This window comes from Myotis yumanensis, unplaced genomic scaffold (genome assembly GCF_028538775.1).
Source record: "Myotis yumanensis isolate MYYU_CA2020_CCGP unplaced genomic scaffold, mMyoYum1.0.hap1 SCAF_13, whole genome shotgun sequence".
NCBI classification, from domain to species: domain Eukaryota; kingdom Metazoa; phylum Chordata; class Mammalia; order Chiroptera; family Vespertilionidae; genus Myotis; species Myotis yumanensis.
The window spans coordinates 41,951,800-42,094,137 of NW_027223764.1; the positions used below are offsets into that span (position 1 = coordinate 41,951,800).

Here is a 142,338-nt window from a genome sequence, read left to right on the forward strand (position 1 = left end):
CTTCAGTCCAAACACTCTTCCTGCCCCTCTCTTCCTGGTTAACTCCTGAGCCCATCCTGTGCTCTCACACTGTCCTTGATTCCTCTGCCTAGATCAAGCGCTGTGGGCATGGAGTTGGTTCTTTCAAAACCTTCTAGAGAAAATTCCTTTAGTTACATTTTAAGGAGATAAAAGGTATTCATCCCCTTGTAGAGATGGATGCCTTCTCCTCCCACCGTGACCTCTGAGCTCAGGATAGAGGTGTGCTCAGCTGCCCAATGCTCAGCCCCTCTGAGTGTCAGCCCTGGAAACCAGTTCTGCAGGGCCAGACAAGGCGTAGCCATGGGCCAATGTTTGTAATTACCACCTTGGTCTTCTGTTTACTCAGGACTTACATTATGCTGTGCCTCCTTATTGCATCCCATCTGTGTCAACACTAGTGGGAGAGGGAGCCAGGGGGCCTGACCTCCCAGGGCATTCTAGCAACATGACTCATCTTCCAAACAGAACCGGGGTGACACTTTCTCCAACCAAATAATCACACGATTGAGGGCCCTTCCTGGGAACCTTTGGACAGAAAGATGGAGTGTCCAAGCAGAGGCTTCTGGGAGGTACAACCCAAGGCGGGCATAGAAAATTCTAAATTGATAGAGCTGGAGAGCAGCTTCCCCTCTCTACCCAATTTTGAGGTGAGGAAATTGGAACCTAGAGAGGGTAAAGAGTGCATCCAAAGCCACCGAGCACATGAGTGCCAAAGCCAGCACAAGAACCCATAGGTTTCACTATATTTTCTGGGCCTGGGCTTCTGGGGCCGGAATGTCAGGGATTCCTGGTTCAGTCTATACTATGTGGACTAAAGCATAGAACTCAATGAGAATGGATATGGAATTTAGCAGCTCTTATCTTGGGGTGCTCCAAATACAGATGTGTGGGTTCCATTCCTCATTCATTAGGTCTGCAGGAGAGCCCTGACACGTGGACTTGAAACAGCTCCTTGGAGATTCTGATGTTCAGTGCGAAATGGGAAGCATGGGCTTGGAGGATGCTTACGTCCCTTCTGGCTTGAGAGATACTCAGCTATGGGTAGTAAATGAGCCTTGTGCTCAAGTGCATTCCTATCATCAGCCCACAAGAGCAGGTCTCAGTGGGGCAGTTCAGCTCCCTAGGAGGCATCCTGAAAAAGTACCAAGTTTTAGTTGTGAAAATGAAGGGGGTAGCTCCTTTGGCATTCAGTGATGCAGGCTAGATGTCTTGTAATGCAGACATCACAAGGACAGGCCCTCACAATGAAGAATTGTCCTGAATCCTGCCCGTCTTCTGAACATCCTGCCAGAACATTCGTGTAGGTGAAAGGTCAGTTCATAGTTACATGAGCTGAAAACTCCATTTCAGCTTACATACAAGAAGTAGTTTTCTTATCCATTGTAACTTCATACATTTTCCAACTTCATGTATGATTTTATTATCCTGGCTTTCACTTTTAAAGTTAGACATTCTATTACCTTGTAAAGAATGATATGTGTAAGTAGCACATTCCCTATTTATAAGAAATATATTTTGTAACTGCCATAATGGAGTGTTGAGTCCAGTTGGTTTGGGACTTTATTGATCTACAAACACCAAACCTTGCAGGAAACCAGCAGACCTGTAGCTCTCAGGTAAGCCTCAAAAAGGCCTAGGGTGCCTTCACTGGAGAAGGGGACTGGCTGGAAGGATGAATCAACTTGTCGGAATCAGATCCCGATGAGGAAATGAAGCCAGACCTAGAGCAACAAGGTGAGAAGGCTGGGCTTGGGTGAGCAGGTCACAGAGCCCAGCTGGGTGTCTTATCTGAACTCACTGTAGACATGTGAGGAGGGGGTTAGAGTAGGAGTTCTTGCATGCCTGTTGTGGGTCAGAACCTGTGTTGTGTACACATATCCATATCCTGCAATTGCCGCCAAGGTCCGAGGGTAAATGCTGTTAGCACTTATTTCACAACAGAGGAAGCCCAGGCTCTGAGAATTAAGCTCTGAGAATTGCCCGAGGTTACACGGTGTTCTCAGGGTGGAAGCCTGTTTACCTGCCTTCAAAGCTGCTTTGTCATTGCAGGCCCTAGTGAGTTTCCTTCTGCCCCCAAACCTTTGTATTTATTTGGTTTTTGATAAGTAGTGGCTCTGCTTTTGATCTTTTTGCTAGGAGTGATTGTACAGCCTGGATGGCAACAGGGGGGCTTCCTTGGGAAAGGTGGGGCTTCCTTGGGGAATAACCCTTGATTCCCTGAGGTCTTGGCCTTTCTGACTTTTGGCTGAGTTGGCACCTGGGACATGCACCTCTGTGACTCACTTGCACCTTTCTGTTCATCCCAGGTGCCAACCTCAGGGCACATGCTCCTTGCTGTGGGTGCTCCCACATCTGGCTGGCCCCTAGCTTCTCCTTTCCCAGGTGGCCGCCTATTGTGATCAACCCAGCCTGCTTCTGTTGGCTGGTTTCCTGACCCTTTGGGCAGGGCATTCTAGCCTCTGTGAGTCCTGAAGGGGACTTTCCTGTGGGCCATTCCTTTCTAGAAGGGATTGAGAAGCTGCTAACCTCTAAGATCTGCCCACAGCCCTGTCTTCAGCTGAACTTCCACGAAGGTTCTCAGTTGAGTGAAGGATGTCAGGGATAGGAATGGAAGCATGGGTAGTGCGTTCTGGCTTTTTAGAGTGGGGGCATATGTGCTCATGCATGGGCGGGGGGGGGGGGATGTCACTAACTAGGTCCCCGAGAACTGCCATTTTAAGCAGAACCAGAATTGCTGACATGAATTATTTGACCAATTGGTAGATACAAGTACTGCTCTGAGAACTTTCAGGCTAAATTAAAGAAACCACGTGGGGGTTGGGGGGAGTCCCAGACCATCTTCCACACTCCCCTCCACCCCTAAGCCTTCTGTCTTCAATGGGGATTTCAGTCTCTCACTGGTTCCCACAGGCAATTCCAACCCCTACCAATCTTTTATCCTGAAAGACACCATGATGACACCAAAGGCCAACTTGGGGAGCATTAGTTCTCCTCCTCACCCCCCATGCTTTTTCATCATCAGCCGACTTAAATCATTTCAAATAAACATGCAATCTTCATAAAAACACAGCACTTTCCCTGCAAGCAGGGTGTCCAGGGAAGTACTTGTCAGACTTTAACGTGCATATATAGCATCTGGGGACCTCGTTAAAATGTGATTCAGACTCAGTAGGTCTGGAGTGGGGCTCCGAGACCCTGCATTTCTAACAAGCTCCTAGGTGATGCCAGGCTGCTCACTGGGAAATGACATTCTGTAAGGAAGCCCCAGGCAGCCCCACCTCTGCCTCCCTTCAGCCAGCTAAGCCCCTTCTTCATAGGCCTCCTGAAGCCCCTACTGGGTGAGTGCCGGAGGTGAGAGAGGAAGGAGGTCTGACATGTGCCCCTCCTTAGTCAACACTTCTTGCTTTTTCACATTCCTCTTCTCTCTGAATTATAATTCCCTCTTTTATTTATATCCCCTTTGCTCTCTTCTCTCTTGCTTTCTCCCAAGGGCTCACCAATACAGCTAGGACATGTAAGACATAGTCAGTGGGGATTTTGTTCCATTTTGGTACAATGTGATTCCCCTGTGAAGGCTGAAGGTTTCTCCCTCAGCCCTTATGAGTCCCTTGTTCTGGCTGCTTCTCTTATAACCCCTGATGTTATTCTACAATCAGAGGGCGTGTGGGCTTGAGGAGCAGAGTGCCCTGATAACACACACGTGTGCACACATGTATGCATGCATTCATACATGGCCTCTGGGCTCTGCCAAGAGCTGTCAGCAGTCATGTTCCCTTCTGGGCCACAGTTTCTTTATGCCTATACTACATGGCTGAGCTGGCAAATAGGTGGAGGCCCCTCTGTTTTTTAACATTCTTTGATTCTAATTAACCAGCAAGCACATTTTAGGTCCTTTGAACAAAATGTGAATTCTTATTTTTCCATCCAAACTCTGCCCCTTCCTACTGTGTGTCTTTGGGATGATCATTTACCTTCTCTGGGCCTTAGTGCCTTGTTTACATGTTGAGTGATGATGAGAGTCACCTGATCTGGGCAGGTGAGGACATATATATGGACTTAGATGTAAAGGTGCCTAGCATAGTTCTGGGCAAAATAAGTGTCTTAGTCAGCTTGGGCTGCTATAATAAAATACCATAGACTGAGTGGCTTAAACAACAGACAATTATTTATCACAATTCTGTAGGCTGATCAATCCAAGATCAAGGTGCTGCAAGATTTGGTTTTGGTAAGGGCCCTCTTCCTAGCTTGAAAAGGGCAATCATTTCATTGTGTGTTCACATGACCTCATGTGTGTGTGTGTGTGGGGGGGAGGGGTGAGATAGAGAGAGAGAAAACTCCCGCGTCTCTTCCTTTTATTTGTAAGGACAATAATTCCTTTATGGGAGCACTATCTTCATAACCTCATCTAACTAATTATTTCCCAAAGGCCCCACTATCACATTGGGGGTTAGGGCCTCAACATATTAATTTTTGAGGGAAACAAACATTCCGTCCATAACAGCAAGGATTAGTCAATATGGTTGACTTGGTTTGTTCATCTGGAAAGAATCAACAGACCGCCTACCAGGTGTGAGGAGCAGGGAAGCCGCGCTGCAGGGGGCAGGGAGGAATCAGAGGTGGACCCTGTCCTGCAGTCAGCTGGCACCGAGAGTCTAGATTAGAGGGTGGGAGGTAGCAGCCAGGAAGGAGACTAGGGAGAGCAGGTCCCAGGGTCTGAAAAAGGAGTAAGGCAGAGGGGTGGGAGATGGTGTTGGGGGGTGGGGGGGGGACATGCCTGGAATCTCAAAGCAACTCCTGACGAGTAAGCATTGGCAGGAGGCCCCAGAACATTTTCTGACCCTCCAACACAGAGAATGCGTGTCTATGGAGGAACAGCAGCAAGAGAAATAAGAACATGGAATGTCAGAGCCTGACTCGGGGGCTCTGGATAATAGAGATGCCTGAGACTTTTGATGGTGTCGGGGTGGGAGGGAGGAAACCCCGAGATAAACTGCTTGACTCCTTCGGGGTTTTAACCATTCTGGCTGGGAAACTGGAAAGGACTGAGGGGATGTGCAGGAAAGGGAAACTGTGGTAGCAAGGAATTTCATCCTTGATGAGGGTAATGGTAATAGTGATGATGTCGCCTTAAATTAGTGTCAGGACATTTTGCAAGGGGATGGAATTGGTGCCCGAGTTAGTGTCATTTTTATTAAGATTTCAAGATTCCTTCTTGGTATCATTTTAAAAAAATCTTTTGAAAAAATACAGTATGTAGATCACTGACCAGTGACATGTAACTATGCTGCCTTCTGCCTCTGCTGAATTACTATCATGACAACATGGGCAAGTCATGAAAAACTTATCTTAAATTTTGTTTGGAAATGAAGGGTGACCTTTGTGATCCCGATGGGCACTTTCACTTAAATATTAGAGGGTTCCCAACAATGCTCACAAAAACAAAGTAGTATTGGTAGCATTTTTGCCCAACAGCTTGGGGGGGAGTGGGGGTTCAGAATGAGTCACCCCAAGACGAGCTTGTGGTATGAGGATTCTTTTGAGCTAAAAGCAACCCAGACCCGTAGGCTCAAGATAAATATGTCCCTTCTCCCACCACCGCCCTTTAATATTTGAAAGAATTTGAATTAGGGGGCGTGGCCCATGGTAGGAGTTATCACCAGAAACCACTTTTTATGACCTGTTTATTACCGAGCATGTGCTCCCTGCCATGACCTTCTGAAGCCCCAGGTGCCTTCCTTTACCTTAGCTCAGAATCTCACATCTGTTCCTCATTTTCCCCTTCTGTCCCTGAGCCTCTCGCGTACCTGGGGGTCTCGTGCGGGGTTCCCCACATCCGAATGTAATTACATTGGGCCATTTCCTCTTGCTACAACGTCTCATGTGCATTTGATTAGAAGACCAGCAGGAAGAACCTTGAGGGTAAAGCAAAACTCCTCCCTCCTCCACAACAGGTAGTCTCCGTGCTCCGACGGTAACTCCATTGAGGGAGTTTTCACGCCCCTTTGTCACTGACCTTGATGGAGGACCACAGGTAAAAGACAGGGGCACATTCAAGGCCTCCTCTCGGGCCCCATGTCGGGTCGTTTCTTAGATCAGTTTGTAGCGCCCTGCAGGCCAACTCTCCCGAGGGCTACCAGTGACCACATGTGGCCAGAGGGAGAAGCGGGGGGCTGGGGAGGGAGGTCCCACCTGCCCACGCGGGCCAGGCGGCCGCGGCCGGGTCAGCAGGCGCCGCGCACGCGCCGTGGGTCCCCGGGGAGGCGCGCGTGCGGGGGGGGGGGGGCGGCGCGGGGCCGCGCACGCCGAGGAGCCACTTCCGGGCGGGGAGGGGCGGGGCGGCCGGCCCTCTAATCTCGGCGGCGGCGGCGGCGGCGGCGGCAGGGGGAGCCCGAGCTTCGCCTCTCACGAGTCGGTCCCGCGGCGAAGAGGACCCCGGCGGGCGCCCGTGTCCGAGGGAAGCAGCGGGGAAGCTGGTTCCGGGCTGCGGAGGGAGAGGGGCCGCCGGGGCGCGGAGGAAGGAGGAGAGTCCGGTTCGGGGAGGTGGGCTTCGGACGCGGGTAGGGGGAGAGGGACTGAGTGGGAGGCGGGTCCCGGCCGGGGAGGAGAGGAGGGTCAGACTCGGGGGGTTTGGGGTGGGAGGGGTCAGGAGAGGAGGGAGGGCCCGTGGGCACTGAGGGGCTAGCGGATGGGGGCGGGCTCGGGTGCGGGCGGAAGGGGGGGGACGCCGCCCCCCGCGTCTGGACCCTGAGTGGGTGCAGGTGTGCGAGTGGGTGGGAGAGGGTCTGAAACTCCACTCCCGGAGAGGGTAGGAGGGGTGGGGACAGGCAGGATTTGCGCCTCTGCACGAGAAGAGAGAGTTTTGGGGACGGAGGGAGGGAGGGATGAAGCGAGCGAGGCCGGCCTGGCTCTTAAAGAGAGAGTCCGGCGGAGGCTGGACCCTGGGGCTGGGCTGTCTCCAGCGTCCGATTCCCCGCGGGGCTCGGTTGAATGGGCCGGGCTTCTGGGTTCCGGGCCTCGGTCGGGGGGCGGGCTGGGCGGTGCCCCTGGTCCCTACCTGGGGCATTTGCTCGGTAGGAGGCTGGATGGGGAGTCTGGCCGGCTGTCGGAGCCGAGCCGAGCGCCCGCGAGGTCCTGATTCGCTGGTGTGGGGTGCCGGGGGTGGAGTGTGATAGCTGGGAGTGAAACCCGAGCTCTCAAAGGAGGGAGAGAACCATTTCTTGACTGCTCCGGCCGATCGAGGCGGGTCGGCGTGACAGTTACAAGCTGTAGAAGTAAACAAACCTGGTTCCCCTTTGCAGAGGAGCGGCGCTGAGAGCGGGGCTGGAAGGAGAAGATGCCCAGTGCGGACGTTCTCATGCTGGTGAGTGTGGCCCGAACATCCTCCTGGTTCGGAGGCACTTGTCCCTTCAGTTTTATTTTTAGTCCAAGGGATCTGAGTAGGTAGATTTCACCTCTGCCGCTTGCTTTTGGTGGCTGAGCATTTCTGCCACCTTTAGTTTGGGCTTAATGATTAAGGTGGATAAATAACTGAATTCAATAGATGAGTATGTATTTAATGCACATGAAGAAGAATCTTTTTCAAAATTCTTGCAGTTGATTTTAATCATTCCCTTCCCATATTACCAGAGCAGTTTTAAAACTTCTATTGCATTTTGTCTGGGTCTGTCATATATTAGTCTAGAAGCGATGGTCTCCCGGACTACACTTAGGATGCCTCAGAAGGCTGATATGTCTTCTTTTTATGGAAATGAATAAACACCTGCCATGGCGCTCTGCAGTAGTAAGTGCTTAACAACTGCTTGTTGAATTGAATCAGTTTGAATTTAAGTGTTTTGTTGAGCTGAGGTGTGTGTATACCTGCTGTGGAAGAGGCTGCATTTTCCTCTCCTGAGATCTTCCTGTGCTATTTTCTCACCAAACAAGGAGACTAGCATTGCCACATGAGTGTTCACCAAAACGACGTTTTATTCTTGAGACAGTTATGATTCCGTAGAGGCTCTTTAGTGGGGGAATTGTGGGAACCCGGACCTTTCAAATAGCTACGTAGGAAAAGTGTCTGCATTTAATGTTTAACAAGTCACTTCATTGAGTCCGATGTCTCTGTGCAAAATCATGGATTTAGGAACAATTCCTTTCCCTCTCTTTGTCTCACCATCCCAGAGAGGTGGTGGCTGTCACTGGGCAAAAACTAACAGTGAGGTTTTCTCATACTTGGTGCTGACTTGCTGTCGTGGCAAAACCTGTAAGGTCTGCGGGACATACAGAGGGGAACTAAGTTCTGGTTTGCAATTGGGAACAAAGATGATTTTAGAGCAGCCATGGGCAAACTACGGCCCGCGGGCTGGATCCGGCCCATTTGAAATGAATAAAACTAAAAAAAAAAAAAAGGCCATACCCTTTTATGTAATGATGTTTACTTTGAATTTATATTAGTTCACACAAACACTCCATCCATGCTTTTGTTCTGGCCCTCCGGTCCAGTTTAAGAACCCATTGTGGCCCTCGAGTCAAAAAGTTTGCCCACCCCTGTTTTAGAGAGATAAATACTTGGTTTATCTACAGATCCAGAAGATTTCACCTAAAGTAGTTTCTTGCTTCAAGTCTTATGGATTGTCAGTAGATAATAAATAGTCTCAGTATAATTTTAAATGCTTATTATATAAGCAATATGTTAGAAAAAATGGAAACAATTATAAATACGCAAAAAGAAGAATCCCCCACCCCCACCCCCCACCAAATTCCACTACTCAGGGATAGCCACTGTTAGCGCCTTGGAGGGTCAATGGAGAATGGTTTTTAACAGTTGGCAATTTCTGTTTTTCCTCAGTGTGTTTATATATCTCTTTAAAAGTCTGAGCAGTGAGTGCTTTTATTCAGAATATTAACTTTGGAATTTGTTTTGTTTTGAAGTATTTCTGTAGCTGTTGCCATTACTTTTCACTTCCTCAATTGATAATCTAGAATGTTTAGGGGTGTTGCTTTGCTTGTTGGTGTAAGGAATTAATTCACATGGATAACAACAGGTCCTTGAGGTTCATCATTTTCCTAAGACACCAGTCGGTTGAGGAGCTTTCACTAGAAAAGTCATTTTTTCCATGTCTAAACTGTGCTATTTGAAGCAAAAATGTAAAGAACCAGGGTGGGTTTTCAATGGGGGCATTAAACTGCCAGGATCTGAGTTCAAGGTGTTTCTCTAGCTACTTTGTATGATGTGTAAGACATATTCTTGGGCCCTCTAACTGGGAAGAAAGGATCCCAGGTAACAAAAAGTAAACCTCAATGCAGGGCAGTGCCTTGTAGAAACTCAGAAACAATCATAGAAGTCGTATGTTGTGCATGCCTCCTTTTTTAGAATCTCTGATAAGTGGGTAGCCAGTCATCCATCTTTTCTTCTGGGGGAATAAGATGGGCAGAAGCTAAAACATAATACAGGGTGGATTCAGGAATAGTACTGTAAGTCTACCAGCTAATATTTATTGAGCATGTATTCCATGTTATGTGCAAGAAATAGATACTCTACATACTCATTTAATGTTCACAAAATCCCTTTGGAAAATATGCTGGCATCCTCCTTTTACAGGTGAGACCCCAGGCTTAGCTAGGCTGTCAGCAGTGAAGTGGTGGAGCTACATTTTTACCACAGTCGATCTGACTTGAGATCCTCCCCTCTTACTTACTTTATAAGGCTGCCTCTGGGTCATACTCTCCGTAAGGGAGAGAGATTGTTGAACTTTGTGACTGATGGGAGAGGGCTTGTGTAGAGCAGAAAGGGTGGGAGAGCCCCACCCTCAAGCAGGCACATTGGAAATGTGTATGTGTCTGGCCGTGAGTGTGTCTTCTAGAATAGTCTTGTCTGAAAATATGTTTTATTATACAAATATTCCTGTTTATTTTCTTTTACATTGCAGTTGAGGCATTATGTTGAAATTTAAAAAGTTATGCCTATAAGTATAATGTTATAATCTTTGAGTTTCATTTTAGAATAATAAAGGGGCATTATAAAGTATTTGTTAAGAGGTCATTGGGTTTGATAAGATTAAAAACCACTTATGTGGACAGTATGCTGTGGTAATAAAACTTGAAGATCAACTGGAGTCATATAAGTCAAACCTTGTATTCCAGGATAAGAAGCTTGGGCTGTCAGTCCTTAATTTTGCCCTCATTTGGTTAGGGTCGTTTGCTTGCCTTTTTCCATTTGCTCCTATATGACATGTCATGGGCTGTACTACATTTCACCTATGTCTCAGAGAGAATGAAATGAGTGAGTAGTATTCATCTGAGAATTGTGATACTTTCGGAGGGAATTCAAGTCAGGCAATTTTTAGCAGTCTTTCTTCACTTTGGCAGCCATTCTTTTCATCCCTATTCTCCTTCTCCCTAAGCTAGGGTTACAAGTTGCCAAATACTTTTAAGAAGAAGCTCAGGCTACTCCTTAGGTGGCTTTTCTCTTTTCCCGTCCAGACGAGTAAATCAGGGTTACCATCTGTTCCACGGTAGTGCTAGGTTTGAGTGAAAATTGTTTGTCTGGGGCCGAGGTTCTCAACCCAGGGTGATTTTGCCCTCCAGATCATTGGCAGTGTCTGGAAACATTTTTGATTGTCATACTTGAGGAGTGCTAGAGTCAGGGATGCAATTAAAAACCCTATCATGCACACAGTTTCCCACAACCAAGAATGATCTGGCCTAAAATGTCAGTAGTGCCCAGGTTGCGGAAACTCTGGTCTAGGGTTCTTAACAGTATTTGCAGCCTAGGCATTAATGTTGATCATTCTAGGCAGAATGAGTTTGTGTGTGTGTGTGTGTGTAATGGGTCTGTTATAGTGTTACTTGGGGTTATTTTGCCCATGGATCAAGCTCTGCTGCTTTGGAATATAGAGAGTGTACAGCATGGTCTTCTGCAGTGGAGGAATATTCTTCGTTCTCCCCGCCTCCCCATTGATTTTTAGAGACCGTGGAAATTGGAGGGGGGCGGGGGAGAAACATTGATGTGAGAGAGACATATCAATTGGTTGCCTCCATGTGCTCTGACTGGGGCAGGGATTGAACCTGTAACCCAGGTACAAGCCTTTGAGTATTGAACCTGAGACCCTTCCGTGGGAGGGCTGACGCTCTATCCATTGAGCCACACCAGCCAGGGCCAGAGGCACATTCTTAAGAAATGCTTTCCTTTGCAATGTTTCTGCAGCACTTTCTTAAAAGAAAGTATTTATTTATTTTATCCTCATCTGAGGATATGTTTATTGATTTTTTTAGAGAGAGAGGAAGGGAGGGAGGAAAGAGGGAAGGAGGGAAGGAGGGAGGGAGGGAGGGGGGGAAGAGAGAGAGAGGGAGAGAGAGGAGAGAGAGAAACATTGATGTGAGAGAGAAACATCCCAATGGGGAATCGAACCCACAGCCCTCTGGTGTATGGGACAGCCTTCCAACCAACTGAGCAACCTGGCCAGGGCTGCAGCACTTTTTTTTTTTTTTTTACAAAACTGTAAGCCTGTCTTAGTTTTGTTTTTCAGGTTCAAAAATAGAATCTTTCCAGATCTTAGAGCGTTATCTTTAACCCTTGGATCTTTTTCAGGGATGCTTTCTTTCTGAATCTCAATTGGGATTTAAGCAATAAATTGAAAGATCGACACAAAAAGCTCATTTTAATCCAGTGTCTTATTTGTAGGATTGTCTAGAAGAAAGGGGAGATTCATTGGGACTGGTATGAGATTTAAAATTTTGTTGATAATTTGAGTGGCCAGTAGGATGAGCATTGTATTTGACATTGTTTGAATGTTTAAAATAAAGCAAAACTATAATAACAAGTATGATAATTTCTGCAGCCTTTAGTCTAAAGGAAAGGGGAGTTATAAATAGAGAAACCCTAAAATCGGAGTATTTGGCTTAGCCTTGCAGTCTGTGTGTCAGGAATTTTTAGTAACATTTACCTTCTTAATTAGTCTTTGTCCAATCTAATATTACATAAAGTTTGTACACATTGGTGGCAGAATTGAGAGTCAGCCTGGGATTAAGAAATTTCCATAGGGAATTGATTTGTAGTGAATCAGTTCATGTGTGGAAACATACAGAGCCCAATTACTGAGAGAGAAACCATGCTATTTGTTAAGGGGCAATAGGAGCCCTCTGGGAAGGCGGAAAGTAGTTGGTTGGGTGTATCAGTTATCTCTTGGCACACTCCCACAGTGTGATTGAGGAGATGAAGGGACTATTTACAGAGCTGGGCAGGGTTAAAAAAGACCAACAGGGATGATGAAACCACTCAGGGTAAGAGCCATTATTACTCTTAGGTCTGAAGGAGCCAGGAAGGGGAGTAGTTTCTGAAACCTTGACAGAGTTTAGCTGAAGGAGAAGGGAACCTGTAGCCACTGCCAACCAGTGGCCCAGCAGGAGGGAATTAAGAGGAATAAATACCTCAAACTCTTTCATTTCCCACCCTCTGAACTCCTGCCAGAGACTCTCATTGGTCAAACTCACTGGAAACCAGAGAATAAGGGAACCTGGGTGATTGAATTCACACAGGGCAGCCCTGTAAGGCACATGCATAGCAGAGCTGGAGCAGGTTGGGCGGAGCATCTGGCAGAGAGCAAAGGGAGGTTGCCCCGCATGCTAGAAACAAGGCCACATTAGCTCCAAAAGGCACAGCTAGAAGGCAGTGTCGGAGCAGAGTCTGGAATATTATAGAAAAGGAATGCTCTCACTGATAACAGAAGGCAGATTCAGAGGCAGAGTGTTGCCACAGCTTTGGCAAGCTCAGAGCTGCTTGTTCCAGCAGTAGCCTTAGAATCGTAATTGCTTGACAGACCTTTAGGAATCCTGCAGTCCAGCTTCTCTTACTGTGTAGGACTCCCCTCCCCAGGGCCCTGCCAGGAGTGGGTGCGGCATACTTTCTCAGGGAGTTCTCCATTGTGGGACAGCTTTAATTGTTGGAAAGTTTTTATTTATGCAGATCACTGAATGTCTTAGTTAGGCTGTATAGGAAAGAAAAATCTAAAGTAATAGAGATCTTTAAAAAGTAGCAATATTTTTCTCTAAAGTAAGAGAAATCCAGAGTAGTCAGTTCCTGATGGATATGGCCGTTCCTAGGTCTTTGAGGAAATCCTGTCACTTATAATGCATCCCGGCCTAGCCAGGCTAGCTGCTTTAAGCTCAAGCTATCAGGTTTCTGCTTCATTCAGCAGGAAGAGGAAAGAAGGCCTTGTCCCACTTTTAACTAAAACGTTTTCATGTGAAATTCATTATACATAGAGAAAGTGTATGAAGCACATATCTACATTTTAAAGAATAATAAAGGAAATAATAATCTCTACCACCCAAGTTAAAAACTAGAATATTTACCCCCAATCCCACATGCCCTATCCTTCCTTCCCCTCTAGGGATAACTACTTTCCTGATTTTGGGGATAATTATTCCCTTGCTGTTTTTTTTGTTTGTTTGTTTTCCTTTTTTCTTCTTTACATGTGTTACTGCCTATATATGCAATCTTAAGTTTAGTTTTATTTTTCAACTTGATATAAATTTACTTATATGTATTCTTGATTTTCCTGTGTTCAATATTTGTGAGATACCGATATGTTGGTGCATGTAGTTTAGTTCATTCATTTTCATTGCTGTATAGTATTTTACTGTATGACTACCACAGTTTATTTCTCCATTTCACTGATGAAAGATATCTTGATTGTTCCAATTTGGGGCTTTTTTGAACATTGCCATTATGAGCTTTTTTGTATATCGCAAGTGATCATAGAGCTTTTCTGGGATTAATCCTGGGAGTGGAATTATTGGATTGTAAGAAATGTATATCCTTAACTTCACTAGATAATGCCAAACTTTTCTAAAGAGGTTGATACAACTTATAGTCCTAGCAATAGCATATTGGAGTTCTTATTCCTATACAGCTTGACAAGCCTGATATTTATAGGGCTTTGCATATTTTGCCAATTTGGTAAGAATGAAATCTGATTGATTCCCATATGCATTTCCCTGATTATTAATGTGTCTTTTTAAATATTTATTAACTATTTGGATTTCTGGATTTGTGGGTCCTCTTCAAGTCTTATGCCTTATCAATTATTTATCTACTTCTCCTTGTAGTTCTACGAAATTTTATTGTATATATTTTGTGATTTTGTTACTAGCTTCATACAGGTTTGAAATTGTTACATCTTACCTACCAAGTGTTTTTTGATGCTTTTTGACTTAATGTAATATAACTACATGAGCTTTTTGTCCTGAAATAGGCAAACTGTAAATGTTGATGAATGAATGACTTGCCTTTTTGTACAGGCAGAAACTGCAGGACAGTTCTAGCCTATTCAGATGAACTGTTATTTATGTGTCTTACTATCCCATGAATTGAATAAATCATTTTTAATTTAAAAAAGAGTGCAGCACTTTCTTTTTTGAGGCATAACTTTCATATAGTAAAGGGCACAAATCTTAATTATACAGATCAGTCAATATTTGCACATGGATACACTGTTCTCACTGCCCAGATCAAGACTGATAAATATCCAGCATCCCAGCAGGCTCCTCATAGCCTGCTCAGTTGATAACCCACCAAAGGTTATCATCCTCACTATGGTTAGTTTTGCTGATTTGTGAACTTTTCATAAATGGAAACATACAATAGGTATATTTTTGTGAATGTCCTTTTTGCTTAACATTTTGTGTGTGAGATTTAGCCATGCTCTTATGTAGCAATAGTTTAAAAAATTACTGCAATGTAGTTTTACAGTATATAAAATATCTTAATTTCTTTTTTCTATAGTTTGTGAACATTTATGTTTCTAGTGTTTGGCTATTATGAGTGACACTGATGCATATGTATGTATGTATATATGTATGTATGTTAATCCTCACCCAAGGATATTTTTCCTATTGATTTTTTTAGAGAGAGTGGAAGGGGGCGAGAGAGAGACAGACAGAGAGAGAGAGAAACATTGATGTGAGAGAGACATTGGTTGTTTCCCACAGCTGTCCCAAAGGGGCCAGAGAAAGAATCTGCAACCCAAGTACATGCCCTTGACCAGGAAACAAACTGTGACCCTTCAGTGTGCAGGCCGATACTCTTACCACTGAGCAACACTGGCCAGGGCCATGCTGATGCATTCTTGAACATGTCTTTTGGTAAACATAAATAGATTTCTGGGTCATAGGTATACTGCCCAATAGGTTTCCACAGTGGTTGTGCCAGTTTACATTCTTACGTGATTTTCTTAATATATACATTTTGGATTGAGATTTGGGCAACAAATTTTAAATTTCTGCACACTAAACATTAGAGAGAGCATTGAGAATTCTTTCCTGAAATAGTATAGGCACTTTTAAAAGGTGAAATGCCCTTTCCCCCCCTGTAATTTTCCTAGAGAGTAAAAGCCTTCTGCATTCTTGTTAATGTAGTTTATAAGTATTAATAAACATTTGATGGAAACAAAGCAGCCCTGGTTCTTTTTGAGTATTAAAAGGGCTTTGTTAAGGGCAGAGTTTAGATTTGTAAAACACCATTTATAGCAGTTAATTCCGAGACCAAAATCATAGTCCTCTGGAACTCTTTGGAACCTAAGTAGCTATTCTGGTATATTTATATTCTGCGCTCAGTATCGGGGAGACCTTGTTTTCTGGAGGCTTTTTCCCAAAGGAATACATCAGTCCTATCTTGACTTTCAGTCTTAATGGTACCAAGTCTTTAAGGCAAATACAAAATTCTGTTTAGGAAGGACTCTGTACTAGGAAGGAATCTCAGACAAATACGAGAATGCCATGGTAGACCTCCTTGTCTAGCTATGTTGCAGCAAGGATGGAGAAAACCTAGGATTACATGTTAGAAATCTCCAGCCCTTGTTGCCAATCTTAGGATTTTAAAATCTTTCCCAAGAGTCATGGCTATAGCAGTGAAGAGCAATCTACTGGATGACTGAAATCAGGTTTCTGATCTGTAAACGTAAGTAGGTAAGTATATAATCCTGTTTTGTAGGTAGGCAAAGGGTCACTTGCAACCTTATGACTGAGTTACATTGGTGAAGGCAAAGAGTTGGCTTAACATCTGTCTTACAAAACTCGCGAGTAGTTCACTATTAACATGCATTTCATTACCATCATATGTAAGAAAATACAACATAGGCATAAATCAAACTGTTGAAAACGTCTACCAGCTCTACCTTTGTGACTTTGGGACACTGTGAAGGTTATTTCCCTTACTGCTTACTGAGAGGAAAGGAAATGCTCATCAGAGAATTCAGATTCATTAAATATTTAGTGTTTCTTATCTGCAGTTATTATTACCTTTACCTCATTTAATATTCACAACGACCCTATCAGTTGATTGTGGTACCTTTTTTTTCTTGTGAACTTTTCATTGAGTTATAACAACAGCACTATTTTTGCAGATGAGCAAAATCTAGTTGCATAGACATTTATTAATGTACCAAAGGTCACACAGCTTCTAAGTGAGAGGTAAAATTAGAGCTGAAGACTTAGATTACTAGTCCAGACTTCCTAGGACACCCCAGATGCCTGTAGAACACCATTAACACGGCTCAAAGAGTCCACACGAGTAGTGATGGGGTGTTGGCTCAGGACAGTACTCAGATGGTTGTCGTTTTCAGATATCCTGGGTAGTAGCTGGAGTATGTGTTTATGAATTGCCAAAGGAAAAATTGTGTTTTTTAAAAGTTTCTTAAAAGTTTCACAATTTTTGCGCTTAGTAATTCTGTATATAGAATCTTTAAAATATATACTTTTAATAGTAATGATCCTCTTTGTCTAGGTTATATATAATTCCTCTATACATTTCTAAACTATTATCAGATACTTTTGGTTGCTTTTATTTGAAGTCCAAAATGTTACTTTCTGTTTCTGGAATTGCAGTTTTTGCTGTCTTTGGCCCATTTGGAAACTTTTTTCAGAAAGGAGCCCTCCCTCCCCCCCTTTTAAGCCTGTGAATCCATACAAAATCCTAGGTGGTTGGTCTTAGTTGGTATTTGGTGACCATAATCGAATTGCTCCATCATAATGCTTTCTTTTTAAAAATATAAAATTCAGTGGTTTTTAGTATATCCACAGAGTTGTACAACTGTCACCACAATCAAATTTAAAAAGTTTTCAGAAGAAACGCCATACTTATTAGCAGTCACTTATGTCCTCCTAACCCCTTAGCCCTAGGCACACATCAGATGATTTTTTTTGTCTATAGATTTCCTTATTCAGAATGTTTCATATATGTGGAATCATAGAATATGTCGTTTTTGTGATTGGCTTTTTCCACTTAATAATGTTTTCAAGGTTCATCCATGTTGTAGCATGTTCATAACTTCATTTCTTTTTATTGTAGTTATAAGGCTTTTCCTGGAGAATTTTAAATACTGGCTATATCCAATCGTGTTTCTATTTTGTTCTCACAGGGAACATAGGGGTCTCATCTTAGGTTTACTTTCCATATAATAGGATAGTTTGTCATCTTAAGGCTACTTCTAGGATTCATTTTAAAGAAGGGGTTATTATGGGGAATATGAACCCAAATGACTGGCCTTCAGGATGTCTTGAACCCTTTATAATTATTTGCAAGATTTTATGTTCCCTAGCATTTTTTGGGGGGTGGGGGAGTTTAGGGGACTGAGAATTTTCAAAAAAAGGTGAAATCATTACACTCATACAGATAGAAAATGAATACACATTAAATATTTTATTTTACTTAGAATGAAGAATTCAGGCAGATGTTATAATTGGTTCAAATGAAAACAGACGTATATATAGATCAAGAATATTAAAATGAGTATGAAATGGAGGCAAAATTAGTTTCTTCCATAGTGGAGAGGGAAGTCATTTGAACCTTTACTAGACATGGCAGATTGCGTGTTTATAGATGAAGATTTGTTTGCATTGCTTTCTTTATTTTGTTGTTAATCCTCGCCCGAGGATATATTTCCATTGAGTTTTAGGGAGAGTAGAAGAGAGAAGGAAAGACAGAGAGAAACATCTATGTGAGAGAAACACATCTATTGGTTGCCTCCTGCGTGAGTCCCGACCAGGGCTCTGGCCAGGGAGGATCCTGCAACCAAGGTATGTGCCCTTGACTGGAATCGAACCTGGGACCCTTTGGTCCGCAGGCCGATGTTCTATCCACTGAGCCAAACCGGCCAGGGCTAGTTTGCATTGCTTTCAATCATTTACATTATATTTATCTACATTATCGATTTATCTACATTATAAAATAACTTCCATGTAATCATAATCAGATAACCTAGAGGGATGTCCTGGCCAATGACTAATTTTCTATTGGAAGTACACATTTTCTCCTGCACTTTCAATAGGTTATCAGAAAGTCGGAAACTCTTCCAAATGATAATTTTAAATTTAGTCTTACTTCAGTTTTAAAAAGTAGCTCCTTTTTCGACTAGATTTTGAAAGCAGACTTCCCAAAGAGTCAGTTAGAGACCCAGGGATAGGTCTGAAGTTTATTCTTTTGAACAGGATTACATGTTAGAAATCTCCAAGAAGTAGCCTTTGTAACTTACTTAGGTTACACTTTTCAGCATATATTCAGTATTTCTCATCTCTAATAGCAGTATGACTATTGAATAGATTTCTATAAATACTTATCATTTGGGAAGTCTAGGTATCCTAACTCAGTGACAAAAGTAGACAATCCTATTGAGATAAGTTTGGGAAGGGAAAAGCTCATGACTACTTCTCCCATTGTGATAGCTTAGGGAAGGCAAGACTTCCTTTACGGGTGAAGAATATGGGATTATTTCCACTAGACCTTACTTATTATCCAAGGAGTTCTCATTTCTAGTCCTCAGAGGATAAAGGGCTCCTTTTGTACTTTGAAAGGTAACTTCTGTGCATATTTGTAATAAGTCATTTAGCTACTTATTGGAAGAGACGGGCAATTCATGGCAAATTCATAGCAGCATTGTATGTTCAAGTTTTCATGTACTTTCCCCCCACATCTTACCTACTTGCCTTATGCTGAGAAAGTATTTACCAAGAAAACCCATAATTGCTCTTACCTCTACAACCACTAGCCTGCTCCTCTCCTTACTGAACTTAGTTTTATACATTTCAGTCTTCTCTACGAGTTGAAGCTCCCTGTAGTGTCTTTCTTGATGTATTTGAGAAGGTGCTCAAAATCATTAGTTGAAAAAGTCAGCATCTGTCTTCAGTTGGTGCCCTGTCCTCACCACAAGTAAATAAATACAACATTTTAAATGACCATTTGGCAGTGTTTCGGGCTCTCAGCTTTTATGAGCTCAGAAGCTTTGATTTTCCATGAGTGCACCCTAATGACTAGAGCATATTGCATGTCTGTTTCCTTTCGGAAGACAAGATTGTATCGCAGTGACGGTAAGGAGCTTTGCCTGAGCACTCCAGTGCCAAGAATGGAGCAATTAGACTTACACACGCTTGTGGAATAGTGCTGAGAATGTCTGTCTTTGGCTTGAGACATGACTTAAGGGGAGCACATGAGCCGTTAAGCTTTTTGAGAGGAACTTCTCAGATACTAGATCTCTTGACTCACATTGTGGAATTTTGGGGGAAGTTTATGGTTTACCTCCTAAGACATGCTGATTGGGACATTTCTGTCACAGTCACTAGTGGTTGGTTGGAAGGCTGTCTGGTTTTGCTGCTCAATTCTTAACTTCTTCAGTGACTCGGGAGTTTTCCATTTGGGCTTGTGATCTATTTTTGCTGATGAACTTTAATGCCTTTTGGGGCTCTAAAGACAGTAGTATTTTCTTACCTGTTTACTTTGTGCTTTGAAGTTCTCTAGGATGTGATATTAAATCTGTGTTTTTAGGGCAGAAGTAAAGAATAAATAATTAACTCTTTAGATATCTTCTGTATTTTAACTTCACTCCCTCACCCAGTCTCAGTCTTTAAATTATCGTTTGATCTTAAGACATTAGGTAGTGGGTGAACTGGGTAAAACAGGTTTTTCTTTTTCTCAACAGCCCATTCCTGCTTTAAATTTTGGATTTCTGGCTCTTCTGGAAAAGCTGTTGAGGGTTGAATTGTGCAGTGTGTTAGAGGTTAAGAAAGTGGAGGAAGGAGGAAAACAAATCCTTTCTTCTCTGCAGCATTGCAGGGTGGAAGATTTTGATTTTCATTAGTATCTGGCCAAAGAATAAATATTAGCCAGGAACAATGAATGAATTGATCTCGTTGATTCATGAGGCTGGGACCTAGCTTTAACAGTTCCAGGAAAGCATGGTGATGTCTTTGTACCTCCTGTCTAAGTTTGGTGATTGGGTCTCAGTAATATGTTAATTATTCGGTAATTATTTTGTAAAAGAAGGGGATGGGAAGAGAAGGGGACAAGTTATAATGTAGAGAAACTGTTTTTAACCAAGAGTGCCTATCAGAATCATATGGGGGAGGTTTTACAAAATACATTTTTTTCAGGGCTCCACTCTATACTTACTGAACCATCGGGTGGGATATTCTCAGAAAAGCTCGTTGGATGATTTTGATGCACTTCACTGGTTTTGAAAGAGTATTGACCAGGAAGTTAGATTCTGATGGGGCCTCTGCATGTAGTTTGACCCGAGGGAAGGCACACTTTAGTATTAGTCTTTGAGCCTCAATTTCTTCATCCTTGAAAAGGATTGGGTTAGGTGGTCTCTAAGCTGCCTTCAAACAGCAACATTTTATGATTTTGAAGACAACTCTCCTGAAGTACTTTTCAAACTGATTCCTTTCAGTTTTTTTTTTTTTTTTTTTTTTGGAAGTAGGTAATAGTGTAAGTCTCTAGCTGAGAGAAGAGTGAGTTTTGAGAAAATCATTGATAGCTGTTCACACTCCAGAAGCACTCAATGTTTGTAGGACAATGTTCCGATCACTTGGCAGTGTTGTCTGTCTTAGCTGGGAGAGTAGTAAAGCTGTGGCTCTTAATTTAGTTCCTGGAATAAACTAGATGATGTAACTATGAGAACTGTCTATTTTGAACCTGTTGGTTTTCTGATAGTTTGTGCCACTGATAGTTTGGCTCTGGAAACCTGGGCTGTGGAAAACGTAGTGGAAAAAAACAATGTATTTTGAGCCAGAAGGTTTGAGTCCTGGCTGTGAGCTGTGTGACCTTTGGACCTCTGTGTCTTCATCTGTGAAGGATGGAGAGTGGGTCATGAACGGATCTTTAACCTCCCTTTTGATTTAACTCTGATGGCCTATGACATGATGTGTCTTGTGTGCTCATTAGAAGGGTGCCAGTGTGTGCAGAGTGTGGTTACAAATAACCAGCCATTCTTTTCTGGGTCAAGCCACCACCACTGGGAGAAATGTGAGAGAGGAGGTGGCAGGATCTTCCTAGATCTTAGGAAACAAATTGTCAAAAGTATATTCAATATTTCACTTTAGTTGAATAAATGTTGAGTTCCTACCATGTTGAAGATGCTATTCTCTGTGGTGTAGGAGATGCAAAAATTAGGTCCTCCTTCTTGTTTATATTCTTATCAGACCTGGTACCATAAGAGAGTTCAGATATTAAAATAATCATTTGGTTATTCTCCCACACCAGGGTAGAGTGCTTTCCTTCTAGGACAGATGAACTCAATGCAGTTGGCTCATGCAGTTTGGCCCTGATTGACTCCTGAGAAATAACCTGAATTGTGGCATAGATATTTGGCATCTTACAAATGCAGAGAAGACGTTGTGCTATGTAAGAAGACGAACCTTTTGTGAGGAAGTAGCTTTCCCTGAATCCTGATTTACAATGACACTACAGTGGTATTATTAGGCATTACTGTTTTGAATTTTTCCTCTAGTGAATGACACTTGGAAGCCTGGTCTGTGTTGTGGTCAGCAGTCTGTATTTGGACAAAGCAGGAAGTTTGAAAGGTACAAGTTGTTATTAGAACCAAAGGAAACTAATTTGTGTGCACTTTAGTTTTGACCAGACATCATTAGAAGACTTTGTTCTATGTAATACTCAGCTGAGAAAATTACTACCTTTTCTTTGGCAAGCAATCTGGGTCTCTGTGGCAGTTCAGAAATTATCAATGGAGTAGATCATGACAGCGGAAATGTTTTTCTTTAAAGTTTAGCTTGATTTTTAAAAAAATATATTTTATTGATTTTTTACAGAGAGGAAGGGAGAGGGATAGAGAGTTAGAAACATCGATGAGAGAGAAGCATCGATCAGCTGCCTCCTGCACACCCCCCACTGGGGATGTGCCCACAACCAAGGTACATGCCCCTGACCGGAATTGAACCTGGGACCCTTCAGTCCCCAGGCCGATGCTCTATCCAGTGAGCCAAACCAGCCAGGGCGTTAGCTTGATTTTTTAATGTGCGAGGAACAAGAAGGAGAGAGTACATTGGAATGTACTTGTTGGTTCCTCTGCTTGGCTTTACAGCTCTTTGGTACTCTTCTTTTAGGCTGTATTCCTCCAGTTAGGTTTTGGTGTTTATAATGTTTTGAAGTCCTGAGCAATGGTTCCAGAAGTCTTGGATTCAACTTGAAGTGTGAAGTCCTGGGTTTTAGCTCTGACTCTGCTATTTACTACTCGGTTTGCCATAGAGGGAGTCACTTAACCTTTCTTAACTTGTTTTCCCCACCCATAAAATGAAATTTTTCATTCTTAACCTAAGAACCTCATGAGGTTATAAAGTACAAATAAGATAATATAAAAGATGTTTAAAAATTTTAAGTTGTATAAATATTACCATATATCCTCTATGAATAAGTAATGCTTTTAAGTGCTTCACCCTTTCCTGTATATGTTTGTCTCGGGCCTTTGGCCTTCTCTTTCTTTTCTTTTAAAAAAAATATATTTATTGATTTCAGAGAGGAAGGAAGAGGGAGAGAGAGATAGAAATATCAATGATGAGAGAGAATCATTGATTGGCTGCCTCCTTCATGCCCCCTACTGGGGATCGAGCCCGCATCCCAGGCACGTGCCCTTGACTAGACTAGAACCTGAGACCCTCCAGTCCGCAGGCCGACGCTCTATCCACTGAGCCAAACCGGCTAGGGCAAGGCCTTCTCTTTCTTAATTAGTTCTTTTCCCTCTGTAATCAGGTGGCCACCTAATCTTTGAGTTTTAAAGGGAAGAGAAAGTTTTAAGTGAAGCAAACTGGTGAACCCTCATCCCTGTAAAATAGTGCCATGTAGGTGGTGGGCACTCAGGAATAATTGTTGAATAGATGGAAACCCTTACGCAGTAGGCATCTCTGTAGCAGTGGCATCATTGTGGGGCAGGTCTCAGGATGGTGTGGTAGGCAGTTCTAGGGGCTGCCTGAGTGGAGATGCCATTGTCCTTAAATAAGACAAATGCAGATGGTTAGCTCCTCTTGAGTAGGGATTGCTACGATTTGTATTAGCTCCCAGGAAAGAAGCACCATCAGTGTGAACCTGGAAATATATTTTAATGATTCTCATTTGTAGAATGTTTCTTCTGGTATAAATTGGTAATTAAGAAATTGAATGGGGAAAAATCACTGTCTAACTGGCAGTTGATCAAGTATAGTACTAGTTCTCAAAGAAGTTTTTCTTGGGAGAAAAGGGGTGCGGGTAGTGTCAGTATGGGAAGTTTGCTTATAGAATCTTGTTCTCTTGGAGTAATTTAGGGTCTGATAGAGATTAATTAACATTATTGGGGATAACTGTGGCTACCGATAGGAAATTAACTCATGACCGAAGAATTCTGAATCTCCATTGATTTAGTTACTTCATCACATCATAATCCTGGCCTCACAAGAATGTTAAGAGAATAAATTACAAGTATAAAAAGTATTGAGAATCATGTTAGTGTTCATTCTCTTCACTGCCTTATGCAACCACATTCCAAATTTAAGGAATCCAGGAGTAAAATCACTCTAGGGCACTAATTTCAAACCTGAAAGTCATGATTTATTTAGAGGAGCATAGAATCAATTTAGTGGGGTCAAGCATTTAAAAAAAGAAGGAAGAAATAGCAATGTGAGTGCATCACAAGTAATAAGGTGTTAGGTATTAGGGGTTTGGAAATTATTGGTTTGATTTTATATCTTTTTGTTGTTATGTGAACTAGATTGTGTTGTAATGTGTGTTTCTGTGGGACCGTGTTGGAAAAGTTTGAAACTCATGGGTCTCACAAGTAACACACCCCAGATTTGCAGACTTCCACTATCGTGTTACATTCATGAAAGTGTCTTGCTGCTTTGAAGTGATTTGAGTGCTTAAGGAGTTCATTATGTTTGGGAATAGCAGGATATTAAACTCCCATAAATTCTAGCAGCTGTCTAATAATGATTAGGATTATTGAATACTATTTTGATGTATTTTAAGGCATCACCTAAATCATTAGAATAAGAAGAGAAAGGCTTTTAGTTTAGTCTTCATTATTTGGCAAAATGTTAACTATTGAATCTTCATACTACTAAGGTTTATCAGTTTATTTCCTTTAATAATATACTTTCAAAAGATTGATGGTATTTTTTACTGTCATTTTATATATTTCCATTGAGCAACGTATTTTTTTCTCTCTAGAGCAGGGGTGGGCAAACTTTTTGACTCGAGGGCCAAATGGGTTCTTAAACTGGACTGGAGGGCCGGAACAAAAGCATGGATGGAGTGTTTGTGTGAACTAATATAAATTCAAAGTAAACATCATTACATAAAAGGGTACGGTCTTTTTTTTTTTTTTTAGTTTTATTCATTTCAAACGGGCGGGATCCGGCCCGCGGGCCGTAGTTTGCCCACGGCTGCTCTAGAGGAATATATTTCCAATTTTATAACAAAGTGTGAAAGGAAGGAATGTCCTATGTGGGGAAATTTTACCCAAACTACTGTCCTGTTAAGCAAGGGCTGGAGATAACACACCCACACACACTCACAGGTACATACACAGATACAATTTATTTTGAGATGATTATTTTGTGTTCCTTCCAGATAAAGAATTGGAGACACAGATTGGTGAAATAATTTGCTAGGAGTTACACAAGAACATAACATTGTGCAAAGAAAACTCTTAGAGTGGCACTGGATCATAATGTGTTCTTTGCCTATGAACACTGAAAATAAAGACTTGGAAGAGTACTGAGTAGTAAGTCAGCAGGCCTGGGTTCCTAGTCTGTGCTCTGATATAGCCTGTCTGTATAAGGTTAGGCATGTTGTTTCAAGGTTGGGGTCTCTGTTCCATCTCCAAAGGTCCCTTCAACATTTAGGTTGTTGCTTCCCACATGGCTGGAGTATTGCATCAGGACCCATCCTGGGGTTTGTGCTGTTTGCAAGGCCCCAAGGAACTGCCTCATTCTTTTTCTCCAAGGAGAGAGCATGCATTACCCCACAGAGTCCTATAATGCAATGACATGTCAGCGCTATGAGGTGTTTCAATTCATTGGGGACTGAGCCTAGGTTGTTTGTAGTAACCAAGAAGGATCTTGGAATGAGGCCAGGAGATGTAATTTCTGTGACCAACTAGTTCATGCTCAAAAAGCTTGCTAGGATCCATCTAAGTACAGTATCATTCTGTCTTTGGAGTAAGAGAAATTAGAATTATATCTCCTGTTAAAGACTTTGAATTCAAGGACTCCCATTATATTCTTGTAGCAATTACATATATATATATTCTTGCCAAATATAATTTTATAGATTTTAGCAAGGAATGCCTTCATATCTTAATAGGCTTAAAAATTAAATTAGTTTGCATTTGCTGATTCTTTGACCTCTCCCTAATATTAGTTATATTGCTTTATTGTTCAGTGCTGTGAAGAGTGATAATATCTACAGTCATCTTTTGACATTGGCAATAACCTCTGTTCTCTGGGTAAATTAGGAACTATATCACCAGAGGAAAATCTGATCTGAATGATTGTTGTTCCATCATCCCATTCATCCACACTATTAAACCATTTGGTTTGATCACAGCTTTCACCACAAGATTCTTTATAATGATGGAAATTACGACATGTTTGATGATGATGGACTCCTCTGGTCTTTCCTCAGGTCTTGACTGCCACTGCCACTGGTGTGCAGATTTGAGGTTGTTGATAGCAACAATGGGCTCTGGGGAATGGTCACCAAGAACTTAAGAGGAGGTTGTAGATAAGCCTTGTTTCCATGGATAGCCCTCTAGGGAACCCAGTACTTGACTAAAGTTAATGACCTTATGCCGCAGCCTAATTGCTAAGGGCGTAAATGTTTTCAACAAACATTTGTTAGCACTGTCTCCTCCTAAGCTTTCATGCATCTATTAGAACATTGGTAGATGTTCAACAGGAAATATCATTATCTTTTTCTCAAAATCTCTCCTCCTTCTACTTCCCCTCCTGTTCTTTTACTCAGTTTCTCAAACTTGAACTTGGAATTATTTGTACCCTTTCCACTCCATACTTTCTATGTCTAATAAGTTATAAAACCCTGTTTGCTTCACTACCAAAAATGTTTTTCAAATCCATACTGCTTTTTGTCCCCAATGTTTTAGTGTTTAAGGTCAAGCCCAGTTTATTTTTCTCCTGGACTGTTTCAATAATCCCTTTAAACTAAAATTTTCATTTCTAATCTCTGTCCTCCTTCTTTTTAGCTCTCAGTCAGTTATCTTTTTTTAAAATTACTTTTCTGATTAACAACACATGACTTATTTTTGTTTTTGTTGTTTTACAGTTTGCTTTATTTTTACTCATCATTATATTCTAGAAATTTTTCCATGTAGTTCATTCAGATCTATCTTCTTTTTAATGCTGCATTAAAATGTGTATAGTCCTGGTCAGGTGGCTCAGTTGGTTGGAGTATCATCCTTACACCAGAAGGTTGCGGGTTTGATTCCTGGTCAGGGTGTATACCTAGGTTGTGGGTTTGATCCCCCATTGGGATGCATACGGGAGGCAACTGATCAATGTTTCTCTTACATTGATGTTTTTTTCTCTTTCTCTTTGTCTTTCCTGTCTCTCGCCCTCTTCCTCTCTCTCTAAACTCAGTAAAAAATACAGCCTCAGGTGAGGATTAAAAAAAGTGTTTATTATAGTTTATTTAGCCATTCCTTTATGAATGAACATTTTTGTTATTTACATTTTTCCCTTTGTTATAGAGAATACTGAAGTGAGTGTCCATAAACACGTGCAAGATGCCAAAAAAGTGGGATTTCTGGGTCAAAATGAATGAATGTTGACAGTTGACACTGGCAACTCACGTTACAAAAAGTGCCTATCGATTTATACTTCCACTTTCCATGCCTTTTTTTTTTTTTAAAGGATCATTGGTAATCTGGACTTAGTGTATTTCTGCCTCAGTGCTCTAATTGACATATTTACCCATTTACTGTCAGCCCCTGTCCTAGTTTTTATTCAGTACAAATTGTGTGCTGGGCAGTCTCTCTATGCTGCGGATTTAGTACCTGGTAAGACAGATAGGATCCCTGCCCTCATCTAGCTTACCCTCCTAACACATAAACTTTTTGCTATTCCCAGATTTCTTTTATGCATTTGCAGCTACTTTTCTCTCTTCCTCCTATGGCTTTTTTTTTTTAATGTTTTTTGCCTGGGTAATTTTCTTTGATCATTCTTTTACCTTTTTAACCTGGTTAGATTTTATCTTCTGTCATATCTTTCTCATCTCCTCTTAGGTAGAGTTAGATAGGCCTTCCTCAGTGGTCTCTCTTAGCACCTCACTTGCATCCTTTTTATAGTGTTTATGGTGGAGTTGTTTTTTTTTAAATTTATTTTTTTATTGATTTCAGAGAGGAAGGGAGAGGGGGAGGGGGAGAGGAAGAGGAAGTGGGAGAGGGAGAGAGAGAAAGAGACATCAGTGATGACAGAGAATCATAGATTGGCTGCCACACTTGGGGATCTAGCCCACAACCTGGGCATATGCCCTGACTGGGAATCAGTTGATGCTCAACCACTGAGCCACACCAGCTGGGCTATGCTGAAGAGTTTTAATTATTTGTTTATATATGTGTGCACTTGTGTATGCATGCATGTGTAGGCATGCACACTCACACACACATACCTCTCCCATTAGACTAGAGTATAAGCTCAGTAAGTGCAGGCACCTGTGATACTTACCTAAACCCTCCCCCAGCTTAATGCCTTAAACATTGGAGATGCTTAATAAATGTTGAGTAAGTGAATGAATAACAAACTATCAGATTAACTTACTTTGTGTAGGGCACATAGGGGCTTGTAAATATGACTAAGACCTGTATTCAAGGACTAACCATGTAGTCAGGGAGATAAGAAACAGATGAGTAGACTGCAAGGTGATTTGTGATAAGCTCTGTGTAAAGCTGGGATGGGGAACCTTTATTCTGCCAAGAGCCACTTGGATATTTATAACATCGTTTGCAGGCTATACAAAATTATCAACTTAAAAATTAGCCTGCTATACTTGGTCAAACATTTAATTAACTCACCCCTAATGCCTTGGCAGGGCCAGACCAAATAATTCACGTTCCCACTGCTGGTGTAGAGGCACAAATGGGTACTTGAGAATTTAAAGAGAGAGGTGTATTCTCATGAATAGGATATTCTGGTAAATTTTCAGATGAGAGGGCTTTTTTCTTATTTGTGAGTGATGCACATAGTGTTAAGATATGTCCCTGGCCCCCAGAGTTTTTAGTCAAATAGGGCCTTAGAGCAGAGATTGTAGTCTATGGTCTGTGGGCCAAATCAGACCTGCTGTCCATTTTTGTACAGCCTATGAGCTAAGAATGATATTTTACATTTCAAAAATTGTTTTTATAAAGAGAATATTTGGTGCTATGTGTAATGATATGAAATTCAGATTTTAGCATCTGTAATTAAATATTGTTGGAACACAGCCACGTTCTTTTGTGTACCCACTGTCTGACTGCATTTGTGCTACAACAGCAGAGCTGCAGAGCTATAACAGACACTTTTTGGCCTGCGATGCCCACAGTACTTATTCTGGCCTTTTATAGCAACAGTCTGCCAAATCCTGGACAGAAGGTGGGAGAAATCCAGATAAAGTCGAGAAGAGGAGAAAGACATCCATATTGAGAATGAATGTTTGAGTTGAGTGGGACAGTGAATACTGTAGTCATGCTGAAGCTTTAGAGCTGAAATGATGATCTAGCTTATCCTTTTATTTTACAGAATAGATAGAAGATCAGAAATCTTGTCAAAGTCCACAGGACTTATAGAGGGGCAGTGTTCACCGGAGTGAAAGGAGCAGGAGCTTTGGGTGATAAGATTATTGCTGGGGTAGGGCCAGATTATGAATGTCCTTGCCCTTGAAAGATGAGAGTTGAAGAATAAACTAGGAACAAGACTTTTCCTTTCTCTCTCTGAATTTAATATTTCTTTTTTTCTCTTGTATTTCTAGAAGGCCTTTGAGCCCTACTTCGAGATCTTGGAAGTATATTCCACAAAGGCCAAGAATTACGTAAATGGTCATTGCACCAAATATGAGCCCTGGCAGCTAATTGCATGGAGTGTCGTGTGGACCCTGCTGATAGTCTGGGTATATGAGTTTGTCTTCCAACCGGAGAGTAAGTATACTGTCCACTTTGTAAAGAAACAGTGGAGGTTCACTAGCTTTGAAACTCATAGTGATGATGACCAATTCCTTGCCTTTTAGTTTTGTTCTGGTTTTTAAAATTTAATGGGAAGTGGGACATTGTCTTCTGATTGGCAAAGTCTTATTATAATAGGAATCTTGTGTAACTATTACTGCTTACTAGTAGGTTGATTTTTCTGGATTTGCAACTTACATAAAAACTCGTAAGAAATTAGTCCTTGTAGGATCACAGATATCTGAGTGCGGCTTAAATCTTCTTCAGTTTTAGTTTCTTGTCTAGAATGTAATCGTGCCACCTGGACCTCCCAAAATAGGAATCATTGCTTTAATTTTAGGCCATCCTTTCAAGATTAGGTAAAATTGCAACAGCACTCATGCAATGGTCATTTCAGTGTCTGCTGTGTACCAGGCACTGTGCTAGGCTCTGGGGATATCTAAATAAGTGATAGAGGGCCCCTGTCTCTTGGAGTTGACCTTCTGATATTAGGAAACAGTGTACTTTGAGCTTCCTGGGTAGTGCCTCAGGGAGCTAATTGATATGGGGAAGAGGAAGCCACTTCTCTGGAGTGTAGAAGATGAGAAGTCTTTTAGCCATCAGTTTGTAAATCCTACATCCTTCCTAAGGTCCTGCTTACCCTCCCCGCTACCCCTCCTAAAAACCCCTAACCTGATTACGTATTTCCTCCTTGTTAATTATTTTCCTCTGAACTTTGTGCTTGGGAAGTAAATGGTAGGAGTGGTGGTGGGTGTTCTATAGCACTCCTGAATCCCTTTCCTACCCTTATTAGGGTATCCCAGTTAACTTCCTTGGGATAAGAAATCATTAACATTGAAGGAATTTGCTTGTCATTTCTCATATGTCTAAAATTTCAACAACTATCTTTTTCCCTGATCACATTTGTTTGAAGGGGCTCTTTAACTATTTTTTCTGCTTTTCTTTCTTTTCCCCCAGGAAAATCAAAATAGTAGCTAGATTCTGTTTCATTTCTATCATGCAAATAGCCATTGAGCCATTCTATAACATTGCATAGTAAAATTAGTTCACTCCAGCTTTAAACATCCAGTCCTCAGTTTCTGTTCCTAGTCTTTGCAGGCTTTTCTCAAACTCTGAAAACTTAGATAGATTAACCCTGTTAGTGCCCGTACTTGTGCTAGTTCCAGGCTGTATCTGCTCTGTGGTTTGGAAATGGACACAGTCCTTGTCTTTTTGCTCAGGCTTATTCTTTTCTGGGAACCTTTTTTTTTTTTTTTAAAGTTTATCTTTATTGTTGAAAATATTACAGATGTTCCCCTTTTTACCTCCATGAACCCCTCCACTCAGGCCTTCCCCACACTATTGTCTGTCCCTGGGCTATGTATATATGCATATAAGTTCATTGGTTCATCTCTTCCTGTTTTCCCCCTGCCTTCCCCACACCCTTTGAAATATGTCTGTCTGTTGTATGTTTCAGTGTCTCTGGATCTTTTCTGTTCATCAGTTTATTTTGTTTATTAGATTTCACATATAACTGAGATCATGTGATACTTGTCTTTCTCTGACTAGCTTATTTTGCTTAAGTATAATACTCTTCAGGTCCTTCCATGCTGTCTCAAAAGATAAGAGATCCTTATTTTTTACAGCTGCATAATATTCCATGGTGTGAATGTACCACAGTTTTTAAATCATCTACTGATGGGCACTTGGGCTGTTTCCAAATCTTAGCTATTGTAAATAACGCTGCTGTGAACATAGGGGTGCATATATTATTTCTGATTGGTGTTTCTGATTTCTTGGGATATATTCCTAGCAGTGGTATCACTGGGTCAAATGGCAGTTCCATTTTTAATTTTTTGAGGAAACTCCATACTGTTTTCCATTGTGGTTGTACCAGTCTGCATTCCCACCAATAGTGTGCTAGGGTTCCTTTTTCTTCACATCCTAGCCAGTACTTGTTGTTTGTTGATTTACTGATGATAGTCATTCTGGCAGGTATGAGGTGGTACCTCATTGTTGTTTTAATTTGCATCTCTCTAATGATTAGTGACTGAGCATTTTTTCATATGTCTCTTAGCCATCTGCATGTCTGTCCTCTTTGGAGAAACGTCTATTCAGGTCTTCTGCCCATTTTTTTAATTGGGTTGTCTTCCTTTTGTTGAGTTGTATGAGTATTTTATATATTTCGGAAATTAAACCCTTATCAGATGTATTATTGGCAAATATGGGTTCCCTTTCATTTTGATGCTAGTTTCTTTTGCTGTGCAGAAGCTTTTTAGTTTGATATAATCCCATTTGTTTTTTTTTCCTTTGTTTTTCTTGTTCTAGGTGATATATTGGTGAAAATTCTCCTTGAGATGTCTGATATTCTGCTGTCTACGATTTCTTCTAGGAGTTTTATGGTTTTATGACTTCCATTTAGTCTTTTATCCATTTTAAGTTTATTATTGTGTATGGTGTAAGTTGGTGGTCTAGTTTCATTTTTTTGCAAGTACCTGTCCAATTATCCATCCCAGCACCATTTATTGAAGAGACTGTCTTTACTCCATTGTATGCTCTTGCCTCCTCTGTCAAATATTAATTGAGCATATGGCTTAAGTCAGTTTCTGGGTTTGCTGTTCTGTTTCATTGATCTTTGTGCTTATTCTTGTGCTAGTACTAGGCTGTTTTGATTATGGTGGCTTTGTAGTATAACTTCAAATCTGGTATTATGATTCCTCCAACTTTGTTCTTGTTTCTCAAGATTGCTGCAGCTATTTGGGGTCTTTTTTGGTTCCATATACATTTTTGGAATATTGTTCTAGATCTGTGAAATATGCCATTGGTATTTTGGTAAGGATTGCATCAAATGTTTAGATTGCTTTGGGTAGTATGTACATTTTAATGATATTAATCCTACTAATCCATGAACCCAGGAAGCCTTTGATTCAGTGGTACCCACCAGCTTGTCCTTCCAGGTGAAGTGACCTATTCCATAGGACTTTCAGGAGTAATAATAAATCTTCCTCCCTCCCTCCCTCCCTCCCTCCCTCCCTCCCTCCCTTCCTCCCTCCCATCTTTCTTTCTTTTTTTAATCCTCACCCAAATATATTTTTCCCATTGATTTTCAGAGAGACTGGAAGAGAGGGGGAGAGACAGAGAAAGAAACATCGATGTGAGAGAGAAACATCAATTGGTTGCCTCCTGCATATTCCCTGACCGGGGCCAGGATCAAGCCTACAATGAGGTTCATGCCCTTGACCTGGAATCAAACCAGCAACACTTTGGTCCAAGGGCTAGTGCTCTAACCACTGAGCAATTGGCCAGGGTTCTTTTATTACTAGAGGCCCGGTGCATGTGTTCATGCACCAGTGGGGTCCCTCGGCCTGGCCTGTGGGGATCAGGCCGATACCGGCAGTCCGACATCCCTCAAGGGGTCCCAGAGTTCGAGAGGGCACTCTGCAAAGTTGCTGTTGCTCAGCAGTTCCTGTGTTGAGCGTCTGCCCCCTGGTGGTCATTGTGCATCATAGCTACCAGCTGGTCAGCTGGTCGGCTGGTCGCTTAGGCTTTTATATCTATACTAATAAAGGGTAACATGCTAATTAGACCGGTCGAACGGACATCTTCCGGTTGTCCTTCCAAACAAAGCCATGATAGCAGGGGCCAAGGCACAGGTGATTAAGGGCGATCAGGCCAGCAGGGGAGAGCAGTTAGGGGTGATCAGGCAGGTAGAGTGGTTAGGGGCGATCAGGCAGGCAGGCAGGTGAGCGGTTAGGAGCCAGTGGTCCTGGATTGCGAGAGGGATGTCCGACTGCCGGTTTAGGCCTGATCCTGACCCCAAGGGGTCCTGGATTGGAGAGGGTGCAGGCCGGGCTGAGGGACCCCTTCCCCCCCTAGTCCCCCCCCCCCCCCCCCCGCACGAATTTTGTGCACCAGGCCTCTAGTATATAGATCAGGGGTCCTCAAACTACGGCCTGCGGGCCACATGCAAATACAAATATTGTATTTGTTCCCGTTTTGTTTTTTTACTTCAAAATAAGATATGTGCAGTGTGCATAGGAATTTGTTCATAGTTTTTTTTTAAACTATAGTCCGGCCCTCCAACGGTCTGAAGGACAGTGAACTGGCCTCCTGTTTAAAAAGTTTGAGGACCCCTGATATAGATAATAAGATATACATACATAAGATAACATTTCCCATTTCCCCCATTTTAAAAATGTGCATTTCAGGGGTATTACATTCACAATGTTGTGCACCCATCACTACCATCCCTCTTTAGAGCTTTTTCATCATCCTAAACAGAAACTCTGTCCCCATTAAACAATTGCTCCCCATACCCTCCTCTCCCCAGCTCCTGATAGCCACTATTCTATATACTTTTCCTTTTAAGGTGGTGCATTTGTAAAAACAGACAAGGTTAGAGATTTGTACTCCTTTGCTATAATTAGTATTAGCGTTGGGTGTTTACTTCTGTTTCCAGTTCTGCAGCCTACAGTGCTCATGTACATTTTGCTTAACTGGTAGAAGCAGAGCATCCTAGGTCCTGGTACTTACTGCCTTCAGTGTTCCAAAAAGAATGTGCTGGCCTCGAAGCATTCCATGAGAAAATTCATAGTAGCAGGGTGCGCCTAGGTCTTTGTGTGCTCAATTCAAGCCATTTCAGTTGTTTTATTTTTAATAACCTATTTTTTATTACAGAAGTATATGTTCATTGTAGAAAATCAGACATAGGTAAGCCATCATAAGAAAATTAAAATTTTGCTACCTAGATCTAACCACTGTTTATGTGTCTATATTATGTATCCATACAAAATGTAGTTTCTGTAGGTCAAAAATTGTTGAATGCTGGCAGTTTCATAGTTTTATGCATATATATATACACACAGCACACTTCTTGTTTTGTAACTTCCAACTTGAATTTTAGACACATAAAAATATTTGTCTTCCCTCCAGACATTGGAGATCATTTTGATAGCAATGCCATGTTTTTTTCAGAAACTTGCTCATGTAGAGAAGTATTCTACATATCACTGAACAATCAAGTTATTTTTAGTATATTGCCCTAGAGGAGTCTAAAGTCTGGACTAGTGATAAACTTTGCTAATATTGAAACTCTGAATACTTTTCTGAGGGAAAGGGTAATTCTAGAACACAGAATGGATGCCAGGGTAGATAAGAACAAGCAGCAGCAGGAACCGGTGGGAGGATGGGCAAGGGTAGTAGCTCTCTAAGGTGTTCTCTCTTCCTTCTTTATGCTGTGTCATTATCTGCACAAACTCTTACCACTTGATGCTGCCTTTAACTGTAGTTCATCAACAGAAATCAGTTATGTGGTAGGAGGGTGTGATCAGCTCTCCCAGTTTCTAGCCCTGACAACACCCTTAAGTTCTCGTAGCCTGTTTCCTCACAATAAATTGAGCATAAAAATACCTGCCTTACCTAATCATAGGATAATATGAGGATTGAGTGGCATAATTTGTGTGGAAGGAATTTGTAAACTGTAAAGAGCCATGCATTGATTTTCTGACATTGACATTTTCTATTTTATTACCTTAACGTATTCTAATTACTTCTCTTTCTGAACTTCTGGGGACTTTTACTTTCGAGATCATCTTTTTAGATCGTGACCACATGGTCTTCTCATTTTAATGTCTCCATCTCTGATCCTGTATTCTGTTCTTTTTACCCTGTACCATTTTATTTCACCTTTCACCAAATTAGTCTATTCTTTCTTCTCTACCTAGTCACATTACTATACTTTTGGACACCTGAATCAGTTTGCTAATTTGTGGACCTCTTTCTACCTGATTAATTACTACTTCATTTATGAAATAAGAAAGTGGTTCTGAATCTTTACAGCTTTACTGCTTTAACATGGCTAGAGGTACAGTTGACACTTGAACAACATGGGATTAGGGGGACTGACCCCTGCACAGTCGAAAATCCATGTGTAACATTTTCTTTGTTTTGTTAATCTGCACCTGAGGATATTATTTCCATTGCTTTTTAGAGAGAGTGGAAGGGAGGGAGGGATGAGTGGGAGGAGGTGAAAGACAGAGAGAGAGACACTTAGATTAGTTGCCTCTAGGATCAAATCTGCAACCCAGATACATGCCCTTGACCAGGAATCAAACCTGAGACCCTTCATTGAGCAGGCCAGCGCTCTAACCATTGAGCACACCAGCTAGGGCCCATGTATAACTTTTGATTCCCCCAAAACTTAACTACAGTCCCTCACTATCTTCAGGCAATTAGTCCCAGGACTCCCCACGGATACCAGAATTAGTGGATGCTCAGGTCCCTTATATAAAACTAGAGGCCCGATGCACAAAATTCGTGCAAGGGTCTCGGCCCTCACAGCCCCACCTCCCTCGGCCCTTGCAGCCCCAGCTTCGTCCAGAAGGTCGTCCGGATGGTCGTTCCACTGTTTGGCTGTTCGGTCGATTTGCATATTATGCTTTTATTATTATAGATGGCCTAGAACAGTGATGGCGAACCTATGACACGCGTGTCAGAGGTGACACGCGAACTCATTTTTTTGGTTGATTTTTCTTAGTTAAATGGCATTTAAATATATAAAATAAATATCAGAAATATAAATCTTTGTTTTACTATGGTTGCAAATATCAAAAAATTTCTATATGTGACACGGCACCAGAGTTAAGTTAGGGTTTTTCAAAATGCCGACATGTCGAGCTCAAAAGGTTTCGCCATCACTGGCCTAGAACAATGCATGTAGTTAGTCCTCCTCAGCTGCAGATTTCCCAACCGCGATCAAAAGTACTGTTTGTGATTCACAGCAGATTGGAAATCTGGGGATTCAGAGTGCTGTATATTTATTTTAAAAAATCTGCATATAAGCGGACCCATTCAGTTCAAACCTATGTTGTTCAAGGGTCAACTATAGTCAAATAACAAGCAGTTTAAATATCCAATACTAAGTTATGCTCATTTGATGGACTATTTTTATTAATGTAGAAAATGCTTTAAGTGAGAAGAGTACACAATATTGTATATACAATAAGATCTCAGTTACATATTACAATGTGTAGAACATGGGACTGAAAGGAAATACTTCAAAATGTAAACAGAAAAGTAACTACAGGTAAGAGGTTTTAGTCCTTTTGTCTTCTTATTCAGTCTGTGTCTTAACTACTGGCTTTTGTCCCAGTCATTTATAGAGAGTTAACCATAGAGTGAGGTGGAAAGACAGGGATGCAACATAAGCAAAAACAGCAAGATGCAAGACTTTATATAATGACTAAAAGAAGGTACACACACATTCTGTTGTTGAGAGCACACTCCTTGTGGCCAGAGAAGTTGGAATGCCCAGATCTCCTAGCAGTGCAGTAAAAGTTCATGTTCAGTTCATGCCCTGTATGAAAGCTCAGTATAGATTCCTTATACACATTTGGGGTAACTGAACATTTCTGTTGTGCATTTGAAGCAGCATAGAGTCCTGGGAGTCTCGGACTAGAAAAACAAAGACTTCACTTAAATCCTTGCTCCATCACCGATTTGAACTGTGGCCTTGAGGAAGTTATTAATGCTTTCACCCATTGTTGCCTTTGGATAGTATGTAGTACCTCCTGTGCCAACCTCAAAATCTTGTTGTCAGTCAATTAGATATAGTGAATGTGAATTCATTAAAGGTAGAATAGTCTATTTCGATGCCATGCATTTATAATTATTGTCATTAACAGGATCAGAATTCCATATTTGCCTTATGTACTGGCCAACAGAATGGAGTCTAATTGATATAATAATATTGAAGGCCTTTTTAGGTCCAGAAAATGTTGTTAGGATATATGTTGAATGAGAGACGAGTCTAGATCCTGAAAAAAAAGCAAGCATTGGTCATTTGTTTTCAGAGAGGAAAGAGAAATGTTGGACCTCTGTAAACCTTGAGAAGCTAGAAAATTCTGGAATACATATGTCATTTGACCAAGCAGTCCTGTTTCTGGGAATTTATCCTATGTAGGTATTCTTGTATGTATGAAGTACGGTATGTGTTATAAAGTTTATTTTAGCATGGTTTGTAATAGCAAATATTAGAAACAACCTAAGTGTCCATCAGGAAGGGGCAGGTTAAGTAAATTATGGCAATACATATAATGAAACACTCTACAGCTATAAAAAATGAGTAAGGTAGCACCAATCTTTAAGAAAAAATATTTTTATTGATTTCAGAGAGGAAGGTAGAGGGAGAGAGAGAAACATCAATGATGAAAGAGAAAATCATTGATTGGCTGCCTCCTACATGCCCCGCCTCCCCCCCCCCCCCCCCCCCCCCTTACTGGGGATGTGCCCTGACTGGAGATGTGTCCTGACCTCCTGATTCATAGGTTGATGCTCAACCACTGAACAACACAGGCTAGAGGAAAATATTTCTAAGTAGAAGAAGTTCTAGTACAGTGCTAGAATATGCTTGCTACCTTTTGTGTAAAAATAGAGACAAATAAGAATAGATCTTTATTCTTGCTTGTATATGCATAAAGAAATTCTAGAAGGGTATTTTAGAAGCTAGTAGCAGTGTTTTTGTGGGGGTAGGATGAGGTCTGGGGGTAGATGAGAAACTTTTAACTCTGGTGCATACATTTATTTATTTTTTACTTTTTAAACCATGTAATCATATAACTTATTAAAAAATTAAAAGTTTTTTTTTTAATGGAAAGAAACTCTACCTTTGTGACCTGAGGGCAAATGGGTTTGCAGAGGACATACCCGAATAGTTCGTGCACTATGACTAGCATGTTGTATCCATGGATAATAGAACCATTTGTTTCTTTTAGGTTTATGGTCAAGGTTTAAAAAGAAATGCTTTAAGCTCATCAGGAAGATGCCTATTATTGGTCGAAAGGTAAGTGGGATTTGTATAGATCTTCTTCCCCTACCCACCCCCATGGTCATACCTCTTTCTCTTTATTGACTGAACCTGGTATTCTCAAGCGGGAGGTGTGTTTGTGTCCTCCACCTCCAAGGAACATTTGGTAATGTTTGGAGACATTTTTGGTTATCACAGCTGGAGAGGAATGCTGTTGGCATTTCGTGGGTAGTGGCCAGGGATGCTGCTTAAACTTCCTACATACAATGCACAGGACCACCCTGCACACAGCAGAGGATTATGGCTCAACATGTCAGAATCTTCACGATCGAGAAACCGTAACCTTTTCTGCAACATATGTGACTAAAGGAGAAAGGAGATGTCTGTCAAGAATTTGAAATTAGAAAACTTGACAGAAGTGACATGATGCTCTGGAGCAATATTTGCTGGGCTGATTGTAGTTATTTATGTGGGGGTTGAGTGCTTATGTGGTTTAGATCAAGGTTGGCAAATTCTCTGTAAAGGCTGGATATGAAACATTTTAGGCTTTGTAGGCCATACTGTGTCACAACTCCTCAACTCTGCCCTTGCAGAGGGAATGCAGCAACAGGATCATAGGTAGAGGAATGAACCTGGCCGTATTCCAGGGAGCTTTCTTTACAAAAATAGGCGTAGGCCAGATTTGGGTTGTAGTTTGCTGATCCCAGGTTTAGAAACTTCGATAACAGAGCTATTCTCTTGCTCTTTGTACCTATCCATAGTCTAGTATGTTCCCTTTACTGTATTTTCTCTGCCCTCACCCTCACTGAGGATAAAATAGTCACCTCTGTACCCTTCCTTTTTATCACAGATGAAGATAAACAGGGCAGGCCCCATTGCAAGCTTTAAGGAAGCAAATGAGTTCTTGATGTCTTCATCTCCTCCAGTATCCTGCCCTTCACCTCAGCTTCTCATCAATCTTTCTTTTAGTTTTGGCTTTCAATTCCCTTTTCTGGCCAGACCAGCAATGATGTCAGTTATCTTTAGCCTTTAACTGAAATCCATTCAGAGCACTATATAAACACTCCCAACTATGTATTATCAAGTTCATTTCCTGTGGGGAAGTAGAAGTAATAACTAGGGTGGAGATAGGGCATGAGAGTAGATACATAGGCATTTATTTTACTTCAAATTACATTAAGCCCCCAAATTAAATCTGCTTTGGTCCTTATAGAATAAGGGGTCAGGGAAGAGGGAAGATATAATGGATGGACTGGCTCATTAAGGATAATAGCATTTCCCCTTTTCAGTCCCTATATTTTTCCTGCCCTTATTTTTCTTCATGTTTTTTCTCTTTCAATTTCAGATTTTGAGACAGTGCTAGGGTTTCAGAACCTATTCTTAGATTTATGAACTAACAGAATTGGAAGGGGCTTAGAAACTATATAATGAATCAGCTTTCATATTTTAGAAGCAGATTTTGAGGCTCAGAGACAAGTTATTTATTTTGAGTGAGCACTTTGGTTACAAGCTGTGGCCAGCCTGAGGGGATAGAACGCTGTCTTCCTGGCACTTCCCAGGGTGGCTTGAGCTTATGTGGGGGGAGGTGTGCAGGGCCTCCAGAAGCCTCCTGTGCTCTGTACCTGTCTTTTGAAGGAGTACATCACTTGGACATGCACCAGAGTCCGTTTTACTGCTGCTTGGCCCGTTTTCTGGTGACTGTTCGTGGCTCTACCTTTGTTTCTTTAGCGGACACACTAGCTGCTGCCAGGGCAGGAACAAGGTCCAAATGTTGCCCTCAAAGAAGTGCTGACATTAGCAAATGCAAACCAAGTAAAGCAGGTGGTGATGTTGACATGGTGGGGTGGGGAGGGGGTTGGGGGGTGGGGACCGAGTGCATCTTTGACCTTCAGAGAAAAAGTCAACTTTTCAGATTTCTAAGAAACTGTTGCACATGCCAGAAAGTAGTTGCACAAACTGTCATCATCTCTCTTTAAGAAAAAAATACCCTCCTTTTTCTGTAGTATTTGTGTGGTGCCCAGTCTTTGGCAGTTGACTTAGTGTCACAACTGGTTCTTCTCTATACTGTATTCTTCCACCTCCTTGTTAACTTTGTCTTTCTTACCTTTGGAGATCCAAGAAGAGTTGAACAAGGTCAAGGATGATATTAGCAAGAACATGTCATTTCTGAAAGTGGACAAGGAGTATGTGAAGGTTCTGCCCTCTCAAGGTCTGAGCTCGTCTGAAGTTCTGGAGAAGCTCAAGGAGTACAGCTCTATGGGTATGACTCTCTGCACACGCATGCTACCTACTTCAGTAACCTAGCTGGGCGGCCAGTTCATGTGTGTGAAGTTCAGAACAATTCATCCTGCCATCTCTCTCTCTCTCTCTCTCTCTCTCTCTCTCTCTCTCTCACACACACACACACACACACACACACACACACACACTTCCAGTCTCACCCTCTCTCTCTCAGACACACACTCAGTCTCACCCTCTCTCTCACATGTGCAAGAAAAGAAAAGAAAGGTTCATACAGATATGTAAATGCTCAGAAGGGCATGTCTCAAATGTTGACTTTCATATTTTAAAATTTATATTTAGATTCATCTTCATCCATAAAACAAACAAATCTCAGACAGTGGAACTTGGTTCCGTTTCCTTTTATAAGCTTGAGAAAAACAGATACATTTGTTCTTTGAAAAGATATGTGTAATAAAAATGAGTGACTTACTTAATTTCTCTGTGCTTCAACTTCTGTCTCTCTGCAGTGGGAATGGGAATACTTATTTGAAAGGATGATTATAGAGATTGAATAAGATTATACATGTAAATGTATAATACCTGGTATATAGTAAGTGCTCAATAAATGTTAATTATTAACACAGATGCATGTTTGTTACACATTAAAGTCATATTATGAATACCTTTTTTAAGTAGGCTTTTTAGTTTAGGATAATTTATAGAAAATTTGCAAAGATAATACAGAGATTTCCCATCTATCCCTTATCCAGCTTCGCCTGATTTTAACATTTAAAATAACATTCCTCAAAACTAAAAAATTAACATTGGAACAGTTCTATTAACTGAACTACAAATTTTCTTCTGATTTCACCAGTTTTCCCACTAATGTCCTTTTTTATGTTCTAGGACCCAACCCAGGATACCATGTTGCATTTAAAAAATACATTTTAGTCCTAGCTGGTATGGCTCAGTGGATAGAGCGTGTTGGCCTGTGGACTGAAAGGTCCCGGGTTTGATTCTAGTCAAGGGCACAAGCCTTGCGGGCTTGATCCCCAGTAAGGGGCATGCAGGAGGCAGCTGATCAATGATTCTCTCTCATCATTGATGTTTCTATCTCTCTCTCCCTCTCCCTTCCTCTCTGAAATCAATAAAAATCTATTTAAAAAATAAAAAATACATTTAAAAATGTTAAATGCAATGTGTTGAGCTTTTGACATTGGCTGGTAGAAAATTAGGTACAGTCCAGGATTTATAGATGATATAAAGCAGGAATTAGCACTCTGAGACCTGTATATTAAGGGTTTCTGTGATTATGAGGTCTGGCTGCTGCCTTCCCTTCCATTTTTAAGTCACCATCCAGTAGCATACTCTGTAGCAGCAGTAAATGAACAGGAAATGAAACAAGGTATCCTAATTTTGAAAGTCTGGTGGCCTCTGGTCTGAACATACACCTGGTACAGAGCAGGGTCCTCTATGGAAAGAGGGAAGTCAAGCTGGCAGCAAAGCAGAGTTTGGCAGGTTGGTGAGATTGAGGGATTAGTCTGGATATTCACTACTCAGTCCTCTGCCCTCTTGTTGGAGCTGAAGATCTTTGTTTTGTGGAGCCCATGACTACAGTCTTTAAGTAGTGTGTTTTTGTAATAGCTTTCTCACTACTCTCTTTCAACAGGGCACAGCCATATTGTAGCAAAAGGACCTGAGACACCCACATTCACACATTTGTTGGTATAACGTACAGTGTGTGATGTGGAACCTCAGGCAGGAGATGGAAAGGTGGGCCTTGTATTCTGGTCAGGAATCTTTCCGGTGAGCTTTACCCCAGTGTTGACTGTTCTGATCCTGGATGCAGCAGCAGATGTTGCTGGAAGCAGGTGGCTAATTCTGGGTGGGTTTCCAGACTCTGTCTGAAGGAGGGGCCCTGAGGCTAAGCTGTCTCATTGTGACTTGTGTAGTCATGGATTCAATTCCCTGACTCCAACCCTCCTGACTGTGTACTGCAGTTTCACTTTTTCTCTGCCACCTCTGCTCGTAACTGTTCCCACACTACCTAGGACTAGATCGGAAGGGCAGGAAGGAAGAAGGAAGCATTGCTGACAAGGTCAAGCTGAGCCCTGTAGAGAACATAGAATGATGTATAGATGGAGGGAAATGTTTCTGCTGCGAGAAGGCAGTTGGGGAAGAGGACAGCATACTTATTGGACTTTATTGTACTAGGTGCTGTGGGTATCTTTTTCCTATGTTGATACTAATTGATGACCTTTATTTTGCTGTGGTAGCTGTAATGGATTTTTTCTTTCTTGATGTAATATAAAGACACCTTTGGATTTCCACTCAAAAATTTTTTTTCTTTTGTACTCAAAGGACTTTCTTTCATTTCTTCTTTTTAGACCCTACCTGTCCTCCTAAAAGTTTCTGCTTACTGACCCAGTGATGTTAACTTTCTCTGCAGACGTCATGTGGCAGGAAGGGCGAGCCTCCGGAGCGGTGTACAGTGGGGAGGAGAAGCTCACCGAGCTCCTCGTGAAGGTGATGCCCGGGACTCGAGGGGAGTGCGGTGGTCTGTGCCGGTTTATAGTACCTCATTGGTGTCTACTTTGTAATTAAACTAAAGTGTAGAAAGTTTCTCTTCACCCAAACAGGTGAACACATATAATATTGTCAAAGACATCTTCAGTCTATAATAAAGTAAAATATTGTTTATGTTTGCAGGCTTTATTGACACCCTGTGTAGAAGGCAGATGAACAGGGAAGGTATTCCCAGAGTTTGAGATTAATATTAAGACACATTTTGTTTGATAAGAAGAGACATGGGAGAGAAACTTGGTTATAATTTCCGATACTACCTGACTCTCAAATCAGATGATCTGAGAATGAGTGTGGTTTCACTTATAATGAAAATACTTCTCATTTTTTGTTGACTTTAGAATTGTCTTTAGCATCTTCCATTTCTAGTCAGATTTAATTTTGAAATCCCACTTTGCCATATAAAATCGGGATTGACTGATGGTCTCTGAGATCTTTGTGTTTGATGATTATAATCAGACGGCTTATACCGTACTAAGTATAGGTTTTGCTCAGCTGTATCTTGACATAATGCTCTAACCTTATTTCCATGTTTAAAAATCCTTCCCTGGCTTCCTATCATCTACAGGATAAAATATAAGCTGCTTATGAGGCAGAAAATACCAAGTCCCTTCATGAGCCAGCTCCCACCTACTTTTGGCAAACACTCCTACTACTTTCCCATGTAAACACTACCTGGTGCCTTTTCTTTTTACAGAGTACACCTTGCTCTTATGTTGTTTGCTTTTCTCTCCTTCACTCCACCTGTTGTAAATGTGCATTCCTATTTCTCTCAAGGTTCCACTCAGCAGACACCTCCAGACCACTCAGGATGGTCATTATTCCCTCTTTAAGGCCCCTTACCTTCGTGCACACACATCTGGCATTGCACTTAGAACAATAGCTGCTTTGTGCCAGACACTCTACTAAGTGCTTTGCAATGTGTTATGTTATTTGCTTATCGCCAGAACCCTATCAGATCAGCACCTTAATTACCCTTTTAGCATATGAGAAAACTGAGCCTCAGCGGTTATTTGTCCTGAGATTACACAGCTAGAAGTGACAGGCAAAGCTTAACCTTCCAACTGAGTCTGCTTGGCGTTGTAGTCTGTGCTTTTAACCACATTTATACTTCCTCTCCTACCACATTGTAAAATAATTTATTTGCATGTGTGTCTCCTCCACTGTATTTTGATCTTCTTTAGGTTGGGGGACATAGTCTACCATTTTCCAGTGTCTAATGTTGTGCCTAATACCTAGAAATTTTGGTTTAGTGTATGATTGTTTGTCCTGTACAGTTTAATTGTCTTGCTTGATATCTGCTTGCATTCCTTTGCAGGCTTATGGAGATTTTGCATGGAGTAATCCCCTGCATCCAGATATCTTCCCAGGACTACGGAAGATAGAAGCAGAGATTGTGAGGATAGCTTGTTCCCTTTTCAATGGGGGACCAGATTCCTGTGGATGTGTAAGTATATGCAGGTGGCATCCAGTATTTTTTTTAGCTTAAAATAGGAAAATTTATTTAGAACATTTTCCTTTTTTTATTACATAAATGATATGTGATTATTGTAGAAAGATCCAGATTAACAGCAATTTAAAAATACTATTTGTAGCCCTAGCCAGTTTGGCTCAGTGGATAGAGCATTGGCCTGTGGCCTGAAGGGTCCCCGGTTCGATTCCAGTCAAGGGCACATGCTTGGGTTGCGGGATTGATCCCCAGTAGGGGGCGTGCAGAAGGCAGCCAGTCAATGATTCTCTCTCATCATTGATGTTTCTATCTCTCTCTCCCTCTTCCTTCCTCTCTGAAATCAATAAAAATATATTAAAAAAATAAAAAATAAAAATACTGCTTGTAGTTTTGTAATTCATAGAGTATCAACATTTTGGCATATATTCTTCTAGATAATCTTTCTCTTCAATTTTTTACTTTGAAAAACTTTACATTTACATAAAGTTGCCAGAATAGTTTAAAGAACACCCTGGATTCACTAAATATATTTTGCCCTATCTGCTCTCTGCTTCCTTCTTTCCCTTCCTCCCTTTCTTCCATCCACCCACCTTCCTATCCATTTACGTATATAATTTGTTGAACCATGTCGTAGTGACTTATTTTTATACTTTCTCATTTTAATTGAGCTGGAAGTTTACTTTCTGATTTTGCTATAAATCGAATATCATTTAGTTGGTTTAGGAATACAGGAAGATGGTATCATTTATATTTAAGACACACGTTTCAACTATTCTTTTCAGTAAACATTTGTTAGTTTTCCTAAACTGTGATTGATAAACTTCTGTTTAGATTTGTTACTACAAACTAATACTGTCTTCCTAGAAAAAATGAAATCTCAGCTTATGCAGCATAGAGTTAGATTTAACTCATTGTGCTGCAATGGTAACCTAGAGGTGCTCACCCTATCAGATACTTTTGTAATCATTATAAAGTCTGCAAATTTAATTATCGAAGGGCCCATCCAAAAACAATAACTTTGAATAGTTACTTTTTGTGTTTTTCCAGTAAGCTGTATTGTTTTACTATTATGTTGGCACCATGGTAAATCAACATGTTCAAATATTCAGTAGGTAACAGAACTGGTATTCATGGCATTCATTTCCCAAAAATAATTCCAAAATAGTTACAAACTGGACCAATAACGAGTTCTCATATGGCATTTTGATGAACGGTGCAACATAGAGGGTAGATGACAACATACTTACAGTACGTAGTGTTCTCCTGTGCCATTAGAAGATGTCTTTTAAGAGACCAAAGGTTAGACAAGCACAAAACAGATTGACCTTACCCAATAAAGTTGAAGATAGAAGTCTTAAGACCCTGAAATTCTCCAACTCAGGATATATCCTAGAAAGACATGTGTGTATTAGGATAGATGTATATTCATAACAGCATTGTTCATGATAGCTAAAAAGTGGAAATAAATCAGATGTCTATCAACAGTAGGGTGGATAAGGAAATTATGTTTCAGTCCATTCTAGTTGTTACTCAAATTGATGCCCAAATCGCTCCATTTTTGGCCAGTGGGAGCTTTCTAATTTCGGTTCCTGGGTCCTTTTGCATGACTCACATAGTCTTTTACTAGTAAAGCTTCCATTCTTCCCCTTTTTTTTGACAAAATATTTTTATTATTCCATGTTCATCTTGTACATTTCTGCTCTAGACCCGGGGTCAGCCATTTGTGCAAGGAACCCTGGTTCATTTATAACTCTGTAAAATACTTACATGGTTTCTAAGTAAAATTTATGGAACAAGACAGATTTTAAAACAACTGGAAAAAGAATCCAGAGAGACAAATAAATAGAAAGTACAAAAGCAAAGTTAAGAAACATGAAGGGCAGATTGAGAAAGGCTAAAACAGGGTTTAAAGCAGCCAGGAAAAAACAAAACAAAACTACCTGTAAAGGTGTAACTATTAGAACAACTGATATTCTCAATAGCAGCAATGCCTGGGGCAGTTGTGGTAGATGAGAAGACTGGCAATGAGCTGATAATTGTTGGAGCTGTGTGATCAGTACAGGGATTTTATTAATTCCCTTATTAGTTGTGTCTAATTACATTTTAGTCTTCCATTGGGTTTTTAAATTTTGTTTACTGTATTTTTCATTCTTGAGAATTCTATTTGGTTTGTTCATTCATTCATTCAATCCTCACCATAGGAGGAAGGGGGCAGGGGCGGGGGGGGAGAGAGAGATTGATTTTGATCTTTTAACTTTAGTACATGCCCCGACCAGGGATGGTGCCCTAACCAGGAATTGAACCAGCAACCCTTTGGTGCACAGGACAGCGCTCAACCAGCTGAGCCACGTGGGCTGAGCTCTTCTTTTGTTTTTTAAACCTGTTTGGTGGTTCTTTATTGTCCCTTGGCTTATAGTTTATTTAAATATGTTGCACGTAATTATTTTATACTAGAAGCCTGGTGCATGACATTCAGCACTTAGGGGTGAAGGGTCTTCTCAGCCTGGTTTGACTGACACCATTGCCACCGTGCTCGCCAGCCATCAGCCCAGCTTGTGGCTGAGTGGCCCCCCCTCTGTGGGAGCACACTGACTACCAGGGGGCAACACCTGTGTTGAGTGCCTGTCCCCTGGTGGTCAGTGTGTGGCATAGCGACTGGTCGTTCCATCATTTTGTCAATTTGCATATTACCCTTTTATTATATAGGATTCTTTTCTGACAATTCCATTGTTCATGGCCTTATCTTTTTGCTGGTTTCACTCGTGTTGTCTTGCATCCTTATAGTTGTGTTTTTTATTTATTTTTTTTACTATAAACCACTCATTTTCCTGGGAACTTAACTTTAAGGCCTAGATTTAAGTTAAGTTCTTCCAGAAAAGGTTTGTAATTACTTCTGTCAGTTGCTGGGAAGTACTACCACATTGGAACCAATTTTAGTCCAGTTCATAGCTTATAGTTTTGCACTACAGAGGTAGTTGAGTTCAGACCACAAACTTACATAAAAGCTGCCTTTTCATACATGGTTTAGAAATCCTTATTTTTCTTTACCTGAGCAACAGCATTTTTTCTTGATGTCCTCTTCTGTGCCAGTGGGATTTTTTTCTTGTACCCCTCAGATTGTGGGTGTAATTCCATTTTTTTCCAGCCATCTCCCATTAGCCTCCTTACTTTGGGCAGGTCCTAAATTAATCTCCTGTTCTTGAATGGGCGTGGGAGTTTAAGGATTCTTGGGATTGGCAGCCACCCTTAGAGTTAAAGCCAGCTTTGGCACTCACTTATTTTGTAGGATTCTTGATTTTGTTTTGTTTGCAGTTTAAGATACTCCTTTACATTAGCTCAGTGGCGGATAGTTAAAAAAAGTAATGTTTTATCAGGTTTTAAAAAAAAAGAATCCTCACCTGGGGATATTTTTTCCATTGATTTTTTTAGAGAGAGTGGAAGGGAGGGGGAGAGACAAAGAGGGAAACATTGATGTGAGACACATCGATTGATTGCCTCCTGCATGCGCCTTGAGCAGGCTGGGGGATTGAGCATGCAAACGAGGTATGTGACCTTGACCAGAATCAAACCCATGACCCTTTAGTCCAGGGGCCTAACCGCTGAGTCAAACTGGTTAGGGCTTACCAGGTTTTTTAGTTTCAGGTAGGAGCGTTGCCCAAGGTATATAATCTGTATTGCTGAAGATAGAAGTTCCATGATTGTTTTGTGTGTTTTATTCCACGTGAGAGACCTTTGTGTACTTGAAAGCCTCTCTACCCCTGGATCTCTTCCCTGTTTTTCCTAGTTTACTCAGCTGTTCCTCAGGGAATACGATTTCCAAACAGATTGCCATCCAGCCCTGTCTTTCTTCTCTGGACGCTTTCTGGTTACGACAGCCACATGGACATAGTTCTCCAAGTGTGGAGGGACATTGATCTTTCAGTCTCTGTCTTACTTATCTGGGTTCACTAAACTAATCTTAAGCCTTTCCTCTAAGTCAGACTTTTTATTCTCAGCCGTGTTTATTCTGTCGTTTCTGCTCCTAGTTCTGTATCAGTGCTGGTTGGTACTTTGTTTTTTTAAAGTTTGCAGTCTCATTTTGTTGTTTCAGTGTCCAGCTTTTCAACTCTTTTCTGGAATTCATGATCTGATGATGTTGACTTGTAGTGAGCAACGGTTATGAGGAATGTCCTTCTGCTCCTTGGGTGGTTACCGTTGGAGTTGGCTTTATTTTGCACGCTACTTTTTTCCTTGTATGTTTGCATCGTTGCCATGCCATTTTCTTTCATCTTGGCTCATGCTTAGGTGACTCTCTCTGGACATTCTATTTGTTCTGATGCATGGTGGGTGATTTCTTGTCTGAGAGCATTTGGTTGAGGCAGAATTCAGCTAAAGCTTTGTTACACCTGTATTTCAATATATCTAGGTCTCATCTTCTGATAGTTTGTTAAAAGTTAACTATACCGGAGTTCACTCTGCCTAGTTGGAAGGGAATAATACCCGTTGGGCTTTGATTATTTCTTTAACCCATCTTGTATTTCTGCTGTCTCCACTTTAAAGAATCAGTCCAGATGTTCCCTACGCATTTTGCTCTTTCTCCCTAGCTGCCGTGTCTACCACTCTGATCTGAAGAGCAGGAGAGAAGATAAGGAAACCCCTTCCATTTGCTTCTCCGAAGATTTGGGAGTATTAATGAGAATGGTCAGGATTTTGCTGAGTTGCCTGGATAACTTCCAGGGCTTAGAAGAGGGAATATGAATTGTGTTTTGCTCTCTGCTATGAATTGGAAACTTGTTTCTTCCTTTCATTGCCAGTATTTGAAGTTATTGCATCAGATTATATCTTGTTCCTCCTTTGGTTCTTACTACACGTTGTTATTACTGTTTTTCTTTAGTCTTCCAGGTATTGGGAGGAAGTCCGTGAAGTAGTTTTAGTCTTCCAGAAGTCCAGCGCTAGGGTATTTGTACTTTGTTTTTGCGTAGGTACAACTAAGCCATGTCTCTCCTGTTACAATCTTCTTTAGTGGATGTGTCAGGGCTCAGGAGAAGGATGGAGTCTAAGATCTCCAATCTCTTCTAAAGCTTAGACTTTAGACTGAAATCTCTGGGATCATTCAAGTTCTCAGTCTCTGTCTCTATCTCTGTATATGTCTCTGTCTCTCTCTTGAGGAGCTGCTTTCAGTGAAGAAAGTTCAGAGGTGGGGAACATGAAGACAAAGCCTAAGGGCTGGGCTGTCTTTAGACTATTCCCATTTAAGGTATTACACTTCTTGTTCTTTAGCCTTCAACTTTTTTCCTTTTATTAACTTCATTTGCCTCAAAATGGATGAGAGGGGACTATATACCAAAAGAAATTAGGTTGCCAAGGAAACTGGATTATGCAAATGTCAGTAAGGTCAAACATCACTTAAAAGAAAAATTTTGAAACAGGTCATGTCCTGCTCTTGTTTTTGACACACATTTCATTTGTTAGAGTGAGAATTACTATAAATGTTAAAAGAAGTTGACTAACATAACAAGTAGTGATTGAAGCCTCTTACTTCACAACTAAATTTTCATTTCCCTTTGGGTGCAGGGGGAGGAGGGAAATCGGAGAATCTTTAAACACAGAATTTGGGGATCAGAAATAAGAATTAGAAGTAGAATTGAAGTATCCCAGCTTTAATAGTAAAAAATACACTGATATTTGCTTAACAAATATCGATGTTAATTTGATTAACTGTTGAACTAAATATAGGACATGTGAAGTGAGTAACTAGGGTTTGGAAATATTTTTGCTTATGTCATTACTCGACCTTAGTAAGAGATGGACTCCCTGGAGACTGACTTTGCTGGTGCTTTTCCGACTTGCTTCACAGCTGGTTTGACTTCTCATGTGACATTCTGAGGTTTTATGCTGGAGCACAGGACATGCTGCTGATTTGCAGAGCTGACCTCAGCTGTAAGCACTTTTGTCTTCTCCAGCATTGAAGTGCAGAGACTACACACAAGTGTGCTATGCCCACGTTGAGTGCATTACTTTGTGGATGATGGTCACATGTTTCATGAAGACTTCCTGAATCAAAAATGATTCAACTTTTCTCAGCTAACCTTCCCTATAACTCCTGACTACTGGGATTTGTTATCCAATGCTATTTGTCCTATATGTGGATATTATTTTAGGAAGTTTCAGTAATCACCCTCTCTCATTCTGTCTCATACTTAGCTACACTAAATACAAAAACGTAGGAAGTTTTACTTCTTATCAACAGATGCTACTGGATGACATTGGGTGCATCACTTTAGTCTCTCATCAGCTCAGTTTTCTCACCTGTGTAATGAAAAAGCTATATAAGATCTTATGAGTCTTTGGAAATGGTAAATTTAAGAAAATATCCACCTAGCTCAGTGCTATGGCTTTTCTTTTTCGGCTTGTTTTAAAATTATTCATTCCTAGATGTTATCAAAAGATAGCCAGGTGGGTATGATATGCCTGTGTTAGTCATGGCTTACTAAGAGTCAACCCAGGCATTAAGAAATGTTAATTGAGGGTATGTTAGGTGTCGCTATGAGGCTTGGTGCTAGGAATATTGTCATGAGCAGATTGGCCCTCACCTTTATGAGATTGTAGTCCCCTGGGGTCAATAGGAAGACTGAAATGACTGCTGAGTCTTTTTGTTGCCTGTATCAGAGTTGCTAGACCTCGCTTCAGGAAAACATTTTATTTCATTTAGAAACATTAGGATTTTTGTTTTGATTTCAGATAACAAACTAGGTAGAGGCTTCTTCTTTTTTTCAAACTTGTCAAAAACCAGAAGTTCACTTTAGAATGCCTAATTATCTGTTCTTGGTCTTCTAATGTATTGCATAGTTTACTAGAATTGTAACTTCACAGTTTCACGTTCTTAGTGGGTATTGAAAATGTAAATTAAAGTCAATCCTGATGGTTTTGAATGCTGTAAAATGCCCTATCCTATCTGCAGTTGGAGGAATTAATGTGGAAATGGATTGTGCACAGATCTGGGCAGATGTGCAAGTTGTCCAGACAGCATGGAGCTTCTGCTCATTGTTACTTAGTGTTTTTGTTCTTCTGAACCCAGTGTGGGCTTAGCAAGCAAAGCCAAGTTTCCCTTCTGGAAGACGTAACAGTGTCTGCCCTGTGGCACACAAGATCTTACCTCTTTCTGTACCAGCCACCACCAACATCAGGGCAGGCTGATAACTACCCCTAACTCCCCTCCACAGATGACATCTCTCCTTTTTCACAGGTGACCTCTGGGGGTACAGAAAGCATACTGATGGCCTGCAAAGCTTATCGGGACCTGGCCTTAGAGAAGGGGATCAGAACTCCAGAAATGTATGTATGTGGGGCTGTGTTGTTCTCCCGACCCCCTGCTGAGATTTGTCTGGAATGCTGCTGCCTGAAGCACCCTGACTGCTTTCAGCGTCTTCTCTTCCTTTGGCAATTCTAGTCCTTTTTCCTCCTGTCCTGTGTTCTTGACTCTTATCTCTTCACATTCACCAAAATTCTAAGTGGATTAACCAGTTAATTTTCAAAATTACCCCCCCCCCCACCCTGACCCCCACCTCTCCTTTATAAATGGTACATATACTACAAGCAAAAATGAGATCCTTTTTCTAAGTGACAAGACTACATCTATGAATTCTGTGATACTTATTATAAATTATTTGGAGCCTGAGGAATGCTCTCTGTTTATATTAGTACAATGAAAGTTATATTACAGGCTGCTTTGGAGTTCCCCTAAGAAAATTTCAAGCTAGCTTGGCTGGTGTAGGTCAATGGGTGAGCATTGACCCAGGAACCAGGAAGTCACCTGTTGGGTTCCTGGTCAGGGCACATGTCTGGGTTGCGGGCTGAATCCCCAGTAGGGGGCGTGCAGGAGGCAGCCAATCAATGAGTCTTTCTCATCATTGATGTTTCTATCTCTCTCTCTCTCCCTTCCTCTCTGAAATTAATAAAAATATATTTAAAGAAAAAAAATTTCAAGCTAAGGGTAGTTTTATGGAATAGAAAATTATTTAATCTTTTTGAGAATTACCCATATTACCACCCCATAGATTTTTGTTTTGTTTTGCAATATGTTTGTATTGATTTCAGACAGGAAGGGAGAGGGAGAGAGAGAGAAATATCAATGATGAGAGAGAATCACTGATTAGCTGCTTCCTGCACACCCTCTACCGTGGATCAAGCCTGCAACCCGTGCACGTGCCCCTGACCAGAATCAAACTTGGGGCCCTTTAGTCCGCAGGCCAACACTCTATCCACCGAGCCAAACTGGCTAGGGCCCACCCCATAGTTTCGCTATTTGGCTGCATTATTTTTCTGTAGACCCTCTGCTTGTACAGTGTGTTTATACATTATTTAGGTTAATGTTTTTCCCCCAAGTGTCAGTGACTAGGACTTGGTTGCGCATGATCTCATGCTGCAATTCCTACTTAGCCTAAGAGAATAAATCAGGCTACCATCTTTCTTCAAGCTAAATCTTTGGTGCTTGGTACTTAAGAGAGCTTTTTCTCCATTAAAGGGAACAGGTTAATTGTAAGAGTGGAACCATTGAGGGAAGTCTAAAAGCAAATACTTAACTATGACTCAGTTTCCTTTTTTAATACTATTTGAAATGCTACTTCCAAGTGTGCAGTGCAGATGGGGATTATAGTTTCTTATAGGATCGTGGTCTTTCAAAGGTGGAGGCGACCTTTGATCTGATGCTTGGCTGCTGCTTTAACAGCCCTGCCGAGCAAGCTTACTTTTCCTGTCTCAACCTGTACCGTGTCAGGGAGCTTGCTCTCCTCTGATGTGCCTGTCTTTGGATAGGCAACCACTTTATGTTAATTTGATCCAAATTTCCCGTTCTCTTACCTGTCAGCCCTAGTTTATATTTTGGATCCTTCGATGTGGGATTACTTCCAAGTTTTTCCTGTTGCCAAAATGATTTTCTAAATAGTAGGGAGAAGGTTCCTTAGAATATCTCTTTTTGTGCTTAAAAAATAAATATAAACACTTTAAAATTTTTGAGGAAAAGTAATCAGAAGTTTACTCCTGATGTTTTAGATTAGCTGCAACTGTGTTCTTTTGAACTTCATTTTGATCTGAACTTCCTTATTCTCTTCTTCCCTGTCTCTTAGTGTGGCCCCCCAGAGTGCCCATGCTGCGTTTGACAAGGCAGCCCATTATTTTGGGATGAAGATTATACGGGTTCCACTGAACAAAATGATGGAGGTGGATGTTCGGGTGAGTTCCTCTGAAGGGCCATTGTCTGCCCTGGGCTGTGAGAAGCAGGAAGTGTACCCAGTTGACTGTTTTTTTCCAGTGTCACATGCAGATAGGCTCAAAATGTCTTTGATTGTAGTGGCCAGAGTTGCAAAATCTTCCACTGGCAGTGCTGATTGAGTGCAGCTTCAGTCTTTGCACAGATTCATCCGTTTGTTCCTAACTTTAAAGACCCAGGTTTGCTTCAGCACCGCCACCTTCTCTTCTCTGTTTGTGAAATAAGCATGTCCTAGCTTGCTCTAAGACTCGCACTGTGGTTTGTATGTTTTTTTTTTATAATTTTTTTAAAAATCCTAACTGGGGGATATGTTTTTATTGATTTGAGGGGGGGCGGGGGAGAAAGAGAGAAAGAGAGAGAGAGAGGAAGAGAGAGAGAGAGAAAGAAAGAAAAAGAGAGAGATGTGCCCTGACTGGGAATCGAACCTTTTGGTGTACAGGATGTACAAAACCAGCCAGGGTGTCACTGTGGTTTTGATTGGCCTGAGTGAGCACCATTGCCAATATAAAGTAATGATTTTTTCCATAAGTAAACTATTCCAATTTATTAGCATTAGCGTTATCCCCCTCATCTTTATTGAGGCATTAATGTACAATTAATTGACAAATTAAAAATTGTATATATTTAAGGAGTGCCACTTAATGTTTTGATGTCAGTGTACATTGTGAAGTAGTCAACACAATCAAGCGTTTAACATTTCCATCACCTCACACAATTAACATTTTTCTTTTCTTTTTTTTTTCATGGTTGAAATACTTAAGACTGCCCTGTAGATCGCTAATTAAATTTTAAATATACAATGCAGTATTAACAAAACTTGTTTAGTAGTCACATGGCAATGCATTTTATCTCCAGAATGTATTTGTGTAATTGAAACTTGGTACCCCTTGACCAACATCTCCCCATTCCTCCATTCCCAACCCCTGGCAACCACCTTTCTACTCTCTGCTTCTATAGGTTCAGGGTTTTAGATCTAAGTGAGATCATGCAATATTTGTCTTTCTGTTCCTGGCTTATTTAAGTTAGCGTAGTGTCCTCCAGGTTCATCCATGTGGTCAAAAATGGCAGGATTTCTTTTCTTTTTAAGGCTGAATAATATTCCTTTCTTGATTAATTTTATGCCTTGCATTTGTATAGAACTTTCCAGTATTCAGAGTGCTATCGGAATTTCATTGGAGCCTGGGACAGCCCAGGGAGGTCGTAGAAGCTATTAGTATTATTGCAGTTCATAGATGAGGAAACGGACTGGGTGGAGTGAAGTAGTTTACACCAGGTTTCACTGCTAGTTGGCTTTTACCTCTTAGCCCAATATTCTTTTCCCCTCACAGTGATTTTGCTGTTTTTGTATTGTGCTCTCTTCCCCCAATGGACCCATCTAGCCTTATTTGTATTCTGCTACCATGGTGGGCAGCAGGCTTCTCCCAGGTTGGAGAGGTGAAGGAGGGGCCAGTAGTGGAACTGAAGTTCGTAGACTAGATTAATCTTGTTAGGGCAATAGGAGAGTAACTGAGATGTGGATGCTCATTTTCCTTCCCACGTGTAACTCCTAGGCAATGAGAAGAGCCATCTCCAGGAACACTGCCATGCTCGTCTGTTCTACCCCACAGTTCCCTCATGGTGTGATAGATCCTGTTCCTGAAGTGGCCAAGGTATGTGAGAAAAGGGACCACTAGGCAGTGAAACTGAGATTTTAAAATAGAATCTCATGGTACAGTATTTGGCAAATAGAAGCGATTTTGAATTTAGATTTTAGCACATGGGTGGTGAATAGCTCTCATCAGCTCTGGTAAACTCTGCAGCTCTGTTTGGAGCCTCTGAAGGTTACTGGCTTCTGCTGTGGGGGAGGAGAATAGAAGGAAGAAGCCTTTGTTTATATGGGATATTTGGAAGTAGGACTAACATTTCAATTCAGATCAGGAAATGATCTCCATTTAGGAGCATGCCTACCAAGGGTGGTATTCAATCTGCTGCTCTAGCACACCCTCCCTCCTTCCCTGCTGGGAAGCTAGCAAGCAGGACCTTTGACCCACTCCAGAGGCAGCAGGAATCAGAGTGGTGCCCATTTTCTGCATGATTTTGCAGTGAATTTGAGGCCCTGCATATTTAAATATAAAATAAACACCACATTTCAGATGAATTATTTTGAAGGCTAAATACATTTGAAAGATGAACTCTTTTTACTGGGAATGTCAAAAAGTAGCCAGCTTTTTAAAACATGGAAAATATCTTATATAATAAAAGGCTAATATGCAAATCGACCAAACAGCAGAATAACCGGTCGCTATGATGCGCACTAACCACCAGGGGGCAGATGCTCAATGGAGGAGCTGCCCCCTCATGGTCAGTGCGCTCCCACAGGGGGAGCCGGGCTCATGGCTGGCAAGCACAGCAGCAGTGGCAGGAGCCTCTCCCACCTCCACGGCAGTGCTAAGGATGTCCTACTGATGGCTTCAGTCGGACATCCCCTGAGGGCTCCCGGACTGCTAGAGGGCACAGGCTGAGGGGGACCCCCCTCCCAAGTGCACGAATTTCGTGCACTGGGCCTCTAGTAGTACATAATGGCCTTATAGTAACAGCCCACTTTTCCACCCATGTCTTGCAAAGTTTTTGTTACAGGGCTGTAAATGAAATTCTCTTATGGTCTTTGTTTTTTGGAACTAGCTGGCTGTCAAATACAAAATACCTCTTCATGTAGACGCTTGTCTGGGGGGCTTTCTCATCGTCTTTATGGAGAAAGCAGGATACCCACTGGAGCAACCATTTGATTTCCGGGTGAAAGGAGTGACCAGCATTTCAGCGGATACCCATAAGGTGAGCTACGGAAGGGACCAAATATCAGTCAGAGGAAGCAGTTGATTATTTTGACAATTATCAACAAAATAAATTGGTTAAAGCATTAGCTTTTCCCCAAATGTAAAATGAAATCTGGCTCTTTGCTTTCACCAGGGCAGCTGATTCAGGTGACAAGATATAGTGATAGAGATGACAAGCAGTAGTGGAAAGGGACCCATTATCTTTGTGTCTTATGGCTGAGAGAATTTCTATAACTGGGACATGTTAGTGTAGTGGCCCTTTTAAGAGTTAGTTCCCACCCTAGCTGGTTTGGCTCAGTGGATAGAGCATCGGCTTGCGAACTGAAGGGTCCAAGGTTCGATTCTGGTCAAGGGCACGTGCCTGGGTTGCAGACTTGGTCCAACGTACTGGAGGCAGCCAATCAATGATTCCCTCTCATCATTGATGATTCTATCTCTCTCTTCCTCTCCCTTCCTGTCTGAAATCAATAAAAATATATTTTTTTAAAAAAAGAGTTCCCTGAGCCTTGAGACGATCTGGGCGGAGGATGGAGGGAGGTTTAATTGGGCTTCCTGAGGGAGGTATGTAAATGCTGCAGCTCCCATGCTGCTGGGTTCCTGCACCTGAGTGGCAGGAGTATGCTGATGGAAGAGTCCTTTGGAAAAAGGGAAGAACTTAACGTGCTCAGGAATGTTTGGCTTGTAATGTTTGAAATGGCCATTCCTGCCCCCCCTCCCCCATGGACTGAGACAAAATCTAGATCAGTTTATTGTAAAACTGGATGAAATAGCTTCTAGATTCTGAAGCTCTTAGTAGAAAGGAAGTGTACTAGTAAGTGAACAAGGATGAGAAGGGAGTGAGGTCGTGATTGTAGTTGACTTGAGTGACTTGGATTCCTGGCTTCCAGTGGCACTTTTTCTTTGCTTTCATCCTGACATACTGCCCTGGAATAATGATTTATTTATTATTTTTTAAAATATATTTTTATTGATTTCAGAGAGGAAGGAAGAGGGGGAGAGAGAGAGAAAACATCAATGATGAGAGAGAATCATTGGTTGGCTGCCTCCTGCAAGGCCCCCACTGGGGCTCGAGCCCACAACCTGAGCATGTGCCCTTGACCGGAATCAAATCTGGGACCTTTCAGCTCGCAGGCCGATGCTCTATCCACTGAGCCAAACCGGCTAGGGCTGGAATAATGTTTTAAATAAGGAAAACCACGTGCTGGGTGGGAAAGGGGAAGTAAACTGATTAGCAGGACAAGGCACTATTCCTCCTGGGCCTTGGATTCTTCGTCCCTAAAATAGAGTTTCAACTCCATCCCTTCAGTTCTCTCTACCTGTTAACATTGTGAGTTTGAATTTTTAACGTGAGTGAGAAGCATCATAGAGAATGTGAGGGAAAATTTTCCACGATCAGCGTGCCAGGGCAGGTCTGCTGAATAGAGTTGTACAATCACCTGTCTGCTTCTCCCCTCAGTATGGCTATGCCCCCAAAGGCTCTTCCGTGGTGTTATACAGTGACAAGAAGTACAGGTACTATCAGTTCTTCGTTGATCCAGACTGGCAGGGTGGCATCTACGCTTCCCCAACCGTCGCGGGCTCACGGCCTGGTGGCATTAGTGCAGCCTGCTGGGCTGCCTTGATGCACTTCGGTGAGAGCGGCTATGTTGAAGCTACCAAACAGATCATCAAAACGTCTCGCTTCCTCAAGTCAGAGTATGTGGAAGATTGGGATTCTGCCTTGTCTCTTGCTTTGTCTGCTAGTGTGCTCAAGGCATCTGCCCGGCCAAGCACCTGAAGCCCCAGCCCATTCGTTGTCTCCTGAGAGACCAAGGGCTTAGGACAGCAGCTTAGGAGTGTGGTGTTGGCCTGGGAGGATAAGGCTCCCTTGCTCTGCTGTGACTTGGAATGTCAGATCAGCGCTTCATCTAGGCCAGCGGTTCTCAACCTGTGAGTCGAGACCCCTTTGGTGGTTGAACGACCCTTTCACAGGGGTCGCCTAAGACCATCCTGCATATCAGATATTTACATTACGATTCATAACAGTAACAACATTACAGTTATGAAGTAGCAACGAAAATAATTTTATGGTTGTGGGTCACAACATGAGGAACTGTATTTAAAGGGCCAGAAGGTTGAGAACCACTGATCTAGGCCATCTTGTTTCCAAGCATGTCTTAACCACTGGCAGCTCTTACCAAGTACTGAGGGACAGTTTAATGACAGACAAGACTGGTTCTGAAACTTGAGGATGCATCCTAGTCACCTGGAGGGCTTATTAAAGTGCAGATTCCTGGGCCCTGCTCCTAGAGTTCTAACTCATTAGATCTGGAATGGCCTGAGCATTTGCATTTCTAGGAAGTTCCCAGTGGATGCTGATGCTGCTGGTCTAGGAATCCCACTTGGAGAATCACTGGAATAAGAAAAGAATTGGAGAAGGAATAGGGAAGGGGGCGGCGATGGAATCTTGGGTTAAGCTAAGGCTAGAACTAAGCTGTGTGCTCTGCTGAGCATATCTGTTCACATACTGCCTGTCTCTCTGTGTCACCAGGGTTGGGGAGGTTTTTTTCAGAATCTTGAGGGTGAATAAAAGTGGCCAGTGGACATGTTTCATTTGAAAAAAGGCCCACATATGATTCTGATAATCCCTATCTGTTGAGAACTGTACTAATTCTTGCTTTAGGGACTACATATGTTTTTAAAATTGAGGGATGGAGAAATTGTTTTTTCAGTATTTTAAAAAAGTGTCTCTTTTATTCCTCAGATGTCCCTGGGGGTGATATAATTTGGGAGTTGGGCAGACAGGTTAGGAGCCAGTGATTCTGATTCATTGGGTCTAGATATGGTTTGGGCCTTTGACTATTTGTAATGCTTAGGAATTACTGATCTCAGTCTAGATACCTTATTTTACAAGATGAGAAAACTAAAGCCCAAAAGGTTAGGCTGTAAGGGAAACATTGAGTGATGAAAGAGATGATGACCAGCGGACTGTATGTGGCTGAATTTTCTTTCTGTCCTTTTTCTTGTTTGCTTTAAGACTGGAAAATATCAAAGGCATCTTTGTTTTTGGGGATCCTCAGTTGTCGGTCATTGCTCTGGGCTCCCATGATTTTGACATCTACCGACTGTTTAATCTGATGACTGCTAAGGGGTGGAACTTGAACCAGCTGCAGTTCCCGTCCAGGTAAACTTGAAGAAGCCCCTTTTTCTTCCTTTGCTTTGTGACTTTTGAAGAACTTGGGTAGCAAGGTGATCTGAAAATATAGAGATGGGCTGCTAGGGCCCAGCACTAGTGGCAACAGTAGGATCTAGGATTTCTGTCCAGACACCTGGAGTATCTCAGTATCAAAACAGGACCATTATCTTTAAACTCTGGCAAAGTTAGGTGGCAGCCTCTTGAGATCAGGGGTCTGTCATAAGATTCCCACTCCCACTCTCTCTGTACTCTCAGATCGTCTTGTACACGGTCTTCATGTTGCTCTTATAAACCGACTTGTACCTGAGTAATACTTAGCTCACAACCTCCCAGAGAGCTCCTGACCCTTCAGGCCTGCTGCTTTCCTAGCCTCACCGTCCACGCTGCCTTACGTCAGCACTCCACCCCAGCAGAATAGGGCTCTTCGGTGTCCCCCATGTACCCTGATCCGTTCACGTTCGCACCATTGCCAGCCCCATTTGGACTCTGCCTTTTCCTCTTCACAATCCCTCTGCACCACAGATGCCCTCCAGGGGCGTTAGAGCTGCTTCTCTGCCCTGACATCCTTCAAGACCCAGCCGATGGCCCTGTCCCCAGGAGGGCTTATCACCTAAGATAAAGGCCACATGGCTGAAGGACTAGTGGTGGACAGTTCTTGAGGGGAGGGGTGGGGCAGTGCAGCTGCTGTATCCATTCTGTCAGGAAGGTTCTTGATGAGGCCGAGACGCCCTCCTGCCAGCCCGTGCTTGACAAGCCATGGACTTGGGAGCCCTGATTCCCAGCCCTGGGGACAGTGTGGACGACTACACTTGTCACAAGTAACGTGAAGGAGCAACCAATAAATGCCTGTATTGGGGGCTGCTTTATTTTACAACTTAAAAATTTTTTTTTCTAAGGTGCATCTCTCTGTCTCTCTTCTCTCATAGTATTCATTTCTGCGTCACGTTAGTACACACCCGGAAGCGAGTAGCCGTACAGTTCCTAAAGGACGTCCGAGAATCTGTCACTCAAATCATGAAGAACCCTAAAGGAAAGGCCACAGGAATGGTAGGAGCACTTGGGGTTTTACCTTCTCTGTTGAAGTTTGGGTGTTACGGGCAGGGGGTTGAAAGAACCAGGTGACCTCGAGTCTGTTCCTGCCTCTGCCTTTTATCCACAAACCTGTTTCCTTATTTCATTGTAGCGGATGATTTCTGCCTTGTCCATTCCCAGGGCTTTTTAATTTCGAATGAGACAGACTGAGTATAAAGCACCCTGTAAATTTGTAAGTGCTGTATGCAAAGGCAGGTGGTGGTAATGTCCATTTGAAAAGAAAAATTTGACACAGGAGAGGCAATAAACCGATTGTCTCTTGAATTTTCTTCATAAAATCCCACAGGATAGTTCCTTTGGGCAGAAAGGCAGATGACTGGCAAGTACCTGGGAAAACTTAGCGAGCCGGCTATCCCTCTGATGGAATGGAGCCTGGGGAGGGGATGGAGTTGGGGAGAGGAGGACACATGCAAGGCAAGGATTCGGGGGAGGAGCACAGCCGTTCTGGACCCCTCATCATTAACAATTCTGTGACTGGATTTGCAGGGTGCGATCTATGGCATGGCCCAGACCACTGTCGACAGGAACCAGGTAGCAGAATTGTCCTCGATCTTCCTGGACAGCCTTTTCAGCACAGACACTGTACCTCAGGACAGCCAGATGAATGGCTCTCCAAAGCCCCACTGAGCCCGAGGGCTTCTGGCCTTCAGAAGGTTCTGGGGTGTGGAACAGGCCCCACGGAGATTCAACATCTGGTCTTGCTCCATAGAGCACAAGGAGACAGACACAAGACAGCTTGATCCTCAGGATTCGAGTTCCTCCTTTCATCATCCTTTTGTGGTTTTTAACGTGAAGGCCCCAAAGGATTCCATGACGTAATTATTTTGCCCTTGTTCTAAATATCACCCTAGGAATTGTTTTAACCATTTCCTTCTCTAATCTTTCTAGCTTTTACCTTCACTTAATCATGGGGTGGCAGCTCTGACCTGTCCTGATTCCTTAGGGAAGCTGGGGCACAGTCTGCGGTAGAAAACGGTTTTCTGTGTCATCTCAAGCAGATTGTTTTAGTCAAATAGGAAGCATTCGTGTGACAGAAGTTTTCCCGGGTGGGTGTTCGGTAACTCTAAGCAGGAGGCTCTTTCAGCCCTGCTCTTCGAGTGGGTTACTTGTCTTAGAGTTACTTTCACTGCAGCTTTTCTTTTCCCAAGACACGGGCTGACCAGGCCATTGTTACTGTGCAGGATTGGAGTGGTCAGTCTGCCAAGGTGGCGTGTCGAGTGGTACATGGTCCTCTTCTAGTGTGTAGTCCCCTTTGATATTTGGTTTCCACCATCTTTGGAGATTTGTATTTGAAATTGTGCCCCCACTGGTTTATTCTGGAACTAGGAAGGGACTGTAATTCCCAGAGAATCTAGGACCTCCTGGCCTATGGCTGCCTCTCTGAGTATCAGGGTAGGATGAGCACGCAAATTCAAATATGTCACCAAAGTTCATTGTAGTCCTCCCCTCCCCACTGCGTTAAGCCATCATGTATGAGAATATGTTTGCTCACAGCACCTTCACAAGTTGCCTTGATTTACCCTAGTTGGTACGAGGGCATGAGCGAGTCCCCAAGGCAAGGAAAAATGTTTCGTTCCATTGGTGTGTTCTTCCAGCCTCCTTCCTCTCTATTCAGCTCCCAAAGGTACTATGGCAGTTCAGCCTCAGGTACTGGACACTTCTCAGCCCTGGCTAGGATGAGAGAACATTTTGGAATAGGGAAACAGGGTGGTGTCGGTTGTAGCCTAGGGCTTGTGATTTTTTAAGACTAGTTGCTCAGGATGGTGCAGGGACAGGGCCAAACTTTGCCCACTTTCTACCTTTTCTGCCCTGCATGGGGCCTGCCTGGATCTCACCTGAGCCACTGTCCTACCCTAGTGACGACATACTGTATGTGTGCCTTTTCCTCAGCGGGGAGCAGTGGTGGCTATTCCTGACCCAGCCCGGGGGGTGGGGATCAGTCTTGGAGGTTGGGGATCAGTCTTGGAGGTTTTGTTTGGGTTGGGAGAAACTCCTCTGTCCGTTCCCCTTCTCAGGGACTCCTGAAGATTCAGCCACTTCAGGCTGGTATCCTGTCGCCCCCCTCGCTGGGTATGCTGGCCAGGAGCCAACATGACCATTTCCCCCAGCTCCTCACCACTTTTGTCTAAAATGTTCTTCTGCACTGTACTTTCTACACAAAACTGTGACTGGCCATGTCGCTGCAGGGTGTGTGTGTGTGTGTGTGTGTGAGGCATTCTGTGCATTGTGGGTTCCAAGAGTGGTTGGTGTGTGTGTGTGTGTGTGTGTGTGTGTGTGTGTGTTACAGGGAGAGGCTGAGGTCCTTTGGACATGGAAGTTATGTTCCCTCCAGTTGCTGAACTGGTGGGCATCTCCTGAGAGAGGAGGAGTGGTCGGAGCTGTGGGTGAATTGTCTTTTGTGTCTCCAGTGCATTCATTATGTTGGAGGAAGTCCAGGGACCCAGCCCCACCCAGCAGGCACCACTGTGGTTTGTCGGCTGCTAAAATGGAGAAGCATGCACCCTACAGAGTGTTCTCTTCCTCCACTGTCCCCCCAGGACCGCCCCCTGTGCTGTGATAACATTGCTGCAGGGGTTGGGCTGGGGTGAAGGTCGTGGGACTATTTTTCAAAGGGACCTACTGTAGCCACTTTAATTTATGTTTACGAGCCTTAGTTTGAGTTAACATTTGTGGGCTTTCCATTCTGTGTGTATCTGCTTGTAGTAGCACCCCGTCTGGCAGAGGTGGGCAGAATGTCTTAACAATATCATGTTAGCAAATGTCCACTGGCCTCTGCAAAAACTGTACTGTCTTGTTTTTGCATTAGAAGTCAGTAGACATGTGACTATACTGCCATGTCACTTCATATTGCCAGTTTTATACTTGGAAAATGGTACTTGCCTCCTTTAAATCTTTTGTCTTTAACCTCCTCGTTCCCTCAATGTTCTCTTCCTAATTGCAGCAATAATCTCTTAAAAAGCAATTAAATAATTAAATGTTCCAAATCTTGATTGTTGTGGATGGTTGCATTCATTTATTAGGTGTCCGCACATCATCCCAGATGGAATGCTGGCAGCTCTTGAACCCGTGGCTGGTGAGAGATCGCCCCCTTGTGGTGAAGTGGTTGTCTGTGACACTGATATTAGGACAAACAGACATGAGTGGGTGAACAGCACGCTGCCTGCCCAGTTCCCAGCACTTTCATGGCTCCACCGGGAGTGATGGCCACACCTGCTTTAAGGAGGTCTGGAACTCAGGTCTTTAGTTCCCCAGGGTTAGTGTCCTGCTTTATGCCGTCATCTTTGTCATCCACTTCTGCGTATACCTTAATGATAGATTGAAGCATCTGGGCTACTGTCCAGCCAGCTGGGCAGTGAGCTCCATCTAACCAATGGACATGGACTTCACACCTTGCATTTGGTTTGGGAACTGATGCAACCCCTCCAATTACCTCTGCACCCACAACTGCTGAGTGTCTGGTCCCGTTATGACTAAGAAGCGAGAAGTCGTTTTGAAGGGCTATTCAGGTTCCAAACTCATTCAGGTAGCCACGCTTTTCATCTGGCTTTCAGCCCATTCAGACTTTGCCAGAATCCAGTCGAGCAGTGTGGTCTTTGCTGTAATTTTACGCCAGATGACTCAGTTCCCTGAGCACCTGCTTGCTTTGGGGTAAACCCTAGAGAAAGAGGGGCCAGCATATGCTTTGATAGGAGATGTGGCCCATCTAAGAAATGGTGTCGGGTGCGTACACCTGCTCCTTGCAGCTGTGGGCCTCTCTGCCTTCTGTGTGGTTCTTGGTAGCAATGAGCCACTTATAGCTCAACCCAGTAGTGACAAAAGTAATGGCGGAGGCCTAAATCGATAGCCTGGGTGGCAAAAGTCAGATGTTTGAGGGCCTTTTCTTGATTTGGAGTTTTAATTGCTTTTTTTTTTAAAATATATTTTATTATTTTTTTACAGAGAGGAAGGGAGAGAGATAGAGAGTTAGAAACATCGATGAGAGAGAAACATCGATCAGCTGCCTCCTGCACATCTCCCACTGGGGATGTGCCCGCAACCCAGGTACATGCCCTTGACCGGAATCGAACCCAGGACCCCTCAGTCCGCAGGCCGACGCTCTATCCACTGAGCCAAACCAGTTTCGGCTGCTTTAGTTTTTCTTGTGCTTTCTTTATTATCACTTCTCTTTAACTCCATTCCCTTTAATTTCAATTGCTTGAATAATTTTAGAATAAACATTTCTAGAAAAAGTGTTGTGTCATTGTCCCACATAAAAGTGCTTCATACAACTGTAGTGTCCTCTGATTTGGTGTTTTCAACCCTTGATTCACGCCGTAAGCAGAGGCAAGAAGCTGGCATGACACAGTGTGATGTGGCTGCGGTCCCCTAACCCACAGTCGTCAGGTCAGAGTGCACTTAGAAAAATTTACGTCAGAAGAGCAGATGGGGGGCCACTGTCTGTACCTTGTTGGTTTTGACACCAGGCTTTGCTGAGAACTTGTTAACATAGGCAATGATAATCCTTATTAGCATAGGCTGGGAAGGGGGGCCTGCTTGTCCCTCTTGCCAACAATATGCTTATTTTTCGACCACCAGCCTCTGCCTCTTCTGGCCTTGTTGCAGGGCCAACTCCTCCAGGGTGACTGGGTTGTGACATTGCTAGATGCCTGCTCCAAGTGACCCTGTTATCTGTAAGTCAGCTTAGTACCCAGGCAGCCTCAGGTTAGATCAGTGATTCCCAAAGTGGGCGCTACCGCCCCCTGGTGGGCGCTGCAGCGATCCAGGGGGGCGGTGATGGCCACAGGTGCATTTGTTTTAACTTTTTTTGTATTACCTTTCTATTCTGAGTTCAATAAATAGTTTCATAATTTCAAACTTCAATGTTTCTAATTTACACCTTTCTTTACTATATTTTACGAAAAAGGTAGAAACATTAATACATATATCTTTGTTTAATTGCTATTAAAATTTAAAAAAAATTAATTTCCAGGGGGCGCTGAGTAATATTTTTTCTGGAAAGGGGGCGGTAGGCCAAATAAGTTTGGGAACCACTGGGTTAGATGTCATAGGTGAGAACTCTTGCATAATGGCAAACATGAAATGACAGCCGTGTGGCATGCACGCCCCGTGGACGACACTGCTCAGCGCCCCCTTCTGTCCGGCATGTCAGTGAGTGTTTTGCCCTAGCGTTGCTTACTGGGTTGGAGGACCAATCCGAGAATCAGCTTCTTAACTCTCAGGTGGCAAATAGCTTGCCATCTTCTAAGTCGTGGCTTTTGTCGTTGCCCTTAGAGTAAAAAGCAGACAAGCCTTGAGACTGTGGCTGAGTTTCTAGGAAAGTGTGAAAGCCGTCAGGATTAGAAATCTCACCTGAGGTTGTAGGCAAAGAAGACAGCGTGGCCCAGGCTGCCTTTTTAGGCGTAGGCCTCAGCATGCGTGTTTACAGTGTCCTGCTCACCTTCACCTTCGTTCACGGTGCCACCTCTGCCTCAGGAATCGGATTCAGGTCTGAGGCACAACTCGAAGCTCCAGAGTCACCTTGTTAATCCCGTCCTGTTCTCCGCTCAGTTCCTATCCCTGCACCAGTGTTGCCTTCATTCATCCTGCGCAGTAGCAGTTACCCGTGTCCCTGTTTGCTTCCCCTGGAGGATACTGAACTCCTTGAAGGCAGGGTGATACCCAGAAGTACTTTAAATGCCTGTTGACTCCAATTTGGATTGACCTGTGGAAGAGAAGGTTCTAGCCTGCGGCCAACTTGTTTAAGTTTTATTTGAGGCATAAAAGCATGCGTTTCTATCACATAGGAGGGGGTTGGCATTAAGGTTCTGGTTTCTAAGATTCTGTCTGTCTTAGACACAGCTCCTACCACAGCTTCTTGGGAAATGAATTAGAAAGGGAGCAAGATATGGCCTGGAAAGAAAATCATTTCTGTTGCTGGGAAGCTGTAAGGAATGGGAAGATCTTATTCAAACGAGGGCACTTTCTATAGGGCCCCAAGATGAAGAGCACAGTGTGGGGGGAAACGGTCCAAGTTCCTGGTGTTGGCAGTGACGCTGAGGACTCGCCCCTAAATGGAGGCAGCAAGGTGGACATAGCAATTTTGACTACAGCAGCATTTGGGGGGCTCCCCTATTCTCTCTGGATTTCCAGATCAGTCACCCCTTTCCCTGAAGAATTCAACGAGGCAAGGCAGGGTCTAGGTCATGGACACGGCTACTTGTTCGATGAAGCTGGCCAGGTTTATATCCCGTTCCGACAGGCCTGCGCATTCATGGGTGCTCAGGGTGATGTGGACCTGAAACAGAGCCAGAGATTGGGACCAGCTGATTCCACGGACTTCACCGAAGAGCAGGAGAGTCACTAGCTGTTGGCTCAGCCACACCGAGCCCCAGAATACAGGCATACCCCGTTTCACTGCGCTTCCCTGGGGCTGCGTTTCTACAAGTTGAGTTTGTCCCTCCAGCAAAGAGGCCACCACTCGCTAAAGCAGTGGTTCTCAACCTGTGGGTCGCAACCCCTTTGGGGGGGTTGAATGACCCTTTCACATGGGTCGCCTAAGACCATCCTGCATATCAGATATTTACATTGAGACTCATAACAGTAGCAAAATTACAGTTATGAAGTAGCAACAAAAACAATTTTATGGTTGGGGGTCACCACAACATGAAGAACTGTATTAAAGGGTCGCAGCATTAGGAAGGTTGAGAACCACTGCGCTAAAGGCTCAGGTGATAGCACTTGTTAACAATAAAGTATTTTTAAATTAAGGTATGGACATTGGTTTTAGACATAATGCCACTGCACACTTAATAGAGGACAACAGAGTGTAAACATAACTCTTACATGCACTGAAACAAATCTGTGTGACTTGCTTTGTGGTGGTGTTCTGGACCGGAACCCACATCTCTGAGGTCTGCCTGTGGCAGCCAGTCACTACGGGGTTTCCCCTGGGGGCTGCTGTCCCAACAGCACTGGTTTCTGTAACAGCAGTGTAGGACTGTCTTCTATTCCACCTCCAAAAAAAATGGCAACTTCAGCTTTAGGTTAAAAATGAAATCTCCAAACATTGAGAGTTACCTAAAAACTAAAGATGAGCCCTGCCCAGTATGGCTCAGTTGGTTGGAGCAGCATCACCAAAAGGTTACGGGTTTGATTCCTGGTCAGGGCACATACCTAGGTTTCAGGTTCACTCCCCTGTCGGGTGCATACAGGAAGGCAACTGACGTATGTTTATCTCCCACACAGATGTTTCTCTCTCCCATCCCTTCTCTGTAAAATCAATGAGCATGTCCTCGGGTGAGGATTAAAGACAAAACAAAAAAAACTGAAGGACTCTAATTCCTACTAAACGCTATCCATGTCTTTTAGCCTTAATGTTTTCAGAATCCAGGATAGCGCTTGGCCCATGGCAGGCATTTAATGACTGTTTCAGTCCATTCAGCGGAATATCTGATCTGTTTGCTGTGCATGGCTATTCTTAGTTCAATTTTATTACTTCAATTATTAGTTCAATTTTATTACTTCATTCCTTCAGAAAGATTTAGGCCACGTAGAGCTATAAACAATGGCTCTGTCGGACTCCCACAGCCTTTCCTTCCTTGGGTTTTATCTTCTTGGTGTCTACTTGAACAGTGTTTTAACGTGCATTTTAAACATTTGTAGAGATGAATGGAGCAGGAGGAATGGACAGCCTGGGTGAGGAGGGCCCATAGGGAAGTCCAAGGGAGGTGGAGTTCTCAGAACTTGAACTCGCCAAGCACAACAGGCACACATCACTCACCTTGTTGTACACGTTAAACCATTCAGGATGGTGGTCCAGCTTCTCAGCCTGCAGGGCCACCCTTGTCATGAAGCCAAAAGCCTGTTAGAGGAGTGAGACCCAGGTTAGTGTTTTGCAAGAGAGGCTGCTGGGCACCCTTCCGTGGCCATTGTAAGGCCTCGATGCAGGAGGGCTGACAGGCTTCCTAGGAAAAGACCTCCTCGCTTTCACCATCCCCAGCATCTTGCCACTGGTTCTGAGGCTGGAGCTCGAGGGGGTCTCCTGCAGTAGGAAGGAAGACCACCAACAAGGTGGAAACACCACAGAGGTGGTGAGTCTTAGCCAATCTTTTGTCTAAATATCTTCAGATGTAAGTTCAAGGTATGGAGGGTCCAAAGCCACATCTGCCCTTTTCCATCCCCAAAGGTGACACTGTCTGAGTAACCTGCATTAGTGTAGTGTCTGAGCGTCTAGGACAGCGGTTCTCAACCTGTGGGTCGAGACCCCTTTGGTGGTCGAACGACCCTTTCACAGGGGTCGCCTAAGACCATCCTGCATATCAGGTATTTACATTACAATTCACAACAGTAGCAATATTACAGTTATGAAGTAGCAATGAGAATAACTTTATGGTTGGGTCACAACATGAGGAACTGTATTTAAAGGGCCAGAAGGTTGAGAACCACTGGTCTAAGACTTCAGGAAGAGAACAAGTGTGACCCCATGAGCCCCAGACTCAAAACTGTCCCCCCCGGGCCATACCCGGTTGAAGTCTTTGAAATGGAACTGCTTGAAGATGGCATCTCGGCCTTCCAGCTCGTTCCACCCCACGGCCCTCAGGTTTGGCAGCAGCTGGTCCCTCTCCTCAGCACTGAGCCTGTGTGCTTTGCCAGCCTAGGAGAGGAAAAAGCCAGAGGCCCAAGGGCATGACTTTGTACAGGACAAAGGAGAGGGCCCAGACCTTGGAGGGAACTGAGCCAGCTTCCACTGGCAGCTCTGGACCCCGGTGACAGTCAAAGGGCAGCTGGTCTAAAGCAATAGACATGGAGTGGGGAGGGTGGCACCCTGCCCTGGAGGTGGGGCCCTGGTGCAGGCACTGATAGGTTCTTAGATTTACATTCCACGCAAAAGGACAGAAAACCCTGTCCTGGCCAGCACACCCAAGTGTTGTGGGTTCAATTCCCGGTCAAGGGCATGTCCTGGGTTGCAGGTTTGATCCCAGGTCCTGGTTGAGGTACGTGCAGGCAACCAGTCAATATGTCTCTATCACATCAATGTTTCTCCCTCTCTCTCCGTCCCCCTCCACTCTCTAAAAATCAATGGAAAAATATCCTTGAATGAGGATTACAAAAAAAAAAAAGGACAAAATCCTAAAGTATGATGTCAATTACATCTAAGTAAGAAATGTTCCCCATCCCCCCCAAAAGTAAGTCTCTTACACTAATGAGGGAGTAAGAGCAAAACCTAGCCTAGACGTGTGTGTATTACGACATAACCTTACAGAAAATGAGCACCCAACCGTCCAACCTTCCTTTTCCAATTACGGACCTGGCTCCATGCCCCTACGGGTACCCACTGCCAGGTGCACTGAAGAGGAGACTGAGGCCTAGAAGGGGAAGACCACGGCACTTCCCCGAGTCGGTGAGAGCCTAGGCATCGTTCTCAAGTGGGTCGGTGCCTCTGTCCCTGGGGCCGGCAAAGGGCCCAGCACTAAAGACATTCCAGGCGGCTCTGAGCCACAGTGCAGTAGAAGAGCACTGACCACCACCCAGTGCGTCCTCCATGGCGCTCCCAGGCCGCCTCTGGTTCCCAGCGGCCAGGCCACAGGTTCTCAGACTTCCTTCCCCGACCTTCTTTTCTGTCAGGCTGGGAAGCCTGAGCCACAGAGCTCGGTTAAAAGTCGAAGTAACGGCCAAAGGCAATCGGCAAACCTAGTGCCCCATCTGTATATTGTGCAAAGTGCCCTCTGGGCAGCCCGGACTGGCACAATTCAGGCCATGAGCGGAACCTTCCGAGAACTGAAGGAAGCAAGTCAGTTCTATCCTGTGGAGGATCCAGGTCTAGGAGCTTAGGGGGGTCCCAGAATGAGGCTCCTGAAATAGATCCCCCAAGTACCGCAACCATGCAGCGCTAAGTAAAAAACGCACCACGGTCTGGGGAGACGATGTGAGGGAGGGTAAAGCAGCGTTCACGAGGCAGCCGCAGGCCACATGGGTGGAGTGAGCGTGCAGGGGTGGTTCCAGCCCAGTTCCTCTCTCCAGCCAGGTGGCCCGTGGCACTCATCTCCCTGGGCTTCACGGGTAAAGGGGACAAGCACGTCCACGTCACATCAGCAAGAGCCAACGGGACACTTCAGTAAACACCGTTGTTATTAAAACAACAGTTCTCAACCTGCGGATCGAGACCCCTTTGGCGGTCGAACGACCCTTTCACAGGGGTCGCCTAAGACCATCCTGCATATCAGATATTTACATTACGATTCATAACAGTAGCAACATTGCAGTGATGAAGTAGCAACGAAAATAATTTTAGGGTTGGGTCACAACATGAGGAACTGCATTTAAAGGGCCAGAAGGTTGAGAACCACTGTTAATTAAAGGAATGTCATCTGCATTTTTAAAAGGAAACTTCATGGGAGAAGTAGGCTCATGATGGGCCTTGGGTGTGGGCAGAATTGGAAAAGCACTCCGGCAAAGTCCATCTTTTTCTCCCTCCTGAAACCACGTGCTCTCTCTGGATGCTCTGACGTGGTCTGTCTCCCCTCTGGGCCGCAGAGCCAGAGAAGGCAGCAGAGATCTGCATCACAGAGCTCCGTTCCAGAGCTGGCCTTTCTCAGTGGCTGAGAAGCCTGCTCCACGTTTCCAGGCAACCAGATGACCAGATGTCACCCAGGGCATCAGAGCTCACTGTTCGGTTCTTTGGCTCTGAAAGGAGTGGTGGGTACTAGTGAATCCCAGGAGGGCCCCCTTTCTCTTTAGAGTCCTCTGGAACCCCCAGGACTCACAGCCCGAGGCTGAGCTGACAAGCCCCTCTAATCTGGGGTCAGAGGGGGGAAGGGGAGGTGTTTACTTAGTAAATCCCAAATCAGGCCGGCCTGGCCAGGCCTCTGGGGGAGTGTGCCCAGGGGTTACTGATTACCCATCCCTGCTCCTGGGGGCCTCGGTGTGGCTCACTCACCAGCTCCCCACCAAGCCATAGCCTTCACAGTGCCTCCCAGGTGTCACGGGGTCTGGGCTGCTCCTAATGCTTTGGGGCCAGAAATGGGCTGTTTATACAGCTTCCCGGGTCTAGAGGCTCCTCTCCAGCTGAGGTGGGGAGCCGGGGAGGCGGTGCTAAAGCACACCCGAGACCCTCCTGGGGGGGCAAGCTTAGCCCGGAGGACAGATGATCCTGAGCCATGGTGTTTGCACTGCGGGGCAGGCCTCAAACTAGGCACCAGGGTCTGGCTCCGAGGCCAGGGGCAGCACAGGGCGCCCAGCGTGCTTCGCCAGCCCCCGTGTCCAGAAGTGCAAGCCAGAAGGGCAGTAAACAGGGCGCAGAGGAACTCGCGAATCCAATCTCCCTCTCCACACTCCCACATCCAGCCACTGCCCCATCCCCACCTCCAATACCACCCACCCAGGCCCTGGACCAACCGCCCCACCTGTACCCAGGGAGGTCGCTAAGCCCCGCCCGAACTATTGTGGTGCCGAGGGGGCACAGGCCTGGGAGCCCCGGGCCAGCCTGCCTGTTACCTGGACCTACCACCGCCCTCTCGTGGCCTCAGCCTCCCCAGGGGCACCAACACGGGTGGGAACGCGACAGACCTCCCCCCCCCGCCCCACACTCTCCGAACCAGGCGCGTGCTAACCTGCGAGGGGCTCAGAGGAACCCTCCCCACCTTTCCCACCCACCCTCCCCCGCACAGCCAGCGCAGTCGGCTGCGGGGGGGGGGGGGGGGGGGGGACCCTAAGGCCCCCTTCCTCTTTTCGGACCCTAACGCACGCCCGTTCCTAACGGGGCTGCCCCCATCGCGGCGGCGCGCGACTCCCCCCTCACCATGTCGGGACGCAGCGTGGGCGCGGGCGAGCAGCAGGTGGCGGCGGAGAGGGCGAGCGCGGCACGGGGTGCACCGGCGGCCGTCGGGCGGGCGGGGCCGGGCTGGGGCCGCCCCGGGGCGGGGAGTGCAGACGGGGCGGGGCCGCCACCCGTAATCATTAACTCCGTCCGGCTGCAACCGCTTCCAGCATTTTCCTGGGTGCACCTGTGCTGTGGATTGGAGCTCAGGGGTTACGTAAGTGGTCTCCAAGGCAGGCTGACGCGTTCGAATCCTGCGCTGCCCCTCAGCCAGCTGTGCCCCTTACCCTGGGCGGGAGATTGCCTTTTTAAACTCTCCTTATTTAGGTTTTGATCTACAATAAATTGCACACATTTAAAGTGCAAAATTTGATGCGTTTTGACGTATGTTCGCTTCCATGCAACCATCATCACGATCAAGATCATGAACATATCCATCATCCCTAAAAGTATCCTTCCTCTTCCTTCTTCAGGCAACCATTGATCTGCTTCCCCTCCCTGTGGTGCCTTCATTTTTCTTGGGTCAGTACCTAGGAGTGAATGGCTAGGCCACATGGTAGATGTATGTGTATAACTTCTTAGGAAACTGCCACAGGGGTGGCACCATCGCACCTCCCACCGTCGGTAGGTGAGAGCTCCCGGCCCCTGGCCCTGCAGATGCACCAGCGCTTGGCATGGTCAGTTGTTTTAATTCTAGCCATTCTCACTGGTGTGTAGTGGTATCTCATTGTAGTTTTTAAAAATATATATATATATATTATTGATTTTTTACAGAGAAGGAGGGAGAGGGATAGAGAGTTAGAAACATCGATGAGAGAGAATCATCAATCAGCTGCTTCCTGCACACCTCCTACTGGGGAGGTGCCCGCAATCAAGGTACCAGAATCGAACCTGGGACCCTTCAGTCCGCAGGCTGACGCTCTATCCACTGAGCCAAACCGGTTAGGGCTCATTGTAGTTTTAATTTGAGTTTCCGTAATGACTGATGGTCTCCAACGTCTTTTCATGTGCTTCTTTACCTATTCAAGTTTTCTGACCATTTTAAAAATTTAGTGTTTGTTTTCTTACTGGGTTTTGAGAGTTATTTTGGATACAAGCACTTTAGCAGATATATCATTTGCAAGTATTTTCTCTTCATTCTCACAGTGTCTTTCAAAGAGCAAATGCTCTTAATTTTGATGAAACTCAATATATCAAATGTTTTTTATAGACTGATATTTTAGTGTTGCAACTAAGAAATCTTTGCCTGACCCAAGGTCACAAAAGACTTTGTTTTCTTCCTATGTTTTCCCTTATGTTTTATAGTTTTTTGTTTGTTTTACATTTAGGCCTGTGATCCATTTTTAGTTAATTTTTCATATGCTCTGAGTTATGGAGCCAAATTAACTTTATGCGTATGGGTATTGAATTGTTCCCCTCTCCACTGAATTGCCTTTGTGTGAAGAGCGGCTACAGCGTTTGGACAGGTTCAAGCCTCAGACTAATGGGAGGGCATGATCCTCTCGTGGCAAAGCCACGTGCAAGTCCCAGCTTGGAGGGCAAAGCCTGCCCAGCACAATTATAGCCAAAGGCTATTGTTGTAAGCTTGGCCTTATGGTCCGAACCTGTGGTCCCACGTGGCTGAGTGATATGGGCTGCGGGAGATGCAGCAAGTAAACAAAGCTTGATCAGGTGCATGTAATTGAGTAGATTCGAAACCCATGAGAACGTCGTAAACATCTTGACCACGCCCTTACTTTGCCTGGTGGAATCTGGCTAGAAAATAAAGACTTGGCTTGCAGGCCGTGGTGCTGTCTCTCCATCAGAGAGGGCAGCGTTCACCTAGCCCAGTGGTCGGCAAACTCATTAGTTAATAGAGCCAAATATCAACAGTACTTCTTCAAAATAGACTCACCCAGGCCGAAAACCGACTTCTGCGCATGGGCCACGAAGTTTCAATCCCATTGTACGTGCGCCCGCACGTGGTATTTTGTGGAAGAGCCACACTCAAGGGGCCAAAGAGCAGTTTGCCGACCACGGATCTAGCCCCAGCTTTATCCTCCTGTATGTCTTTTCTAATCCTTCACTGCCTCCCCAGGTTCATCCATGGCCGTGCTGGCACGGCACACCTTTGTACACTTGTTTTTAAAAAATCAAAGGGCCGTGTATGTGTGAGTTTATTTGGGGAGTTTCTCTTCTGTCCCATTGATCTATATGTCCATCTTGATGCTAATACCACACTGTCTTGAGACTGTAACTTTATAAAGCTGGAAGTCAGGTAACATACGTCCTTTAACATGAAAAGCATTTTTTTAAATTAACCTTTATCCCTGTACTCCACTTTTACTCATGTCCTCACAATAGTGACCTTTCTAATGTGGTAATATATATTTTTGTTTGTACATGTTCTTCCCAAAAAACCATGTTGTTGTTTCACCTCTATGTATTTTTTATTTTTTGTCAATTGTACTGTTATGCCATATCTCATTCCAGAATAGTTAGTGGACAGAATAGAATAGCGGATAATTCAAAGCAGAATAGTTAGTGAGCAATTACTATTCATCTGTGTTGCTATATGTATAGTTAATCTGTAGTTTCTAACTGCTACTTAGGTTTCTGTGGTGAGAATCCACCATGATTTATCGTTCTACCAGTGATAGACACTCAGATTGCTTCCAGCTCCCTGCCACTATGCCGCCACACACACACACACACACACACACGCACACACGCACACACACACGCACACACGCACACGCACACACACACGCACACGCACACACACACGCGCACACACACGCACACACGCACACACGCACACGCACACGCACACGCACACACACACACACACAACAAAGTGATCCTGCAGGGAACATCTCTCTCAACTCGACAGCTCTCAGGCCTGTGGGAAGTTTCTTAGACAACGTGTGTACATGCATATCCTGTAAATCCAGCAATTCCCCCATGGGTATGTATGTACCCATAGCTAGTTCCAGATGGCTGCACCAGTCCCCATCCCACTGCAGTGTGTGAGGGTTCCTTTTCCCCCGAGTTCCTCATACATACCTGCTCACACTTGGCGTTATCTAGCTCTTTAATCTTTGCCAAGTTCATAGGTATAAAACGATAGCTCACTGTTTTACTTTGCATTTTTCTAATTACTAACGATTCCGAGCACCTCTTCATATTGCTTCTTAACATTTGGGACATAATGTTTATAAATTGCTTTTTAATATCCTTTGCAAAATTTTTAGAATTTATAGTGCTCCTTTTTTTTAGTTGATTTGCAGGAGTTTATAGCTAGACATGAACTGCTTGTCAGTTTTCGATATTGCAACTATCTCCTTCCATTCACCCATCCGTATACTAACTTCTTCTATGCGGGCCTCTGTGGGCAGGAATCTTATATTTTGGTGTAATGAGATTTCTCCTTTCCCTCTATAACTTAGTGCTTTTAAAGACTTATTTGATAAGTCCCCTCCCACCCCTTTTACAACAAAATGTTCTCGCTTTTCTTCTGACCTTGTAGTTAGATAAATTTAGGACCCGATGTGAAAGGTCCCCTTTAGATGCAGCGTTCGGCTCCAGTAAAACTGGACGTTACCTCACGGTTTTTGCTAAGCGTCTGCCTGTGGAGGGACTGGCGCTTCCCAGACAACGCTGCCCAGCAGAGACTGGCAACGCATGGGACTGAGAAGCAGTGGTTCGTTTTTACCAGGACACCACAGTTTGTTATGCAGCAATAGCTGACAGGACAAATAGATTCCTGAGCAAAAATGGGCACCTGGAAGTGGCGTGTTAAGAGCAACCTAAAACACAGTATCAGCTTGCGACCGGTGTGCGGTATGAGGCAGGAGGCAATTGTGAAACGCAGTGAGAGGGTTCTACCGCCGCCCAGGATGCAGAAAGCTGCGGAGTGTCGCTCCCACACTAACAAGGAGAAAAGCCTGGACACACTGCAGAATCATCGCGTTTCTTCAGCTTGCCAAGGCACGGAGGGCACTTGGCAACGGCGTAGCCTGAATTGGAAGGAGGAGAGGATGCGGACTGGCTCACCTGTGCCAGGGCTGGGGCGGGAGAGGGAGGACCCGCGGCCGTGGCCTCGTGAAGAGGGGGTAAGAAGTCAGCTACAATGTTAACACGTTGTTGCAATCAGGTGTGTGCCTCCTGCCAGTGGAGTGTGCACACACTAAGAGCTTTTACTGATGGGCCTCCACCAGTGCTCAGGGGAGAGTGGGGAAGGGTGAGAGGTGGGAGTGAGACACCCTCAGCCCAGTAGGGGCAGGAGGGGATGGGTCAGCTGCTGCTGTGGGAAAAGTGCCAGACCCCGTCCTCCTCTCCAGACAGACCCCTGCCCAAAAGGAGCAGAAGCCTTGAGCCCCTAGGAGCGGGCCAGCAACCCTGTCACTTCCAGGGCTGGGTAAAGGCTCATCGTGGCTTCATTTCGGTGGGAGGGAAAGAATCCCTCTGCCTGGGGGAGGTGCAGAGAGCAGTTCTAGGTCGGGACCCTATACCAACACCTTCAGAGGTCGTATCGCGGGGAGGAGCAGGGAGCAGGGAGCTGCCGCTAAGGGCTGCCACAGATCACAGGCAGGCAGTCTGGCTACCAAGGGGTGGGGATGGCATAGGAGGGGCGGGGACACTGCAAAAGCTCCAGCACTGGGGACCACAGAGAGCCCACCCCTGCACCAGCTCCAACCTAGCTCTCAGCTGCAACAGTAGCAGCCCGTCTACCACAGGAGAAGGGGAGAGCGTGGAAGGACTGGAAAAGGCCCCTGACAATGCCGTGCTGACGAGCATGTGGGGTCACTGGAACTCCCCTAATCGCTGGTGGAAAACAAAACGGTCCAGCTCCTTCGGAAAACAATCGGGCAATTCCCAGTGCAGTTACGCGTACACTTACCGTGTGATTCAGCAATCCCAGTCCAGGAGAAAGACCAGAAACCTCTATGCAAATGTGCATGGCAGCGTATCTGGAAAGAACGTAAATGTCCCCTCGCAGCTGAATGAATGAACAAAGAGGGTCCATTCAGACACTGGAGTACCAGTCAGCAATGCAAAGGAACAGCCCGCTGACCCAGCAGCAGCACAGGCAAACCTCAGACACGTGACGCTGCGCGACAGAAGCCACACTCAAACGCTTCTCAGAAAACTGTTAAAAAATGAAACCGTGTGCTTACAAATATTACACACTGATGATGGGAAGAATTGTCCAGAGAGACGCCGGCTCTGTACACAGTGAGCCTGTGTCTCGTCCGTTACCCACACGCTTCTCGTCCACGATGCCACTTACAGCTTCTGGCCCGCGCCTTTGTGTCACATGCTGGGTGGGTGGGTACAGCGGAGGCGGGAATGTTTCTGGAATGCATGTCTAGCACCAGAATGGCTAGTAATGACTAACCTAGACGTGGACGTGACTGAGAATCACGTGCATTTATCCCTCTAAATCCAAATTAAGTGTATCCCAACTCAATTCGCCCATAGCCTGATCCCCAAACACGCCCAACAATTTACTCGAGTACAACCTACATGAGGGTGTGGCAGAGGGGAAGTTGGAGTGAAGACAGGGGCTTAACCTACTGCTTGGCCAGATGCCTTTCCAGCCGACCCCACCTGGGTCCTGACCACCCTCTGTGTGTCTCCTTCCTCAGCACGTCATCTCCTCTCTTTCCCTTGATTCTGAAGGATGAAAAGTGGCACCTCTGAGTCCCCCATGTGGCTGGTACTCTGCCCTGCACCTAATACTCCCTCAGCAAAGGTTTCCTAAATCTATGTTTGCGTGCTGGTTTTTTGGAAGCTGAGCTGGCTTCTGAACAACATATAAACTGTATTCAGGTACTGTCTGACACTGACAACTCTGAGACATTTATGTAGTACATTTTTTTTGCCAGATCCTAAGTTAAGGATCTAAAAAATAAAAAACAAAATAAACAAAATCCCCACCTTTAAAAAATTACCAAAAGAATACATGCTAATAATAACAACAACAATAAGAGCAGGGATAAAATGACTGGGCGATTAAGGTAACAACCACCTTCTATACCTTACTCTGCACCCACCAAAGTCATCACACAGAGGCAACCATAGGAAGGGGGGTGGTGGCAGCTGCTCTGAAGTCTGGCTCCTCCACTTGCCTAATTGTGGAATCTTGAGCAAGTTACTTATTCTTTTTGAGCCTCAGTGTTCTCATCTGTATAATGGGATAATAGCTGCCTTGAAGGGTTTTCGTAACGACTAGATGAGATGTCCCATGTCAAGTGTCGGGCGCTGCCACCGATGTCCTCTCAACCCCACGCTGCAGGTCACACAGTCTCTTGTCCCACAGGGGCCTCCCTCTGCCTGAGGACTGTCTGCCCAGAGAACGAGCTCTGTTCCAGACACACTGGTAGTGACAGGGAGTCAGTAGCTCACACTCCACCAGTGAGGCCGGGCTCGGAGGTAAAGATCTGTTTCCTCGCCCCCTACAGAGCGATTCTGGAGCGTCCGGCAGTGTCTCAGGGGTGCCCGTGGGATCAGCGCGTTGCCCTCAGCGACAGCCTGCTTACTGACACACGTTCTGGCTTTCCTCCTCCCCCACTAACCTGCCTGCTGTCTTATTTTTCTTAACTCAAGATGGTCTTTTTCTTGTTGATTTGTAAGACAATAGCCCTTCACTTACTATATGTGTTGTGGATATTTTCTTCGAAGCTCATTTGCTTTTTAGCTGAGTGACATAGAGAAACATTTAAATTTTCAGGTAGATCTGCCTGCCTTTTCCTTTATGGTTTCTGGATTTCATGTCTTGCTTAGAAAGGACTTCCTCACCCCAAGAGGAACAAATATTGGTCTCGATTGCCTTCTAATATGTTGACAGCTGGTAAAAAAGTGTCCAGATTAGCAATCTCTCTGGAATTTACTTTTGGACAGCTTATGCGCTATAACAGCAATGACTTGTTTTCCAAGTGGCGAGACGGTCATCTCATACTATTGTTTTATTACCTTGGCTGGTCCTTCTGTCCCCCGCCGATTTGAGCTGCTTCTGTATTAGGCCGAGTTCCCATAATCCTCGTGGCTTGGTTTCTGGGTGCTTTGTTCTGCCCCTTTGATCAGTCAACCCCACCCTGTTTTAATCACTCTGGCTTTACAGTGTGTTTTGATATCTGGTAGGTCAAGTCTCATCTCATTTTTCTTCTTTTTCAAAATGTTCTTGGCCATTCTTGCTTGTTTACTCTTTCAGATGAGCTTCGAAATCAGCTTGTCAAGTTCTATAAAAATCTCTTTGGGATTCTGATTGGGAATGCATTGAATTTATAGATTTAATTTGGGGAGAATTGACATCTTCATATTATGGAGCCTTCCCCGCCTCAAGCATGATGTATCACCCCATTTACTCGGGCCTTCTTTATGTCCTTCAGTAAAGTTTTATTGTGTTCCTCTGTAAGGTCTGGACATTTCTCATTAAGTTGATTCTTGGGTATTTTATCGTCTGGCGTGGCCATTGTGCATGGAATGTTTCCCCCATCACATTTCTAATGGGCTATTTCGGGGTGTATGGGAGGGGTGTGGATTCTGGTGCTATCTTGTCTCCAGTCATGCTGGTGAACTCTCTGTTTAGGTCTAAGGTTTTCCGTGGATGAGCAGAACTTTGAACCAGCCGTGCCTGTCCCATGTGGGATGAGCCCCCTCAAGCGCAGAGAGCCCCACGCACCCTCATGGCACGAATTGAATGCCCTGACCCGGCTAAGGCTGCTGTGGGGACTGCTGTGTGGGGCAGAGCTTTTGGCCAAAAGGTCCTTAGATTCCTTTCAGTTCTAAAGCTCTGTGGGTTCTTAGTTCTGGGTCCTGTGTCTGTTCTCACAGGCTGTCTCCTCAAGTGCGTGATAATCAAGGGCAACTTCCCTCCGTTCCTCCCTCCTGTTTGGTTTCTACAGGCCACGTGCCAGGAGGCAGGAAGGAGATAGTGGATGAGAGTTACAGGTATGAGTGCTTCACACCTCTGGGATCAAGTAGTCACTTAAAATAGTCTCCACCTAAATTAGAATGTGGTAGAGGCCCTCCCCCCATGGCTGAAAGGGCAATATATCCTCCGGGGTTCCTGCTCCAGCCCCTCCCTAGCAGTTCTGAAGCCCGGGGGCTGGCACCGGCCTCCCCTCTCGGTGCGCCCGGAGTCTGCTTCCATTCGGCTGCTGTCCTTATGCTACCTTGTTGGGTCCTGGGCTGCGTTCTGCAGCCGATGCTTATGCTGCAGCCACCAGCCCTCTCTGAGGGACCCTGAAGCAGAACCCCTTCCCCTGGCAACCGAGGCTGCTCCTCCGGGGCCCTCTCAGCTGTTCTCCAAGGGCTCGAAGCCGCTGAGCCAGTGGTGAAACCCTGAAACCAGCTACCTCCAGCCCCTTCCAAGGCCACAGACCCCCCTCCGAGGCAGCTGCTCCCCTCCTCCACCCCCAACACAAACCCCACCCACAAGGGATCCAGACCACCTATTAGAATAGCGAGAGAAGTGGTTTTCAGTTGGGGGTGGGGGGTGAGTGGCAGTGATTTTGTCCTCCTGGGGACAGTTGGTCTGTCACCATCACATCCTGGGCCTCAGCTCGGCGCCTGGCTCAGACAGTCACTTACTAAATGCCGTTGGGTGAAATGAAGCCTGGAAGACAGTGTAGGAGCCACCTAGGGTCCTGGGCACATGAGGAGGGGCCGCTGGTTTTCAGGACGAGGTGTCCCCTGGGCTATGCTGAATGCCTCCAGCCACAGGGCGCTCACTCCCTTACGTCCACTCCATCCTGGGATGGCTCAAGCCTTCTGCACAGAAGTTCTTATTAAAAAATATTTTAAAATTGATTTTCAGAGAGGAAGGGAGAGGGAGAGAGAATAGAAACATCAGTGATGAGAGGGAATCGCTGATTGGCTGCCTCCTTCCCACACTGGGGATCGAGCCCGAAACCCAGGCATGTGCCCTGACTGGGAATTGAACTATGACCTCCTGGTTCATATGTTGATGCTTAATCACTGAGGTACGCTGGCTGGGCTGCACAGAAGTTCTTGCTGATGGGTGAGGGCCAGGTGAGACACGGTCAACTGTCTGAGGGCCATAGGTGACTGGGCCGGGCTGCCATATTGGACAGCAAAGGTCTACATTAGAAATAGAAAGTCCTAGTTTCTCCCTTAGAGGGGCACAGAAAGGAGCTTTTGGCAATGGAGGTAGAAACGAAACACACAAGTTCAGTTCTTCCTGGGGCTCTGCCAACCCAAGACCAGTGTCTTCTCTCAAGGACCCTCTAATCTAGGGGAGGAGACTGTTAACTGGAACATGAAAGGCATTTCATAGTGAGAGGCAACAAGCACTTAGTGGAGATTTTATTTTAAAAAGCTATTTGGGAATCACGGATTCAGGCAGAAACCCACACAGTGGTCCGATTAGGAGCTAAAGGCAAGCAGCATGTATGAGCAAGGGAAGGGGAGAGACCACACCAGTAGCAGGAAGGCATTTCCGTTGGTAACAGCTAACAGAGTGACGCTAATTAGAAAGGACGTTTTTTGGTTTGAGTTTGGTAGTCACCTGGTTATCATGATATCTGTTTTCTTGTCGTCCCTGCAGACAATTTGGGACACAATCTTGGTTTGGGCCCAGCCTCATGTTGCCCTGTGTTAGCATTAGAAAGGCTTGAGCTGTGCAAGGCAGTTCCTCTGGGATGGCAGCTCTGGCTCCATTTAAAGGTGGCTCCACCTGTTTTTATTGTAATTGTTATGTCATCATGAGGGTGACAAGAGCTATCACAGAGGCTCGTGGTCAGGCTGCGGCAGAGTGACACCGAGTGATATTCAGATGGCAGTGGGTCCACGTGGAGGAGATGGTTGGCGTGAGCGTTGAAGATTCACTAGGGGTCACAGGCCAGGCTGAGACAGGGTGTGCGCGTGAGGGCCTGTGAGCACTCCCTGCAGAGAGGGGGCCAGGGCAAAGGTCAAGAGGCCTGAGTGAGGGTGTGGCCTGTTCCTCAGGTGAGTCCTGGAGGGCTGCCTTGGGGGCCTTGTCAGAGCAGGGCCTGGAGGGGTCGGGAGAGGCTGATGGTGACAGGATCTGCATGTTTCTTTGGTGAGTGTCCCTCATGGAGCCTCGTTCAGAGCTCTGCTTCCTGACAGGGGAGGAGGGAGAAGATAGGGTGACTTGTACTGAGGTGGAGAAAGGGTTCCAGTTTTGCTTTCCGACAAGCCTGCAATGCTTCTTCCTACCAACAGGGGGCAGGGTCAACTCAGGAAATGAAACCCTTTTTTTGGGACAGGTTGCTGGATGCAGTCCTGCATAGGTGAGACCTTGTGCTGCTCAGTGGATATTTCCTGGCTTCAGGCTTCGTGCTGGCTCTGGGTGCACTAAAATGAACCACGACTCTTGCAGTCCATGTCCTGGGCCACACGGATGGTGGGGACTGCAAGGAGCAGTGGTCAGTGCTGTCAGGGTGGAGGCCAGAGGAGAAGTAAGAGCAGCTTCCCAGAGGAGGCGATTCTTGAGCTAAAGCGAGGTGAGAAGTTGTCTTCTAGGCTGGTAGGGCTGTGAGAAGTGTCAGCCCGAGGGGACAGAACATGGTGCATGGGGGTGACACCTACTGGAGTGTCTGATTGCCAGGCAGTCCCGGACCCCAGGGCCACAGGTGTGGGACCCAGGGAGGTGCAGTGGTGCTGTGGGCACAGCTCACTGAGGGCCCCGGTGTCCTGCTAGGGAGCTCCATCCTGGCAAACCTCGAGAGCAGACAGGATTTCTCTAAAAAGAAAATAAAAAAAATTTTTTATGAAGAAAAATTTCAAATATAAACCAAAGTATGTAGGATAATGAATTCCTATGTGCCCACCAACAATGATCCCATTTTTCAATTTTTCACCCATTCTCCCTCCACATTTTATTTTTTATTATTTTTAGAGGTTTTTAAAAAATATATCTTTTTATTGATTTCAGAGAGGAAGTGAGAGAGAGAGAGAGAGAGAGAGAGAGAGAGAGAAACATCAATGATGAGAGAGAATCATTGATCATTGACCGGTTGCCTCCTGCATGGCCCACACTGGAGATCGAGCCCACAACCCAGGCATGTGCCCTGACCGGGAATCTAACCGTGAACTCCTGGTTCATAGGTTGACGCTCAACAACTGAGCCATGTCAGCCGGGCTCCCTCCACATTTAAAACACTATAGAAAAGTTCATACACACTCACACACACACACACACACACACACACACAAGCAGGGAGCTCTATAATGACCCTCACAGACCCACCACCCAGCTCAGCGTGAACAATTTGCCAAGCCTGTGTCAGTACCAGCCGGACCCCTCCCCCCACCCTCAGATTGTTTGGAAGCAAACCACATATCAGTTCATATATAAATATTTTAAGGCGTATTTCTAAAAGTTAGAGACTCTTTAAAAAACACACAATGGCATTTCCATGATCACACCTGAACAAATTCACAGTCATTCTTGAATGTCATCCCTGGGACGGACGGGTTCGTAAGCCCAGGATCAGGTGGGCATTTAAGAAGGCCGCCCTGGCAGAGGGTAGAGGAGGAAATGGAGGGCCCGGGGCTGGAGCAGGGGCATCAGTTGGGAGACTTTTATGAGGATCTGGGAGAAAAGCAACCAGGACTTGAACTTGGCTAAGGCAAAGCTGTGGAGGCAGGAGCCGTGCAGAGCGTTTCAGGTGCCAGACAGAACACACCTTGTCTTCATTAATCCTCACAAACGCCCTGGGAAGGAGGCGTTGTTTATCTCTGGTTCACAGACGAGGAGACTACGGCTCAGAGGTTGAATTGCTGGGAGAGATACAGCTACAGATCACAGAGCTGGGGTTCAAACTCAGGCCTGCGCCTTCCCGAAGCCCTGGCTCCTCACCCGGCAGCCTGGGCCACAGAATCGGGAGGAGGGCTCCGGGGCAAGGGTGTTACAGGAGCCCCTCGGATGTGAGGGGTGGGGGGTGGGGGTGGGGGAGCTGTCTGCTGTCCCAATCCCTGCTTTGCTGCCTGGTAGACCCCAGGGGTTCCAAGTGGGGAGTGGGAGCGGTGTTGGTAGGCAGGGTCACCTTTCCTAACCTGTGCCAGCAACACACCAAGGATTCCAACCAAGTCTCCTCCTCCACTTTTCCTCTCCTGGTCCCCAACTCAGACCCCACCATTCGAGGCCCGGCCCGCCCTCCCAGTGCAAGCAGGGCCCCTCCAGGTTCCAGTGGACTGGCCGTCCGTTCTCTGTATGAATGTGGGAGCAAGCAAGGCGGGTGCCCAACTCACAGGTTCCGGCCTTAGAGGCAGAGAGCACCTCACTGTGGGCATCTCTCCGGTTGGATTCAGAATCCAGCTGTGATGGGCTGACCTAGTCAACCCTGCGGCTGACAGTCACTTTTGGTGGACCTTGTAATATGCCCCTAGGAAAATATCTCGCTCCTCACATCCTTCACTCCCCTCTCCCCCCCCACAGAACCCCCTGTCTGTTATCAGGATGGGTGCCAGAGGGCTGCAGTTCTCTTGGTCACCACGCCCCCACCGGGCATCCCTTTCCTGCAGCAGCCATGGGGAGGGGCCCGTTGCCGGGAGTGAGCACGTAGATCTCCTGTTGGCTCAGATTATAGGTCGGAGCTGGGGGAGGCAGTGGGGGCTTCCGGCCTGGGAGTCAGGGAGCCCCATTCAGGCTCAGGCGCAGGGGTTTCTCCAGCTGTAGAATGAGCGGCAGCACCTGCCTCACGGAGCGGCTGGCTGCGAGGCTCCAGGGAGACGCGGTGGCACCCTCAGTGGCAGACTGGGCGCTGGGCCTGGTGATGGGCTCGCTTTATTCCCTCACTGCTCTGGACTTTCCGGCTGAGATCAGATCTGCTGTTCCTTCTACTGCCCCCACTTCCGCTCCCCACCCCCTAAGTCCACCCCAAACCCTATACAGCTGCCCTCTGGGGCTGCAGCCCTGTGTACCCCAGGGCAGCTCTCTCAGAGGAGGCCTTGGATCATCCTCGCATTAGTTCCTCTCCTCATCTTTCTCAATAATTAATCACTCTCCCTCCAGCCCCGCCCGTTTAACAGTTCCCTCCTCCCTGCCCTGCCTCCCCTGCCTCCCAGGCCAGCCCATCCATCTTCATTAACCAGGGATTTGGCTGCTAGCACGGTCTAGGCTAGGGCTAAGGCCTGGGGGGAGCTAGCCCTCCCCATCCGAACCTCCCCAGGGGCACCCGGGGCTGGAGCCTGAGGCCAGGGGCTTTGAAGGAAGATGCATATGGCCCATTGGGTGTCTCTGTAGCCAGTGGGGGGAGGCTGGGCGGTCAATGTCTGTCAGTATCTGAATGGGACTCCTGCACCCCCCACACCAGCTTGTACTGTGAGGGCTGCGCCCCAGGAGCTCCGGTTGTGGCTGCCCCGGGGCCAGAAGGGACATTAGGGTAGGACATGAGGATAGTCCTTTATTCAGTCAACGAGGAGACAGATGACCACAGGGGGAGGGACTTACCCAGGGTCACTGCCAGCTGTGGCACAGAGGGCCAGGGCCCTGGTCTCCTGCCTTGCCACTGGGTCTTCCCTCTGCAGTAAGCCACTAGACATGGAAGGGGCGGGGCAGGCAGCCCCCACCCCCCACCTCTCACCCCAAATCCCAGAGGGGCTCTGGTAGGCTGCACTCTGCTGGCAGACCTCAGGCTCTTAGACACCCCAGCAACCTCAGAATCAGAGGGGGCCCAGGGCTCACCTAGCCCAACCCCATCTTCAGATGGCAATTGTGGAAATAGAGACACGAGAGGGGAGCTATCTGCCCTGTCAATCAGGCCTCTCCACTCAGTCTGGCCACCTGTTCTTCAATACCACTCATGGGCCAAGGGAGGGTGACAGCCACCCCAGCCACTCCTCCCTGCTCAGTCCCCCAGCCCACCGCCTGCAGGAAGGACTGACAGGACAGGGTCTTTCTCCTCCCGTAGGAGCTAGACCCCCTCCGGGCTCGTCCTGAGCCTCTGCAGCTCCGCTTGGGGTGGATGAGGGCAGCGGCTGCCCGAGTTAGAGCACTGGATGGGGAGTCCAGAGCCCTGGGTTCGAGTCCTTTCCCTGCCCATTGCTGTGTGGGTTTTAGTCCCTTCATTTCTCTGAGCCTCCGTGTCCTCACCGGCACAATGGAAATAATTCAACCCGCCCTGCCTTGATCAAATGGGGTCAAGACAGAAAGAAAACACCAGGCAAGTGTAAGAGGCAGGAGCGTCCTGTGGTGGCCAGAGAGAGGCCGAGAGATCCAGTGAGCGTCCAGAACATGAGTGGGTGAAGAAGAAGACTGTGAATACTGACTCCGGCTCTATTGCCGACTTGCTGTGTGGCCCTGAGCAAGTAGCCTTACCTCTCTGTGCCTCATAACAACATGGAGATCAATGCGTCTCCACGCTGTGGGATTGAACTTCTGGCAATAGGGGGAAGCTACATGTGAAAGAGCTTTGAGATCCTTGGAAGCAAGGCCATCTATAAACGTAAGAGGTTATTAACAACATCCAATAATCACGCTGTCTGCTCACAAAAGGAATGACGCCCTGAAGTCGGGCAGGGAATCCGGCCCTGTCAGCACCGGCGCAGCGCCTCGCTGGTCTTCCTCTCGGGCGCCGAGGGCTAATGACCCTGTGTGTGTGTTAATGCGGGGCTTTGCCTCTGCAAACCAACCACTAATTAGTTCCTCCACGGGTGTGCCCAGGAGGTGGGCAGGACGGGCACCGGGTGATGAGAGAGCTGAAGCTCCCAGAGGGGCCTACCGGGCCACCCAGCCGGTTCAGGGCGGGGCTGGGCTGGGAACAGACAGCGCTCTGGGTTCTCAGCACCTACTAGTACTTGTGTTGCTGACGTGGACAGGTGGGCAGATAGCGTGCTCTCTCCGGGCCTCAGTTTCCCCACCAGAGCTGCCCAGGCAGGAAGGTAGTGCGGCATCATGAGATGTGGGCCGGATCACCTCTGATTTGCTCACCCGCCCCCTTTCCTCCTGCCCTCCAATGCTGGGTGCTGGCACAGGGAGGACACTCCGTGTGCCCTGTGTCTTTAATAGTGAGCCTGGAATACCTCCGCGTCCTCCCTGTGCTCACGTTCCCTTGGTGGGACCCAGGGCTCAGTAGGCCTGTCGTGGACTCTGGGCCTCAGTTTTCTCATCTGTACACTGGGGTTGTGATTCCCACCCTGACAGGTCTGGGGGCCCAGACCCTGGGCTCCGTGAGCCAGCTGAGCACTCACGGGTGGTTATTGTCCTGCGAGGCCTGGGCTGGGTTGAAGGGTGGTCCTGAGCCCCAGGGTTACTGCCTGGGGGCTATTGCTGCATTCTCATCAGGGACTTCCCTCCCAAACCCCAGCTCCCTTACCCCCTCTCTTTACAGGACTGTCCTCATTCTGTCTCCCCCGCACCCACAACCTATTTTTTAAAAAAACATATTTTATTGATTTTTACAGAGAGGAAGGGAGAGGAATAAAGAGTTAGAAACATCAATGAGAGAGAAACATCGATCAGCTGCCTCCTGCATACCCCCGACTGGGGATGTGCCCACAACCAAGGTACATGCCCTTGGCTGGAATCGAACCCGGGACCCTTCAGTCCACAGGCCGACGCTCTATCCACTGAGCCAAACCGGTCAGGGCGACCCACAACCTATTTTTAACCTTGGCATTGGGGGAGGTGAGGAAGGGCAAGTGGCCCAGTGGCGTCTTTTCTTCTCTCCTTTTCCTTAGTCTCATTTCTTTCTGCCCGGCCCACCAGTCTGTTCTGCTCGTGTGGCAGCTCCTCACAACCCTTCTGTCCTGGCGTCTTTCCTTCCCTGCCTCCGGCTCCTCTGTCCCTGCCCCCATCTCCCTCTCTAGCTGCTGCCCTCTCCTAGACCCCCCGCCCCCACACTCCTGTCCGAATGGCCTCCTCCACGGTGGCAGCTCAGGAGGAGTGTCTCTCGACTGCTGGTGGCCAATCTAGTGAACTCTTTGTGGCCGCAGCTGGCAGTGACTTTTCTTGTCCTCTGGGTCTCCTGCCCATTTCTAGACAAGGCTTGTGGGTGCCCCTCCATGCCTTCCACTAACTACTAGTGTGAGCCTGTGAAGCAGGCAGCAGTGGGGGTTCCTGCCCGTGCCCTTCCACCTTCTTTGGCTACCAATACGTGCATTTTCCTTGAACCCCCTCCCCACCTACCCACCTACCACCTCGTCTCAGTCCTTCATCCATTCATCCATCTATTCACCCATCCATCCATCCATCCATCCACTCACCCACTCATTCACCCGCTCATCCACCTACCCACCCACCCATTCACCCACCCATCCATCCACCAGTCCATCAATCTATCCACACACCCACCCACATATCACCCACCCATCCATTCATCCATTTGTCCATCCATCCATTCCTCCATTCATCCACCTATCCATTCAAACAGCTGTCTACCCACTCATCCACCTACCTATCCATCTGTCCATCGTCCATTTCCTCCTCATAACAACAATGATGATAATAATAGTTTGTGTTTATTGAGGGCTCACTTGGTGTCAGGCACCTTTCTAATCAGTGTACACATACTTGCTCATTGAATCCTCAGAACAGATCTGTGACATGGGTAGTATTATTATCACTGTCTTAGAGATGAGGAAACTGAGGTACGAGGGGTTAAGTAATGTCCAGGGAGGAAGTGGAGAGCCAGGATTCCTGTTGCTCAGGCCAGAGTCCTGGGAGTTGTCCTGCACGTCCCCACTCTTCCTGGTCAGGCAGTCGCCACATCCTGTTGACTCTGCCTCCAGAGTTGCTCTCAAACTGGCCCCCTTCTCTCACCTGCCCTAACTCAGGCACCTGCACATCTTTCTGAGGTGATGGCACCAGACTCTCATCTCCTGTCTCCAACTCTGCCCCACCCCTATCTCCACTCAGGAGGAAGCCATCTGCAGGTGCACCGCAGCTGGAGGTGATTTGGGGTGACCAGAGACCCTGCTGGGACCTGTGGGAGCAGGCACCTGAGGCAGGACAGGCCCAGGAGGCCCGGGTGCTGCTTGGAGGCCAGGCTGCTCCAGCCCCAGCCAGCAAATCTGCCTCTGAGCCAGCATCGCCGTCCCATCCTGGGGAGATGAGGGTGCTGCATTCTGGGGCTGTGCTGGGAGGGCCTGTTCCAGTGCGTGCGTGTGCGTGTGTGTGTGTGTGTGTGTGTGTGTGTGTGTGTGTATGGGGTGGGTCTACCAATATCCTGAAGGACTCTGGCACCAAGAGGTCACCATGGTGTCCATACCTCAGATCTCCCTTCAAGAGAAGCTGCCCCAAGGGACACAGTTGGATGACAGCTTCCAGCCGCTGCACCTCAGGACGTGCCGTGGCATTCGCTCCCAGTCCTTCCTCTTCCCAGGCTGCCCCTGGCGAATGGCTGAGCACAGGGTGGGTACTGGAGCCAGGCCTCATTTGTCCAATGTGGGACTCTTCCACAGGCAGCCTTTGTTGGGCTTCCCCCTTAGCCTGGCTGAGACTTTCCCAGAGCTGCACTGAGTCTGGGGATCCTCCTCAGAAGAGCCTTCCTTCCCCTCCTCCTCCTCCTCCTCCCCTCCCCTTACCCTTTCTATCCTCTCACAGGGTCAGACCAGTGCTCCCCTCTGCTCCTGCTCCCTTTCCTCTTCATCCTTCGGAGCTGTTCTCAGAGGACCAAGGTCCAAGCGCCTCCAGAGAGCACGGCAGGTGTGTGTGGTGGGAGGTGCAGCGCCTCCAGGCCCAGCAGTTGGGAGGTTCGTGGGGAAGCTCCTGGAAAGCCCGGGTGCCACCCTCAGCCTGGGCCTGGCTCAGCCGCCCTGATGGCACATGTGTGCTTGTCTGGGTCCCTGCCTGGGAGTCCTGCTGGCCAAAGCACCACCAAATTTGCCTGGGTCACCACCTCCCAGAGCGTCGTGGTCCTTTGTGAACAGACAAGATGTCAGGGCAGAAGGCCTGTGGAGACTAGCAGGTTCTGTCACTTAACTTTACAGAGAGGCCCAGAGAGGTTAAGCACCTTGCCTGTAGCCACACAGCAGCTGTGAAGCAGGCTAGGCCAGGACCATGGGCTTGTGTTGGCTGTCCTGGGCTCTTCTTAACCGGCTGGGAGACTCCCAGGGGCCTGAAACCAAATCAAGGGGCTGTGGCTCCCAGGCCGCTGAGCCCTGCAGGGGAACAAACACTGTGGGGCCCCGCATTTCCTCCCCAGCCCACAGCCCTAGCCTCTTCTGTCGGGCCTTCCAGCCTGGTCCTAATTGGCCAGTCCAGCTCTGCCAACCCTCCCTGGTTCTCACAGGCCCACCACAAACCTTGACTCTCTCCCTTCGTCCTGCCTGGGGGGCCCTCCCCCTGCCTGGGGGGCAGCCATCTCCGCAAAGGCCTCCCTGACCCCACCGCAGTGAGCTTGCCCCCTGACCTCCCCGAGCCCTCGCCTTCGACTTCTGTCTGGTGCCGGCATGGGGTGGCCCACGGCGGTGCCCACGGTGGTGGTCTGGTGAGCACCTCCTGCCTCAGAACTTGTCCACATGCACCTCAAGGCCTGGAGCTCCCAATCCTGGCTGCACCATTAGCTCAAGTGGCCCAGCTTTCTGGGCCCAGTAAAATGGCGATCAGAAAGCCTGTGGGTTTTGGAGTCAGGCAGACCTGGGTTTGAACTTCAGCCTGGCTGGGTGGTCTCTCGGTGCCTCAGTTTCCTGGCATGTAAAACGAGGAAATTAAAACCCCTCCTACTTGAGGATGACTCAGGAGAACACCTGGAAAGTGCCTGGGACAGCGCGGAGCTCAGTGGCTCGCACGACCATCAGGGCTCCTCTCCCCTCCTCTCCCGGCGTTGGAGTCTGGCTCGGGGCTGGGCACCCAGCAGACGCATGTGGGGAAGCAGCAGGAGGAGACTGGCAACGGGGCGGGTTCTGCTGGGGAGACAGTGACAGGTCTCATCAGCTCACAACTGTGCTAGAGAAACGGATTCAGCGTTCACTTCCCGGTGGGAAGCTCTGCAGGGCTGGGAGGCTAGGGGTGGCAGAGAGGGAGAGAGGAGCAGGAGGCAGTGGGGGGAATGAGGGAAAGAGCGCGCGCACACACACACACACACACACACACACACACACACACACGGCTAGAGACTGAAGGAGAGGAGAGGAGAGACACAGAAAGAGACTTGAGGGAGAGATTGCCGAGAATGAGACAAGAATGAAAAGAGAGAGATTGGGAGAGGCAGAGAGCGAGTTTAGGAAATGTGAGTGGGAGGGAGGCCAGGTTCCCTGGGCCCCGACTGAGTGACTGCAGCCCAGGGCCAGCAGCTGAGGGGTGGGCTGTGGCCTCATCCATGGGGGCGCTGAGGACCCTTGAGCTTCGTGACAAGCAGGGCTGTCAGCCCCTGTGAGGAGCCAGCACTGCTGTTGCCTGTGTCCTCTGGCACCCAGAGAACATCTCTGAATGCTGGGACCCTGGCGGCAGGGCCCCGGGGGCCAGGCAGGGCCATTTGCGTTCCGGCCAGAGGCCTGGGGCTAATGGAGGAGGAGGAGGGTGAGTGACCAGGTGTCCGAGTCTCTCTGGGATGCCCCCTCATCATTTCACCGCTTTGGCTTGGGGGCCTCCAGGGTCAGGCCACTCCTGCCCTGAAAGCTGCTGGGATGCCGAGAAGGTCGTCGTCTGGCTGATGCTTTCGGTATCTGAGGCCACAGGGCTGCCCGTGGGGGGAGAATTTTAGGAGGTTTTCTCTGCACCCCGAAAGGAAGTCAGGGTGTTTCTCTTTGAGTCTCTTACTTGATTTCCGCTCATACTTTCCCTGAGAAGATGCTAGGAAATTAATTTGGAATTTCCTCTAAAGAGAGCAGTTTTAACCCAAATCACTGTGATGGAATGACAGGCAGTGGAGCTGGTGGGGAGAGACTTGGAGGGGAGGATCTCTCTGTGGCTCTCTCATTCCCACCGAACTCTCTTCCTTTTGTCTTAATTGGAGGCTCTGGGCAGACAGGGGCCGTTTCTTCTGTCTTAGCCCCAGTCAGGGCTCAGTGACACTCCTCCCCACCTTGCCTCGCGGACTCTGTGAGCCACAGAGATGGAGCAGTAAGCACAGCTTTGTACTCAGGAGCCAAGCGAGACCCAACTAAGGAACGAGTCCGGCCGGGGGTGACTCGCTGTGCAGCTTTGGGCAAGTCACTGCCCTCTTTGGGCCTCCACTGGGCGAGGTTTGGACCACGTGGTCTTTGAAGGCTCCTCCAGTTGTGGCGGTCGAAGGTTCTGGGCCTTTGACCCTCCTCAGGTTGCTGGTCAGCACCTGGGCTAGGCTCTGAGGGCAGCAGGACAAGGTGAATGGACACCAGATGACCGGTGGCCACAGGCTCTGTCACCAGGAAATCAGGGGAGAGCTCTTGTGCTGGAGGCCTGGAGGCGCTCTTGTCCAGCTCCCTTAGTGACAGTTGGAGAAACCAGGGCCTGGGTAGAGGGATGGCTTCCCCGAGTCCCTCAGCATGTCAGCATGAGGTCGGAACTATAAACAGGTCTCCCCTCACTCTGTACAATTGATTAGTCTTGGGAGTAAATCCTGGTGGGCTCCCTGGTAGAGGTGAGAGCTAAAATGGGCTCTGAAGGAAAACATGAGTAGAGAGATGCCTTCCAGGGAGGAAACCCAGGGGAAAGGAAAGGAGTTGGGTTGTGCAACTGTCCGTGGCCTGTGTGCCCCTGCATCCTGGGTTCTGGAAGCCTGGGCAAGGACTGGTGTCTGAGTTGACTGTCCTGTACTTGGTCCCTGGGGTGCAGAGATGGAGGACACCTCTGTGGCGTGGGCTGCCCCTAGGCCAGTGGCTGGACATGGCTATAAACAACTCATGAAGCCAGGCTGATAGGAATGGTTGGTGCATCCCAGGCACTACCCTGCAACTCAGAATGGGCAGCAACATGTCATTTTAATGAGGTTGCAAATGTCCTCGCCACTTGGGAGGTTGATGGGCATGGCCAGCACCACCTCACTCACCCCTGGCCCCTCCAAAGCCTCCTGAAGCTGCGGAGTGAGGCTTCGGGCCAATCAACCAGCCTGAGGGGGGAGTGGGCTGGCTTCTGACTTTGGGCACCCCTCCCCTCTCCCATCTCCCCCCTCCCATCCCTCACCTCCCACCTCCCACCTCCCACCTCCCACCTCCCACTCTGCCTTCTCCTCCTCCCCTGCGCATGTCTCCCCTCTGGCAGCTGATCCAGTTGTCCTTGAATGTGCTGCGCGGACGTTCCTCTCCAGATCTCTCCTCACACTGTTCCTGCCACCTGGACACCTTCTCCTCTCCCTTTAACCATCCACTTGCTTCTTTCAAGAACAGAGAGAAGCATTCTGCCTCCAGGAAGCCTCCTTGGCTGGGCCCGCTGTGACCCTGAGGCCTCTGGGGGCAGGGGAGCCCCATTTTGCTTGCTAAGTCCCGAGGTCAGGCAGGGGGCTGCCTGGAGCCCGTGATAGAAGAATCAGCGAGGCTGCATCCCGCGCAGCTGGAAGGAGTTGCATGATTGATTAGTGATGTCTGCCAGGGTTAGGGAATGGAAGACGGGAGTGCTTATGTTTGCTTTTCCTGCCGAGGCATCTGGCCATGTGGCCATTTATCTTAGCGTCTGTGCACTAAACTTTACTAATTTCTCTACCCAGGGGAGATGGAGCCTCTTGGCAGCATAGCCTCCTGCCCGGGCTCCCTCTGTGTCCCTCACAGCACCCGGCACCTGTGAAGGCTCAACGAGCCCTAGTCAGATGGAGGGGCCGGGAGTAAATGCTGACACTTTCCCTGGAGCTGGGAACCGGGGCCACAGGGCCTCAGAGTCCTTTACCGAGGAGGGAGCTGGGGGTCCCGAAGTGGGAGGCGCTTCCCCAGGTCCCTAGGGAGAGAGTGCTGGGAAGGTTCCCCGGGGGCTGAGGTGGCTGAGGCCCCTCTTAGACTCGTGGGGCCGGCCAGCATCCAGCCTGGCCTCAGGAGTCCCTGGGCTGCCGCCCTCTACCCCCCGATCCCCACAGAGACTCCCCCTTTTCTCATCTGAGGATCTGAGGGTGCCCATCAGTGCACCATCCTCCCACACGTGGCTCCCACTCCTGTCATTATCTCCCTTTTACAGATGGGAAACGGAGGAATGTGGGTTCCCAGCTGGACCTCAGGGCTCACCCAGCGGGTTGGTGGTGGCTGGAGGGGTTCTGGCTCTGAACTCTGGACGTCTCCGCTCAGGCCCCAGGCGTGACGAGGAGGCAGTTCTCCCTCAGGGACCCTGGTTCAGAGTCGGAGCTAGAAGGTCACTTACAGATGCTCAGTTCTGAGCTCCTTGTGATCCAGATGGAGAGAACGAGGCCCAGAAAGAGCCAGGGGCTGGCCCAGACCACACAGCCTCCATTAATGGACAGGCCTCCTGGTCCCAGGTCCCCGGGGGTGCAGAAGAGAGGGTGAGCTGGGCTGCTCGTCTGCGCTCTTGGGACCCTGCCCTTCCTGAAGAAGGGGACTCTGCAGGGCTCCTGCTCGGGGAGCCCGCCCTGGCCAGCATGGCACCAGTCTGAGCCTTTCTCTCCCCCAGGGGGCACTTTGTGAGCAAGGAAAGTAAGACCTAGGTGTGGGAGGCTGTGCTGCATGGAGGCCAGTACCGGCCTGGGGCTTAGAAGTTTCCAGCGAGGCCACCGATGCTCTGGGGCCTTAGAAGTGCCCAGTCCTTGCCTGGGGGACTGTGTGAGTGACCAAGACGGAGCGGTAAGCACAGCTTTAATGAGGTGGGAGCAGGCGTCGCTGCCGCCTTGTTCAGTTTCAAGCCACATGGGCAGGAAGATGGGGAGGGGAGCCTGGGAGTGAGCAGGATGACAGAGGCTGCGACCAAGGCGCCGTGATGTGGCTGAGAGAAGGGTCAGGGCCGGACACTCACCCTGCCCCTGAGCCCTCCCAGCGTGGCTTTCCTGTCCTCCCTCGTCCTCCCGTCCTGCTGCAGCTGCTAATTCAGGCCCCTCGGCATGGGGCGCCGTAAGCAGCGGGCCCTCAGCCGGGTTTGCATGGTGGTTTATGGATTTAATTAAGCAGGGGCTGTAAACAGTACCCCCTCCTCAGCGTGAGGCTGCAGGGCTGGGCCGGGCACTCGGAGGGCAGCTGGCCAGCATTGAAGTCCCAGGAGGCCCTGACCTCAGGGCAGTCGGCTTTAGGGACGCGTGGTCCCCGTGACTTTTGTCCCTCGTCCCTCTGGGACTCGATCGGAGGTGACATTGCAAGTGGCAGTGTCAGCTTAATTAAGCCCGGAGCCTGTGCCAGGGAGAGGGGACCTCAGAGGACAGCGGGCAGAGGGAGCCCGGCGCCACCAGCCTGGATCCCACCTCAGCCACCTCCTCCTGCAGGTGCCCTGCCTGGGGCTCAGGGAAGGCTATTGGTTTGTCCCTAATGATGGAGCAGAGTCCGGGGGCTCGTGGCTTGCCCACTCTTGCTTGGCATCTCCAGATGCCATCACGGACCGGGCATTTGCTGTGCCTGCATGAGAGGCAGAGTGACTTTAGGCGACCTCTGCCCTTCCTGCCCCCTCCTTGACAAGGAGCACTGCCCTGGCACATGGAGGCCTGGGCTGCAGCCGGCCTAGGCCTGAGGGCTGCGTGGCTGCCTCTGCGCCTTGGTCTTCCCGGGTGCGAGTGAGGGTGGGACTCGGCATTGCCCAAGGTCCCTTCTAGCTCCACCATTGGTCATCGGCTCCTCTCCTGCCCGAGGTGTTGTTCTCACGCCCCGGAGTCTAGGCCCTGAGCTGGGGGTGGTGGGGGATGTGTGATTCCCACACCCGTAGGCTCAGCCAGACCTTACACCAGCTCTGCAGAGACCGAAGCCTCGTCCCCACCTCAGAGATGAGCAGCTCATAGAGGCCGAGTGACCTGCTGCAGGTCACACAGCTCTTCAGTGGCGAAGCTTGGCTTGAGCCCAGCCATCGATAATGTTGGTGGATTTCCTTGGCTTCCCCCCGCCCCCACCACCCTACCACCACGTCAGCCCCTTGTCAGTCACAGTCAGCCCCTCTTCCCCGAGCTCAGAGCTCGCCTCCAGGATCATGGGGAGGACCCGGAACGGAGGACAAAGATGTCACAGGCAGTCCTGGACCCTGTTCTTTGGGGAGGAAATCGAAGTCTCCAAATTGGAGGTGCCCACTTGGAGGTGGCCGCTCCCCGCAGGGAGCCAGGAGGCTGGGGGAGGGCGTGGGGCACTGCAGAGTGGGGGTGCAGGGGACATACCTCGGTGGCTCAGATGGAACAGGGGCCCAAGCTCACACCGTTTGAGTGGGAGTGTCTCTGGAAGAGTCTGGCCTGGCCTTCTGCTGACACTCCCCCCTTTACATTCCTAGCTGCCTGGACCCAGGTGGCACCACAGGAATGCAGGGGGCAGGCGGGAGTGGGGACCCGCCCCACAAGCTTGTCCGCAGCGTCTGTTGTCTGTCGTGTGAGTTCTCAGCTGCCGGGAACATCTGCTTCGTCTCCCACTCCAGCACCACCTGCCTCCCCTCTCTCTCCCTCCTCCCCCCACCACCCCCGTCTCTTTCCTCTCTTCTCTCTCCCATTCTCTGAGTCACTTGTATTTGGTCATCTCTGCCCATCCACTGGCAGTGCCAACCCTCCAGTGCCCAGGACCCCTGTGGGGTGTGTGAGTCGAGTGTGACAGGCTGGGCTTGGGGTCTGCACTCTGGGGCCTTTGCCATTCCCTGGCTGACCACCGTGAGCATCCGTCTCCACATCTGTGCAGTGGGCAGCAGTCCTCCCCTCAGAGGGCCATGGTGGGGGCAGTGAGGGCTGAGGACAAGGCTGGGCACCTTCCAAGGCCCCTCTGCCCTGCACCCAGGTTCAGAGTTATTGCCACCGTCACCCAACCTGCCCGTTCCCAAAGGTGGGTGTGCCCAAGACTCCGGGCGGCCCCGAGAGGAACAGATTGCCAAGCCCCCTTCTCCCAGCACACTCTGCCCCGCCAGCTCCACCCGTGCTCTGTCCCTGCCACACTGTCCCTGCCAATGGTCATTGCCTCCAGTGGATCATGACTGTTACAGACCGGAGTAACAGGTGGGCATCCTTGAGCCTCAGTTTGCACATCTGTTAAACAGGAAGAATGGGTTTCCTTCAGAATAGCTCTAGATGAGAGAGCTCCTGTAAAGCCCTTGGCAGGGCCTTCCCCCGCTGTCAGAGGGCTCCACCAACGGGGCTGACGGTTCTGGTTGAACCCTGCCAGGGTGAGGAGTTCACCCCCTGAGGCTGCTTGGAGCTTTGGGACGGGGTAGCAGGGGTACGACACCTTGGAATGCCTCAGAGTCTCTGCCTGCTCTGGCCGCGTCCCTCTTCCTCCTCCCAGAAGCTGGCCCTGCCTGCCCACGCTGCTGACATCTTCCCCTGGCCTTCTGCCGCGTGACTGGCTGAGCCCACGCCTGGCACCTGTTTTCTGCTGATTTACTCATTCTCTCTCACCTGAGGTGTTGCAAACGTCTCCAAGAGGTTGTCCCGCCCCTTCCTACTCCCTCTGGAGGGATTAAAACCCATTTTATTAGAGGATTTCTTAGCATGAAGTGCGGAGATCTTAGGTGTGTTGCTCAGTGGATTTCTGCATGTGTATCCACCTGTGTAAGTGCCTCATCAAGCCAGACACAGAACAACTCCCACAGCCCAGGAGGCTCTCTGTGTCCTTTCCGGTCAATAGTCTCACCAGAGGTGACTGCTAGTCAGACTTTAATCCCCAAAGTTAATTTCATCTGCCCCTGAGCTTCGTTTACATGGCAGCACTCGGCATCTACTCATTCCTGCTGCCTTTCTTCATTCAGCATCACGTCTGTGAGATGCACCCACAGAGTTGCACGGATTAGCAATTTCTCCTTTTTCATTGCTGTGTAGTATTTCATCGAATGGACGAGTCACTTATTTTTCCTCTCTATAGTAGATGGGCATTAGAGTTGCTTTCAGTGCTTGGCTATTATGAATAAAGCTGCGATGACCATTTTTGAACATGACATTCAGTGATCATTTGCTTTTATTTCTCTTGGGGTAAGACCTGTGAGTGGCATTTCTGCATCAAAACACAGGTACGCGTTTAATTTCAGCAAATACTGCCAAACAGTTTCCCACGGGGCCTAACCAATTACACTCCCACCAGCCACGTGTGAGTCTGGTCGCTCCACATTCTCATCCACATTGGGATTTATTATTTCCTTTTTATCTTAGCCATTTGCGTGCGGAGGGGACATCTTGGCTTCTTTCTGAGCCTCTGGGGACGACGGTGTCGTCTCTGTCTCCCAGTGGCCCTGTACCTCACCTGATGCTGGTTCTCAACCAGCTCTCAAAGGTGGGGTTGAGGCGTGACCCGACTGCCTTGGAGAGCCCCAGTTTACCCCCTCCCCCAGAGGCCCCGAGGAGAGGGGAGTGGGAGAGGATGCCACAAGACCACTGGGAAGAACACATTCACTTCAGGGACAGACCTGGGTCTAGTGCTGACCTGTCTCCAGTGTGCTGTGCTCTCACCCCCTAGGCCTCAGTTTCCCCTTCTGTGAAATGGGGAGAATAGTTCTTCCTTCGCCTGTGTCTTACCAGGTGGCTATAGGGGAAGTGAGACATCAGGTGAGCATGTGACAGGAGCACAATGCAGATGTGCAGAGAAGCCACTCCTGTCCTCAGGGAGCCTCCGCTTGGGAGAGGTGATGTCACACCCGCCCCTGGGTCCGGTGTGAGAACAGGAGGGGTCCTGGGAGAGGGCATGGAGCCGGAGGAGAGGAGGGAGTGGCATGTTCCAGCGGGGAAACCCGCTGAATAGGAGCATCTGTAAAATCCAGGCGGCAGCTAAATGCCCTTTTCTGAATGTCCGAAGTCTTTTATAATTTAAATTGTTTAAATTAAAAAAAAAATAAAAGCACAGGCTGGGCTTTTGGTTGTGGTAGAGTCACTTCCTGTTGCTCCTTCCGGCACCGACATGACCCGCGGGGCCCTGTGCAGGGCGGCCCCGTGCTGCATGTATCCCTCAGTTCTGACAAAGGTGCCGGCGGCCTGTGGGACTAGCTCCCACACTCCCTCGAGGCCAGCTGGCCCAGGGCAGGTGTGCGGGTTGAGGAAGAGTGACTCAGTGCTGGGCTTTGCCAGGGGAGAGGTGCCCAGCCTGGGGGCGCGGAAGTGGGAAATGACAGCTGGGAGCTTGCTGACTTCAGAGGTCACAGGCCTCAGGTCTCTGTATACGATGAGGAGGCTGAGACCCAGGGCAGAGAGGACTTGGTCAGGTCACGTGGCAAAGTCTTGGGGTCAGATCTCCCCTGGCCTCACGCTTGCCGGCGATGGGCAGCCTTGTCCTGGGCCCCCTCCGGTTTCAGAAGCCGGAAGCTGCCCAGTCAGCCCCAGGTTTGGGCCGACCTCCGTGTCTTCGACCTGGACTCCCAGCACGGAGAGCCTCAGAGTCCCAGGCCTTCCCCAGAAGCACCCAGACGCCGAACGGGCCCCTCTGTGCCGAGCTGGCTCACCTGGCTCGGGTAGTCAGGCAATGAGGCACATCTCTTCCCAGCTCCGAGTTCAGTGACTGGAGGCGGGCAGCCTGAGATCAGCCGGAGTATTTACACCACGGAAATCAGCAAATGCCACAGCAGAGCTTTTCCTGGATGCTGAGTGCTGGGCCTTTGTCAGCTCACCCTGCCTGGCCCCTCCCCTCCCACCTCAGCAGCTCTGCCTTATCTGTTGTATGTGTTGGGGTCTTAGCAAGAGTACGCATCAGAGTACTAGCTAGCCCAGCCATGGGCAAACTATGGCCCGTGGGCCGGATACGGCCCGTTTGAAATGAATAAAACTAAAAAAAAAAAAGACCGTACCCCTTTATGTAATGATGTTTACTTTGAATTTATATTAGTTCACACAAACACTCCATCCATGCTTTTGTTCCGGCCCTCCGGTCCAGTTTAAGAACCCATTGTGGCCCTCGAGTCAAAAAGTTTGCCCACCTCTGACTAGCCCATTGGATGCAATAATATTTGAAGAGGATTCTACTGCTTTAAAAAAATTTGAGCTCTGGCCAGTTCACTCAGTGGTTAGAGCGTTGGCCTGTGGACTGAGGGTTGTAGGTCTGATCCTTGGCCTGGTTGGGGTTTGTGTGGAAGGCAAACAATCGATGTCTCTCTCTCTCTCTCTCTCTCTATCTCCCCCCCCCCCCCCCCACTCTGTCTGAAAATCAATGGAAAAAATATCCTTGGGTGAGGATTTAAAAATTTTTTGAAAAATTATTCTTTTAGACCAATACATTTGTTTCCATTTCTCCTGGGTGTACCAAGTAAACAATTATGAATTAACCTGCTTTAACTTGTATGTTCTTAACTGACCTTTGGGTTCTGGGTTATCTGAGCTAACAGGTATTCTGAGCTAACCAAGTGTTCTAGGATGCCTTGTATCTGTGGCTACCGTGTGTGTAGCCTGAGCTAATTAATCTAATGTCCTGAGACGGCCTGTAGGTCCTGGGCTCCCCCAGGCACCTGTTCCAGATAATCGGCAGGGCCTGGGGGCACTCCCTGTCGCTCGCTCCCCGGCAGAAGGGAGGCGGAGCAGAGCTCTGGTCCCAGTGCCTCTTGGTGGTTCAGTGGGGGAAGGAGGCCCTCCATGTTCCTTCTGATTACGGAGAACAGCAGAAGCTACCAGAGAGCTTGGAGCTCCTTAGGAGCAAGCACCATGGACGGTCCCAGGAGCTCAGGGGGGAGGAGGGACCCAGCCAGCTCTTGCTCGGGTCAGGTAGGGCTGGCTTGGCAGGGGAGGGACAATGGGCCATTGTGAGTTCTCGGGAGGAGGCCAGACAGTAGGAGGGCTCTCTGTGCTTCCTGATTCTTTCTGCAGAAGGAAGGCAGGGACCTTGTGTAAGGCTTGGCTCCACCCCCAGCCTCAGGTCACCCCTCAGGGAGGCCTGGCATTCATGCACAGCCCTGTGCCCACCAACATCACCCCCATCCACTCATGTGTTTGGGAGATGGAGGATCACCTACTCAGTTGGCAGATGAGGCAATGGAGGCACTGAGAGGTGAAGAGCAGGGACAGAAGCCCTGCCCCCAGCTCTGATGCCAGTGCTCCCTAGATTCCATGTTACCTCGAGTGCCCAGCCAGGTGATCTCCCTCTGCCCTTGACCGACCATCTGCTGCCTCCTCAGGGGGCACTGCTCCTGACCCCTGGTGACCTCCCCTCTCCCCAGACTGAGGATCTGATTTCTTGGGGATCTGCTCGGCCTGCTGGGGAGCAGCCACACTGAGCCGGACAAAAGCAGGGACCGTGGCATCACTGCCCCGTTCCCACTGAGACAGCCGGTGCTGACTGCAAAGTGCCATCCCAGCCTCAGTTAGGGACACTCCCCAGCCCCATCTGTCCTTCCCACCGTGTTCCACCCACAACGATGAAACCTGACTCACTCCATCCTCCTCCCTAGCTCCCGAGTCCCTGCTGAGGTGGGTGCTGGGCAGTGCAGACAGATGCAGCCCTGTCCTGCACCTTGCTGTTCCGGAACCTGGACAAATGTTCCTCCTGCCACCCCCTCCATGTGCAAGACCCTCTCCCCACCTCCTCCAGGGAGCCTCCCCTCGTTCCCTGCAGCCCTCAGACAATCCCAGGCCCCTGGAAGGCTGCTCCCTCACTCCCTGGGTGTCCCTGTGGCAGCCCCAGGCCACTCCCTGGGATGGGTGGGCCTGGGAACACTCCAGTTTCTGTGAGAAATGGGCCCACTCCCTCGTGGTGGGCCTTCGATCCACCACTGCCTCTGGGAAGGCCAGCACTGCCATCGAGGGACCCTCTCTTGTGTTGTCTGGGCTGGCTGGGGCTGGCACAGGGATCTCTATACCCACCAGGATACCAGATGGGTGGCGCTTGGGGACTCCGAGCCTCGGATTTAAGGTGGGCTTTAGGGTTTCCACACTAAAGTCACCAGCCTGACCTACCATTTGTGTTTGGTGTCTCACTCACCCCTCATTGCCCCTGTTTGGCCAGAATTAATTGGGGGACAAGCCAGTATGGAGGGGTCCAGGGTCCTGAAGGATGAAGGCCTGGTGTACCCCCACCCACTGTCCCGAAGAGGGACTCCTATGGCCCTTGGGATAAAACCCTGACCGCCTCCTGAGGCCTTGAGGCCAGAAGGGTTCATCCCTGCTTCACTTCCAGTCTCGGCTCCCACCATACCCCCACCTCTGGGCCACTCCTCCCATCTCAGGCTGCTCCACGCTGTCCCCTCTCCCCGAGTCTCCCTTCCCTTCACCTCCCCCACCCCACCCCCTCTTCTTCCAGATAACGCAGGCCCATCTTTGAGAGCTCGGATTAAACACCCTTTCTCACGGGAGGCCTTTCTGTGCTCGGACCACGCTGGTTCCACCTGCTGTTTGCTTTTGTGTCTCCCTCCACGTCTGCTGTCTAGTAGCAATCGTGATTCCAGTGAAAGAATAAACTGTCTCCCATACCCGCCTCCCCCCGATGGAAGCTCCATGACAGTGGGGGCCTCGCCTGTCCTTGAATGAATGGATGAGTGATTGTGTAAGACGAGACTGCAGGGACAGGAGTGGAAGCGGGGAGGCCAGCCAGGAGGCCTGTGTAGTGGTCCAGGTGGGGTGGCAGTGGGCCAGCTGCCCTTGCTTGGTGAATGTGAATGGCTGGCATCCAGGCACAGGCATGAATGGCTGGCTGGCCTTCCTTGGGCCAGGGGGCAGTGGTGGAGGGGAGTTCAGGCTGATATTGAAGGCAGCACCTATAGGCTTTGCTGGCCAATTGATTGGATGTGGGGTGTGTGGGAAATATTTTAGCCTGAACAACTGGAGGGATGCAGATGCCACTGAGATGGGAAATCGATGGATGAGCAGGTTTTGGAGGGAGGCCTGGGGTCTCAGTTCTGAGCCTTTTCGGTTTGGGTTGCCTGTGAGGCTCTGGTGGACTGTAAACACTGTGGGTCTAAGAGTTTGGGGCAGAGACTTGGGCCAGAGGGATCCACTCTGGATTCGGTGAATAAATGAGAGGTAAAGGTATGAAATTAAACGAGCTCATGAAGGGCATGAGGGTAGACAGAGAAGATGTTCAAGGCCTACTCCCCAGCGCTGTTCAGCATTAGGATCTGGGGCCACGAGGAGATGGGGGGCAGCCTTGTAGCTTGGGGGCCTGGTGGGAGCGAAGGAGGGAGAGAGAGGTGGGTTGGGGGAGGGTCCAGGAGAAAGTCTGGGAAATGAGGTTTGGGTTGTGTTGTAGAGGGCTCTGAGCAGCAGCACAGAGAGAGACTGCTTCATTCCATGGCAACAGGGAGCATTAAAGGTTGGTGAGCAGGAGAGAGACATTGTGGGGAGCCGGCACGGCCATGGCATACTCATGCCAGCTCAGCCTGGTTCAGTGACCCTGAGTGGGGGCTGTGAAAGGCTTAGAAAAGACAGACACGAGAATGAAAGCTGGGCCTCGGTGGGACACTGCCCCTCTGATGGACAGCGCCAGTGCCCACAAGCCATGTCTTTATAGCAGATGCCACGAGGCAAAGTAGGGGCGTGATCAAGATGTTTACAACAATCTCGTTGGTTTCAACCCTACTCAACTACATGCACCTGAACTCGATCAAGCCTACATCACTCAGGCACGTGGGGCCACATGTTCGGACCATAGGTTCAAGCTTACAGCGATAGCTGTTGGCTAATTGTGCTGGGAGGGCTCTGCCCTTCAAGCTGGGACTTGCACTCTCAGTGCAATGAGAGGACTGTGCCCTCTCCTCAGTCCAAGGCTTGAACCTGTCCAAACACTGTAACTGCGCTCCATAAGACATGACAGTGTAGGCCCTGGGGGCCCACTTAGTGTCAATGAACAGGAGGGTGGCCTGGAAGTAGGGACTAAGCTAAGCCCACGCTGGGGTCTGGATATGGATTTAGGTTTTTGGGTCACCTGGATCTTGGGCTTCAGTTTCCCTTTCTGTCAAGTGGGTAGCAATCCTAATCTCGCATAAGGAGGCTGTTTTGCGGGGACACTGACCTGCCCCATCTTCTCTGGGTGCCATGGCATGCCATTCTGACATTGGCCACTAGGTGGCAGCCAGCCCCCAGCAGCCCTGCCCACAGCCTTAGACTGGAGCAGGACTTTGCTGTGGGGACCAGGCTCAGGGCTCCCCCATCACAACCTGCAGTTTCCTGATGGAGCCTCTCTCCTTTCCCACCAGCTCCAGTCCAGCCAGAGGCTTGGGGGCCTCAGAGCCCAGAGGTGAGGCCATGAATGAGAAACCTGCCATACACACTGCCCCTGTGGGGACCTCCAGGGCGGTTCTGCGTCAGGCATGGGGCACAGGGAACACCCCTGTGTAGGGGTGCAGATGTAGCAATAAATACAATATTTGGAATACAATGATCCAAAAGTTATTCGTAATTAATCGGAAATTCATATTTATTTGGCAAACCTGACTCTGTGGTGCTGGCCCTCATGGGGGGTAAGATCAGCCACTCCCACATCTGCTCTGAGCACAAGGTGCAGGCCTAGGCTGCAGGGCTGAGGGCTGGGCCCAGTGTCAGCTCAGTCATGCCCCCTGGATACTTGTTCGTCCATCCATCCAGCCAGCCAGCCAGCCACTCCCCTGTCTGATTCACCTTCTGAGAATCGACTAGGCTCTCAGGTTGTAGAGACCACCAGCCACTGTCCTCACAGTCTCACAGGCTCTACGCCTGTCCTTCCAGGTCCACCCCCTGGCTTCTCTCTGAGCCTTTGCAGAGCCTGGCAGCGGAATCAGATGGGACCCTGGGCTCCTGCCTGCTCCGGAGGCTGTGCTCCCCGTGGTGCATTCTGGCTGACACATACACTTCACTTGTTCCCTGGCTGGACCAGGGGTGCCCAGAGGGCCAGGGTCACTCAGTGTCCCCAAGAGTTTCAGCAGTTGCCCATTTGCCAGGTGGTCGTGTGCATGAGTGGGAGCAGGAAGGGCAGGGAAGAGGAAGACAGAGAAACAAGGGCTGAGGGAGACCACACTGTGGGCAGGGCCTTCCAGGCGGAGACGTCACCCATCACTCCGCACCTCCGGGAGAGCCAGGGCCTCATCTCTCGCTCCCTGGATGCCAGATGGAAACTGAGTCCCAGAGAGGGGCAGCGATGGATGGAAGGACAGCGTTCTACTCCCTGTCCCAGCACATCTGCGTCCTCCCGGCTCTGGCGTGCTCCAGCTCTTGGTCTCTGTGAGACACCCGCCGACCCCCCGGGGCCCTCGGCAGGTCCTAGACTGGGCCACCGCAGTGACGCCTGAGACATGGCCTCCTCCGCCCTCTTCACCGGGAAGATTCACGAGGCAGGTGGGTTCCTTCAGGAACCTGCAGTCTTTTTGTCACCTCGATGGCTACAATGGCTTTTGTTTCCGGGACTATCTGTAAGACTTTAATTAAATCAGGAACCCGGCGCTGCCAGCTTCCCTGCTGCTTATCAGCTTCTTAAGGCCGTGATTCATTACCCAGGACTATTTTTTTCAGCCCTGAAATAATCTTTAAAGGCCTTCTATCAGGGAGATTAAAGCCATAAGTCATACACGCCCAGGTGGATGCTTTGTTTTCTCTGCGCATGGGCGGTGAGGAGCCACCCAGAGGACCGGGCGGGCCGTGGTGCTGTCCTGGCCTACTTGCCCCTCGGGCCCTCCGCTGCCAGGGCCTGGAGGAGGAGCAGGCGTCCAGGAGTGGCTCCCTGGCTGGGCGGAGCTTAGCTAGAGTTCTGGGTGCTGGGCAGCCTGGGAGGGTGGGGCACGGGTGAGAGAGGATCTCAGCTTTCGGTTTCCCCTTGTACAAGAGACACCTGATGTCCTGGGTTAGCAAGGTCGGGCCTGGCACCTAGCCTCCCTCCACTTCCATCAAAAAGATACAAAAATAAAAAGGTGGGGAGGGTGGGAGAGGCGGGGAGAGAGAGAGAGAGATGTGGTATCTGTATCCCTAAAGGCACCTCATCTGTACTGCTCTGCCCGGCACCCAGAACAGAGAGTGGTCAGAGCAGGGCCAATGAACATTTGTTAAATGAAGGAAAGAGAAAAACCATGAAGCAAAGGAGGACTAAGAGAAAAACCAAGCAGCAGGTCTAGAGAGGAGCTAAGTGGGTCTCTCTCTCTCTCTCTCTCTCTCTCTCTCTCTCTCTCTCTTCTGTCTCTCTCTTCTGCCTCTCTCTCCTTCTGTCTTTCTCTGTCTGTCTCTCAAATCAGAGAAGCAAGCCTTTCTTTTCATGGGAGGCGGGCGGGATTGCTTACTGGAGGTACTAGTAGTGGCCTTTGAGTCCATCTTGAATTGTTCACTGTGAATCTCCCCTGGGCCAGAGTTGGAGGGAACAGGGTGGTCTCAGTCCAGGCCTTTGAGGATTAATGAAGTCCCCAGTTCAGCCTCTAATGGGGACAAGGACAACCAGGGATGTGGAGAGAGGACAGTGGCCTGCCTGGAGGCAGGTGTAATGGGGATGCAGGTCAGGCTGCAGAGAGCTTGGGCCTGGAGCAAGCTCTGGCTACTAGGCTCTGAACCCCGAGTCTCAAGTGCCTGTCTCATCTCTTCTTGGGGTGAAACACAGGTTTGTGACTCTGCCACTGACAAGCTCTCTACCCTAGCCCTGTGCCCACTGCCAAGTTCAGTAAGTTGCTAGTCACACCACGAGTGTCCATGGCTTTGGAAATGCCACTGTGTTTGTGCAGTTTGCTTTGAGTCATTGCAGGCTCCCTCTGATTGTGGCTGCTGTGAGCACCTGAGGGCAGGCAGGGGATGTAGCTGGGGAGGGCTCAGGAGGTCCCAGCTGAGTCTAAAGTGGCCCCAGAATTGCACTGCACCTGCCCAATGGTGAGGCTAGGAGCAGCCCCAGCCACCCATTTTCATGAGTTGATCAGCAAGAGGGGTGCGTATGTGAAGAAGAAATTTCATACGTGGTTGTGGGGGACAGAGATGGGATGAGGAGAATCGGAAGCTGGGAACCTGGGGTGAGACTGGTCCCCTGCCCCCAGCAGGGGCCCTGTGGCTGACTCTGCACCCAGCACACGACTTTCCTCCTTTTTCGTGAATGTGTCTTGTTCTCTTCCACCTCCAGCCCTCTGCACAGGCTGTCCCTGCCTCCCTCCACCACTCTGACACCTGCAGTCCTCCATCCATCTGCTTACCCACCCCACCCCACCCCACGAGGCTAGATCTCTGATCATGCCCTCCCAGCCCCGGGCCTGCTCTCCCAGCCCCGGCCTGCCCTCCCAGCCCCGGGCCTGCCTCTAGAGCCCTGAGCAAACTGGAGCTGGTTTGGGCAGCGACCAGGTGGGGCAGGTTCCCCGTTGGAAGCATCAGCCCACAGGGCTGAATTGTAGTTGTTGGGTCAGGGCTGGGCCACTCTTCCTGGCACAGACCAGACACTCAACGAATGTTTGCCAAAGGGAAAGTCGAGTTCAGAGAAGGGTGGTGGGCCATGTCGAAGGGACTTTGGCATGTGGAGCTCCCAAGGGGGGCTGCTCAGACCCCGGTCCCCCAGCATGGCCCAGGCCTGCGAGAGGGGCACCCCGCCCTCCGTGTTGGCCACAACACCAGGGTCTCCAGGGTGCAGAGACCCCGCCAGGGCGGCTCCGGGAAGGGACCAGAGCTGTCGCCTCAGCTCCTTTCTCGTGGGGCCCCAGGAATGACCGGGCACAGGGAGCTGGGGGAGCCCTGTCCTGTTCCCAGGACTCCAGGTCTCCGGGAGGCGGGCGGGGCTGCGGCTGTGGGGGTGAGATTGAGCTGGTGCAGTCTGGGGGCTGACAACACCGTGACCTCCTTTTCACTGAAGGCTGGCCAGGCCGGCAGACATTTATATAGTATTGATTTGTGTCGCACACGGTGACTTCATTTTTTGAAACAAAACTCAGAAATGTATGCAGAATTTTTCAAATCCAGGTCGTCCTGATTTTCTGTAACATCTGTTGCCAATTGTGTGTGTGTGTGTGTGTGTGTGTGTGTCCCTGGGCCTGATTAGACAGTGAGTGAGTTTCAGGGGCTGTGGGCTGACCTGGGGTTTATTCAGGAGAGAGGGGGAAGGCCAACATGGAGAGGCAATTAGCTTGTGACCCCCGAGTGGCAAAGATCTTTCCTGAGACTAAGCTGCTGGTATGAGGGCTCAGTGAGCCTGCGTGGGAAGCATTGTGTGCGCGTTGCTTCAGAATTTTGCAACCGTCTTGTGGGGTTGCTGTTAATCTCCCATTTTACAGATGGAGAGAGAGAGGCCAGGGCGCTTCGTCCATTCAGTCGTTTGCTCAGTCATGTATTCATTGTTAGGGAGCTGTGTGGTGGGCCAGTGCGAGGGCGGGGGGGGAGGAGGGGGGGGGGGAGGGCGGGGGGGGGGGGGTGGCGCGGCCGGAACGCAGCCCAGCAGGGACTACCCCAGGCCACCCGCTCTGTGGCAGCTTTCCTCTCCCTGTGCGCCTGCTCAGAGGGGGCCCCTTGATCAAAGCCCAGGGGGTGACTGGGTTCCCAAACCTCGGAGCTGCAGTGTGGGGGAGGGGCCCTCCCAGGCGGACCAGGCTTGGAACCAGCCCTGGTCGGGCCCAGGCCAGGCCTCCTTCTCGGCTCCTCCCCCTCAGGCTCCTGGCTGAAAATGCAAAACCTCAATAGCCCTTCATCCTCCGCCCCCGGAGCCCTCCGTCCCCAGGTGCCCAGTCCCTGCCTTGGCTACAGCCCGTGGAGGTTCTCAAGTCGCTGTGTGTCATCCCGTGTGGCGTCCCACGGCAGCAGCGGCAGCAGCAGCGTGGTGGTGACGAGCAATCGGCGTGCTTGCTTGTGTCTGTCTGTGTTTCACATCTGTGATCCCGTTTCTCCAGTGAACTAGGGGAGAGGGCGCTCATTCCCTCCACCGTTCTCAGCCAGGGAGGCCGAGCGGCTTTCCCGGTGGGGGTTTCTGTGCACACGTTCTGCCTGAGCTTCCTGACCTGACACGGGGGCCGGAAAGCAAAGGCAGCAGAGGCTGGCGGCTGGAAGAGCAAGCTTTTGGAGTCACTGCCTTGTTGTTGAAACTTCAGTGCTCTGAGCCTCAGTCTCCTACTCTGCATAATGGGGCCAATGAGAGCCGCCTTTGTGGTTCTTGTGAGACGGGTGTGCAAACCCCTGGCGCACACAGCACAGAGGAGATCGGGTAAAAGGTGACGACGAGGAGGAAAGCACGTGGCTCTTTCTCCAGAAAATAAGCCAAGAAGCTCGGGAAATGCCCCGACGGCCTGTGCTCCCATCTCCCTCCCCAGAGGCAGACGCTCCGGCACCGTGTGGTAGGCCAGGAGTTACGGAGTGGGGGGTGGGGGTGACCTGTGTCAGGGCACCTCCGCAGCCTCCCCTTCGTCCTGTATGACTGGGACAGGCTGAGCTGTCCCCACCCCCCCATTCTGGGGCCTCCCAGGGGCTGGAACAAGGCCACGGGTGTGAGAGCTCTCAGAAAGTTTGGGAAGATCGGCGCTTGCAGGACTACTGGTGGTCGGCTCCGTGTTACTGCTCAGGCGATGAAGGAGAAACTCCTGCCAGAGGAAGCCTCCAGCCCTAATGATCACGCCTCGGTGAGGTCCGTGTGGCCACTGCCTCACCCCCGCATCTGTCCCTGCGCCCCCCGCTCCCTCTGCTCCAGGGATCTAGCTGGTCTTTGCTCTCTGAGACCCTGGCATCCAGTGCCATCGCTCCTGGAAGCCATGGTGCTGCCAGCTTGCAGGGTGGCGGCTCCCATCTCAGATCTTGTGTCAAATGGCTGGGATGGTCAGGAGGGTCCGTGAATGGACATGCTGGCTGGCATGCAGCACACAGTGGGTGGTTCAGACATACCAGCCCCCACTTCCTGACCTCCTCTACCCAAGCCTTCCCCTCCTTAAACATCAGCTTCCCCATCTCTCGGGTAAGGGGGTCGGAACTTGAAAGGATGGCAAGGCATGAGGGCGTCCTTGGGGCTGCCCCACACTCGCCAAGGCCAATGGCAGACTCACTGATCACCTGGACACCTGGACGCAGCCTCAGAATCCTTCACCCAGAATGCAGGGGACCTTGACCAGTCAGTCTATGGAGGGCTTGAACTTCTAAGGATGAACTTTTTTTTTTTAAATATATTTTATTGATTTTTTACAGAGAGGAAGGGAGAGAGATAGATAGAAACATCGATGGGAGAGAAACATCGATCAGCTGCCTCCTGCACACCTCCCACTGGGGATGTGCCCGCAACCCAGGTACATGCCCTTGACCAGAATCGAACCTGGGACCTTTCAGTCCGCAGGCCGACGCTCTATCCACTGAGCCAAACCGGTTTCGGCAGGATGAACTTTTAAGGGCCAGATCTGTCCTGATGGGGGAAGCTCAGGAACTCCATGATGTGGAGGATCTAAGCTTGCAGTGTGAGAGGAGGGGGAAGAAGAGGGAGGAGGAGGGGGAAGGTGGTCATCTCCCTAGGTGCCCAGGCCTTGCTTCCAGAGCGTTCTCGCCCTGAGGGTGCCCTGAGGCTCAAAGGCGCCTGCTTGGCAGAGACCTTTTAGGATTTGCACCCTTTACCCTCAATGACCCTTGGCCTCCAACAGGCTCCAGCACCTGTCACGCCACCATCCTTTCCTGAGGGCCTCCTCTGTGCCAGGCCTCGAGCTGGGTGTGTCCATCTGTGACCTCATAGCCTCACAGCCCCCGGGATCCCCTGTTATAGATGGAGGCAGAGGCTGGAGCGCCGTGACTCAGGCCGCCAGAAGCTGCACCGCCAGACAGGCGCTGAGCGGGGAGGGTTCACCCAGGCCATCGGCCAGGTCCCTGACATCATGCGAATTCTGTAATTTGTAAACAGAGGAATGTCGGGAAGTGATAAAATACATCTCCTATAGATTTACCAAGCAGCTGACTGCCAGCAGCTTGCCCCTCCTGCTTTCTCCAGGAGCCACATGCGACCGGAGAGGAGGCCCAAGAAGGCTTTTGTGGCCCACGGCCAGGCCTTTCATCGGCTTTTACAAGACAGGTTTATGTGTGGAGGAGACCGAGCGAGGCACAGGGCAGGAGGGAGAGGGCTGCGCCCAGCTCGGGCTCAGGTGGGAGGGTGACAGCCGGTGAAGCCGGGGCAGCACAGCCCCTGACCCGCTCCCGGGACCGCAGGCTCGCCCTCCCTACGCCTGGGGCCTCGGGGAACGGGGGCACCCCAAGGCAGGGCCGGAAACCTCTCTCTGTGTCCTGGTTTTGCTGCAGACACGCAGTGTGACTCAGGGCGAATTACTCTCCCTCTCTGGGCCTCAGCTCCCCATCCCTAGTACAGAGGGTTGGATTGGAGCAGTAGTTCCCGACCCCCACTGAGCATCAGGACAAACCCAGGAGCCTGACAGAAGGCTCTGCCTCCCCAACCCCAGGGGTCTGACCCGTAGATGCGGGGAGAATGGTGAGGGGTCCCCCGTGACCCTGAGGGGCATCCAGGAACTAAGAACCGGAGGGTCTCCGAGGGCCGTGGCCCAGTTGGCTGGTGGGTTGGGCAGGCCACGGCACTGTCTGCAGCGGGGGGAGGGCAGAGGTGGCATTTAAGACAGCTCAGGGTCCCCCTCGGCCCAGGCACAGCGGGGGCGGGGAGGCGCGCTTGGCTCCACAGGTGCCCTGGGGAAGGCATAGAGCCCGCCCAGTGTGTGAGAGTGTGTGGAGCCCCATGGGGGTGGGGAGCGGGGAACCCCCTGTGCCCTCCCTTCCTTCTCTCCCTGTGTTTAGTCCACGGCCAAACCCTACAGGTTTTCCTCCCAGACATGTCCAGAGTCTGTCCCTCTCCCCATGACTCCTGCCATGCCCTTGCTCTGAGCCACGGTGCCCTCTCTCAGGATGACAGCAGTTGCCCCTGGTCCCCACCTTTATCTCCGCCCCCCTGCCCCCATGCTGTCTGTTTTCTACGGTGGCCAGAGTGAGTGTTTCCCCACAAATCAGGTCCGGTCGCTCCCTTTGCTCTTAGGGTGCTCTCCCCACTGGCCCTGCCTCCAAGCCTCTCCCTGCTCCCCTCCCGGGGGCCCTCTCCCTCTTCCCCCTTCACCTGGTTCAGGGTGACACTGAGCCCAGAGACGGATCAGGTGCCCACCCCCGAGAGAGCACAGCCTCCAGACCTCCCTCCTCCCCAGAAGCGCAGCTGGCGAGGCTGTGTGTGCAGGAGGTGGCAGCCCCGTAGGTACTGTGTGGGTGGTGTTGCCTCGGGCCTCCAGGACAGGGCCGCTGGTCGTAGGCACTAGTTAATGTGAGAGACCACAGGGGCGGGCCGCCGGGGCCTGAGGGGACTTGCAGACAGAGGCACCCTGGGAGGGTGTGAGGACGGCAGGGTGGGAGTGGGCTGCTCGGTGGCCCTGATGTCCACTCTCTGCTTGTCATCAGGACCTCAAGGCTGGGCAAAGAGGAGGGGCGCAGACAGCACTGCGGGAGGAGATATGCCCAGATGCCCCTGGGGGTGCAAGCTCAGCCTCCCCGTGTCTGCAGAGCAGTGGCCCAGGATGAAGGCAGGGGAAGGGACGGGAGGAGCAGCCCCAGGAAGGCAGCTGTCAGCCGCTATAAGAACTTTCTAGCACTTAGAGGTGCTCCTGACAAACAGCGGCCTGACGTGGTGGTGGGCTCGCGGGCGCTGGGGGCGTCAGCAGAGGCTGGTAAGAATGGCCGAGGGGGAGGCAGGGACGCTGCATGGCTCTCAGACGCTTCCTCACCCTCTTTGGTTCCAATCTGGCCCCGCCATCCTGAGGCTACTCAGGGTCTGCCAGGAAGTCAGCGTAGGGCGACCCACTGTCCTGGTTTGGCCTGATGAAGGGGTTTCCAGGGAAGTAGGGCTCAGTCTTGGGCAAACTGGGATGCGATGGTCACTCTACTAAAAAGTGTCTGCGGGATTGGCCTGCCGCCCCCGCCCCCCCCCCCCCCCCCCCCCCCCGCCCCAGGCTGGCACGGCTCTGGTCCTCACAGTGAATTCCAAGGCTGGCAGAAATGCTTTGGACGCGTCCCCCCCCCCGCCCCCCCCCCCCCCCGGGGGATGTAGCCTGAGCAGCTGGGAGAGGCAGACACGCAGCCCCAGGCCAGGAATTCTCTGTGGTGATAGGCCAGGCCCACTAGAGGTCCTCTCACTTGCATCCCTTCTCTGGGCCTCTCTTTTCCTTTCTGTAAAATGGGGACATCAGTGCATGAGTGGCCGGAGAAGTGACACCATGGTTTTCTCTCACTCTCTGACATAGGAGCAGCACCCGCTTTCTTCTCCGTGGCCTGAGGCCAACCTCCAGCCTTGCTCTTGCTGAGGCATTTGGGGGCAGAACGGAGGAGGGGAGGGGAGAGGGCAGAGGTGGCATTTAAGACAGCAACTCCCTCTGTCTCAGCTGGTGGGCAGAGCGTCAAGGGCCCACCCTTCACCAGCTCCCTGCACTGTACCTGCCCCAGCTAGCTCAGGCTGCTCTCTGTCACCTGCCTGCTCCCCCCACCCCAGCTTCCCTGCTCCTCAGCAAGAAGGGAGAGCCAGTGGGTGGGGTAGGCTGAGGTGGGAGCCTCTTCCTGCTCAAGGCTGCGCCTTACCCTCACCGTGAAAGGCAGACCCAGAGTGTGGAAGCCCCTTTGAGGCACAGACATGGGTCCTCCTGTCACTCAGCAGAGTGGGGGGTGGGGAGCAGACAGGCCAAGGAAGGGCAGCATGAAGCCTAGGAGCCGGGCAGCTCAGTGCTGACCTCAGCACTGACCTTGGGCTCCTCGAGGGGCGGCATACCCTCCTTGCTGCCGTTTGCTAGTGGCTCACATGGCAGAATGTGCAGCTCTGCCATCTCAGGCGAAGGCAGGGGCTGAGTTTGCACACGAAAACCCCAACACAGGGCTAGAGTTGCACAGCTTACCAAGGGGCTGGGCCTCCAGTCTTGTTCTTTGTCACACACCCCCTGAGCAATATGCACGTTTTCTCATGGCTTCCACACGTGAGCATGCGCAAGTGTGCATACATACACACACACACACACACACACACACACACTCACACTCACGCATGCGCACCTTCATCCGCACAGACACACTTTCCAACATCTCATGCACCCTCATACCCCCATGCCTCCACATCCTCATGCACGCACATACACACACCTCCACTTCTAGAACTACCTTCTGAGGGAGGGTGATGAGGGATGAAGAGAGGTGGTGTGTCAGGGTGAAAAATTGCTGGAGAGGCTTGCTCCCAAGCACCAGGGGGACTCAGAGGCTCTGGGGAGCAGCAGATGGGCACCACGCCCTGTAGGTGAGGAGTCCTGAGTGGATACTCCTGCCCAGGCCCCAGCTGGCTCCGTCTCCTCTGACTGAGCCCGCAGGAATGCCAGGGGGCCCTGGCTCTGGAATGTCACCGGACTTGCTCCCCCTGCACAGCCTGGTTCCCGCAGTGCCTCAGCACTCCCAGTTCCACTTCCCTGACACTGAGCTTTCGGCCTCTTTAAGATGCAGGAGGAAATGAGGTGGGGAGAGTGGAGGGGACTGGCCCAAGGTCATGCAGAAAGCAGGAAGAAACCAGATCTCCCCAGAGAGGCTGAAGGCGCCCTGGAAACAGAGCCTCCGTCCATCCGGAGCCGGCTGTGTGCCTGCCCTGCCGGCCCTTCCCACCCTCGGCCTCAGCCACCCTCTCTGGGCACCGGTTTCCTCCTTTGTCAGCAGCAAAGTCTGGCCAGGCCACACCTCTCAGCCTTTGTCCGGCCTCCATGGCACCGAGAGATCTTGGGCCTCACCCCCAGCTCTGACAGGGCCGTGGCTGCCGGGACGGCCATGTTGTGCCCCGTGTGGGCTGGGAGGGGTCCTGGGGCCAGGGGACCTGCAGGCAACCCTGACAAGCCCTCCTGACAGTCCCTGTGCTGCAGGGTCCCCCAGCACCCCTGCCTGGCGTTCATGGGTTGCTCTGTCCCCCGGAGGCCCTGGTGAGAAGAGGGAGGAATCCCCCAGCAGGTGCTCAGGCCCGAGGGTCCTATGTTAGAGCCATGACATGAAACGTTTCATAGGCGCCTGTGCATGAGGGAGAGCTCTCTGCAATGAACAGGTTCCCTGGGAGGGAAGTCAGGTGGAGCCAGGGCCCCAGCTCAGGCCTCTCCATCTCCTCCCTCCCCCATCACCCAGGCCGGCCACTCCCTCTGCTTCCTGCTCAGCCTTCTTGCTCTAGTTCTGGCCTTGTCCTCAATCCTGATGCCAGAGAGCCTCGGCTGATGGTCTCCACCCCACTGGGCAGAGCCCTTGGTGCCAGCCCACAGGATTTGGCCGGGGTTGCCTAGGGAGGGCCACGTGCCCATCCTGCTCCACTCTGCACCCTCGGGAGCGGAGCGTGTGGGCAGGACATCACAGCTAGACGGTACGTGGGAGTGACAGGCACTCTGAGGGGCCTGGCAAGGCCTCCTGGAAGAGGGCAGTAGGGGCTCGATCCTGGAGGAGAGGCGGGGTTTCAGAGAGTGGTGCACTGATAGCAGAGCCAGGGTGAGTGCAGGGTGAGAAGGGGTGGCTGAGGGTTCAAATCGGTGGGAGGAACGGAATGGGAGCCAGAGCAGCCGACTGGGCAGGAGTCGCTTGGGAGTTAGAGGACTGGAGCAGGCTGTGCAGCCCCACGCAGAGGGGTGGCCAGTAGGCCAGCTGCTGTAAAGGGGCCCGGCATGCAGTGGGGAGGCTTCTATGGTGTGTGGCATGGCACAGTCAGGGGTGAGGGGTGAGAGGAAAGCGAGGTGTGGAGACAGCAGGCAGAGGCTGCTTTGGGGGTCACGGGTGAGAAGGGCCCTGACCCCTGCACACCCGAGATGGACGGCGGGTGGGGCTGCCCAGCACCTGGTTCTCCTGGAGTCAACAGTGTGAGCCACTGCTGCCACAGCTCTCGTGCGAGGTCACGCTGCATTAACAGGTGACATCTGTCCTGCTCTGCTCAGACCACAGCCAGAGGGGTTTTGCCCTGGGACAGACGTCAATAAACTGCCAGGTGTCTCCTGGAGAAGAGTGGGTGGTGCCGGGCTACAAAACCAGGCCAGGAGCAGGGTGACTGGAGGAATTCTGGAGTTGGACTCGGAGGGAACTGGGTGGTTGTTCTCAAACGTTTGATGGTCTGTCCCAGGAAAGAGGAACTCTGCTTGCCCTGGGTGACGCCACAGGCAGAGACCACTTCAGAGGTAGAGACGGACAAGAGGCGACTTTCAGCTCAAATGAGGAGAGGTTCCTGGTCGGTGCTGCCCCCCAGAGACGCAGACAAGCATGAGAGTCCTGTCGCTGGCAGTCACGCAGGCAAAGGATGGGGCTTTGTCATATGTCTGTCACATCCAAGGGGCCCAAAGAACATGGCCCCTGGGACACTGAGAAATGCACGACATGATCCCCTGGGAAACGTGGCTCAGACAAAACACACAGAGGGAGCCGTGGCACAAATGGCAAGAAGTCCCAGGCTGGCCCCACCTTTCTGAAAGAACTTGGGCCCAGCAAAAGCTGCCCGGCCCTGACCCCGGCTGCCTGATGCACAGTGAGCAGCCTGTCCTTGGAGGAATGCAACTGAGACCAGATGACCTTGGGCAGGATGCAAGGAAAGGGAGTCCAGCCTCAGGCATGAGGAGGGGTGGGGTGTGAGCAGACGACCTCTGTCTGCGGTTCCTTCCAGGCCCGAGTTCCTTGGCAGAGAGAAACCCGCAGGACTCTGAGCGGCACACAAGGTTACGGAGGACGGACGGAGAGAGATCCCAATATAGCCGGCGGGAGGGAGGCGGCAGCGGGAGGGAAAGTAGGTCCCCTGAACAAATGAGGTGGGGCACCAAACTAACGAGGCTGGAAAGGGCTGAGCTCAGGGACGCGTTTTTAAAAACTGTCTTTTAGCAAGAAAAACGAGGGACAGAAATCTGGGCAATGAAGATGTAATGGAGATTGTGAAAGCATCTGTAGATTGCCAGCCAATTGGCAGAGAGCGGGGCCTTCTGGAGGGCAAGGAAGAGACGCAGATCAGCGGGTCTGGGGTGACCCCTGCGAGCCGTACCTGGTAGAGAGGAGCTGGAGATGGAGAGCAGGTGACAGCATTGGGGCAGCCACCTCCTGCCCACATCCAGAGGCTCCCTGCGCTCCAGCCCTGTAGCCAGTCATTCTGTTCCTCATCCGCCCTCAGGCCCTGTGCTTGACTAGTCTATCCTACACTGCCCTCTGCTCATGCTGTTCTCCTCACTAGGCAGGCCCTTTCCCCCTGTCCAATAGGGGGCTGGTCCAGAGGACCTCCAAGGTCCTTCTGCGCAGATGCTGGGTGGTCCCTTGAATGGTGAGTATAGGGGCTGACTGGGGCCCCCCAGGATGCCTGTACCCATGTTTCTTTGGGAAGAGTAGATGCTAGTGCTTGTGTGCCTTGTGTGCCAGGGCAGTTGGCCATGTCCATGCCTGTTCTCAGCTGGCCTCGGACTCCCTGGGGACAGAGGCTCTGTTGGATTTCTTTCTGATCTTCCCAGCCCCTGGTCTGATACCATGGACAGAGGGCATGCCGGATGGATGGATGGATGGATGGATGGATGGATGGATGGATAGATGGATGGTTAGGTTGCTAGGTGGATGGGTAGATGGTTGGGTGGATAGATGAATGAATGGTTCGGTGGGTGGGTAGATGGATGGATGGATATATTCTATCTGACCACCTGGCAATCTGGCAAAGGACATAGGTAATTGTTAAAACAATTCTGACCTTCACGGGGCAGGGAAGGTGGAGGAAGAGGAGGAGATAGGGAAGGAGGGAGAAGAGGAAGCAGAGGCTTCTAGCTCAGGCCTGAGCTCCTGGGTTGCTGAAGAAGAGGAAGACGCCTTTCCTGCCTCCTCCCAGGGCAAGGCTCCTTGGCACTTGCCACTGGGCTCTGCCAAGCGGTTACTGAGCTCTAGGAGCAGGTGCCAGGAGGGGAGCTAACTGTGAGAGTTGTTAGGCGGGGCTCTCAGCCAGGGGTTCCCTGGTCTTGTATTTGGGGGAGTAGCTCAGGGAGTCATTTGGGGTCAGAAGAGGTGGCAGGGCCTGCGTTTGAACCTCTGGACTCCTGTGCTGTTGCATGTGGGTGGGGGACCCGCTGCCACCAGCCTGGGGAGGCAGAATTGTCTCAAGGCCCAAGTACCCTGCTCTGGTGGCTCCACAGACCCCTAAAACCTGAAGCTCCACAGCCCCCACTGCTATGGCTCAGGCCTGAGCTGAGCCCCTCCAGGCACTGGCCCACTCCCGACCTCCCACCCCAGGAGGTAGGAGAGATAACCAGCCCAGGAACTAGAGTGCAAGGCCCCACACAAGTCCCCACTCCCTGGGGACCTGCTTCTCCCGGGGCTTCTGGGATGCCAAGCTGGCAAAGACCACTGCCCACTGGGGAAAACCCCAAATGATGTCATGGTCCAAGCCTTGAGAGTCCCTCCCACCCAGTCAGATCCTCTGGTCCCACCCTCATGGTACAGGGGCCTGGAGGCCCAGAGAGGGAGGGGAACCATTCAAGTGCACACAGCACAGGAGAGGACAGAAGACAAACAGCCCCCATGAACCCGAGGTTTCTTAAGGCAGTGCCATGGCTCCCCGGGACAGCCCCCACTTCTCAAAACCTCCTCCCCTCCCCCATGCACCACTCTTCTCCAGAGCTGTGGGAAAGGGGCTGTGGGTTGGTTAGGACGATGCTGAGCTAAGTCGTCCCAGTTGCCAGGTCCCCCGGGCTTGGTCAGTAGGCAGGCCAGGAATGTAGGACAGACAGCTTTCTGCTCTGACTGTGCTGGGCCTCAGGAAAGTCAGCTTCCCCGAAGCCCTGCCACAGCCTCCTCCCTCCCTGGGATGTGGAGGTGGAGTGGGTGGGCTGGAAAGGACCCGTAGGGCTGCCTCTTATCTGGCCAGGGTGACGCCTAGGAGCCCAGGCCACCCCAACAGCTGTGCTGTGGGCCTGCAGAGGGTCCTCCTGCTCCCTCACCCAGCCCTGCCAGCCAGTCCCCCTCTTCCCAGCCCATCCTGTGGCCCTGCACAGGTGACCAGGCCCTGGAAGAGGTGCCGCCAGCTGGATTCCTCCGGAGCTGCGACCAGGGCCCCAGAAGGCAGGGGGCGGAGGTACTAGAGGCAGCAGGGCCGCTCCTCCAGGAAAGGAGATGGGAACCTGGGGGCACGGGGAAGCCTGAGACCCAGCAGCCACTTCACACTTTGCCTGTTAATTCCAGATCGATTTCAGACCCAGTCTCCAGGAGGACCCAAACCCGAAGCCCTCCCTCCGTCCTTCTCTGGTTTAGGAATTGTTCTGAAAGGCCAGCTCCCCCAGCTGCTTTGGCTCAGCCCTCCTGCGGAACAACAAGCTTCGGGGCTCAGGGCTCTGTGCAGGGAAAATCTTACCCTGAAAGGAAGTGTGATGAGAGGGGAAATAAGAAGGTTCTTATCTCCAAATCTCCCCTATACCAAGATGCCCGGATGTCCATAATTCCACCATTAGAGAGTCATTCCTTTGGATGAATTAGGTCAACAGCCCAGCTTCTGGAATATGGAAGCTGAGGAGAAGGCACATTTGTTAGGGCTGTGATGTTCCAGGTCCATGTGAGTGAGGCAGCGGAGGGCTCGGGGCATCAGGAGAGCTCTGTGTGCGGGCTGGGGAGGAGGGGGAAGTATCAGGGCCGGGGGCAGAGGAGCAACCCCCGGGGTTGACTGGGTCCTCAGGTTCACTTCCCCAAGGCTCCCTGATTGACAATCCAGAGACAGCTGCACTCAGGCCTGGACCCCGGTGATGGCCAGAGAGAGGAGTCGCCAGGAGCCAGGCAGGGCACAGGCTACTTGGGACATGTGGGTGTTCCAAAGAGGCACATTCCTTAGTAGGAGAGCCCTCCCTCCACTGAGCTGTGCCACAAAGTCTGCCACGGGTAGAATGAGTGCTCCGTACCTGGAGGCATACAAGCCGAAGTTGAGGGCCACCTAAAGGGGAGGCTGTAGAGGAGGTTTGGTGAGTAATAGTGGTACTTCCCACTTGCGGGGCCCGGGGGGGCGGGGGCTGGAAGTCTGGCTTTGTGGCAGAGGGGGTGAAAAGATGGGGGAACTCCCAATGGCCAGGTACCCACTGAGTCCCAGCCCTGAGCCAAGAGCAACCACAGTCTCCAATGTCCCCATAGGCATGTGAGAAGGGCACGATTAGCTGTCTTTCTCAGATGAGGACATTGCAGTGCACACGGTTAGGTGACGTGTACAGGGCCACACAGCTGGGGCTCAAGCTTTGTCTGCTGCTTCCGGGCAGAGGGGTCCAGGCTCGGAATGACATTGCTTCAAGTTTGAGGAGGCTTCTAGGAAGTCAGGAGGGCTGGACTGGGGCGGGCCAGACTGCCAGGGCGCCCTGAGCTCAGGTACCCCACAACGCCGAGGAGGCAAGGCCGTGGTTAGTTCTATGACCTGCTGATGTCACAAGCCAGGCATGCCCAGCCTGGACCGCTGCCCTCGGCCTCTCTGACATCCTGCCTGCGCTCAAAGTCCCGCCGGGGGAGTGGGCCTGTGACAGTTCTGAAAACCTGGCTGGCTTAGGCTCACAGCTACTGCTGTTTTGTTCCCCCCATGTTCCTGGCATGTGATGGGTCCTCAGTTAATATTTGTGGAATGAACCAAAGGCCTTGTATGCATATATGCATAACCCATGGACACAGACAATAGGGTGGTGGAGGCCTGAGGCGGGGGTGGGGGTGGGTTATAACTGGTCAATGGGAGAAGAAAAGGGACAGATGTAATACTTTCAACAATAAAGATTGTAAAAACATATATTCGTTGAGTGAGTGGATGGCTGAGTGAATTGGAACCCGCTCCCCGGCTCAGAAAGGCAAGGGCAGTGAGCCCTTCCTCCCTCTCAGAGGAAGACAGAGGGAATCTGGGACCATCTCGGCCCTTGCTCTGCCACAGCTGTTATGTGGCCCTTGGTGAGTCACTTGATGTCTCCGTGCTCAGATCCCTGGGAGTGGCGCTACCTGGGGAGAATGACTAATGATCTGCAAGTGTTGGGGGATACAGTGGGCAGGGTGCTGCCTTTGTGGCAGGTGCCTGCAGGGTGAGCTACAGCGGCCGTGGGGGCCTCTCTGCTTCCTCCAGGGTCGAGGCTCACACAGGATAGAGCACAGTGGAGTCCTGAGGGGCTGGGTGGGGGGTGTCCAGGGCCTGGGGCTGGCTCCAGCAGTAGCTGGGAGCTCACGCTGGATCCTGAGTGAAACATTTAATCAGGGACCAGGCAGAGCTGAGGCTGAATTCTCAGACGGGGTCAGGCGTGGGCTCAGAGCCTGGGCCTGACCTCAGGGCTTTAACCCAGGGCTGGATCAGAGGCTCTCTCAGGGCGGGCAGGGTCAGCCTGGGCCAGGGCAGGTTTCCTCTGATGGGAGCCACTGGGAGCTGCTCTGCTGTCCTCGCAGCACCAGCCAGCTGAGTGGGTGGATACGGGAGGCTTTCTGAGGGCATTGGACTTAGCGGTGTCCTCCTTGTCCCCCAGGTGTCCTCAGGGAACCTCAGGGCTACTCGGAGACTCGGGGACCATTTCTTCCTGCCTGTATGTTGTGGGGGGAAGTGCAGGAGGCCTGTCCAGCTAGCACTGACTCTCCGGACATTGAAGGGCGCGTGCACCATCATCATTCCTCACATTGCACAGCACTTTATTGTTCATAAAAACCCCTCCCTACCAAGGGTCTCTTCACAGTTCTGAGAAACAAGCATGATAAGAGATGATGACCATTTTACAGATGAGGAAACAGAGGCCCAAAGAAACTAAAAAGCTCACCCAAGACCACTCAGGAGGTAGAGGCAAAGAGACAAAGCTGGAAAAGTCTCTGACTTCCTATCTGATGTGCCACCTCACAGCTGCCTGACTGCCACCGGTCCTGGGTGCCCTTCCCGGTATGCCACCCCCAGGCACTCATGCCTATGCCATCCCATGCACTCATGCCTATGCCACCCCCAGGCACTCATGCCTATGCCATCCCCAGGCACTCATGCCTGTGACCCTGCTGCCTATTGATGCCCTGCAGAAGTCAGCAAGCCCAGCCTGCCTTGCAGTCCTGTGAGTCTGTCCAAGTTGCCTCAGTCATCAGCGCTGACATCATGACTGCATAAAATTAATTTATTTAGTTGAGGAAGGTGTTAATTAAGAGTTGTCATTTATTGTGTCTTTGCAGACAGCTTTCAGGGGCTTCTGAGTTGTCAGGGCTGGTGATAGCAAAAGCTAATGGTATCACAAGTTATTAATAGAATGATTTTAGAAGGGAAGAGGCAGGAGCTAGGAATGTGGGAAGGAGGGAAGAGGTGGGGGGAGGGGAGAGGATGGTCCCCTACTTCCTTTTTCATAAGTGGGTTCCCTCTGCAAGTAGATCCAATCACAGACATTATTGGGAGATTTGGGGCTCTCTGCTAGGCCCTGTGGTGTCCATATCTGTTGGTGGAGATAAGACACTGAGAAGGTGAGTGGACTATGGGCCCTGGAGAGTCACACCTGACCAGTGCCCATCCCTGCTCTGCTGCTGCCTGTGCTCCCACATTCCTGGTGTTTGCCCTGGGAAGTGCCTGCTCTATCATAAGGGGTCTTTTTTTTACTTGCTTGGTCCCCTTACCCTAATCCTGAGCATCTTGGGGTCCGGACAGTAAATGGGTTAGCTCTGGGTCCCCAACCCCTAGCCCAGAGCTTGGAGCATCATGAGAGGTTAGCAGACATTTGCAGAATGAATAAGGGGTCATCTGGTCCCTCAGTCAGTCTCCGGGTCTGGCCTTGTTGCTGAGAGACCTTGAGATGTGGGAGGGAAGCATGGGAGACAGGCTCTCCCAGGCCCCCAGGTCCTCTCATCCTCCTCAGCCTGCAGCCCTGGAGCTCCCCACCTGGGGAGGGGCTAGATCCTTGCTGATGAAGGTGGGGCAAATGTGTAGGTGTGGACAGCTGCGTGCGGGGAAGTCTTGCCAGGATTGGAGTCATGGATGGGAAGCTTCGATAACTTCAGCACGAGGATCCACCATGGGGACACGTGGGGAAAGAAGACATTTTAAACTATTTCAGCTAAACAATGGTGTCTGCAAGGAAGCCACTTGGTGCAATGGAAAGAACATACCAAAGAGCTCAGAACCCCAGGCCTGTTCTTGGGAGGATGACCGCTCTTTGGGCCTTAGTCTGCCCATCTGTGAAATGGAGTGACTGGGTTAAAACTGGCAAAAGTCCCTTCCAATGCCTGATGAGCTCCACACCTCCCTCCCGCATCCTGCACAACCAAGCTGGAGGGCACCACCACGTTCTAGGAGACATGCTGGGCCCTTTGATGGTTCTTATCTTGACTGCTTACAGATCCCCTGGGAGGAGATACTTGTATCATCCCCCTATTAAAGTTGGGAAAAGTGGGGTTCAAGTAGGAAAACAGGGGCTATATAACTTGCTCAAGGTCCCAGGTGGGCTTAATCTAGGTGGGTGCTTTTTCCAGAGCTTGGGGTCATCTCCATTGATCACCTGGGATGGATGGGTACAAATGAGACCCCAGTTTAGATGCTGGCTGACTGACAGGGAAGATAGGGCTGAGTGGAAGAGGAACTCACTGGGCCCAGCCACTGGGCCACTGGAGCATGGCAGGGTCAGCCTCTGAGACCATCATAGAACCAACCACAGCCAGCACCATGAGGCCCTGAAGCCGCCCATCAGCTCTCTCATCCCCTCCCTTCTTCCTCTCATCTCACAGACAGCTCATCATTCAACATACCTTTATTAGGAGGCTGGCCTGACAGCTAAAGATGAATGAGCTCAGCATTTAGGGGAAGAGGTGTCCTCGTAAACAGAGAAGTCCCATGATGGATCACAGGGACTCGGGTGGAGGGGGGCTCAGGTCTGGGGGCTCCTTGCAGGAGGTATCACTTTTCAGGGCGGAGTGGTCAGGAATGTCTTCCCTAGAGGAAGTGACCCTTGAGCGAAGCCGGGAAAGGTGGGTAGCTGTTCACCAGGTGGAGGGGTGGGGCTGTGCGGTGGACTGCCAGGTGGAGGGAGCTGTGTGGGCAGAGTCCTGTGTGAAACCATCTTCTGGCTGAGGTGTATCCTGAGGAGAGGTGGGTACTGCACGCCAACTTAGAGACTCTGGGTATCACCCGGAGGGCACTGGGGAGCCGTCAGGGGATTTGATTAAGAAAATGGCATCCACACCTTGATCAGATCACCCTGCCACTTTCCTGTTCTGGATACTGAGGATGTTGCCAAGAATGGGGAGGATTCTTCTAAGAGCAGACCCTGAAACATGTATTTACGTGCAGGAGCGTTAGGAGGTAAAGAAAGGCAGCAGGGCCATTGTCAAGCCGGGTACCGTGGGGCCCTGCCCTGCTGGGGAGCTCTGAGAGCTGGAGCGGGACCAGCTCCTGTGCTGGACCACCCACGGAGCGAGGGAGCTGGGGTGTTTACCCACCAACTTCCCTCAGTCCTCAGTTGAAGGCTGCTCCCAGAAGGTGCTCATTCCCTGGCATTTCTGGGCTTCCCTACGCATTCAGCAAAGAGGACCCCAGCAGTCAGAGAAAATCCTCAGGCAAAGAAAGGAAGATACTGGCAGTTGGCATTTGGGCCAGCGTGCTCTGAAGTGGTGAGGGCGAGGGGGTATGGATGGGGCACCAACAGCATCTGCTGCAGTGACCGAGCAGGGAGAACTTCCCCGAAAGGAGGGGGAGGACAGAGGTCAGTTTCCACTAAATCTCCATCATCCACCACCTGGCTGAGGAGGCCCAAAGGTCAGCTGCTGATGGAAGAATCAATTCCATGTGCTCCTTCATCAAGGACAGCCTAGGACTGGACCTCAAGACAGGAAGGAGGGAAAAATTCCATCCTAAGCTCCAGCTCTGGTTAAATACAGATCTGAGTTCAAGTGCGGGTTGCCACTCATAGGCTATGTCCTTGGACAAATCACTTACCACCCTTGAACTTCATTCTTCTCTGAAAAGGGGGAAATAATAGTACCTCTACCATGGGATTGTTGTGATCAAGAAGCAAAAATAATGCGTGGGAAGTGTATAGCCCAGTGCCTTGAATACATTGTGCCCAATAAATGTTTGTTATCATTACTAGAGGCCCAGTGCACACAATTTGTGCACGGGGGGGAGAGGGGGGAGGGGCGGGTGTCCCTCAGCCTGGCCTGTGCCCTCTCTCAGTCCGGAAGCCCTCAGGGGATGTCTGACTGCCATGGAGTCAGGAGAGGCTCCTGCCACCACTGCTGCGCTCACCAGCCGTGAGCCCGGCTTCTGGCTGAGTGGTGCTCCCCCTGTGGGAGCACCCTGACCACCAGGGGGCAGCTCCTGCGTTGAGCGTCTGCCCCCTGGTGGTCAGTGTGCAAATAGCGACCGGTTGTTCTGCCATTCGGTCAATTTGTATATTAGCCTTTTATTATATAGAATTATTCCAGTGCTTCATACAAAAGAGAGAGGGGAGATACCGGTTTGCAGAAAACACAGCCAGGTTATCAGCCCAGAATAATTTTCAGTGACCCATGATGTCTTTGGGAGTTAAAGAATAGACACTGGTAGCATTTGTGGACTTTGTGAGCTCAAATTGAGCCATTGGCAAGTGACTTTATATATTTCTTCACATAGATACTGCCTATGACAATTACTTCTTTGTCTATGACACCTGTTTCCCCAAGAACTCAAAAAATTCATTATCTTGGCATCATTTTATCTTCCCCATTTTATCTTCAGACTGTCCCTGAGACAGATTTTGAGGATGTGGAGCAGAGGGAGGAACGCTGACCAAGGAGTCTTTATTCTAATTCAGGCTCCAGAAGGAAAGCCAGATTCCTCATCTGGAATGTGGGGATAAAGCCACATAATCTCTGTCTTCTCCTAGGATTGTTAGAAAATCACATAAGATTATGATGGGGAAATCATGAATGTGGAATTGCTTTGAAAACTACCAATCACCATCCAAAGTCAACACCAGGGACAGAGAGCTGGGACTAGAGCCAGGTGGCTTGCTTTTTGACCTCAGAGCTTCTTCAAAGGGTCTAAGTAATCATGGCCATAGAAGAAGCCATGGCTGGAGAAGCCATAGATGCTGTTTTGCCACATTAAGGATGGCTCAGCTGGGCCTCTGGGGCAGGCAGCCTGGGAAGAAGAAAGGGTACCTGGGAAATTGGTCCTTGGAAGAGACCCCTGAAGTTTCTATTCGGGGACATCAGTGAGGATGTTCTCAGGTGACTCCTGAGGGTGGTAGTGGCAGAGGCAGAGGACTATGGGATTGGTAGTTATTAAACCAGGATGTGGGTGGTTATCTGAGAAGGGTTATAAGCAGTTGGGAACAGGTTTTCTCATTTCCTTATAGATGCAGGGACATGAAGGATGTGGCGAAAGGGCGTCCTGTCCACACCTAGTCCCTGAGGCCTGGGAAGCTGGCCGGGTTGGCAGCACCAGTGTCTGCAGGAGGCCATGTGGCGTCCCCTTCTCTCTGACTGTAGCCTGAGCCACTCTGGGGTTAGTTTGGATCTAGCTCTTAATCCCAGCCAGAGTGAATGGTCAGTTTTGGTGTTCTGTGATGTGAAGTCATAGTGGGCTGGAAAGATTGTAGGGCTGGGACTGGGGGCCCAGGAAGAGGGGTCTCTGCTTATACAAGCAGCTCTGGACCTGGAATCCCATAATTCAGGGAACCGTTTTCACTGTTATCCAAAGAAGGGAAGTCATGGGCCCCAGTGGGGCAGAGAGAGGAAAGAGCACACACCCCATCTTGGGATGTCTGGGTGGGATGTATTCTTTAGAAGGGGCCAGTGATTTCCCATAATGCCAGTGGGTGGAGAACACCAGGTTGATGCATTGACACCCTCTCTGACTTCCCGTGGCTCCATAAAAGATACCAAAATGGACAACTCTTCACTTAGATTACAATGGCTCTTGCGGAGCTGTTTTCCTTGGGGAATTCCTCTGTGACTTCTTGATTGGAAAGGTACAGTGATATCAAAGGAGGATTCTTAGTGCCTTTTAGAACCCCTGATGTGCCTGAGAAAGTCCTGCTCTGAGGACCCAGGTCTCATACATAGTGGCTTCAAAGTCATGGACGGCAGTACTGAGAAGTTCTTGTTTAGGTTCAAGTGCTATTTCCATTTTAATCTATCTTCAGTGACCCAGTCAAATTGATTTCCTAGGATCTTATTTTATTTTTCAAAGCAAAAACTTATAAAGAATTGGTTTATTTTGTAATTTAAGTGAAAAGCCTTCCAAATTTGTGGCTTTTCCAGTTTTATTTCAATAGTTTACATCCACTTAACTCTGAACTCGGACTATGCCTTGTGAGCTGAGATCACAGAGGAGGCCAGTTTGGGAAGACAAGAGTCGTAGCAACCAGAGGTTTAGGGGAGGAGATACAGGATTGCTTTGGGGAGGCAAAGAGAAGAAAGCCAAAGAATGGCAGTGAGAGGAGGATCATCCAGTGGGCTGGAGAGAGGAAAGGGGAAAGATAAAAGAGAGAGAATAAGTGAGGAAAAAATGAGACACGTGCAACCAGATGTGGGGACAAAATATGAGGGACAAGAGAGAGAGGGAAGCAGAGAGAGGGAGACGGAGAGCAGGAGAGGTGAGGTAGAAGAAGGTGAGTGCAGGATGGGGTGGGGGCATGAAGGCCCCAAGTTCAGGAGTCCTTTTCTCCAACAAGCATCTGCACAGCAGATAAACACAGTACAGCTGGGCTTTTTTCTCTTCTTAATTGACATCTTTGAATCTGTCCCCGCTTGACAAATCAGGCCATTTATTATTAGCGATGACAGGGATAAATATCACAGGCATTCATTTTACATCTGGGCCCCCTGATAATAGAAGTCAACACACCAACCCCTCTCCCCACTGCTCCCCACCCCCTCCCTAGGGCTTCCTAGCAGGGAAACTGGGTGGCCAGGAGCTGACCGGAGCTTTTGTGGTGCTAAAAATACCTATAAATCCTCTGCAAGTGGGAGGCCGAGCAGGTAGGAACTGTCCACTATCTCAGTGGTGCTGAAAACCACCCTCTCTCTGGCTTCAAGGGGAAGCTGGGTGGCTGGGAGCTGTACCCAGCCTGTGTACAGCTGAAAGCATCAATTGTCCCCAGAGAGGACAGAGATCCCAGGACTGGGATGGCAGGAGTGCACTCCATCCGCATAGAACACAACTACTTCTGGCATGGAGTGAACAGTGGCTTAAATTTACTATGCCCAGCCCTGGTTCTAAAAATCCTGGGTGACTTTAAGTATCTTCCTTCCCCGCCCTGGGTCTCAGGCTCCACACCTGTAACATGAAGGGTTGGATTAGATGTTATCTCAAGGCTTTCCCAGCTCCAGCCCTTTTTGTTACAAAAGTCTTTAATAGATTCCCTCTGTTTATAGAATTAAGTTCTAGATTTCTTAACCAGACCCTGAAGGCCCACTGTGATCACTCTCCACTTCCTCATACTATTCTCATTCCAGCAAGAAAAACCTTCCCTCCGGCTGTGTGTGTGTGTGTGTGTGTGTGTATGTGAGATGTGGCCATTTCCACTGCCCGACCATCTCCTCTGACTCTCCATTCCCAATCTCTGGGAAAACTGATTTCTGAGCCCCTCCTTAAACAACAAAGGTCTTACACTCAGTGTGATTTCATCTGATTGTGCTAGAGTTTTGAAGGCAGGCCCATGTCTTATATGGCTTTGGAGGGCCAGGGTTGTGCTGAGTGGGGCACAGTGGTTCACCAGTTTCTCATGACTGTGTGCAAGGGGCGTGGGTGAATATTGGGTATTTTGACCCATCAAGCTCTTTTGATAGAACCACCATGGCTCTCTCAAGATTATCAGTAAATGAAAAGTTACTCTGAGAGGAGGTTAGCTTAGGCTGTGGCCCACTCTCTGACAGAGAATCTTTCTGGGGCTCCCACTTCATGCTGGCACTCGTGGGCAAGATTGCATTCATGCAGACACAGAGCCCTGTCACTTCCTCTTGGAGTGGCTGAGACATGCCAGATTGGGTACACAGGCCTCCTTCTCCCTGTTTGCTCAGAGTCTTTAGGAGATGACCCTGCACCCTCATTGTATAGTTGTTATGGCCGCCTCAGCTTCAATTTTAGGGACCTTTCAGGGAGCTTCCTAGTCACAATTCCCTAGGAGCCCAGACTGCTCCCTGGAGAGATTTTTCTTTGGGTCAAAACCTTGGAAGATCCAGCATGATTTTATTAATGGACATGAGAAGTCTCCTGCACAGTTACAATTCAGGTATGTTGCCTCTCCCTCTGGCTTCTCAAAACCAAGGGGCTTCTATTTGTTGGATTAAGCAAGCGGGTGTGGGGAGGAGTGACTGTCTTTTCTCTATTAAACCCGCAGGAACTCAAGGTCGCCCAGAGGTGGGCATTACACATCCCTCTCCATCTCAGTAGAGGAGGTAGAGTCATCCCTTGGGCACCTAGCAGAATCCTTGGGAAGAAACCTGCCTCCTTCCTGTGCCCATTATCAGCCCAGATGCCAAGGCAGGGCTTGGCTTCAACTCTGCCCACTGCCCATTGCTTGGCAGTGCCCCTGGGGTCATGGCTGGCAATAGAGGTTCTGAAATAGGAAGTGTTTGTCAAGAAGTGGTTTAGAGGGGGAGAGTCACGTTCATTCACTGCCCTGCTTGTGTCTCACAAACGTGAGCCATGAACTTGGTGGCCTCAGGACCTACAAGCTCTTCCATTCACCTAGATATACTGGTATCTTCTTAGGACCCTGGAGTTCCCTTATGGAACCTTATAATCTCAGCGATCAAGGGGCTTGGAGATGATCTAGATTCTAGGTCAACTCCTTCATTTCAAGATGGACAAACTGAGGCTCAGAAAGGGGAGACCAGTCGCACAACGGAGAGGGGTGTCTTCAACCGGCTCCAGCCCGGTGTTCTTCCTCCTGATGCCAGAGGTGTTTGCATTGTGATAGACTTGTGGAGGCAGACGTGCCTCAGTGACGCCTCTAATGGTGGGACTCCAGGCATGGTGACAGGTGGCGAGGGAGCTGTCTGAGATACATCTGAAGGGGATGATGCCTCCTGCCTTGCAGAGGAGGCCTATGACCTCAGGCAGGAGAACTGCCCAGGGAGGGGAGGCTCAGGTTGGCCCCTTAGAGACTGACCTAAGGGCTCTGAGCCCTTCCAGGCTGGTGGGAGTGGGAGGTCTTCAGTCATCTCTGCACAGGGGACGGGTGGCTGGGGAGGAGCTAATGAAGCTGTCTTCCCACCGACACACCAAGACAGTGATGGATGGCTCATGGGGAGAAGGCAGGTGTTGGCACATGGCCCATTGGGCAGGGTAGAGAACAGCACGTCCCTCAATGTCACTGTGGGTCACAATGACTGCTGGCCCTCCAGAGAGGGGGTGCATGGGCTATGGGGCGCAGTCAACGGGATCCCAGAAAGAACAGTGTCTCCCCTAGCCCCATTTGTGTCACAGACAGATGGAATATCAAAGTTAAAAAGGATAGAGCAACCATATAGTCCAGCCTGCTCATTGTCTAAGCGGTGATGCACGGGCCCAGAGAGGGGTAGCAAATTAACCAAGGTCACACAGCAAGCTAAAAGCAGAGATTCCTGTAAAAGTCCTTGGTGGTCCAGGAGGCAGAGAAGAGAAAGAGCTGCATCATTGTATCCCTGTCCTCACTTATTGGAGGCTGGAGAAGGGTATGGTCTTAACTTCTTGCCTAGCATTCGAGGCCTTGATGTTCTGTTGGCACCTTCTCGTCCTCCCCACTCTGTAGCCCACGCCATCTGCCTACCTCCTCCAACCTCAGCTTTAGCTCATGTCCCCCGTGGGCAGGTTGCCTTCCAAGTCCCTCCCGTCTATCTGTCTGATGATCCATAGAAAACCCAAAAGCCCTTTATAGTCACACATTTTACTCAGCAGTTTGAACTAACCCTGCACAAGGTCCCCACCTGAGCGGTGTTCCATTATTATTTAGGGAGGACCTCCCCAAAGAAACTTCTCTTCCACGGCAGCCATTCCTGAACTTATTGGAAGTACCTCTAGTATGGATGCCAGAGGACTTCTTTCCTGGCCTGTGGGGAACAAGTCAGGGATTGAAGAAGAGTCTTGGCCGCTATAAGCCTAGAGCAGTTTCACCCCAGTCCTGGCCACTGGGATCTTCACTTCCCACTGGTCCAAGTGGTCAGCCTGGCCTGTGTGGGCCTGTGGGATCTGGCAGAGAAGGCAGGCCCCAGATGTGGTTGCTCCCTTCACCTCTGTTAGGGACTCCACACCATTGAAAATGCTCTTGTCATTAGCTCACTCGACGACTGCCACCTCGGCCCTGGGTGGTGAGCGGGGAATCATTAGCTCCATTTCCCAGATGAGGACACCGAGGTCCAAAGAGGAAAATGACTGGCGAGGGGGGATAGTAGGCTATTCATGACAATAAGTATTTATTGAGCACCTACTATGGCAGGCACTGTACTAGGTGCTGGAAATAAGGAAGGGAGTGCAGCAGACCCCTCAAGGGCCTTTCAGAGGCCAGGTTCTTACATCGGTGGGCGTCTGGCCACTGAAAGGACTTGCATTGACTGGAGCAGTATCTTGAGAATCTGCCCCTGAAACTCAGTGTCCAGATTTGTACCTCAGAGCTCTTCCTCCTGCCCCTGGGGCTTCCCCCCAGACTCATCTACAGCATCCTTGAGGGCACCACCCTACCTCTGATGCTCTGTCTTCAGCTCCCCACCTGCCATGCTTCCCACGTTATCCACCATTGACATGAACAGAAAATGGAATGAAAGAACAAAGAGGGAAATCTTCACCCCTACAGCGTCTTGAATGAGGGAAGGGAAGACGACCTTTCGTCTCCCCAACGTCCTGCTGCCTCTGGCAGATAAGTGGAGACTCCAGCCAGTCTAGGGTCACGATGTCCCAGGGTTTGGGGAGTAGAAGGGCCTTCCTTCATAGGGATGGCAGCACAGCCTCCTCCCTCCCACCCCCACTTTGTGCTCCTCGTTGTCAGCCTACCAAAGCCAGATTTGTCTTGCAAAGTGGCATCATTATGAACGCATCAGCCTCCTCTGGACGTCTGCACCCCTCCCACCAGCCCATCCAGGCTCGATTACATCTGAGGCTGTCTGGGGTAATTAAGTGACATTAGGACGCATCCCCCGCCGTAATGCAGTGTTCAAAGCCCTGGGCTCCTGCATTCTGGGAGGTGCTGCCGCACCAAGGCCGTGTCTGCCTAATGCACCGCGCTGTGATTGCGGCTAATTACTCCAAAGACAGGCCTCATTAGTGGCGGGTTTGGTCTGGAAGGTGGGGAGCAGGCGGCCTCTCCCCATCCCCCAGTCCACTAGGTCACAGCCTGGCCTCCCCTCTCCCTCTGCAGGCCCAGCTTCTTTTGCTCTGCTATTCGGGCTAGATTAGAGCAGGGCAAAAACATTGCCCAAAGAGAGCTCCAGGGACCTTCAAGAACTTTCAACTGAGGCCCAGAGGGGAAACTAACTTGCCCAAGGTCACACAGCACAAGTGAAACGTGCCATCCTTGCTAATCTTCTAGGCTCAGAGAGGCAGTGATGGACGGAACGGCACGATGCACAGCCAAAGCCCATCCGGATCCAGGACTAGTGGAAGAAAGGGCTCGGGGTGCCCAGGAGAAGAGCAGGATGGATGCCTACCTCCCCCACCCCGAAACACCATGTTCTTCCTCATTGTGACCCTTTTGCCTGGAGTACTCTGCCGATGCCCTTCACAAGCTACCTCGTATCTGTTGATGCCTTTTACTCTTCAGGCCTCACTTCCTCCAGGAAGGCCCCTCACCCTGAGCCTGACTTTAGTGCATCTCAAACACACTCCCAGGGTACTCTCTACTTCCCCATCTCAGCGTGCATTCCTAGGAGTTGTCAATGCCCAATCATTTGTCCATACCATATGTGACGATAAACCCAGAAGGGGCAAGAACCAAGACTTTCTTGTTGGTGTTGGTCTCCCCAGTGCCCAACACAGTGCCTAGCTCATAAATGGTCTCGGATAAGAATTAGCAGAATAAAAGACACAATGATTATGGCTGTCTGACCAGTCTAGTGACCACCATGTTAGTGATCCCTTACACCTGGGAGTTTCTCATACTTCCCATCTCTCTTCCTGTTACATGACTCCCTCCCATGACTCATTCCAGCCACCTGGAGGGTGACAGGATAATCTTGAAGCTGCAAGATGTTGGACCAGAGGGTGAAAGGAGCCTGGATCTCTGAGTCACTGCATGGAACAGAGATATCCAGGAACGCTGCCAGACATTGATCAGATTTTGTATAAATGAGAAATAAACATTTACTGTGTAAAGCCGCTGAGATCCGGGGGCTATTTGTTAGAGCAGCTAGTGAAAATTGCTGTGACTAATATAAAGAGATTAAACTTCATGGGATGCAAATAGGAAATGACTTTATTTTTTTCCAATCACTGCCTTTAAACTTGATCCTATCAAGTCTTCTTTCCTTGTCTCTTGATAACATCTTAGATAGAGTCCATAGTTTGGGGTCACTGTTGGTATTAACAAGAGCCTCATTTTAGTAATTAGGACTCACTTTCAGGGCCAGTCCAGCTTCAGTCAACGCTTCCGTCTCACACTCAATGTAAAACTTCTCTCTTTCCCTCTGCTCAGGTCTGTCTGACCCATGACTTGGTGACTAAGAATAAAGAGTCTGTTCTTTTCACATTCCGACCACTTGCTTGCCGTCCTGCTGCTGGCTCCTCCAGGGTCAGGGCCAGGGAGGCAGAGGAATAAGAGGAAAAGGGACCTGCACTGTCAGGATATAGCACTGAGCAACCTCTTGTTATACCTTCCCCCACCCTGTTCCTGTCACTGCTGGTGCATCCCAAGTTCATTGGAACCTCACACATCCTTAGTATAACAAATTGGGGGTGCAGGCTGCCCACCAAATGCCCTATTGCCTCCTGTACCAAGATAGAAACTTGATAGACCTGGGAAGTAACAACAACCAAACAGAGGGAGATATTTTGTGTCACAAAAGGATTCTTCTAGAATTCACTAACTTGAAGATTGGCTAGGTGGAGAGGTCAGAGTGAGATGAATTAAAGCGAAGGTCTATAGTCTTTGTAGGCCATGGACCTCATGGAGAATATGATGAATGCTTTCCCTACAAAAATGCATGTACTACCCGGCCAGTGTGGGTCAGTGGTTGAGCATTGACCTATGAATCAGGTCACACTTTGGTTCCCGGTTAGGATACATGCCCAAGTTGTGGGCTAGTTTCCAGTAGGGGGCGTGCAGGAGGAAACCGATCAATGATTCTCTCTAATCATTGATGTTTCTATTTCTCTAACCCTCTCCCTTCCTCTCTGAAATTAATAAGAAACGTACTTTTAAAAATGCACGTGCCCATGTATGAATGGTATTTTCCATGACATTTTAGAGCACCCATAGAGGTGTGTGAAATCTCAGTTAATTACTCTGAACCCAAGTGCTGGTTCCCTCTGCAGTCTGCATACTTCAGTGCAGACCTCTTTTGAGACCCACGCCTTTCACCCTCTGTTCCTTGCCCAGCACCCTCCTCAAACCCTTGATAGCACCCCACCTGGTAGACTTACTTTTCCTCAGCATGCCATGAAGTCCTCCTCCACATCTTTGTCCTGTTGCACCTCCTTCCAGGGACAACACTTTCTTGGTGCCCTTCCTGGTGTTACTACTGCACAGGCCCAGCCCAGTCTTCATCTTCTCTAGGAAGCCATCTGTAATGGCAGAATTCTAAAGTGTCTTCCAAGACCCCTGTCCCTGGCTATTTCATTAAATATGGATCTGCTGTGAAGGGACTTTGCAGATAGAATTAATGTTACTAACCAGTTCACCTGAAAACAGGAAGGTGATCCTGGACTCTCTGGGTGGTCCCAATGTAATCACTGGAGCCCCTGAAAGCAGAAGGGGAAGGTAGAAGAGCTGGTCAGAGAGATGTGGTGGAAGAGGAAAGCCTTGGAGAGATGAAGCCGAAGGGAGGTCAGAGAGATTCAAAACACGAGAAGGACTAGAGCAGTGGTTCTCAACCTTGGCTGCACATTAGAATCACCTGGGAATCTTTTTAAAATCCTGATTTCTGGGCCTCATCATCCGGAAATTCTGTTTCTTTGTTATTAATGTTGTGGCCCCACCCCATAACAAAGAAACAGAATTTCCGGAGGATGAGGCCCAGAAATCAGGATTTTAAAAAGATTCCCAGGTGATTCTAATGTGCAGCCAAGGTTGAGAACCAGTGGACTAGACCCTCCAGTGCCGGCTCAGAGGATGGAGGAAGGGGGCCATGAGCCAAGGTGCAGGTGGCGTCTAGAAAGTGAAACAGCTGCCGAGAAAACAGGGGCCTCAGTCCTACAACCACGTGGAACCGAATCCTGCTCACAACCGGAACAAGCTTTGGAGCAGATTCATCCTGAGAACATGGAGAAAGGAACACAGCTCTGGTTTGTGAATCTGAGAGCAGAGGACCAGCTAAGCCATGCTGTCCCTGGACTTCTGACCTACAGAACTGTGAGTTAATAAATGTCTGTGATTTAAAGCCACTAAACCTGTGGTCTTTGTTAGAACAGCAACAGAAAGCTAAGACATCATCTGTGATGGATTAAATAGAGCCACAAAACCTTTGACCTTCTTCCTATTGACTGGTGGGTACATTTCCCCTCACTTGAATCTTGGCTAAGCAGCCCTTGACTGCTTTGACTAAGGAAGGCAGCAGAAGTAAGTGTGCCAGCGCCAGGCTCAGCCTTCAGAAGCACTGGCAGCCCACACCTTGGTTTCTTGGAGCCATGAACTGCCATGAAAGAAATTTGACTGTACCAAGACTGCCATGCTGTGAGAAAGCCCAAGCTAGCCATATGAAGAGGCCATATGGGGAGAGAGGGATACCCGGCCAGTTCCAGCCCCCAGCCATTTGGGTCATCCAGTGAGACCACAGACATCATGGGGCTAAGACAGATCACCCCTTCTATACCCGGCCTCAATCTCTGATCCACAGAGCAGTGAGCTATAATAATAGCAACAACTTGTTCTTAAGGCATTAAGTTTTATGGTAGTTTGTTATGCAGAAATGGATCACTGAACCGCCGTCCACGACAGTTCCAGTTCCCAGGGATCTCTCTCTTCTTTCAACACCTAGAGTGTGAGCACTGCACATGCTGGAGCCCAGAAACTGATGTCAAGATGAGTAGCACGAAGGTGTCACTGTAGGGGTCAGCATGTTTCCCCTGCCCCGAGGATTCACCCTGTTCCACAGGTTTCACTGGACACCTGGAAACCCAGGAGATAGGGAAGCTTGAGGACCCACAGGGATAACTCAATGTCCTCTGAGTGTGCACCTGCAAGCCAGTATCTGTTGGACCCATGGAGCCTGTTCTGCGCTCATGCCATGGCCCAGAGCCCTTCCCACGTGCCATGCTGATGGACCTTTCTCTCTCGACTCCTCATACCACCAACAGGAAACCTTTTTCCCCTGTAGGTGGCAGCTCAGTTGGAGAGAAGCCACTCATCTCGTTGGACATACCCAAGGACGGCTTTACCCACATCCTTGTAAACTGACGGGGCCCTCTTTTCTTGCTCCCATCTCCCTTGGAGTCACCCTTACCCACCCCGAGAAAATAGAAAATGATTTTTTTCCTACCAGCCATGTCCCCAGCGCTCAAAGGTTAGCAACTCTCCTGATTACACCTCAGGTCACTCCCAGGAAGCAGTGCAAACTAAGTAATATGCAAACTAAGTAATATATTTGACTAAACCCAAAGATAACCACCGGTCTTTGTGACCATATGTGGTTTTGTCTTCTTAAAGGGACCAAGGACTTCACTGTCCCATGGGACCCAGAGTGAGGCTGGGCACGAACGAAGGTTAATTAATAAAGGGCAGTCAATATTTCTGAAATAAAATTGTGATTCCAGACGTCAGAGCTGGGAAGATTTTTCAATCCTGTTTTGGGTTTTTAAACCTTTCTCAGCAGGTACCCTTGGCTCAAATGAGATCTTATTTGAGGCTGCAAGGCTACTCTTCTGGTGTTGGGGCAGGACCCAGAGCCCTTTCCCCTTTGACTTTCCGCCAGCCTCCCAGCATCTTTGAGGCAGCTCCAGAGAACCCCGGGGTCCACAGAGCACAGTATGAAAGCCATGGTTTCATCCACCACCACGATTTTATAGCAAAGGAATTGAGGCTCAGAGCGGGTCTGTGGCTAACCTAGGATCACATAGTTCAGGCGTGGGGAACCTTTTTTTCTGCCAAGGGGCCATTTGGATATTTATAACACCATTCTTGGGCCATAAAAAATTATCAACTTAAAAATTAGCTTGCTATATTTGGTCAAACATTTAATGAACTCACCCCTAATGCCTTGGCAGGGCCTGACCAAATGATTTTGCGGCTTTACAAGCCCCATGGGCCAGGAGTTCCCCACCCCTGAATAGCTAATGAAAATGTTGGGACTAGAACCTCATGTCCTGGCACCTGGCACTTCCTTCCACATTCCACTGCTTCAGAATTGTCGGTGTGGAAAGAGGTAGAGGGGTCTCTAGGTCAACACCCCGGGATGCAGGAATAATTCTGGCAGGCCCTCTAACAAGTAGGACAACATCAGCTTGCATACCTCCAGGGTTGGATTGCTTACCACTTCCAAGGCAGTCTATTTAGTGGTGAGATTGTCTTCATTCTTAGAATGCTCTACATCTTATGTGGAGCCTGAACACACCTTCCTATAACTTCTTGCCCCACATTTTCAGAATCATCATTTATTATATATACTAGAGAACAGGAATCTCATACCCTGGCCCAGCTCCTTGGAAATCTAGAAGTGGCCTTGTGTGTGTGTGTGTGTGTACACGTATGATGGGGACTGCTAGGACCAGGACCAGAGCTTTAATAGGGTAACCAGGCTGCTATCTAGGTAGAGCCAGGCTGCCATGAACATTCAGCAGAAGGAGGGAGGCAGATGAGGGGAGGGCCACTTGACCACTACCACCTGTGGTCTCACCTTCATAGTGTCACCCCTCCCAGAGAGCACAGTAAGGCAGACATAAGACTTAGGAGAATGAAGGGCATTGTTGGAAGGGGAGGGAGGCCAATGCCATGAATTGAAGAGGAAGGAGAGCTTTGGGACCCTCCAGGGACAGAATGTAGCATCACTAATCAGTCAGGGTTTCCTAAGCCCTAGGGTGGGCTAAAGAGACAGGGTCAATTAAATAAAGGAATTTATTACTAGAGATATAAAACATATTCTCTTGGCAAGATAATAATCCCAGCAAGATGCAGCATCATGTTGTAGAAAGAATGTCATCTTAAACATCTGAACACTTTGCTTCAACTCTTGTGTCCTTGGACTGTGTGTCCTGGGGCTATCTGGTCAAGTTCCCTGCAGCTCAGATTCCACATTCATAAAATGGACTTAATAATAGCCACCCTGCCCAGTGCATTGTAAGTGGTGACCAAGTGCTGTTCCTCCCCTCAGTACTAACATTGGCCTTCACTCTTTGAGAGGCACCAAGTGCGTTGTTGAACTTCAGAGGTTGTTGAGCACTGAAGGGATCATAACGATCATCTGCCCATCCTTCCTCTCTCGTCTCATGGTACATATGGGGGAAGGTGGGTTCTAGAGAGAGGCCTCTGTGAGTAGCTGTGCACCCAGTAGGGTGGCTATTGGCATGGGGTTGGGGCACATCCCCAAACTCAGGCTGGTTTTGACTTAGACCAGATCCTTTCACTGTGTGACTTGATGGGGACCAAAAGTCCTTGAATTTTCAAAATGACTCCCCTCTCCCTAGCATAGTCCCTAGACTACTAAGGAGACAGAGATCCCGACAGAGCCCATATCTTGGGTTTAGAGCAGTGATTCTCAACCTTGGCTGCACATTAGAATCACCTCAATCCTCCGGAATGAGGCCCAGAAATCAGGATTTTAAAAAGATTCTCAGGTGATTCTAATGTGCAGCCAAAGTTGAGAACCACTGGTTTAGAGCATCATGTCCACAGATCTCCTGGGGAAATGCAACATTGCCTGAGCAGGACCTCATGTAGAGACCCTTAGCAGGAACTAACTGAGTGGATTATATAGACTTCTGCAAGGTTCTAAGTCCCTGGCCTCCAGAACAGGTATGTTTTGAAAAGTACAGAAGAGAGAATGGCTCAACACACAATGGTCTCCACTAGTCTATTTTACCGTTACTCTGACCTGGTCCCACAGTCCTGCCACTGGTCCCTGTGATACCTAGTGCCCTCCATCCTCGGGCAAACCTACTCCAAACGGTCCCTCAGCTGTCAGGTGTGATTATTTAAGGGCGACCTGTTAGGACACAGAGGGGGCCTGACTGGGAGTTCGAGGGGCCAGTCCAGGAGGATTACTGCACATTTCCCAAGGCAGTTGGGGCAACACACATGCAATCACTCCTTTCCCTGGGGCTGAGCCTAGCTCCATTGTAACAGCACTGAGTAAGGAGCAGGGCACAGACACATACAGTCCCGACCATCGCTATGGCCCCCAAACATAAACTGAGCCCCCTCCAGTACTTGTCCCACAGGGGCAACTCAGCCCACACTCAGCCCAGCCCCACCAAGCTCAGCTCCCTCCATCTGTACTCATGATAGCTTAACCCCATCTTTCACACTCTAACCCGCCCATTTTACCCAACCCAACCCAACCCAACCCAACCCAATCCAACCCAATCCAACCCAGCTCTGCGTAATTGGAAGTAATGGTGCAGACCCAGCCAATGGGCACTGGTGCGGTTAAGTAGGTTGTAACCTGAAGGAAGGTCCTGGCCAAGGGCTCTGGAGGGATCTCTGTGGAGGGGCTATCATATCCCTGTTGCTCCTACACCAGGGAAATCCTGCCTTTTAGGGGATGGGGAGGGGCAATGTGGGTTCAGTTATCCCTCCAGACATACTCACGTACACAACACACCTGACTCAGGCCCTCTACCTCCACCTAGAGCAGTGGTTCTCAACCTTCCTAATGCCGAGGCCCTTTAATACAGTTCCTCATGTTGTGGTGACCCCCAACCATAAAATTATTTTCATTGCTACTTCATAACTGTGATTTTGCTACTGTTATGAATCGTAATGTAAATATCTGATATGCAGGATGTATTTTCATTGTTACAAATTGAACATAATTAAAGCATAGTGATTAATCACAAGACAATATGTAATTATATATGTGTTTTCCGATGGTCTTAGGCGACCCCTGGGAAAGGATCGTTCGACCCCCAAAGGGGTTGCGACCCACAGGTTGAGAACCACTGGTCTAGAGTCTCAATGGGGTTTGGGGTCAGGTGCCCGTGTGTGTGTGTTGCCAGGGGGTGGTCCATGGCTTGCCTTATATGACCTTTCCAATTCACCAAGCCCTTCACCTGAATCCTTTTGTTTGAATCTTTCACTGAACCTGAGGGGTTTAACCCATTTCACTGGTGAGGGGACAGGCTCACTTGTGCAAGGTCCCGTAGGGGCTAGGGCAGAGCTGGGAGCAGGACACAGCCCTCCTGGCTCCCAAGCCTGTGCAGGCTGCTTGCTCCCTCCCGCTGCCCTGGGTACAGAGAAACCCTGCGAGTGTCCGTTGATGCTGTGGATCATAATTGTTCTTTGTCTTGAGTGAGAGTGGCTTGTGGGCAGTCAGCATCACCAGGGAAACCATGCTAAACGTTCTTTCTCTTCTCTGTCCTTCCTCACACCTGCTCCACGGCTCTCTTGCTTCCCTGCACTTTGAGCCCTGTGCCAAGCTGGGTTGATTCCAAGCAAGGGAAGGTCTCTGTGAATAGGATGATGCTGGAGGCTAAGTGGAGTGATAGGTACAAGATGGTTGGCACATAGTAGATGCTCAGTAGGTGATTTATTAGAAGAGCCCACGGCAGGGCTGGGATGGGCAGTGGCGTCTCCCCAGGCAGGACATTTCCATTGCTTTCCCAAGGTCCCCCATCACCTGGGAAATCACCTCCGATCCTGCTATTTCCTGGCCGGCCCACTGGCTGCATCCACTTCCTGCCTTAGCCTTCTCCAACCTTACAGTGCCCGAGGCTCATCATGTCCACCTTCTAGGTTCTAGGGAGACCCGCCCCTAAGTCAGCAAGGGCAGCGAGGTGCCTGTCCTCAGGGGCTGTACCCTTTATAGTGTATAAGTTACCTCTCAGGGTCCCACCCTAGGGGACCCCTGTCTTTCCCTTCTCTGGTCAACCCTTCCCCTCCCTGGGACTCAGTTTCCCCATTTGCACAATGATGGGATTGCTCCTTCTAATCTCAGACCCCAAATGTCCCTGTGGTTCGTCTGCAACACCCCAGGCTAATGCAGTTGAAATTTTTGGCTTTTCCCTTCAGTGAGGGGCCGGGCTGAGTTAGCCCCACTCTCTGTAGGGTGAGCAAGCCCCATCCCACCTGCCAGCCTGTGTTGAGTTGGTTTGGCCTCTCGGAGTTCCATCTCCTCTTCTGTTAATTGGGAAGAACAAGATCAAGCCATGCAAGGTGAGTAGAGCTGGCTGGAGACTGCGGAGCATCAGAGAGAAATAGGGGATTATTATGTGGGGGCGTGGGGAGGGGTGGGTGAGAGCGTGGGCACAGGAGTCACGATGCTTGGATTCCAAGGTGGTTCTTCATTTCTAGCCAAATCATTAGTTATACTCAGTAAGTAAACACTGAGCACCTACTGTGTGCCAGGCCCTGTTGTAGGCACTCAAGGTGCAGTCGTGAGGAAGGCGGGCCTAGCTGTCTTGGAGCTGCCTGTCCATCGCTGAGTTGGCACTGGAGCCGAATGGGGTGTGGGTCAGTGTGTGGGGGGTTGGGGGTGAGGATCCGGGGATGCCTCCCTAAAAGACAAAGAGCCCTGACGCCCCTGCCTCAGAGAACCAGGGAGTGGAGGCAGTCAGCATTCCCTCCTCAGGGTCCCAGCTGTGCTCTGCAGAGCCCTGGGGACCATGCCTGGGGGGAGCAGGGGCAGAACTGAGGGGCTCCGGGCCTCCCACGCCTACCCCAGTCCATGTGTCCGGGTACCGGATTCCGCACACTGTTGTGCTGAGTGAGCTCTGCAGTTGCGGGAGGTTAGAAAAGTACCGCTCAAGTTT

The 142,338-nt window shown here is 48.9% G+C and overlaps 2 protein-coding genes across 4 annotated transcripts; one reads left to right on the plus strand and one right to left on the minus strand.

The window, feature by feature from the left end:
* The first annotated feature begins 6,415 nt into the window (after positions 1-6,415).
* SGPL1 (sphingosine-1-phosphate lyase 1) lies at positions 6,416-63,821 on the plus strand. Of its 3 annotated transcripts, none has more exons than XM_070432917.1 (15): positions 6,416-6,578; positions 7,320-7,381; positions 29,279-29,444; positions 38,219-38,286; positions 40,363-40,510; positions 42,923-42,999; positions 44,375-44,503; positions 51,732-51,820; positions 53,611-53,716; positions 55,304-55,402; positions 56,415-56,564; positions 58,023-58,261; positions 59,583-59,729; positions 60,668-60,788; positions 61,320-63,821. In XM_070432917.1, exons 2-15 carry the CDS (start codon positions 7,355-7,357, stop codon positions 61,458-61,460), a joined length of 1,707 nt encoding a protein of 568 aa, XP_070289018.1. In that variant the 5' UTR covers positions 6,416-6,578; positions 7,320-7,354; the 3' UTR covers positions 61,461-63,821. The 3 variants fall into 3 exon arrangements, with proteins under 3 accessions (XP_070289018.1, XP_070289017.1, XP_070289016.1); XM_070432916.1 differs by having other exon boundaries at positions 6,416-6,561; XM_070432915.1 differs by lacking the exon at positions 6,416-6,578 and having other exon boundaries at positions 6,943-7,381.
* Positions 63,822-63,833: 12 nt separating this feature from the next.
* On the minus strand, positions 63,834-72,700 carry PCBD1 (pterin-4 alpha-carbinolamine dehydratase 1). Its single transcript, XM_070432918.1, has 4 exons — positions 72,610-72,700; positions 69,334-69,465; positions 68,593-68,673; positions 63,834-67,107 (listed from the first exon to the last, which is right to left on the minus strand). Exons 1-4 carry the CDS (start codon positions 72,610-72,612, stop codon positions 67,009-67,011), a joined length of 315 nt encoding a protein of 104 aa, XP_070289019.1. The 5' UTR covers positions 72,613-72,700; the 3' UTR covers positions 63,834-67,008.
* Positions 72,701-142,338: the final 69,638 nt, after the last annotated feature.

Bases quoted from the DNA above. Each gene is read 5' to 3' on its own strand.
- SGPL1 (XM_070432917.1), top strand. From the start codon at position 7,355: ATGCCCAGTGCGGACGTTCTCATGCTG. The intron at 7,382-29,278 runs GTGAGTGTGGCC...TTGTATTTCTAG, and splicing joins GTGCGGACGTTCTCATGCTG to AAGGCCTTTGAGCCCTACTT. The intron at 59,730-60,667 runs GTAAACTTGAAG...CTTCTCTCATAG, and splicing joins CAGCTGCAGTTCCCGTCCAG to TATTCATTTCTGCGTCACGT.
- PCBD1 (XM_070432918.1), bottom strand. The intron at 68,674-69,333 runs GTATGGCCCGGG...CTCCTCTAACAG, and splicing joins ATTTCAAAGACTTCAACCGG to GCTTTTGGCTTCATGACAAG. The intron at 67,108-68,592 runs GTGAGTGATGTG...GCTCTGTTTCAG, and splicing joins GGTTTAACGTGTACAACAAG to GTCCACATCACCCTGAGCAC.